This window comes from Lissotriton helveticus, chromosome 4_1 (genome assembly GCF_964261635.1).
Source record: "Lissotriton helveticus chromosome 4_1, aLisHel1.1, whole genome shotgun sequence".
NCBI classification, from domain to species: domain Eukaryota; kingdom Metazoa; phylum Chordata; class Amphibia; order Caudata; family Salamandridae; genus Lissotriton; species Lissotriton helveticus.
This window is the reverse complement of record NC_136063.1, coordinates 659810726-659954904: the sequence shown is the minus strand read 5'-3', so window position 1 is coordinate 659954904 and position 144179 is coordinate 659810726. Positions and strand designations below refer to the sequence as shown.

At 43.1% G+C, this 144179-nt stretch overlaps 1 protein-coding gene and 1 long non-coding RNA gene across 2 annotated transcripts; one reads left to right on the top strand and one right to left on the bottom strand.

Annotated features, from left to right (window-relative positions):
• Positions 1 to 30714: 30714 nt before the first annotated feature.
• On the bottom strand, positions 30715 to 33993 carry LOC144826827 (uncharacterized). The gene is made up of 2 exons (XM_078685312.1): positions 32763 to 33993; positions 30715 to 30851 (listed from the first exon to the last, which is right to left on the bottom strand). The coding sequence occupies exons 1-2, from the start codon at positions 33976 to 33978 to the stop codon at positions 30715 to 30717; spliced, it is 1353 nt and encodes a 450-aa protein (XP_078541438.1). The 5' UTR covers positions 33979 to 33993.
• A 2195-nt stretch (positions 33994 to 36188) lies between these two features.
• On the top strand, positions 36189 to 126929 carry LOC144827283 (uncharacterized). The gene is made up of 2 exons (XR_013610115.1): positions 36189 to 36449; positions 121756 to 126929. It is a non-coding gene; the product is annotated as an uncharacterized LOC144827283 (long non-coding RNA).
• Positions 126930 to 144179: the final 17250 nt, after the last annotated feature.

Genomic DNA, 144179 nt, shown 5'->3' with positions numbered 1-144179 from the left:
AAGCACGCTCACAACAACTTTTCTGCACTCTTTGCTTGAATACATTAAACTGGTGCTGCTGTTGTGTGGACATTCATAGCTGCCAAGTGTCCGCATGGCAGATGTCTCACTTTAAATTAGTCCTGACTTTTAACAGATATCACATTATAATTTGGAATTTTACATTTTGCTGTTGACATTGTAACTATGGGCTCAAAAACCCTAACAGTGAAGTGCGGTTGGATAAAAAGCCAGGATTAGCTGAATGTGTCACACATAAAAAAGAGTATAAACAATGACAGAAGGAGTGTATACTTTACAACCATAAACTATCAAATATTGCAGTCCGTGTTTTCTTTTTTTCCCGCTTCTTTATGAGCAGAATTTTTTTCAAAGTCCAAAGGAATTTTGAAGTCCAAAATTCAACAAAGTAATCATCAATTCGTATAGCCAAATGTTCAAATTCTTCAAATTCCGAAATCCAATCAAACAATTATAGATTCATACAACCTATTGATGGGACATCATCAGGGCTCATATATTGTAAACCCTCAGTCATTGCCTCATCTCCAATAGTTTTCAAATCTATGTCCAGGTTATTCTGCCTCCCAAGAAACAACACGTCGACAGCCGGTCCTGATAAATCTGCGGTCAGCTGATATGTGATATGAAGATAGAAGCACGTTGTTCGTAGAAGATTTCGCTCTTAAATTCGGTGAAGAAGGCAAATTGCACCACGGAAATAAGGAAGAACTAGTGACAACTTTCCCTATATATTTTGAAGGTTTACAATATATGAGCCCTGATGATGTCCCAAGGGGGCCAAAATGTGTAGGCTGTTTAAATCAATAGGCTGTATGAATCTATAATTAAAACAGATTAGCTTAAATATAATATGTTTGCTAAGGATGGGACAATCACCTTAAATGTTAAACATAAAACTACATGAGAAGCATTAAAGGAAACAGGGGCATTGAGTACTAAATTCCAAGGAACCTCGTTTATCTTTTGAAGATTCAAGAATTTTGTGTTGATTTGTGGGTGCTGTGGTGAATCATGAGAGGTGCATATCAGTGTCAATCTTGTACTGAAGCCTTATTTGTTGCATATGTCTAGGTACATGGATGTATTGCCATAATTAGTGCACTTGAAACACGGACTATCTAATCTACTCCTGTTGAGCAGAGACACATATATATTTTAGATGCATATAAGCAAATTTGCCCACCAGATTTGTCTGCTTAAAGCTTTAGCCCGTGAGATATGTCCAAGCAAGGATACACGAGGGCCCTCCTCGGACAAGAGGGCTGTGAGATGCACATTCTGCTGCTGCTTAAGACTGACTGAGGGAAAATGACTTCCATCATGGCTGTGTGCCTGGCAGGACATGAATATTTTGAAAGATCCCATAATTATTGACCTGGAGTATAGTGGATTGTGCCATAGCTGAAAGTTAAAAGACACTACTAGTTAGGTTACAATGACAAGAAATACTTTCCTGAATAAGTGTGTTTATGAAGATTCTTTGTAATGCCTCATTCAATGAACCTAGTCTGGGGCATTCAAGTACTGAGAAAAGATATTTACTTTCCAGCACAAAAGGCATTTTATACTTGAAAGATGCCCTTGTACTCCTTTGCATTGCCTTGTAATAAGACATTACTAAGGTGTTACGCAGATCGGCACAAACATTCATAGGTATTGACGCAAAGCCCAATCCACTTAGATAACCAAATTGTGCTTAGCATCAAACAATGATGCCCCTTGAAATTATTTTACGTTTAATCTTAATAGATGTGGTTCTGTGCTGTGTTTTCCCCCATGCGTAATGCAACATAGCACATTTGGTTGCTGTGCTGCATTGTTTGGAAAAATAGTAACATTTTCCCCTCAATATTTTATCAACTTTAGGAAATTCTGTACTATAACACAACTGATTGGTTTGCCTACTTATTTAGCAGGGCATTGTTTAGACTTAATCATCGTGTACACAAGAAGGCTGTGGAAAAACCTTTTTTCAGTGCCTAGAGGGTTGAGAGGATCCTAAGTCGAAGTAAAACCTCTCACATCAAATTGTTAGACCATGAAAATTACTCCAACTAACCACACAGTGGCCAATCAAAAACGCACTTAAACCGGTAGGGGCGAAGTATGAAGTATGAGGATAGGTGTATAACTTCACCAAAAGGTGAGCAAGGAAGCAATTCCTTTTTGTTTAGTTACCCTCACACACCCTAGTGGTGTCATGCTTCATCATCGGGTCACCCCGACGCCTATAAGTCAGGGTGGGCTCAACCACAGTGTTGGGAGCTCTTTGGAATAGTAGAAGACCAGGGGGAAATAAAGATAAAAAACCTCGGACAGATCCCCGGTTTCCCTTTATTCTTGGGTCTGTCAGGGTTATTAAAAATCTTTTAAAAAATGGTCAAATGGGAGTATTATGGTCCTATGACCCTGGTGCCAACATGTTTCAGTCCATGTGCGGCCTTAAAGGTCCTGGACTTTCTTCAGGGCAAGGGTCGTCCACCCTGGGGGACAGAGAAGGGATTCCCTATCCTGTCAGTAAGTAAAGGGCAGAATAGCTGCTCCTTATTTGTGTAACAGATAATTCATCTGTCATGCATGGTTCTGCATCCAAACTGCGGAGAGTAACCGTGTCTCAGGGGACCGCTCGGCCTGTTGGGGTAGCTCTGTGGTCAAACCTTCGTCAAGAGTCCTGCCCCACCTGATAACTTACTTGGCTGCGGTCCCCGTCACTGGGTGGTTAGTTAGACTTAATCATCACCAATTCCAATTTTTCAAAGTACTTTGATAACATACCTATAGGCTGGACTAACCGTCATTCAATAATGCTTAAAACGTTATTGATTGGGGCTGCTAGCTTAACGGTAAATAACCCTACAGATATTACTAAAAGAAATTTCTCCAGGGATACGTCACACAAGTTAGCTTTATTGCTTTCTGAGGGAGCTGTTTGTCTGAATGATGATATGGAAGACCTCATTAGAGGAAGCAGTGTTTGGATCATGAACACCCTGGATCAAATAGACCATTTAATGACTGACAAGTCCCACAGAAAAACGTTGTCATCCACATGGTACATAGATAAACTTAAGCAGCCAAACACCCCTGGAAAGTGTTTGAAAAGCATGACAAAAATAATATGCACCTGCTAGTAAGACAAGGTGCATACTAGTTAACAAGTACAAGTGAATTGTGGAAATTTGTATACCACACTGTTAGACCTGTCATCCTTGGTGTGGTCTTCCCCCAAAGATTTTCCCTTCACCTCTCCTGTTTTCTGAATTCTGTTTATGTTGGTATTAGGACTCTGTGTACATTACCACTGCTAACCTGTGTTAAAGTGCTTGTGCTCTCTCCTAAAACAGAGAACAATTAGCTTACACCTGATTGTCACATTGAATATACTTGAAAGTCCCTTGTATATGGTGCTACATGTACCCAGTCTATTGTAGTTCCTATATATTCCTATACAGAATCTGCGCGTGCGGATAACATGAACTGTGGGGTTGGTGGCAGACAGGTTCCAAACACCCCCACCGAGAATGTTAGCCTGTTTGAATTAGCTAGCTCACAGTGTCACTAGAATCTCCACTTATTGGAGAGAGAATAGTTTCTGGCAACCTTAGAACATGATAACCCTGATCTCCCAGGATCGTGGAAACAATGTACTACTTTTCGTTCAGTCACTCGTGCTCACTTACTTCGTCTCAGAGAGTTACACAGAAGAAACAATTGGGCGTGTTACAATAAGAATTTATTGCACAGTTGTTCTTCTGGTATAAAATAGATGTGTCGCAACAACCGTTAGACAGTAGCAGATATATATGACTAGCAGTACAGTGAATATGAAAGGACAGTACAGTTCTACCATCTTGCAATAATCATGAATACATACATAAATATAAAACGCATGATAAATGAAAGTGCATACTCCTACGATGCCTATCTAGAGGTACCTAAGTGTACCTAGTATGTATAGAAAAACAAAGACCTGGCTGTTTTGTCAAGAATAGCTTCCGACTGAGCCTCAGGGGGAATTCTACGTACTGTTCTTAGCGCCGAGACGCCTACGGGCATTTGTTCACGCTGTATAAATCGTAAAAATAAATAAATAAATAAATAGTATGTGAGTAGGTGTGAAGCCGAGAATCCCTCTACGTTTAGTCTAACCCCATTACCAGAAGTGAGAGAGTGTGGGACCCTGTCCTGGTCTCGAGTTGGACACCCCGCAAGGGATGTGTCAGACCACTGTCAGCTGGAGCGTCTGCATGCAGGAGCCTCAGCATCTCTGGTCAGTGTGTCGGCCTGGAATTCTCTGTTCCCTTTAGCTAACACTAGCAAGAGGTGCTGTATTTATAGAGAAAGTATCTAGCGTTCCTTTGTCCATTGTTTCTTGTATTAGCCATTGTTGGATTTGAGGATGACATATAGGCTGAACCTTGTATGTAGATATTATGCAGGTGGTTTAGCCCCTGCCTGGTTTCCAAGATCCCTTATGAATATTCCTTCATACTCTGTTAGTCTATTGATGAAGTTATGGAACACTATTGTTCCTTCTGCGCCCAGGACTAGAACTAGGTAAAGGTTCAATCCTAAAAGCCTCGTTACTGTGTAGTGTAGGGGAGGTAATGTAGGTGAAGGGGTATGATATTACCCAGGCCTATATTAGGGTACCTATATGGAACATAACACTCCTCTTCCGAATAGTCAACAATATTAAAATGCTAGCGAACTACTCTTTGTACAAGGTAGAAGCGCATACAATTGTCAGTGAGCAATGTAAAAACATTTTTAAAACATTAAAATCTTTTAATAATAATCTGAGAGGGGAAAAAATCTTCTGAAAATTTGTTTTGTAATTGTTACCCAAGCCAAAGTCCTAGATCAGTTTGTTTATATAAGTCGAACCACTACAAGCATCAGAAGGCCATGCTTTCCTTAGCGAAAGTGTCAATTTTAGTAAATCTTCCAAATTAATTTTAGTTTTGAAACAAAAAGGAAAAATCTGAATTCTTTCCCAGCACACGATGAGTTAATTATAGATTAAGTGTCCTGGTTGGGAGACGCACATCGTTGTTGCCTGCTGCTGCAGAGGACGGTCCCTGTAACACCTCGCAGAGTACGTCAATGGAGCACAGATGATACTCAGAACTGCCAATAGCTGGTGCAGAGGAAGCTGGTGCTGTAATTGTGCTAGTGGTAGTGCTAGTGGAAGAGCTGATGCTCAACCCAGTTGTAGCAAAAGGCACCTGCGGGTTCTCAAGGAATGCAGCTATCAGTATAGGAATACACTGGGGACATTGGCGAGCATGAGACCTCAAGGGTTCCAGCCTGGTATTCAAGTCCGTAGGCGTGTCCGATGCAAGTGTCAGACAGAGATCCAACACACATTTTTCTTCGCAAAGCAGGCATCGAAGAACAGGTAAGATGCAGTCCATCCAGACCGGTCTAAACAATAGGAACCAAGAGGTGCTCAGTTCCGTAGGTGAGGTGTGCCCAGATGTTGTACCATGCGCTCATGGTATTTCCGCTCCAGGAGCGCTTTTGCCATCTCCTTGGTGATTGGGCCGTCCATTGTGTAGCAGAAAAATGACAATCAAGATTCCTGCTATAGAGAGCAGGATCAGCGGAAGACCTCAAAAATGCTTCCCAATACAGAGTGTATAAAATTTGGAATAACTCAGAGGATTGTCTGAAAGGTGCTTAGAAGTCCTGACCCTATGGTCTTAAATAGATGTACAATACCACTGGTATCAGACATGTTAAAGCTACGACTCACCATTTCTGTGAAATGAAAGGGGCAGTTTGTACGTATAAGTGCCTGTATCTCATTTGAGGTCCCTGCTATTTGAAAATCAAAGGTCTCTCGGGCGGAGGTGAAGGGTACAGTTTGCTGTGAAGGCATGGCTTTCAGTCTGCTCAAAGTATCAAATTGTATAAAGGAAACATTCAACGAAGGCCATAACGGCGCCTCCCTGACTGTATGCATTGGGGAAACAATACTTGTATACAGCAAGTAACCCTGGAGTTCACAGTGACCAGATAGGCAAAGCCCAGAAGTATCCCTCAGCAACCTTGAAGGTTCAGCATCATGTAACTCCCATTCGAGAGCAGCTTGAATCCCGGAGTAATCACAGCCGCTGGAGTCCCTTTCATGTGGCAGGACAAATTTGCTACCGAACCATTACATGCTCCATGCACATGAGAGAACCGCTTAAAGTGTTCTTGCAGTTTGTGCCGCTTAGACACACTTCATGATCCCCACTCCGGCATCGAAATCTGTATGGTAATTCCCAGGATTCCTTAATGTATTTCTTACCCATTTTTTCATATTTGCCTGCCTGCCTTTGCTCAAGGCAATATTGAAACTGAAAAATAGTGACCGGTCGAGTTATGTGGCCATGGATTAGCCACTCTGTAGATGGTGATTCTGCTACCGTAAATGGTAGTCTATCGAATTTTTCAATACGCAGCATTGTATATTTTGCTCCCCTCTGTGCCATTTCTACCTGTTTATCAGTCAGATTGTTTTCAGAAAACAGAGATGTACTGTTGATAAAATGCCAAGGCACATAGCCTGCATGCAAAGATTGCAGTGTCCAGCTTAATAACATAATAGAACGGTGCTGAGATTGCCCGTGTTGTAATATGGCCAAATCTTGTTTCAGTATGTCTATCGCAGAAGATACAATGTTGCCTAATTCATATATCCTGGAGGTCAAAGTTGTTAACCCATTGACTACTACGGCTAATGCTTTCTCTAAGTTAATACGGTATATTTCCCGTATAATCTTTGTGGCCTCTTGTTGGGATATTTTCCAAATTTCATTGTAGGCAGCATAAATGCCAGCATATATGAAACGTTTCTGACGGGGTTTCCTGGGACCTAATAAAAAATCCCTAAGATCCATTTCTTGTGTGAGTAAGGATAAGTGCTGTTTCACTTCTGGGAGTGTTGAGCTTTCTAGCCAATCATGGCACAACTTCCCAACACTGTACAATGTCACTACCCCTTGGTGTTCGCATTGTACATAGCTTGGGTCTGGCCTACGGATATCGAACCCTTCAGTGATACCCAAGAATCTTCTCTGACATCTGTTCATGTCTAAGGGCCAAACCAACCATTCTTTCCAATTAGGGTCTGATCTATTGTACTGTAAAATGTAATCTACTGTTGCCCCTTCCTGTGAGGTTGAATTTTGCCACCCCTCCATCTGTGATGGTGTTGGAAACCGAGGTGTGTTAAGGTCCTTGTTCTTGGCTAGTCCAAGACAGGATGTCTGTTGCACAGTGTCATTTAGAAATATAATCTGCTGTGGAACGAGGCATTCTCTAAATAGCGCTTCTGTTCCCTGGACTTGCCAGTCCCTAGAACCCCAGACTGATTTTAAGTCTATTGTGTCCTTCCATAGGTCAAAACCCTGTTCAGACAATTGGGCAATAAAGGAAGCAGAGTAAATCTGTTTGGTGTTAGTCAACATTATTTTCAGTGCTGATGTCGGTGTAACCTTATAATGATATGAGGTCAGGTCAGTGGTGTTAAGCACTGAACAATATGGAAATTTCTGTGCAAATGTTTGCAAACAACTTTTTGGTAGTGTAGGGCAACGTTCCTACTGATGGTCCTCAAAAACATTTCTAGGTGTTATCGATTTGTGCAAGAAATTATGACCATAATGTTGGTAACAGTACAAAGTGTCATAGTCTCAAGTGTCTTCTAGCATTTCAGTGTTCGGAAAATCGGTAGTTTTCTCTAAATCAGACAACATGTTAGTAACAGTTGCAGTGTCCCAATCATCAGAAAGTGTACTGGAGGTAATGATATCATAATCAAAAAGGGGGAAAGGATCACTTGTCCTGCATAAACCAAGGTCTGCAGGTAGGTAAGTGGGTGTCTCCCAATAAAAGACCCTCATACACGCGTTTTTCTGGGTATCTCGTAGCGGTATATGATGTGTCCCCGCTTCTTTAAACACCTGAGTGCGTAATCCTTGGGTCTGTTTTTTGTGCGTGCACCCTCCGCCAGGAGGCTTTACCTTTGGTTAAGGCAGTAGTGATTGTGGAAATGTGGGTGAAAAAAGGTGGTGATGAATTAAAATTGTCCAGAGCTGCCAGAAAATTGATTTTAATAGGTCTGGAGTTGGACAAGTATAAAATTACTTTGTGCAGCTATTGAATCGGTTATGAATTCTAGCGCACTCCATTAGTGTTTTAAAAAGGTCGACATGTTTCAGCCTTAGTTGCCAATAGGTCAGTAGGCTTTCTTCAGGACCAAAAAAGGTGCAGTGAATAAAGGTCGCATTGTACCTCTACGTCTTGCAGGGTTTTGCTTCTTCAGGGAGGAGGGCACACAGAGGGAGGTTGTACTCAATCCTTCGCCTCGGTACGCGCAGCATGTGCTGTCTCTGCCACTCTTCACCCGGAATTCCGGTAATGATATCACTCAATTAAATTTTAAATACATGAGAAATTTTTAAAAGTTCAGTCTGTCCAAATATGTTGAAATCAACCTTGTCCCAAACTATACCGTACGGTATAGGAACTGCTGTGATTTTCACTGTTGACAAGTCTCTTTGTTCACGATGTGACAACTGATGTGGCTTCAGAATCAAATTAACCTTTTGGGCTGTAGAACTTTGTTGAAGGTATCGTCCATTAATAGGCATGCTAAAAGTTATAACTAAGCCTAGCCAGAAAAGAAAGAACAGTATCCCAGTAATTACCCAGAATTCTACCCAAGGCGATACCAGGTAAGTCTTTTTGAGAAAGTCCAGAAACTTCTTGACTTGTTGCTTGTGTGTTTGTTGGGCTGGCGTATTAAAGTTAATGAGGTAGCCAGAAGCAGTTGGATCAATTGCTGGAATTGCATCAGGATTTATTGACATCGTATTTTGCCCTCATCGAGGCATGTTGACGGAGATGTTTGTATTAGGTCGAATTGCAACCTGGTTGTTATTTTGAGCTTGATTTTGAAGTTGAACTTCATGTTCAAGAGGAACAAGTTCCATGGCATTGTTGCATAGTCCTTCATTCCTTACAGGAGACTCTTCAAATGTGATGAGTCTTTCTGTTTGAACTTCTTGGATTGTAGCTAGAGGAGGGCGTCTGCTACTTGGAATCCACGTGGCCTACTGCTTATTATTGGCCACATCGCGTGGGCAGTGCCTGCCACATTGTGCGTGCAAATGCACACAGTGCAGCCACAGTATTGTGGCGGGCGGTGCTGTGTGCACCGCCCACCACAATGTTGTGGATGGGGGATGTCACCGCCACCGTGGCATCCTAATTGCCCGTGCGGGACCGCCGCACCACTGGTGGCTGGTCCCAGCACCGCTAGGTTGGCGGGCAGACTAAAGTCCGCCCGCCATCCTAATAGGCTCCATGGTCTTTAGTTTGCTTTGTTAGACCTGGCCACGAATAGACTGTTTCAATAGTGAAATAGTCGCTGTTACACCTGTATGCACAGAGCCCAACCCCTCATGTGTTGCAACAATCAAACCTTGTCTAAGATCCATATTTGAGGGCTCCGCGTTCGCTGTCCAAACGGGTTTCTGCTCCCTGGTTCAGCGAAGCGCTGTTTGCCTCTCGCAGGCAATGCAAGGTGGCGGAAAGGGCCTGGCGGGCCCAGTACGATCTTGTTGCCAGACTTGAATATAGAGCTATGGTAAAGGCCTATCATCGAGATATCCTTCTTGAGAAAAAGAGTTACTTTGCCAGGAGGATTGAGGCGGCCTCGAATTCCTGTAAAGAGATCTTTATGATCGTTAGGGAATTCACTGCTTCAAGGTCGAATGTGACCCAGACCGCCCCCACTGAGACGTGGGCATCGGATCTTGCATGCTTTTTCACTACTAAGATTAAGCTGATTCAGGACTCTTTTCCATTGAGGCCGCTTGTTGTCTCCCCTTACTTTGAGGACGGACCAGTTCCATTGGTTCCCCAAGGGTCAGTCCTGACAGACTTTCCGCCTATTTCTACTCCGTCGTCTTTTACACTCTTGGCCAATCTCAAATCGGACTCGCCGCTCGATCCATGTCCGGCCAAATTTCTGGCGAAGATGGCGATAGTGGTGAATCCGCTGGTGAATCCCCTCCTGAATCTCTTTCTGAGCCAAGGAGTGGTCCCAACGGCCTGGAAACAGGCAATGGTCATCCCCCTTATTAAGAAGCCTGGTTTGGATCCCGAGGTCTTGGCCAATTATAGGCCCATCTCTCTCCTTCCTGCATTGGCTAAGATCTTGGAGAAGCACGTGCACACTGTGCTTTCTAATTTTTTGGAATCACATGACCTACGCCATTCCACTCTATCGGGCTTTCGCCCTAATCTTAGCACTGAGACGGCGCTGCTGGAGGTGTCTGACGCCATTAAGGAGACACTGGACTCGGGTGGCAGAGCCATGCTTATAATGCTGGATTTGTCGGCGGCCTTTGACACCGTCCCCCATGAGGGTCTGCTTGTCAGACTTCATGAAATCAGTCTGAGGGGGACGGTGCTTAGCTGGTTTACATCTTTTCTGGCTGGCCGCTGTCAAACGGTCTGGGCCTCCTCTAGTTCTGCCGAGATGCCGCCATTGGGAGTCGGAGTCCCGCAGGGCTCTGTGCTGAGCCCGACTCTTTTTAACATCTTTATGACCCCTCTGGCGGCCTTGGCTGAGTCTTTCGGGGCCCAGATCGTATCCTACGCCGACGACACCCAGTTGCTCTTTACCTGTCGGAAAGGAGAGGATTTTGATGGAGAGAGTATCCGGGAGTGCCTTGGGGCTGTTTTTCAATGGCTCCAACTGAACAGCCTCAAGTGCAACTCAGATAAATCGGAGGTACTCTTCTTCGGCTGTCAATCCGATCCGGACTGGCAGGTATGGTGGCCTGCTGACATGTCTCCTCCGGTGCGTTCGTCTCAGCTGGCTAAGAATTTGGGGGTCAAAATTGACAACGGCCTGACCTTAAGATCTCAGGTCCTTGCCCTCACTGGCACCTGCTTTGGTCTCCTCCGTATGCTTCGGAAGTTTCTTCCTTTGCTATCTGAGGACCACAGGAGGACTATGGTACAGGCCTTGATTGGTTCAAGACTGGACTATTCTAATGCCCTATATCTTGGCCTGCCGGAATATCTCCCGCAACGGATGCAGGTGGTCCAGAATGCGGCAGCGCGGGCCATTTTTGGCCTGCATAGGCGAGTCAGAGTTTCTGGCTTGCTGCAGTCCCTCCATTGGCTGTCTATCAGGAAGCGGATCGTTTTTAAAACCCTAACTCTGGCACACAAGGCCCTGTATGCTGCAGGGGCTAAGTATCTTCAAAGGAGGCTTGTCTTTTATCATCCGTCACGATCTCTGAGATCAGAGTCGATGTTTCTTGCTACTGTTCCTTGCGTGAGGAGGGCCCGTATTGGAGGTCGTTCCTTCATGTCTCGGGCTCCACAGCTTTGGAACTCTTTGCCTTTGACACTGCGCAGCACCTCAAACTTGCTGGCTTTTAGGAAGAGCCTGAAAACTTGGCTCTTTGCCTCCTAGATTCCTTTTTTTCGTTGATCCCGTTTTCTTTTAATTTATGTGTTGTGTTTGTCTTTTTTAGGCTGTCAATAAAGCGCCGGGACACTCTCTGAGTAGCCGAGCGCTATAAAAGACACAAATAACATAACATAACATTTGGTATTACTCTATCCCCCACTCCAGGAATCTGAGAATATGGAATGTTGTTTGCATCTAACTTGTAGGAGTACTTGAGTGGAAATGTCTTTGGTACTGCTGAGCTGCCCTTGTGTAAAGCAATGACAGCAATCATAATATCACCGTCTATTCACGTTTTTGAACGAGTGATTGCAGCTACGGAAGCTGTGCGTACAGCCCCCTTTGCAGCTTCATCAGCCAATGAATTCCCTCCAATGTGAACGTCATCACGTTGATGACTCAGTGTATGAATCACATGAGCCCTTAGTAGTTCATTTTTCAACCCAACTACCTGTTCCCATAGCATTTTATGCCTACTTGTGCCACCTTTTGCGTCTTTGATTCCATTCTGTTCTATTCCTTGTACGATTACACACAGTAAAAGGAATCACACACTATCAGTGTGGGGAATTCGTGATCCGTATTCACCAGTGGCAGTATCAATGCTTTTAACTCTGCCAACTGTGCCGTGCAGTCTCCTAGAGATTGCGTTTTGGTGCAACTTGGATGGATCTTTCCATCCCGCATACGACCTTTAACGATTGTGCATGCCACACTGTATTGTTCCTTACTCCCTATGGCAGGTTGAGCAGATCCGTCAGTGTAAATGATATATTCATACTGATCTAGAGGCAAGATGTAGTATCTTCATGTTATGTTATTAGTGTTCCCCTTTACCTTGTAACTAGGTGCTCAGCCAGTGTAAGTGTTCTGTGTGGAATGTTGACATTAGTGAAAGGTGTGGGTGCCTGGTGTGTGTGAGACAGTTGGAGGATGGGCTGAACAGCTAGAAGGCTGACCCTGGTGGGGCTGATTTACCTGTTATCCCTGTTATCTTGGATGTTATGGATTTGAATAAATAACTTGAAAGACACCACCTGGCTATGTCTGCTGTGTCACCTCAACACTTGAAACCAGCTTACTTCATTTGGCGACGAGTGGGAGACGTATCCATGTTTTACAAGGGATCTCAAAGAAGTGCAAGATTACAAGCAAAGGATGTCTTCAGGTTTGATGGAACCAAACAGCGCTAGTACATTTCACGGACGAAATGGTACTAAAGTGTCAACAGAGAAAGTGTGGACTTAAAAAGAGAAAGATTTACATGAAACTAATTAAATGAAGAAACAAGAGCAACACGCCTCGCAGCCCCACCAGTGTCCATTACTCAGGACAGCCTCAGCCTAGGCGTGTTGTACTCTGTGCACGTATGTATTTCTACTGAAAAAGTGTGCTTTAAAGACATGTTTTACCGTGATCTTCTACAAGTTTGAGTGTTACTGCCTTGAAAGCTGCATAGATTACAACTTGGAATTGTAATTGAGTCTGTCGTTTGCAAGGTTTCAGCCTTCAGTGTGGAGTTAAATCTTTTATCTGTAATAAAATGATTTCCCTGTTCAAGCATCACGTTTCATGACTTTGATTTTCTGACTGCACAGTCTATAGCACATGCAGCGGGATGGTTTTTGTTGCACGCTATACCATCAGCTAGTAGTCTAACAGCTCATGGTTTCATGAATAATGTTGATGACACTATATGGCATGTTTATTTATGCCATCTGCTGGGTTAGCTCTTGCCGTTGCCATTTTATGTTTTCTCCAGGCAGTGCTAATGAAGTTATGTATGCGATACCCGTGCCTTTTGCTACATTTTGGAGTGGGGTGCAGAGGGATTTGGCACTTGTGGATGAAAGTGATTTTCAAGGGTGACATTTAAGAGAATTGTTATGGACTTAATTTTGTTTTTTTTGCCCTACACTGCTATTTGTCTCATGCTATGAAACCTATAAAACCATTACGCAAATTGTATCACCTTAGTTATGGAATCGTGCGTGGCTCCTCCTGACAGATCGTCGGTGAAGTCTTGGAAGCTCTATGTTTTCTTTGCCTTTGTGCTGCTTCGGATGCTTTGCAGCATGCCTACCCAGGGAGCCATCCAGCGCAGCGTCCTCTACGTGCAGCCATCTTGTGTTTGACCATTTGTTCTTCATTCAGCTTTGGAATTCGTTGGTGATGCAGCATGTCAGGATTCTTGTGAAGCTGCGTGTGTCAGGAGTACTGGTTGCAGAGCTTGTTCTCTCTACCTCTAAGACTATTGGACGAACTTCAGGTTGACTTTGGAAATGTCAGGCATCATGAGGATCTGGTGTTCACTCTGGAAAAGTCAGGTATCGCAAGGGGTGTTCTTCATTATTTGAACATCACCTAACTTTCGTCTTTGCCTTTGCTGTTAGTGGAACTTTGTGTAATGAAACTTCTGCCTTTTGCAATCGTATTTCAATTGGCGCCGTCATAGTAGTGCAAAAACAACAGTTGATGGACAGAATGCAGAACAATGTCATACATTCACCCCAGTACATAGATCTGGGCCTAAATCTATCTTTTTTTGCACTCCACACCACCCCAGTTCAGATATGGCCATATGCAAATCAGCCCTGACCCTATGACTCATGGGAACAGTCCAGCCCGAACTGCCAAGCCATGTCTTCCCTGGACCGGAATCAAGCATCCTAGGACCGGTTTCTGTGGTGTGGAGAGCACCATTGTGCACCATTCCGTCCATCACCTTGTGTGTTTTACTGTTCACCCTATGTGGGAAGGGTATGCCCAGATGTGGGTTCCGTGCTCACTAAGCCACTGGAGTCAAGCTATCCTGGCTGAAGATGGCTGATAGCCAGAAACCGGTCCTGGGATGCTTGATTCCGGTCCAGGATGACATGGCTTGTCAGTTCGGGCTGGACTGTTCCCATGAGGCGCAGGGTCAAGACTGATTTGCATATGGCCATGTCTGAACTGGGGTGGCTTGGTGAGCAAAATAACGATGGATTAAACCCAGATCTGTGACTGGGGGTGAATGTTTTGCCATTGTGCAACATTCCGTCCATCATCTTGTGTGTTTTGTCATAGTAGTGGACTTTTATTTCTCTATGATGACATTTTCTTATCCTCAAAGTTAACCTGAGTATTTTGGGCTAGTGATCTCCTGACATTGTCTCCAAGTTGTTTTGTTTAATGCTTTTAGAAATCCTACTTTAGAAATGTTTGTTTAAATAATAAGCCTGTATTTAAAAGAAATGACAAATTTGTGTTGAATGTCAGGTTACAAGTGTATGCCACCATTTTTTCTCTCTAATTTGCCTGTCATTTGGAGTTTAAGGGCCAGATGTAGGAGCCATTTACCGACCGGTAACGGCCGACCGGTAAATGGGTTTTTGGGATGTAGGGGCACATTTTTACAGAATCGGTAAATTTACCGATTCGGTAAATTTACCGATTCTGTAAAATACCGAATCGGTATTTTTACCGATTCGGTAAATCTCAGATGTAGGTGGGACTCTTCTGAGTCCCAAAGGCCGTACAAATTCGGTATTTTACCACCCAATCCAATTTGGTGTTAAAATACCGAATTCAGGTGTGCATGCACATGTGTGTATGCACACCTATGCCATGTGACAGACATACATGCCCTTAGGGCATGTCTGTGTGCCACATGGCGCACATGTCAATTTTTGGGGTGCCAGAGGGTGTCAAAGTGACACCCCCTGCAGCCTTGCAGAATTCGGTATTTACCGATTCGGTAATTACCGAATCGGTATTTCACATTGATTCCTATGGGCTTCACAGCCCATAGGAATCAATAGGAAATACCGATTCGGTATTTACCGAATCCGTAAATACCGAATATTACCGATTCGGTAATTCCACATCGGGAATTACCTACATCTCCCCCCCTCTATTTTACCACTTCTTAAATACTGAATCGGTAAAATTCGGTATTTAAGAAGTGGTAAAATAGATTTACCTACATCTAGCCCTAAGTGATGTATCTTCATGTACTAGTCCCATTTTATGTATTGTGTTGTACGATTTATGTCTGCGAGTCATTTTTGTGCTGGACATGGTCTTCAGTTGTGTGTGTTAGTCAGGCTGTGACTCACGTTTATGCTTATAGGGGTGTTAGTCCCACCTACGTAATTATTAAAGGGTTTTAGTCTCATTTACTCAGTTTTTCGGGGGAGTTAGTCCCACCCACGTTATTGGTAATGGGTGTTAGTCCCATCTACTCTGTGTATGGGGGGTGTTAGTCCCACCTATGTAATGTGTAATGGGTTCCAGTCCCATTTACAATCTGCTTCATGGGTTTAAGTCCCATTTTGGCAGGATGTTTTGGTTGTGTTCCTTATATAGGAATACCTTCATGGGTGCAGTCCACCCATAGTTTAAATGTATGTACATGGGTGCAGTCCATCCAAAGTATGTAAGTACGTACATGGGTGAGGTCCACCCATAGTCTATGCTTTACAAAGTTGAGTAAGTACGTACATGGGTGTGGTCCACCCATACTGCCTGTTTCTAATTTAAATGTATCTACATGGGTGTGGTCCACCTATAGTGTATGAGGTTTGGGGGGGTTTCCACTCCCATTTGGTTTGTCACTGTGTAGAGTTCACGTAGTATTTTTTCTATTGTGTCTCTCTGCACATGGTGTCATGTGGTGTTTTCTCACTTGTTGTTAGTGAGCTAAACGTTCTCTTTGTGTTTTATTGAAGGAGGAGGATGGTGATAGTTTGTATTTATCTTTTCACCCTTCTCTCTTCCTTTGTGTAGTCTGTTTCCCTCTCGTGGTTTGGTTTTTACCTTTTATCCCTGGGTCTTAGACTATTGATTACATGTGTACATTTTGTGTATAGTTTTCATTTTTAGTATGGTTTAACCTGTTTTTGTTTTTAAAGGGAGAAGATAATGTAGTATCTTCATGTTGTGTTATTAGTGTTCCCCTTTACTTTGTAACTAGCTGCTCAGCCAGTGTGAGTGTTCTGTATGGAATGTTGACATGAGTGGAATGCTTGGGTGCCTGGTGTGTGTGAGACAGTTGAGAGGATGGGCTGAGCGGCTACCAGGCTGCTCCTGGTGGGGCTTCTTTACCTGTTATCCCTGTTACCTTGGATGTTATGGATTTGAATAAATAGCTTGAAGGACACAACGTGGTTACATCTGCTGTGTCACCTCAACACTTGGAGCCAGCTTACTTCACAAGATTTCATTTGGTAGAGGATATTTTTGTTCGTATTGCAGGAATGCTTGTGTTTTTAGACTCAGATCAAATCTGTATTCAACATACATTGCAGTAAGAGAATTAGCCTATTGTATCCATTTTGGATGTAACGCTTTTGCATTTGGAATGCTAGCCTTTGTAACAGCTTCTAAAGCTGGTACCGGGGTTACGACAATTATGCGTTTCCCCTGAGCCAGTGCACTTCCTCTTGCTACAGCGGTCTGAATGGCTGTCAGGATTTTCTCTGTTGAAGTGAAACGCATTTCTGTGTTTGTGTACAGATGTGATTTGTAAGCGATTGGTAATGTTTCTCCGTCATTGAAGCTTAAGTAGGTGTACCCGCATTGACCTGCAATTACACGGATCACTAAGTTGCGTACGTTCACACATGTCTGTAAGTGTTTTGAAGCTATGATGTCTTCTTGTAGTGAACATAGGATGTTTGTGTGTTCCTGTGTCCATTGTCTAACTGAAAAGTCAGGTTTTATTAAGTCGTAAAAAGGTTTTACTCTTTCCACGTAATCCAAAGTGTATGTTCTGCCAAAATGTAGGAATCCCAGTATTGATTGTATCACCGCTAATGAAGGATTACCATTAGTCTTGGTATGAATGGCAGCAAAGACTGTACCCCAAGTGGTACAATCCTCTAATTGTGGTGTTATCCCCTTGGGCAAGCAGATTGTTAGCATTCTGTGTTTTACAATTGGGGTAGAATCTTGGAATACTGCCTCTAACTGCGTTATTTTCTGAGCTACCCAGAACGGCATTTGTTCGCGTTTCGCCCATTACTGCGTGTAATGTTTGTGGAGTAATTTTAGTTGCTGTATTCTGAGATTGAGTTCCATTTTTTGCAACTGTTGCTGGTTGGACTGTGAAGGTCCTCATGACAAATTGTGTCAAGTTTTTGTAGATTTTAATTAAATCTTTGTGTTGGATGAGTAAGTCTCCTTGTGGCATTGTTTAAATGTCAGGATGAGGTGTGTAGGCTGCTAATATTGGCCATGTTGCTCCTGGTCTTCCTAACGGACCAAGCCTTACTCTTCCTCTTATGTGGGGTAGGGCGCCTTTAAATCAGCATTGGTGTTCCTGGTATGTGAGTGGAATCTCTATGTCCTCAAACAGACCCTATTCCAATGGTGCATCTCCATCTGTATAGTAGTGAAATGTCTGTGTTCGTGCATCTGCTGCTGGGAATGTAACCCACAAATAAAATACCTCGGTTTTGTTTGATTTGTGTGCCTCAATCACGAAAGCTGCTATGCCACCCCTAGCTTGTAAACCACTTTCTAATAGTTTCAGGGTGATTGTATGTCTGAATTTAGGTGCAATTTGTATTGCGCCCACATCTTCTTCTCCTGTAGAGAGGTGTCGATCCACTACTCTGTTATTTTCACCCTTCGTCATTTTGTAACAGAGACAAAGTTTGTTCAAGTGAACTAAGATAAAGTTTTATTGCACTATTTTAGGAACACTGTGTCTTTTAAGCTTGATTAACCAGCAGCCAATAAATAGGATGTTTCGCCTACCCAGCTGTGGCGGAATTTGTGCCCACCCACTCCAGACATTTCTGGCTTTTTTGTGAGTAGGGGTCTCTGAGAATAGCATGACTGAACTACTCAGATTCTACTGTTAAATAAGTACCCAACCAACGTTGGTGGTGCCATGTCGTGCAGTTCCTATATATTCCTATACAGAATCTACGCGTTCAGATAACATAAACTGTGGCTTTGGTGGCAGACTGGTTCAGAGCACCTCAACCAAGAATGCCCTGTTTGCATTAGCTAGCTCACAGTGCCACTAGAATCTCCTCTTATCGGCGAGAGAATAGTTTCTGGCAACCTTAGAACATGACAACCCTGATCCCCCAGGATCGTGGAAACAAAGTATCACTTTTCGTTCATTCACTCGTGCTCACTTACTTAATCTCAGAGAGTTACACAGAAGAAACAGTCGGGCGTGTTACAATAAGAACTTATTGCAATTTTATTTCTAGTGTAAAATAGATGTGCTGCAAAAACCGTTAGACAGTAGCAGATATATATGATTAGCAGTACAGTGAATATGAAAGGATAGTACAGTTCTACCATCTTGCAATAATCATGAATACATACATGAATTAAAAATGAATGATAAATGAAAGCACGTACTCCTACTGTGCCTATCTAGATGTACCTAAGTGTACCTAGCATGTGAGTAGGTGTGAAGCCAAGAATACCTCTGGTTTAGTCTAACCCCATTACCTGAAGTGAGAGAGTGTGAGACCCCGTCCTGGTCTCGAGTTGGACACCCCGCGAGGAAGTCTTGGTTCCCTCTAGCTAACACTAGAAAGAAGTGCTATATTTATACAGAAAGTATACAGGGTTACTTTGTCCCTTGTTTCTTGTATTAGCCATTGTTGGATTTGAGGATAACGTATGGGATGAACCTTAAACGTAGATATTATGCAGGTGGTTTAGCCCCTGCCTGGTTTCCAAGAACCCTTATGAATATTCATTCATACTGTGTGATTCTATTGATGAAGTTATAGAACACTATTGTTCAGTAAAAACCCTCCTTCTGCTCCCAAGACTAGAACTAGGTACATTTTCAATCCTAAAAGGCTTGTTACGGTGTAGTGTAAGGGAGGTAATGTAGGTGAAGGGGTATGATATTTCCCGGGTCTATATTAGGGTACCTATATGAAAAATAACACCAGAAGCTTTAAATTAAAAGATAGTAGTTAATCTACAGCACTCATTGTGCCAATCACATACGTAGCACTTTAAAAAATGTCTCAAGTTTGCCACTGCAGCCTCTGTGTGCAGTTTTATAACTGCTAATTTGGCCTGACACAATAAACCTTTCACCAAGCCTAAACCTTCCTTTTTGATACATATAAGCAGCAGCGGCTCCTCCGCTAAGGTGGAGGAGTGTCACCCCACTGCTATCCGAGCAGCTCAAAAGGAGAAAAAAAAAGGTAATAAAGCAACGTTCTTATCATTTTATTTTTCCTACTGCAGTGGCTCAGTTTTATACACGGTGGGCCAGGGCAGGGGGGAGGATTGATGGCACTCTCTAAGTGCGCATGAAGGTTTGGCCCGCCATCCTGGGCTGGCAAAACAGTCATGTGCACTTTGATGTTCTCCACCGGCTATATTGCACAGCCTGGGTGGAGAACATGCAGAGACTCCCAGTCCCTGTTGAGCACCGAACCACAGCTTTCAGACCAATCACAATGCTGCTGTCATATTGAAAGCAGCATTGTTATTGGCTTAGGGGATTCTGGGAGCTCGGGTGCTTCCTGCTGCCGGGACTCAAGAGAGGAAGAAGATAAAGAGGACGGAGGAGAGGCAGCAGCTGGCCATACCCGAGTAACTGCTTTCTTGGGGGTGGGGGGGGGTTTCACCCCTTCCCTTCTCGCCCACCACCTCTGTCCGGTAGCAGCTGCTACTGCATATAAGTCACCCCTAAGGTAGCTTAATTTTTTTTTAAATGCTGAGAGGGCAGGGTGCACTGTATGTAAACAATAGAATATGTGTTTCAAGTTTTAGATGTCCTGGTGGTGAAAGACTCCTGAATTATTTGTCCATTACTGTAAGTCCTATAGCTCCTATTGGATACCATTTGGTTGCCTTATTACATTTAATAAGTGCTAATCTTTGACTGGGAACAAATAGGAATGCCACATTTGGACTCATTTAAATTGCAATCTAAAATTCTCTTAATGGTAATGTCGATTTCAAATCATAATTTTAAAAATGCTACTTTTAGAAAGTTTACATTTTCTTGTCCTAACAATTTAGTGCCTGCTACCAGTGTCTTGTGTCTTATGACTGTGAATAGCTTAGCTACTGAACTTTGTATATTCCTCACAGGCAGTGAGACAAAAGGGGCTAAGTGTTAGTAAGATGGGCAATTCTGCCAGTATGGTTTAGACTGAGCTGTTTCCTTCCCCAATTAAATCTCAAAGGTCTGCCTCTGCACACACATAAAGGAACCTGATACTAGTCTTTTGTCACCCCACACTACTTGAAGGCTTGACAGGGTAATGAAATATTGTTTCAGAACTAGATGTGGGGGTAGTATAGGATATCCCCCCACATCAATGGCTAGCACAAGGTATAAATATTGAACCACCTGAGCCACTCTTCACTACACTCCTGGACCTGCAGACATTACAAGAGGAAGAGCAGCCTTGTTCCCCATAGAAATGACCTGCTGCTCGAGGCCTGCCTTGTCCCAAAGAGGACTGTCCTGCTGCCTGAGGTCTGTCCTGAACCCACTGAAGAAATACTGGACTGGCTCTCTTTTTACCAGGTGACATGACTGACTCTAGGGTTCAGTTGACTGAACTCCTGTTCTGAGGTATAGGGACACAACAAGCTCCAGAGGCCTCCCTGCAAATTCTGCCACTGACCTGCTGCAACTGAACGTGCATGGACCTGCAACTGGACCTGCCTAAGCCCTGCTGGCTGCTGTTAGACTGAGTCCTTGATCCTCAAGAGGTGCTTTCCCAGGTCATGGATACTTGGCTGGCATCAGAGTTCCCTCCTCTTCAAGAAAAGGAGAAATCCTCAAGTTTTGGGCAATTGGTGACTGTGAACGGGTCCGTTCGTGCTGAGACTCTGTACCCTGTGAGGACAACCAGTGTGAAGCTCCGGTGAACCCGACTCTTCGCGTTACAGTGAACACCAGTGATGACCAGCAATGTGAGATCTGCACTTCGCACTGCAAAAACAGCAGCCCACAGAGACTGCCAAAGCGAAGCTCCAGCAATGACCATCCACGATACCCAAACAGACCTTTGCGTTATAGCAACAACCCTCGATGATTATAGGCCTGCTCTTCATGCTACAGTGACCACCATCCGTGACCCTCTCCCTACTCCTTACATCCTCCTCCATTGCAAACGGTACTCTTCATGCCAGACTTTTTCAGTGGGACTAACCTTGTCCCTGTATCCGAACTGCGATCGCATCATGGTCAGCATGAACTCGTGACTTTCCTCCGGTCAAGCACAACCACAAGTGTTACTTTGTCCTTTTAGGCACTATATCTACCTACAAATTTTAAATTGAATATCTCCACTTCTGCTATTGGATTTTTCTTGTTTTTGTATCAATGTATTTATTACAATTTACTCTATTTTCCTCAATTGGTTTGGGATTTTTCTTTTGTTATGTTTTTACTTTATTACTGTTTGTGTGCTGCATACATACTTTATAATTAGCCCTAATTTAAGCCTGATTGCTTTGTGACAAGCTACCATAGGTTAAGCATTGGTTAATGTTGTGACTTGTGATTCACCTTGGCAAAGAATGTGGTTGTTGCTTGTGTGGGGCTTTCACCCCTCTCAACCAATAACTCACTTTTTTACATACATGTTTAAAGTCAGCTGATAATAACACAAATGAAGGGTTTAAAATTGTGAAAGAATTCTTCTCTACTGTAGATTGCTCCACGACAGTTTCCCTTTCCTCCATAACTTTGTAAAGCATAACCTTCATATTTTTCTTCTATAATCAAATTGATCCATGACACATTTGATTAGCCTTGATCTCCATGTCTCCATGAAAATCCTTTCAAATAGAAGAATGAGGTAACACCCTGGTAACACTATTACAGGATTTTTCACTAGTCTGTGCAGAGGTCATGTCTGTCCGGTAAGATTCAGATTCTTCTGAGGACTGGTTTAATAATGATAACTTCAATGTCAATGTTTATAATGATACGTTTGCATTTACGAGTGAAATCGTATCACTATTAACAAACTCACCCGTCATGAACTCTCCATCAACCGTGACTCAGAAACACGTGGTCAGTCAGGCTCTGCTATGTAAGGTGGGGTAACACGTTGCCGGCAGATAAAAGCGCAAACAAGAAACTCAGGTCCATCACTCTGATACGTGCAAACACCACAATGGTCCAGGGAGATTGGCCCCAATAAGGCACATGTGGCCAGAGGGTTGTGTGTCTTCCCAAAACATCATAAAGTCAGATGCCACATGAAGTTAGGAACACATAGCCAATCAGGGCACAGCGCACACAGTACACGCAGTGATCACGTGCCCCTGATGCCGGACATCTGGACACATTACCCACATCCCCCATTGTGTCCATGCAAGGCCGAAGACCACCTGGATTTGCTATCCAGGGCCTTATTTATGACTTCATAGACAAGGCCCACATTATTTCACCAAACAAGGATTGACTGAAGTATTTAGATGATACCTAAAACTATATAAAGACTTGCTCATATTGATTGTACTTAGAAACAGTCCTCAGACTCGTTTCTGTAACTGTGCTCCTGGACAAAGTGTTTGATTAAACCAACTGTTCCTGTTTTGCCAAATGCCTCTTGTCTTTGGTTTTTTCCAAGGTAAATTCATATTCAGGCTACATTGGCATGATGGTAAGAATGAGAGCACCTCCAGGCACCATTGAGTTTCTATATGAAACTAACACAGGACCCCTGAAATGCCAGGTGAGGGGAAGGAGGAGTCCCCTAAATATTCAAACACAGAATGCTAACTGCTAACACTTCAATGTTAATACATAATAATGTAGGTAGCATGGGTTACATGTTCCCACTTTTAATGCTGCACATGGGATTCTGTATTGTTTTGGCCTGTATTGCACCCTTCTATTCATGTATAAGGTTGGATGGCAGAATATTAGGTCGTAAGTAATTATATTTACCATATCATGAGTAAACGTGCTAATGAGTCAAACTGTTGTGCTTATTAAAAAACACATAATCAACAGACTTATATGATATTTTAACCTTGCTGTGCCACATAGCAGAATAAAGTGCTGGTGTAACTAAAAACATATGTTGTGAATATTTCAGTTTCATTTCCTATTTAGTCCAATTCTGTGAAGACAGATTATACTTCTAATAATATAACATATTTTGTCCGAACTGGTCATAACAATAAATAAACACAAAATGCACAAACGTTGTGGTTGTCCAATTCTTTCCAAGCAGAACACTTCAACACTGCCAAATCATATTACGATTCCATACAAAGAAGACCAAGCAAGGAGGTTCGGCCCAGCCAGGGGCTTGCCTGCTTACAGCTTGACCTATTGTCATGGTAACATTGAACTTCCAGGTATTGATGTGCCAGGGTCAAGCATCTGGCTTGTTTCCAGGATTGTGCTTTTTGCTTGTTCTGTCCTATGACTGGGACTGCATCATTTTCAAAGATAGTCCGTCTACGGGTGGGGAACCTTTAAGCCAAGAACAGACAAAGCAGCTAGAGCTACTTTTTGTATAAATGTTAAAAATACTTGTGCACTTTAGCTGCCTAAAAGTCCCATTCTGTGTGCTCTTCATTGTGAATGCCCTTTTTCCTTTTTAGGTTTAAAAATCATGTAATAAAAAAGTCATGAATAAATTATACAAATATATACACATGAAGGGTAATTTAGTCAGTTCTCTTCATCCATTAGTTTGTTTAACGGTCATTTACATTTTGCTTCCACCCACGACAGCATGACGCATGTGACAGGGAGCCTTCCCACTTCAGCCATTCAGCTTGTTGGTTTTGCCAGTGCTTGTTGCAATTGTCCCTATTCTTGTGTACAAGGCTCTGACAACACAATCAACTTTTATTTCATTGTTTCCTTTTATTATTATTATTTATAACCTTACTTTATTGGTTTTGATTACAGTTGAGCCAAATACGGCAAACATACTTGTGCATCCTGCTCTCACCCATCTTCCCACCACCACCCTCAGCAGCCAGTCTCATTAGCGAGTGACAGTTCAGGGTACAGTTCTCTATATGGAGGTTAGTCTGTAATATTCCCCCCAATGGCCCCACATTTTGCTGAATTTCCAAGGGCAGCCCCGGGCTATGAAAATTGGTTCCTTCTGTTTGGCACACCAATCCATGCTGGCTCGCTATAGTTTGATACTGGGCGCTTTGGGCTGCTTCCAGGAGCATACAATGCCACATTTGGCCACCAAGGCTGCATCCCCTTCAACGTCCTCTCACCTTGAGGTCATTAAAACCACTCCATTAAGCCTAAGAAGATAACTTCGGAGTCAGTTCAAGCGGTTTATTGAGGATGGCCGAGAGGGTTGAATCCTGTACAAGGCAAATACTCCCAGATCATGTGCAAGAAGTCTGCCGGGGGATGTTGGCAGAGAGCAAATTTGGGGTTGAGACAATACCTGTATATCCCAGCCGTTGGGGTGTCAGGTTAGTAGTGTGTAGGTAATGTATTTGGGTCATTCTAAGCCTTGCGGAAATTTCTAGGAGCCATGAAGGCCTCCAGCCACTCATCCTGCTTCCTGCAGGGTGACCGCCCTGTGCTCCACAGAAGCGGCCGCTCCTCACGCTGCTCCCTGCCCTGCCCCGATACTGGTATCGTAGCGCTATACTGGCAAACTGCTCTTCACCTTTGTAAACAACTGCGCTTTTGCTCACACTGCTCCTGCAATTATTATAGGTGCCTGAATGTAATTGTTTCGTAGCGCTTTACTATTGAGCTGCGCTTTCATTGTTTACTCGATTGCTGCCTTACCTGCGTGAATAATTTGTGCCTGATTGCCTAATTTGTGCCTTTGCATAGCGATTTGGGGTCACTGTATAGTCGTATTTGACTGTTGGCTCGCTGCCATTTTGTTGTTGTTGATTGTGCCTCCCAGCCCGGCCCTCCACCCCGCTCCAGCCTCCCAGCTGCCCCTCCCTCGCCCCACCCCCCTCCACTATCCACATATGACAGATGCACTTGCGCGCAGCGTTCACGCGCAGCCATCGCGCCCCATGCGCGCCGAAGGTGCGCCAAAGGTAAGCCCGTCTACGCCCGTCCGCGCCTGGACCGAGCCCAGCGCCAGACCCCCTGGTCCCCGCAAACTCCTCTCCACCCGCATAACGTACGACGCCGCAACCCTCTCAGCCCTTAACCCCGGCCGCACACCAAAATGCTACCAAGCTACCCCAGGACACACCCATGGATCCTTCACCTGCCACTCCTGCAAATTCGACTGCATCAGGACCCACTCCAAATCCAATAACCCCAAACAGTGCTCCGAGAAAAACCACCTAAAGTGCTTCCTGCTCAACACCCGCTCGGTCCACAGACACTCCATTGAACTCTGGAACCTACTCGACACCACATCGCCGGATATCGCCTTCCTTACAGAAACCTGGATGAACGCCTCTTCAGCGCCCGACATCACCATAGCTATCCCGGACGGCTACAAAATCATTCAAAAGGACCGTATCAACCAAACTGGAGGAGGCATAGCCATCGTCCATAAGAACACCATCCGCATCACGACCAATTCCGACGACAACCTCACATCCGCCGAACACCTTCACTTCCAGATCCACACTGACCCCAAGACCACACTCAGAGGCACCCTCATCTACAGACCTCCGGGACCCCGCACACAATTCTGCGACGACATCACTGACTTCATCAGCCCACATGCCCTCCCCTCCGAGAACTACATTCTACTGGGAGACCTCAACTTCCACCTGGAAAAGAATAACGACAACAACACCACCACCCTTCTGGACAACCTGGCCAACCTCGGACTCAAACAACTTGTCGACACCCCCACCCACCTTGCCAGGCACACGCTCGACCCAATCTTCACCTCCAGCATCTCCTTCGATCACACCACAGCTCTCCATTGGACGGACCACGGCTGCGTTCACTTCAACTACAAAAAGACCACGTCCCACAACCCCCCACAACCTAGTCCCCGAAGAAATTGGAACAAAATCACCACCACCCAGCTCTCCTCATCACTTCACCTAAACCCTCCTGCCAAATCCTCGGACCCAAACCAAGCAGCTACCAACCTCACACAATGGATCACCCTCAGCGCCGACGAACTAGCACCCTTGAAAAACCATCAAATCAAGCAAGGTAGCAAAAAAGCCCCCTGGTTCAACGATGACCTCAAGAAATCCAAGAAGTTCTGCCGCACCCTCGAAAAAGCCTGGAGAAAAAACCCAACAACTGACAACCTGGCCACCTTCAAGAACGCCACCCGCAAACACCACCAACTGATCCGATCCACCCAAAAAACAGTATTCAAAGATCGACTTGACAACAACGCCCAAAACAGCAAGGAACTATTCTACATCGTAAAGGAATTTACCAACCCCACCGCCGGCACCAACGACATCACTCCCTCCCAAGACCTCTGCGACTCCTTATCCTCATTCTTCCACAACAAAATCGCCGACATACATAACAGCTTTGAAAACCAGTCCGAAGACCAGTCCACTCCACCCACCTCCGAACCAAAACAGCACTCTAACAACCTTTGCGCCTGGAACCCAATCACTACTGAAGACACCATCCGCCTAATGAACTCCATCCACTCAGGATCGCCAACCGACCCATGCCCCCACCACATTTTCAACAAAGCAGACTTCATCATCGCACCCCATCTCCGCGATGTCATCAACTGTTATTTCGACTCCTTCCCGGAAAGCTGGAAACATGCCGAACTCAACGCCCTTCTGAAGAAACCCACAGCAGACCCCTCTGAACTTAAGAACTACCACCCCATCTCGCTCCTCCCTTTCCCTGCCAAAGTCATTGAGAAAGCCGTCAACAGTCAGCTCGCCGCCTTCCTCGAATCCAACAAATCCCTCGACCCCTCACAGTCCGGCTTCCGAGCCAAACACAGCACCGAAACCGCCCTCATTGCAGCTACAGACGACATCCGAACGCTACTGGACAACGGAGAAACAGCTGCCCTCATACTACTTGACCTCTCCGCCGCCTTCGACACAGTCTGTCATAACACTCTCATACAACGCCTCAGCAACGTCGGAATACAAGGAAAAGCATTGGACTGGATCATCTCGTTCCTCGCCGGAAGAACCCAGAGAGTCCGCCTCCCCCCTTTCAAATCAGAGGCCACCGAAGTCATCTGCGGCGTACCACAAGGATCATCACTCAGTCCTACCCTCTTCAACGTATACATGAGTCCACTCGCATCCATCGCACGCCAACACAACCTCAACATCATCTCCTACGCAGACGACACCCAGCTGATCCTCTCCCTCACCAAAGACCCAAACACCGCCAAAACCAACTTACACGAAGGAATGAAAGATGTAGCCGAGTGGATGAAGAACAGCCGTCTAAAACTGAACTCGGACAAAACGGAAGTCCTCATCTTAGGTTCATCCCCCTCCGCCTGGGACGACTCATGGTGGCCACTGGCCCTGGGAAACGCACCCACACCTACGGATCACGCACGTAACCTGGGCTTCATCCTAGACTCCTCCCTCTCGATGACCAGACAAGTCAACGCCGTCTCATCATCATGCTTCAACATCCTACGCATGCTCAAAAAAATCTTTCGTTGGATCCCCACCGAAACAAGAAAGACAGTCACCCACGCACTGGTCACAAGCCGACTGGATTACGGAAACACCCTCTACGCCGGAACTACAGCCAAACTACAGAAAAAACTCCAACGCATCCAAAACGCCTCAGCCAGACTCATACTGGACTTCCCCCGTCAAGCTCACATTTCCGATCACCTGAAAGACCTCCACTGGCTCCCAGTCAACAAGAGAATAACGTTCCGTCTCCTCACCCACTGACACAAGGCCCTCTACGACCTAGGACCCGAATGCCTCAACACGCGACTGTCCTTCTACACCCTCACCCGCCAACTACGATCGTCCAATCAAGCCCTCGCCGCAATTCCGCGCATCCATAGATCCACCATGGGGGGGAAGATCCTTCTCCTACTTAGCGGCCAAAACCTGGAATTCTCTCCCCACCCACCTCCGCCTTACACAGAACCACCTCTCCTTCAGAAAGCAACTAAAAACTTGGATATTCGATAAATAAAACACCCACCCTCCCTCAAGCGCCTTGAGACCCTCTGGGTGAGTAGTGCGCTATACAAATTTCTGAACTTGAACTTGAACATCCTCCTCCAACTTACTCATCCACTTTGCCCATGTTTGTTTGAGCTAGACCATTGTCTCTGGTACATTACAAATAAGGGTATGGAAAATCTGGGAGATCACCCCCCCCCCTCCCCTCCCCCAGCACCACCCCTCCCCAAACCTACCCCTGACAACAGTTGTGCCTTAATATGGTTAAATTCTGGGATCTCCTGCAAACTGGAAGTGTACTGACCCAGGGCATGATATAGTTGCAGGTATATGTAAAACTGGGTGTGGAACAGGGCGAATTAGGTTCGCTTATATTCTATTTTAAGAAGATTTAACCTCAAGGTTTCTCACGTGTAACTGAAGCAATATTAATACATCTTGATGAATAATATAACACATATCCATATCACGATCATGTGCCCAGCCAAAACTCAAAGGTGCAGTCTTAAAACTGTGGGACAGCCCCACGTAGGGGCGCACAGGTGTCTCCAGAGATGCTCAAAGCTGTGGCAAGGAGAAAACAAGCTTTTCTTAAACACTGCAAAGGTTTCTCTTGAATCCATAATCGTTTAGCCAATGAACTTTGCTAAATTGGCTTATAAATTGTAAAAGCAAATATAAATCATGTCAATGCTTAACACAGTAAATATTTTAAGGTGTTTAATTGTGAAACCAGAAATGAATAATTTACACTGTAGGATATAAATAAATAAGATGAAACTACTTCTATGTCAGCCCAAGGCACTATTCACACAATAATGTAGATTTTCCTAGTATTTATGACGGAAAGTCTTAATTTTATTAAAGACACGGAGGCGAGTATTATGCCTTCTTTTCTTGCTTTATTTTGAATAGCAGCAAGATAAGCAATAAACTACAAATACCCAGAAGGCACAGCAGGGAACTACTGGCCAATGGGGTTAGAGTAAACAAACCATGGACCAATCATAACCAGGATAGTATATATGGCCAGCTCTGACCACACGAAGTCCTCTTTTCTTGTGCGAGAAGTCAAAGAGAATGCATAAACAATGGAAATATAGACACTAAAATGCAAAAAGTCTTAATCCAAGCCAGAAGATCCTGTAGGAAACCCAGGACTGCAGGATAGCACTGGAGGAAACTCGTAGATGAAGAAAGTCCATCCACTGGAACAGACGTCGATTTAGTTGGAGGCTGGTGGTAAAGCCGGAGTTCCTAAGGGTGGGAAAAAACAAACAAAATTAGTAGAGTAGAGGTGGGATAATACTCGCCTCCGTGTCTTTAATAAAATTAAGACTTTCCGTCATAAATACTAGGAAAATCTACATTTTATGTCAAGAACGGAGGCTCCTATTATGCTTGTTCAAAGCATATTAACAACTACAGAAAAAGCAGAAACAACAGGTTTGCAATAAAACGTTTTGAAAATCACATCATTAGACCAATCTGCTGATTTCAGGATATCCTCCAAACGAGAGCCTGCCCAAAAGGCTTTAGAGGCCATAGCACCCCTGGTGGAGTGCGCACCAAAAGCAGTAACATCAATGCCCGCAAGGGACGTGATCCACCTCACCCAACGGGCTAAAGTGGCAGAGGACACAGGATGATGGCGTTTGCGAAAAGAAATGAGCAATTGCGAATGAGAGGAAGACCTGAGACCAGCAGTTTTTTGCTCATAACTCTTTAAACATTGACCAACACAAAGTTGGGGTTGTGAAGGAAAATAAGGATAAAACACAGATTGTAAATTAGTTTTGGTACGCCTGTGAACCTGAAACAAAACACCAGAAGGTGAAAACTGTCTGGAAGACAAATCCAAAGCTCTGACATCAGAGACACGTTTGATTGAAATTAAACATAACAACATGGTAAGTTTGGCTGAAAGCATTTTGAGAGAGAGAGCATCATTGTCAGGCCATGAGATAAACAATTTGAACACCAAATTAACATCCCACAAAAAGGAATACTTAGCCAACGGAGGTTTTGAGAATCGAACTCCACGAAGCAGGCGACACACCAAAGGATGGGAACCCACAGGTTTATTGTCAATAGGACAATGATTCAAAGAGATAGCAGATCTGTAGAGGTTAACAGTGCGATAGGACTTACCCGCACTGGCTTCGGAAGCCAAAAAATTAACCACGAGGCTTAAAGGAGCTGAAAAGGGATCGACAGACCGTTCCATACACCAGCTTGCCCATAAAGACCAAGCGGACTTGTAGGCTCTGGAGGTGCCAGGGGCCCAAGCTCTGCTGATAAAGATTGAAGCCTCCTGTGAAATAAAGACGTCAGACGAGGAAGACCGGAAATCCTCCAAGCGGACAGAACCAGAGATCTGTCTAGAACCATGGCGTGGGGAAGACCCTGTGGGTCCAGCAGGAGATCTTCGCTGAAGGGAAGAAGCACCGGAAAGTCCACCGCCAGCTCCAAGAGAGAGGGGAACCAGATTTGAGCTTGCCAGAAAGGAGCCAGGAGAACCAAGGATGTCGACTGACGACGAACCTGGGCCAAAACCCTGTTGATCATCAGGAATGGAGGAAACGCATAATTGAGACGCAGGGACCAATCCTGAAGGAATGCATCTGTTGCGAGAGCAAGAGGGTCCGGTCTCCAGCTGAAGAAAGCGGGAAGTTGGGAATTGAGACGGGAAGCAAAGAGATCGATAGAAAAGGGACCCCATTTCTGGGAGAGAGAAAGAAAGACAGAGGGAAGCAGCTTCCAATCGCTTGAATCTCGAAGATATCGAGAGTGCCAATCCGCGATGGCATTGAGACTGCCCGGAAGATATTCTGCTCGAAGAGAAAGTTTGTGTTGAAGACAGAATTCCCAAAGACTCTTTGCAAGTTCCGCTAGAGGTTTTGACTTTGTGCCACCTAGATGGTTTATGTAGCGGACCGCAGAAACATTGTCCATCCGAAAAAGAATGGAACAACTTGCCTTGTGTTTTGCCAGACTGCGGATTGCAAAGGAGCCTGCCAGCATCTCTAAACAGTTTATGTGCAATGACGACTCCTCTGGAGATAATGTACCTCCAGTCGAGATTGAACCACATCGGGCGCCCCAACCCGATAGGCTGGCATCTGATTCTAATACAAGATCTGGGGCCGTTGCAAAAATCGTCCTCCCGTTCCACGCATCTAAATGGTCTATCCACCATTGTAGTTCGAGACGGGATTCTAGGTCCAGCTGGATAAGATCCGAATACGCCAAGCCTTGGCGAAGATGACGTATCTTTAAGCGCTGCAGAGCTCGATAGTGCAGAGGCCCGGGAAAGATCGCTTGGATGGAGGCTGACAAAAGGCCTACGACCCTTGCAAGAGAACGAAGAGACACCTCGGAAAGGCGAAGAATTTGACATAATTCTGACCGAATTGCTGAAACCTTGGATTTTGGAAGATAAAGAGATGCGGTGGAAGAGTCCACGCGGAAGCCTAGAAATTCTACACTCTGAGAAGGGACTAACATGGATTTCTCGGAATTGATGAGGAAACCCAGATCTAGGAGGAGAGACTGAACGACATCGAGGTGGGAAAGAAGAGTCTGCATGTCTGAGTGCATGATCAAGATATCGTCCAGATAAATGATGAGACGAATACCTAGGGAGCGCAGATAGGACACTACTGGTTTCATCACCTTGGTGAAGCACCAAGGAGCGGAAGAAAGTCCGAAAGGAAGCGAACAAAACCGGTAAGTGACACCGGACCACTGAAATTGTAGATATTTGGTGTGGGACTCGTGTATAGGAATTGAAAGATATGCATCTTGCAGATCGAGTCTGACCATCCAATCGGATTGGCGCAAAGTATCCCTGAGATGGAGAATGGTCTCCATCTTGAAGTGGCGATAAACCACGAACTGGTTGAACCACTTGAGATTGATGACTGGACGAACTTTTTTGTTCTTTTTTCGAACCAAAAAAGAGGGAGCTTAGAAAACCTGAGGGATCGAAGGGAGCGACATGAATGGCTTGTTTTTGGAGAAGACTTTGGATCTCCTGAGAGACGAGCTGAGCTACGTCTGCGGAAAAAAACAACGGAGGAGGAAAAATAGTCTGGGAAGGCTGAGCGTAAAACTCTATGAGATAGCCTTGAACAGAATTGAGGACCCAGGGATCCGCTGTGAGCGCGCGCCACCTGTGAAGAAAAAGAGCAAGACGTCCTCCGATAGGAGGGGGAGGGCTCACCTTGGTTGTTGACGTTGTTGTTGTGGGCACGGAAACCTTTCTGTCCTCGGCCCCGGAAGCCACGTCCTCTTTGGGGATAAAACTGCGGCTTGAATTCTTGATAGCCGGAATTGGCTGCGCCTCTGGAACCTTGGTTCGGATAACCGCGGCCGGAAGAGCGGTTCCTACCTCTGCCGGCCCTGCCAAAAACCCGAGGGGCAAACACTTTTTTGATAGAAAATTGCGCCTTGTCCAAAGAAGCAAAAGTGGACACGTAACGGCTGAGATCCTTGACAAGGGAGTCGCCAAACAAGAGACCGTCAGCCTTGACACCTGGATCCTGGGTAGCTAAGTTGGCCAACTTCGGATCCAATTTGATCAACAGGCCCTTACGGCGCTCATGAATGATCACCGCATTGGCATTACCCAACAGGCAAAAGGATCGTTGAAGCCACAAAGAGATTTCTTCTGGATCAAGGTCCGAACCTTCCAAGCGGGTCGTCTCCGCCATATCCAAAACCCGGGCCAAAGGGCCCACGACATAAAAAAGCTTGTCCTGGCAAGTGGACCAGGCCTTATCCACACCCCTGCGAGGATCCTTGCCAAACTTCGAGAAAAAGGTAAGAAGCGGCTGATCTATAGAAGGAGTAACGGTGACATGACAAGGAAGGGAAGGTTTGGGACACTCAGACTTGAGCTTAGCACGAACAGACTTGTCCAGAGGCAGACGGAGTTTGGAGGAGATGTACTCTCCCACATGGGGAGTGGGGAACCACTCAGTAGAATTGGGATGTCTGATAGAAGAGGGGTCAAACATAGGATGGCCCTCCGAATCCAATACAGGTTCAGACGCAAAAGCATCCAATCTCGCTTTCTTGGGGGAAGGAGAATCAATCAAGGGAAATAAACCTGTCAAGTCATCAGTGTCACCCATATCATCGTCATCATCCGTGTCAGGAATGGTATCAATAACCAGCTTCTTAGGAACCTCCACATTTTTTGTCTTAGTTTTACTCTTAGACATAGCAACCTTTATCCCCTCCTTGCTAGGAGGCCTGGGAGGAACCACGTCCTCAGTCGAATGCGAGGAGGACTCGCGACCCAAAAGTGACACATTTTTGGTAAGTGAAGTGGAAGGAACCAGTTTACGCTTTCTGCTATCCCCCGCAGAATGGGCCAAAGCTTTGGTCATGAGGCTTAAAAGGGAATTTTCCATGTGCTTGGAAACACGAGTCATAGAAGCCTCGACAGCAGTCTCCACTGAATTATTTATAAAGTGACTGAGGTCAGATTTGAAAGCCTCGCTTTCCTCATTATCTAGCTCTGGAGAGCTGGGATGTTCCATGGCAGCAAAAAACGGAACGGAAGGGGTTAAATTCGTCAGGAAACAAAGGGGGCGGAAACGGGCCGGAATGGCAGGGAGACACTCCCCTGGGGGCGGACACCGCGTTGCTCAGGAAGCGGAAGGCAAACGAACCGCTGGGAGCCACAGAGTACAGAGAGAAAACAGCCGGTGAGGAACAGGGAGCGGGAAGCGTGCGCAGTGGGAAGAAACCAAATGCTGTCACACGCGAAGGGGGGGGGAGCGGCCGAAAACGGGACCGGAGCAAGTTGGAGCAGAGTCCGACAGTGAAAACGAGCGCGAACGCTCGCAAGGCACAATAACAACTATGGCAGCAAGCGGGCAACAAATAAACAACAATAGTGCAATAAACGCGCAACCAACATGAAATATAATAGAGGTATGAAAAACGCGACTTATCTTTCTGCGTAGCAGCAAGAAAAGAGGACTTCGTGTGGTCAGAGCTGGCCATATATACTATCCTGGTTATGATTGGTCCATGGTTTGTTTACTGTAACCCCATTGGCCAGTAGTTCCCTGCTGTGCCTTCTGGGTATTTGCAGTTTATTGCTTATCTTGCTGCTATTCAAAATAAAGCAAGAAAATAAGGCATAATAGGAGCCTCCGTTCTTGACATAAAATTGTTTTCTGATGGATCTTGTTTGTTACCAAACACACTCAACCTGACTGATTTCCCACTTCTGCTGCTTTTTACAAGGGTGTATATATATATTTCATGCCCAACTATTGTACTGCTGTTCCCCATATGTACATGTGATTGTCTGATAAATGCCCTGGAATTGTGCTGATGATAGCTGCAGATACATATAGCTTTAACTTGCCTCACTAGAGTATTAATTATGCCACTTATTTTTCCTTTTAATGTAAAGGGCTCTGTCACTCTTAGGGGCTTAACAGCGCTTTATGAAAGACTCTACATTAAACTTAAAAATTCTTTGTTTCATGAACTTCATATACGTTTACACGGACACATTTTTGCTCAGGACGCACAACAGAGGACATTTTTATCATTTTGAAGAAGTCCAGCCTTCAGTTATACATTGTTTTACATTGTGTTAAAGGCATACAGTGGCGCTACTGGTCATGTTGAGAAATAGATTTTTTTAAAATTTAAAATATTTTCAAATATCTTTGGTGAGCCCCATAAGCAAAAAATATATTTTCTACAATCCTGGGCACCATTCTTAAATAGATAAACACCATTGAGATAAGGCATCAGTTATCAAACATTTTTTTTGTAAAACAGATACTCATAACAAGCATCCTTAGTACTTTGAAAATACTAAAAAATATATTTTATACCTGCATCCTGAAAATATTTCGTTTCCCTTTAAGTAACAATTCTAACTTTTTTTAAATACCTGAAAATATTTTATAACTTTTTAATGGCCAGTGCTATTTTTTTTAACTAATTAAATAATTTTGTATTAAGAAATATGTACAATTGTTAGCACTGTTCGATCAATGACCCCAACTATAGAAAACCCCAAACATACTTTCGTAAATGTTCGGACCATTTGGCATTGCTCGGTAGTTTATTACCATAGAAGTGGTTACCTCACCATTTTAACCTTCCGTTCACTCACTCAACCACGTAGTCAGTGACGAATTGGCTAACTGACTCACTCGTTTTAGTCACTCTTTCTATTGTTTGATCAAAAAAAAGAAATGACCAGGTGACATCATTTTAACAGATTATTGGCTATGTTTGTTGTGAGTTTACCGCGATCTGGAAGATTCCATACCGTAGAGCTCTGTGTGATTCCTTATCGACTTTCCTTTTGGTACAAGCTCTCAGATCGCCAAATCCCTTTTGTATCAACCCTTTCTATGTCTCTATAGAATAAATTGACTCTGTGTAAAAGTCCCACCTCACTTCCAGAAAAGTAAGCAAACCTGGCCGCGCTGTTGGTGTTTGGCCGAAGTATGTATTTTTGCTCCCCCATGCCCCCCAATAGCCGTCACCCTGTATTTTTCCTCCAGTGGCCATTTAGCGCCCTTGTTGTGTCTACTGTCAGTGATGTCGCGAGCGCATTTTCTTTATTTTGGCTGAAAGCGAGGCTGCTGACCTTTGGAAGAAGCCCCTCGCCCAGCGTGTCTTTCTTTTATCTTGCCGTCCCCAGCTGCTGACGGAGGGAAGGGGGGCTCCAGATTCCAGCGGGAGGGTGGGCAGCGCGACTCCAGTATCGGTCAAGTACAAGTGCTGTTATTTTTCCTGTCATGTTTGTTGGGGCACCGCTATGGTTTATTTTCCTTACAAAAAGGCAGGAAGGGGAATCTGAAAAAAATACTGCTTGCATGTCATCGGCAATTACTTGGCAGCGGTGCCTGCTGACAGTTTAAAGGTAAGGAGTGGTTGAGACCGGCTCGAGCTGAAGCCAGCACGAGCAACAGAAATGCGCGGGAAGGGGGTTGGGAGGCAATAAAGCCCAAAAGCCACAAAAAATGAACAGGTTGCACCAAATAAACGGACATTGTTTGTCTAGATTTAAACTGCGTTTTAATTTGCATAGCTCGGAACATGTATGGGCGCTGACTATGTAATTGAAATTGTTTTTTAAATTGAGCTTTTGCTGAAATAAACTAAATTTAATTAAAACTCCAGGAGTCATCAGTAACCAGGTTATGTTTTTTAGTTAACAATGAGCATGAAATTAAGGTCGAACCCTCACAATGAGGGTCACCTGATAGATGGCTTGCAGAGTGCGCATGTTCTGGATTTAAATGCTTCTCATACAGAGACAACAGTTTTTTCAGAAATTGATACAATTCAGAAACTGCTGGGGTCTACTGACATCTCTGATCGTTTCCAGTGCAGAACTGGGTTGAGAAAAAGTTGTGGAGACCCACAGACCAGTGTGAGTGTAATCCCCTGGCTACTCCTGAACCAGAGTGTCCACTCTCTACCGCTGGGAGTAGGTGTGCTTACCTCTCTGAGTAGTTCATTTTTAGGTCTCGCCTAGTGCTGTAGCGCATGTGCTGATTGCCTTGGCGAGATCTATTGTTTTGGCTTTTTCGGCAGAAGGGGACCAGGAGATGTGCATGCGTAGGGCTCCCGGCTTTTCAGCACAGCGCGTGCATGGCGCGCTTTCACTTTACCTCCCTCCCCCCGGCGGCTCCAGATCATCTCGCTCGGAGATCTAGAGTCTGGGAGCTGGCAGACAGCGTCTGGTGCGGAGGTAGGCTGGGAGCCTCTGGGTGGAAGGCTGGGGTAGTCATTATGCAGCACTTGTTTATTTAATTTACAAGTATGTGACACGCATACATACATTATCAGCACAGCGCCCTTTCACGAGCGCCGCGCTGTTAATGGTTTGATTGTTGTCTCTTTCCATGCTCCTCCACCCCCCTCCGCTCTCTGGTCTCACTCCCCCCTCCCTTCTCCCCCACCCTTCTTGTTAGGGCAGTGTAACGGGATGCAGCCCTTACGGTCATTTGATCTTTTCCTAGCAGCATGGGGCCTACGCTGTAAATTTAACGTACTCAGTGCCCGCTTTCACTTTTACATACAAAGCACAACACATGCCTTAACTTTTAATTACTTATAGCTTCACCCACTTTCACTTTTAAATACTCTAAGCGGTCCCGCTTTTAATTACTAAGTGCAGCGTCAGCTGCCTTACGTGGTTATGTGAAGGTAATCCTACGCGGACGACACCCAGCTCCTCTTCTCATGTAAGAGAGGAGGAGATTTTGACGGGGAGAGTATCCGGGATTGCCTTGGGGCTGTTTTTCAGTGGTTCCAACTGAACAGCCTCAAGTGCAATTCCGAGAAATCGGAGGTACTCTTCTTTGGGTGTGATACTGATATCGAGCCCAATTGGCAGGCCTGGTGGCCCATTGACATGTTTCCTCCGTCCTGTTCCTCCAAAATGGCCAAAAATTTGGGGGTCAAGATGGACAATGGGCTTTCTTTAAAATCTCAGATTTTAGGGGTGTCGGGCACCTGTTTTGGCCTCCTCAGGATGCTGCGGAGGTTTCTTCCCCTGTTGTCGGAGGAGCACAGGAGGCTGACGGTACAGGCTCTTATTGGATCCAGGTTAGATTATTCTAACATCCTCTACTTGGGCCTACCAGAATACTTGCTGCAGCGGCTCCAAGTGGTGCAGAACGCGGCCGCAAGAGCCATTTTTGGCTTAAATAGGCGGGCAAGTGCAACGGGGCTGTTGAAGACCTTGCACTGGCTTCCAGTCCGGAAACGGATTGCCTTTAAGGCTCTGACCCTGACCTATAAGGCCCTCCATGTGGTGGGGGCAAAATATCTTCAAAAGAGAGTGACTTTTTATCATCCAACTCGCTCCTTGAGGTCTGAGTCTCTATTCTTGGCGGTCGTCCCGCGAGTGAAGAGAGTCCGCGTGGGTGGCCGCTCTTTTGGTTTGCTTGCACCGCAGCTGTGGAACTCCCTGCCGCTCTCTCTGCGGGGAGCAACCAGCTTACTGGCCTTCAGAAAGGATCTTAAGACGTGGCTGTTCACTCAGTAGACCTTGCCTTTCTGGTCTTCATTGTTTTGTCCCCCTCTTTTAACGTGTTATGTTATTATGATGTAGCTCTCCTTTACCAAAAGCGCCGGGATACTCTTTTTGAGTCGCCGCGCGCTATACAAAAAATTAAATAACATAACATTAATAACATAATGTCTGATGATGAGGAGACGTACCTCTGTTATCGCTGTGTGCTGTTACTTCCTCTGTCTGCACCAGGAGAAGCTCTGCAGCACCAAAGTCAGCAGAACAACTCATACCATTCACAGCACTCTTCCAGATCATCCAAAACCATTCAGCATGGCACGCAGGATGTTCAGTTCCTGAGCACTCTGAAAAATACAGCAGCATTTTTTCCATTTTCTTGGCAAGGTTACTCTATCTTTTTTCAACAAGCTTTATTAAAAACAACTAGATGAAAAGTTGCTGGACCCATTAGGTGAGCTGCCTGAGAGGAACCCATTGTGTCTTCTTAGCCCCTTGCCTGCTTATGACGGAACCATGCCGTCATGAGTCACGGGTGGTGTGTGCTTTTGACGGCGTGGTTCCGTCATGCGGCTGCCGCTCTGACCACGTGACATTAATCCCTGCCTGTGCGGGAGAATTAATGAGCGGGCAGGGCCGTGACGGAACCACGCCGTCATGAGCACATGCCGCCCGTGACTCATGACGGCGTGGTTCCGTCATGAGCACCTCAGCACCGTGCTTACCCCCTAGCCCTCCCACCGCGGCGAAATTCGCGCCACGGCGAAGGGGTTAATATCTGTACAATGTTCTGCTACGTCAGTTCAGTTTTGCTGAAAACAAGAGAAAAGGAACTTTACATCACTTAAAATGCACTAAGCAGGGCTAAAACTATCTTCCCTAAATGCATTTCTCAACTTTGATTTCTAGCTCTTAAAACGTTTTTGGTTACTAGTCTAAAATGTTCTTTTAAAAACACTATGTGATCTCACGAGTAAAGCAACCAGCAGATATTTTGTCTTATTTGTGGCACTCAATACATCTGTAGTGCAGCTGCATTTTGACTGTTTTTCGTCTTTAGAGTTTCTCATTATATTAAGTTAGGTGTTTATTTTGCCCTTTTCTGCTACAAAGAAACATTATTTTTTTTTTTAAATAATGGACAGGTTTACATTGACCTTGACTGGGAGTTTAGTGCATCCTTCACCTTCCTCTAAAGAGCATGTTCTTAACAATAATGCACAGACCAGTAATTGTTTTCACAAGAACATATACATTTTAAAAACGATATAAACTTCATGCTTTATTTTGAAATATAACCTTCACGGTGCAGTTCTCCCTCGTTTCCCAGTTCCAGCTGCAGTAGCTTATACAATCCAGGGTTTTGCTCTGCATCTGTTTCTTCGACTCCTGCTTTTATAATTGGGTACAGTACAGAGGACTACATGTCCCATAATTCAAAGCATATGCCTGGCCTACATGCGCTGCTCATGCATTGATGTGGAAAACATTAATGCTGTATGCAGCTGTTCCTGTGTTACAATTTAAAGCTATTCCTTTGCAGACATTTACATTTTTGTTACCGATGTCTAGCATTATTTCTTCAATGCTTACCTCATATGCCGAAGCACCTAAAACAGTCTGTCCCCTCTCTCATTCCAAGTCTATTCCCTTTCACCAAACACACTGACAAATGAAGGGATAGCATACGTGTATGACTTGACAGCAGGCACAAGTCTAACCTTTATGCCTGTCAAGGCATAGTTACCAAGTTTTTAGATTACTTATGTCTGACATTTCCATGGATTCAGTGTGCTTATATGTAACATTCCATATGCCTTGTGTGTTGATTTCATTCGAAAAGAGGACACCCGTAGTTCACAAATTAATTACTGCAGTTTAATAATATAAAAACTGCCTGTAAATAGTGCAACACTCCTGGGGTACATATGCAGGGGCAGTGTATTGCCATAACATAATAACCAATATACAGGGGGTGCCAGGCCAATTCCATAGTTTCTGGAGTTTGTATGTTATACCAGTTATATATTTTGGCTACACCACCAGAGTCAAGTGGGGACATCTGTGTCACTTTTTCAAGGTGCTGACATCAGAGACTAGTTGCACAGGGGAACTCTGCCACACACAATAAAAAAAAAACATATCTGCGCAAAGTATGTAGTGTGGAAATTTGGCATGTATGAGAACCCTGGCCAGGCTGCATTCTTGCATTTTGTACTGCTACCAGAAACAAATGAATCATAGTCTACAGTTTACTTTACTTGTTCGGCGAATAACTCTCTACCTTGGCTAGAGGATCTTTTTCTACCCTTGAGGTAACTCAATACACGATATCTAGTAGTTGCTTATGAGAAGCAAGACTGTCAGTAACTGCACCCCTTTTACTGCCAGCCTTGCTTCTAATAAGCAATGACTACAAGTACAAAGTGCGTGTTTACGTACCGCTTGCAGGTTTCCAAAACATAAATAAAAGGCATTGTCATTTACAATGCCAATAGCTCAAACTGTCGCAAATGCTAGACCTATTGCATTGCAAATGCTTGTTTATGAATGCAAACCCTTTCCTTTGAATTGTATATGCTCAAAAGAATATTTTGGTATGAAACCAAAGTTACAATCCCCTGTATGTACCTAAAGAATGTGGTAAGACCAAGAGGTTTTTGCAACAAAGTTGAAGAAAGAACGAGATAGGTCACCGTTTTTATTTCAATTGTGTATAAAACGCAAGAAACACATAATGCGGCAAATTCACGAACAATAGTGTTGAAATGCAAGCCGGCAAAGAGTGAGAAAGGGTAATGATAAATAGTCATATGTTTTTTCACCCACATTCCCCTGCTCTCCCGTGGGAGTTGAGGCAGTCTGGTCTAGCATGCCTGATTTTAGAGCTGCACAGTTCTCTCAGCAGTCATGCCCACCCACCTTCCTTTCCGACTGAAGCGAGAATGCTTCCCATCCTTAAAGAACCTTTCTCATTGGTCTTTAATTCCATTGGCCCGCATTAAGGAGCTACTTGAAACACTAAACAAATCTAGACTGCTCTTGACATTTTTAGCAGGTCTTCCAAAACTGCCGCCATTGTGACGCTTTATCCTCCACAAAAGAGATCTAATGTACCTGTGCGGCCGCACCACTGACTACCACATCACACATATTGTACAAAGTGCTATAAAACACTTCCAAATAAACAGTATGACAACTTCTATCCTGACACCTAAGGGGTCATATCAGTGTGGGCCAGAGGCGTAACCAGAGTCAGATTTCGGGGGGGGGGGGGGGGGGGGTAAGAATTTTTTTGGGGGTGGGGCTGAACTTCAAGCAAAAGGCAGAGTGGAGCTGCAGGGGCTCTAAGCAGGGGGCACATCAAAGCCTCATTAACAAGCAAAAGGTATTTAAAAGACCTGTGAAATACTCGGGTGCAGCTGTGCGTGTGCCCGAGAAGGTGTCTCATCCTGGGTTGCCACACACGACGGGGGGGGCTGAAGCCTGAGTCCAATGGGCATTGCGCACCCGGTGTGGGCATATGGAACTGAGGCAGCAAGGCCCTTGCTGGTTCACGCATCTCTGTGGCTGCCCGGCTCTTGCTAGCCCTGTGCAGTACTGGTCTGCTCATAAATGCGTCACCTTGGATTAAGGCAACGCCCCTTGGTGTCTTCTGTTTCAGTTTGAGATCTGATGCACTCTAATGCAGAGTGAAGTAATCCGGAAACCTGTTTAAATCAAATGGCACACCTATCAACTTGCTTGTACGCCAACCCTACTTGTGAGCGTTTTACAAGACATGCACTGCAGAATTAGCAAAGGCACAAGCCAGACAGGGGCCTAGCTACCAGCGGTGCAGCGGGTGCAGTGGCACCATGGCACAGAAGTGGAAAGGGGTCAGCCGCCCTGCACTGTCTGCAGTCATTTTAGAGGCTGTCCGCTCACATGTGTTTTTAACACAAAGTTTGCCTTGGGCCCGCTTTGTGTTCATTCCGCATGGAGTTTGAATAGGCTACAGGGAGCATAGGATAAGGGGTAAATGGAGAACAACGAGGAAAAGGGTGAACGGAAAGGGTGAGAGGTGGAAAGGAGAGGACAAGAAAGTTGACATAATGGGAGAAGGCCAAAATGATGAGGGAGCAGGAGGAAGAAGATAAGGATGAGCAAACTAGTTAGGAAGAGAAAGGAGGAAGGAAATAAGAACAACTGAGAGTCAGTAAAGGGGAAGAGAGAGAGAGAAAGGAAAAAGAAGAGTGAATGGAGAGGAGGAGATGAGTGGACAGAGGGACTGTGTGGAAGGAGAGAAGGACCGACAGACTGAGGAACGTGGAAACACGTAAGAAGGGTCACAGCTATCATACTGTATCAGGTGCAGTGGAAGCAGAGTCCACGGTGGGAAGGCCTCACTGCACCCCAATGATCTAGGAACGCATATTGCCATGTTTTTCTTAGCTAACCTTCCACCTCACAGAATTTATGACCATATTGATTAGAAAAGAGGTTCTCTGACATAGAAAGAAGGCAGCATCCTTTGTTTGAAAGAAATGCCAATGTTTCCCAATTTATTGTTACCAGACCAGGCCGAATGGCTGTAGGCCAGCAGGCAGGAGCAGAGACCCTTGAGGCCAGGGTGGGCCCAGGCGGCCTCACACAACAACTGATGGGACAGAGGCATTAACTGGTTTAGAGGCACAGTCTCTGGCTGGGGATAGAGAAGAATATATCCCGAATGGGTCTACATGTTTGCAATACGATTGTAAGGGTGGGCTCAATACATTTTGGCCTCTAAAGAAAACAGCGTTTTAAGTTTCTTGGAGGTGGATTTTGACTCCTGTACTTGCTCTCTCGGTATGCCGGAAGAAGTGAGATGAAAACGTGATGAATTCAAGGAAGAAGTAGAATATAGGGGAAGCTAGTCATCAAAGGCCCTGATGCTCCAATCTTTTCAACTGCAGTGTTCCATCGTGTTCAATCTCCCTGATGCTCTGACAGTCTGACAGACAGCAAGTAACCTAAAGCGTCTCTCCACTGAAACACGGGAGGGATCCACCAAGAAGCGTGGGGCCTGCGTCTCCTCCAAAGCAGAGAGATTTGGCAGCTTTGCGTTTTGTTGACACACTGACCAGACTCGGAGTCTGCAGCTGCCTCTGTAAGCCCAACTAATTAGCCACATTGTCAGAGAAGGGATTTGCACATTTAGCAAAAGCCCACGTTTCCTACTGCTGCCTGCCCTTAGTGTTCTGCAGAGCCTAGGCCTAAATGACTATGTGTATGATGGGAAATCTCAGATCATTTTGAACACTTTTCATGAAAACGAAGATTTAGATGAGGAAGCCGTCAACAAGCACCGTTCTCTGTCCAACCCTTCCTTCTTAGGCACATCAAGGAGGAAAGTAGCCTTTACTCGGCTAAATGTCTGTGAGGGAGTTTGTGTTTTAGATATCATGTGACATAGATCTGCTCTGGCCTTATCTTCTATTTTTAAGACTAACCTTTCAGTCTGCAAGCTTTTTTTTGGGGGGGGATGCTGTGCTTGCTTGTGCCAGCTCCTTGGACCACGTCTGCCACCGGGTTGGTGAGACATCTCCCTTACTTAACGCATGTGCCCACCCAGGCATGGTCAGCCTGGTGATCTTCTGTCTGAGATTGAGCCTAGTGATAACAGTCTTCAGAACTAAGCAGTGTTATGAGGCATGATATCTGTACGCTCAGAGTCCTTTGGGCAATGTGGGAATTTTTAATTTATTGTATTTATTTCAATCATTTGAATACATAGATCGCTTTTGTCCAAAGTAATTTTACCAAACATTTTCACTACAAGGAATGACAAACAGTAGAAAAGCAACATGAAACTGAAACAACGCTAACAAATATACAGAAGACACCGAAAAGTATTCATATACCGAGATATAGAGCCATTCATCGTATCTGAAGTGATTTTGTAAATCATACTAAATAAAGGTCCAGTGGACTCAGTAGGCCTTGCTGCAGCAAACATAAACCATTAGCAAATGTACAGCCAAAATGTTTTAAAGTCACCACAGCTTTACCAAATAGGGTGAAGCATGTCTCAAAACAAAAACTAAAACAAAATATCACCAACCCTCATAATTGATACTGTAAAATGTATTTCTCTTTTTTATGGGAGTAGTGGGTTTACAATAAAAAATAATGGGAAACAGCAAATAGAACGACCGCCGTACATGAATGCGTCTAAACCACGCAGTACATTTACAACGCAAGTTGTTACAATGACATGCGTTAGGTCAAGTGGCATCCCTACTCTTACGGAGACTGGAGTTGGAATTGTAAATTATACTATTCCAAAGACCAGCACCCCCCTAAGGCAAGTTGTATATGGAATGTGTGGTTCAGATGCATTTGTTGTATCGCCCATGTTGTTAAGGAAAGCATGGATAATGAATGTTTGGTCGTGTCATACAACCAAAAATAGTAAATTATGGTGATAATAAATGTTGACATTACTATTTTGTTGGATCTGACATGCAGGCGTCACTTTTTTTTGCTCATCAAACACTTTGAACAGTACTTAGAGAACATCATTTTTGGGTAAAGCTTTCCCCTTTCGCACAGTCTCTCCTGCAACCACCGCTTTAGGTTGGTACATAATCTACATGCGGTGCTTCGTTTTGTTACTTAATTTAGTGATTAATGTTGTGCTATTTAGAAAGCTAGAGATTACATTTATAAACACAACACTGTACCAAACTACCTACTGCTATAAGCTGGTCACCAAAATTATACTATTGTTTTATAAACAGAATCAGTTCACTTGTCACAGCTTGTTCCACTGTTAACCTTTCCACTTTCCACAGTCTTACCTGCAATAAGTTGCTTATAGAGATGAGGGGAGAGGGTAGCACTTGGGTCGTACACAGTGCTTTCGGGCAGGGGGCCTTAGCTTTACATAGAAATTACTCCAGCTATTATCTTTTTCTGCCACTGAAACAAAATCAGGAGGACACAGTCAAGCGTGGGGGCCTCCTTTCATCATTTACATCGGTTACTAGAGACAGGAAAGTACAGCAGCACTGAGGAAGGAGGCTTAGCAGCAACATGAACTCCACAACTGTTCTGGTCCCCTTTCTACCTCTAAGTCATTTCTTTGAGGCAGCTACTAGAAACACATCATTAGTATACTTAACCCCATGGATGCTCAGCATATTCCCCTGCTGTGCTGAGAAATCGGAAATCCCACACAACATGACGAGCTGGGCTCGTCATGAGCGTGCGAGGAGGCTACTTCATGACGAGCCCTGCTCGTCATGAGCGTGGAAGGGGTTAAAGGACTTCGGTGGCTGGGACACACATTCAAATAAATAGACTTACAGCTGGTTTACACTTTCTTTACATGAACACAACCAGTAACGTGTTGTGTTTGCGTACATCACAACCTCTACGTGTAAACCCTGAATTCCAAATATAAAAAAAGTTTCAGAAATCCCAGCCAAAAAAGAAATACCTTTTCATTTGTAAGAACACATATGTCTCTCTAAGTGGACTTTTGTAGCCGTTATTTTCCATTTCGCAACTTAAACTGTGTGAAGATTATTTGACGGTTAAGGGAACAGATTAATTGGTTTCCTGGTCAGCCCCTGATTCTGACCACTGTGCTTCACCACATAACAGGACATTGGCAGTTAGACTAAGGGCCTTATTTAGAGTTTGGCGGACTATGTACTCTATAAAAGTGTGGCAGCTGTCTTGTCCACAGTACTCATACTATAAGTGCTTTATAGTCTATGACAGCAGGTATAATACGATGGGCGGGATATCTTTCACGGGATATTTTTAAGCACCAGGGTACACTCATGGGTGATTAGCCATGCTCTACAAATTCACATAACATTTCACATTTTGATGGAGTATCCTGCATGCCGATTAAGCCCCTATGAGCTTTTGTTATATGACGTGGAGATAATGGCACTGCAAGCGTTGCAGACAATAAGATGCTGTGATTTGGCTGATTCTAATTATCAGACCATCTTGACATGGCCTGAACATTGCCAACCACTGCTGAAGAGCATACAAGGATCGCAATCGCAAGAGCTTCAGAAGTTTAGTTAAGTGTAAGGAAGGCAAAAAGCTGGTGCTTTACAATAATGATGAATAAATACATTTGCCATTTGGTTTGGTGATGCTTGTTTTGCACTGGTCACATCCAATCCGTGACTTGTGGATTTTACATCGCACATAGTGTTACCCCTTTGCTACAAGCAAAATCAGGAAATTAAGCTCCACCCACATGAAGGTGACTTGTTCCTTTTCAATAACCCTTCTTTTTTTCTTACAATAGAAGATGCATAAACACACACTAATTTACTCGTGTTTTTACATACCATTTATCGGCAACGTCTTGAAATTTAGTAGGAATGTTAACAGGAGTTATTATCCAGATACGTGGTGTTTATTTTATTCACCATACACAACTAACAGGATAACTTAGCTGCAAAAAGATACAAACCTGTAGCCTTCGAGTTATCACAGCAGTAACATTGACCACCAAAGTATGTGCCTGCCAAGGGTGTTTAGTGGTAAGCTGAGTAAGGGGCTTAAGGTACATGCTCAGAGATCTATGTGTATCCCACAATGTTTGCTATAATACTGGCACGAAAACGCAGGCTATAACACACTTGCCAAAGAGATGTGTGGAATCTGTTTGTTTCATGTCAGAGTAATCATAGAATAGCTTAGATGGCTAATGTTCTTGCTTCTAAGCACTGTTTATAACCTGTATTTCACACAATCAAATCCTAGTAATGCAGCAAGTACAATTCAGCATTTTTAAACATATTACAATTGAAGATTCCTTTTTGGTAAGCGGAAGTCAGGTAGCCTGTCTACGTAGGTGAGCATGTTGTAGGTTTAGCCACATCTTCTCTTCTCTGCTTAGCCCACTGTAACATCAATCCAGCCTTACTTTCACTCACCAACATTCTATGACATCATGAGCTTGGATGAGCAGAGCGGGGAAACGCGGTAGGAAGACATTACAAACACAGCAGATTATAACAATATAATAAATGGCATTCTGCAATTCCTGTATAAACACTTTTCTCTAATTTCTTAGTATTCCATGGGATTTGACAATCTCTGTGAAAACGCCCATCTTTAATTTTTTTATAATCAATGACTTGTGACCCACCCAGTCGTCGATTATATAGAAAAGACGTCAGAACTCAGCTATAATAAGCCATTATGTTCGAGTTCTGAAGTCATAGTGCCTGCTGCCAGACCCAGCAGCTGAGGTGAAATGCAGATCAGGGCACGGAGCATAATGAAAGTAGCTGTTTAAAGCAACAAAGAAATAGTTGCTTTACATTTTTTGGCTCTATTTTTCTAGCTTACAGTGACAAGCAAAAAGAACATGTTAATTTCTTGCCTTCCTCAGATAATTGTAGAAAATTAAGAATCTTTCTGCATGTTTCTGCACATTCTGAGCTATGGTGGCTTTATTTAAAGTAATCAGACTTGTTTTGAATTGTTTCTTATACATTTTTTGTAACAAGTATCTAACAGGTTTTTTAATGTGTTTAATTTTGCACTAGAAGTTCTATTGGAATTCTTCATGTTTGCAAACATGCTCTGGCGTTCAGATGATAGAGCTAAACATTAAGGTTTTAAGTGGTTTGAAGGAAAACTGATAGTGTAACCATGCATCATATGGGATAAAGTACTCCATTCTGTGCATTATAAGGATATTGCAAGTCACCTTGGAGTTCCATAGTCTTCTAAAAGGAACTTAGACTTTGGCCTCGTTCCTCTATTTGGTAATAGAACTCCTCTGTGACTTGCAATGTTCTTATAATGTACAGCAGGAGGTACTTTTTCTCTTATAGAATCAGCGACTTGAGACGCACCCAGTCGCAGATTATAGAGAAAAGACGTCAAACATAATGTAATAGGTTATTATAGTCGAGTTCTAATGTCATGATGCCTTCTGCCAGAGCCAGCAGCTGAGGTGAAAGGCAGGTCAAGTTATGGAGCAGCTGTTTAAAGCTACAAAAATAAAACACTCCTTTTCTCTCTTCTGCTCTATTTTCTAGCTTACAGAGACAAGCAGGAAGAACATGTTCATTTTTTGCATTCCTTAGACAATGATAGAAAAGCTAGAATCTTTCTGCATGTTTCTACACATTTCGAGTTACCGCAGCTTTAAAAAAAAAACTGTTTGTAATAGCTTTTTGATATCTGACAGGATTTTGATGGGTTTGATTTTGCACTAGAAGTTTTAATTGTATTCTTCTTGTTCGCAAACATGCGCTCTCTTTCATTTAAAAGAGCTACCCACTAAGGTTTTAAGTGATATCTGTGACCATGTATTATACGGGATAAAGTACCCTCTGCCGTACACAATAAGGATACTGCAAGTCACCCCGGAGTTTCATAATCCTAAAAAAGACTCAGACTTTATCCTCGTTCCTCTATATGGTTATGGAACTCCTTTGTGACTTGCAATACACTTCTAATGTATGGCTGGGGGTACTTTATTCTTTTGTGTCCTTGCACAATCTACACACCACAAGTTCCTAGAGTAGATTATGTGCTTTCTGCATACATCTGTTTGGAAACAGCAAGGCACTCTTTTGAATCCTTGCAGACCTGACTCAAAGTTTCATGTTTGTGAGGTTGATAAAATAAGTAGTGTTCGGTTGTTCAGTAGTTTGCACCCAATATTAAGCACCTAAGTAATTAGAATTTATTTAACTACTTATTATAAGTTATTGCATTGAATAAGGCGCTACACAATTTTGTGCCCTCTGATGGTTGCAAGAGTAAGTTGGCTTTGCCAAGAATCAGACTTGTGACCAGCATATCAAAAGAGTGTTCAGCACACCGAACCATCCTGCTGGCTACAGTGTGTGCTATATAAATGCCATTGTTTTACTATAGTTATGCGCAAAGACTTGCCACAGATGCCTCGTGCATTACTCTGAATGTGATGAATATTCATGAAATGTTTCTTATGAAGACAGAATGGTGGATATCTTACATAAATCAGTTGCTTATGTCTCTCCGTCTTCTTCATGTATCAGTGCATAGGTTTTAAAAAAATCGTTAGCATTTTGTATGGAGCGTGTAAAACTCTCATAATGTTTTTTGACAACTTGTGGGCAGTGTCCTAAGGTCTGCAGAGCTTAAAGGCAAGGTAGAGGTGAATAGCAATCCTGACTCGCCTCTCGACAAAAGGCATCACTGATTGCCTGTCAAGTGATGCACTAAAGAGTGAACTGTTACTGTTCTTTCATTAACCACTGATGTTTCGCAACCAAAAGGCTTTCCGACAGTGCTAGCTTTAGCTTGAAATCCAGACAAAAGTGCTGAGACCGGGCAACCGGAATCAGCACCGAAAAGTGAACATTCCAGACGAAATTCAGATGGGTGGCAACCTAATTGCACACATCTTGAAAACTATTTTATCTGAGCTGGACATTGCTAACAGGGATATCCTTTGTGATAAGGAACATGGGGCCTTTGTAGGCATGCTTTTCATTCCCCCGAGTGTGGAAATAGTAACAGAGTTTAAAACAAACATTGCAGGAATCTGAGGTTAAACCACGTCACTGCGGAATGTGGTTCCAACAGAGTAGCTGCCAGCACAGGCCTGCGCTTTGCTCTATTAGTGACAGTGCACGGCATGGCCTTGGATTAGGATAGCTGAGTGTGTCATAGCAGATGCTGGACTTACACCAGACATTTTTTTAAATATACATTTGGGAAGAGGAAGTTAATCTGTCAACAAAAATGTGCTACTTGAGTCGGACACGCATCAAGGCACTTACAAAATATTTGTGATGGGGAGATGCATTGAGCAATAATGACGGTAAGGATCCTCATATTATATTTTAATATATATATATAGAATGGGAGAACGGGGCAGGGGGAGATGAGAGAGACTCTAAGGAACGTCATATTGAGCTGACTCCCCTGCGACTCTTCTCCCCTCACACATTTGATCCATGAGATCAGCTAAGGGGGAGTGTAGGGGCATATGTACCATGAAGATGCAGATGGATAGCTGAAATAATGACCATTTTCAAGTGATGTTCAAGCTTTGCTCTTATTGACTATGACTTCTCATTGAATCCCTTGGTTGTGTAGCGCACTTAACATTTTGATTAATGAAGACACATTAGTACTCTAACTGCTTCTTTCAGTTTGGGCGATCTCCATTTACTGTGAGTAGTTCAGTTAATGATTGATATGATTCATGGAAAGATGTTGACCCCCGGAAGAGCTGCCCAGGAAGGATGCATACCTTTCAAGACAGGGCAATGCACTGAACATAAACAATGGGTGTTTTGCCTTTATATTTCTAAGCAATAGCCCAGCTGGACTCGAGCCGGGGATGGAGTGCTTTCCACGTTGCTGTCTGCTAAACCACTCTGATGTATGTGGTAGAGTTGGGAGGACTGATTGCCCTGTGTGTAATGTCTTGCGAATAAACAATGATGGAACCCCTTTGGCTCCTGACAAACTCGGTCGAGCTATGACGTAATGAATAGAGTGTATTGCAGTGAATCTGCTTTAGAATGTTTGCTTCGCAGTTACACGCAGAAGAATAAAGAGGTGTATTACTAAGCTCTATGTGTGGCGGAGTCATTGGCGGGTACCATGGCTGGGAAGACACTACAAATAGCAACAAGATAAGGGATAAGTAACCTGAAAATTGACACAGCTTTCTCGGAGAGAATGCCATGGTCCAACCAAACTGCTTGTGTATTCCATGTGTGCCATCGTCAAAGTACAAAATAGATGTTATATGCATTTTGAGTCAAAGCACAGTTCCAGACGATGTGAAGCAGAAAAAAATTAATGCATTTGCAGAGAATCTATATTTTGTTGGTCAAGAACCAGTTGGTCAGGCCATACATAAAGGTGCTGCGCTACTACGCAACATAGAGATATACATAATACGGAGTGATAACACTGCAATGCCAAGCACTGCCAAGCAGAGATCAACCTGGTGTCTAAAAGTACAAATTGACAATCAAGCACAAGATAATTCTGCAATTATAAGTGATGTAAGGTAGAGATCAACCAGGTATAAGCAAGTACATAGAGACGTCAGAGGCAAAGCAAACTAGATGCAAGAAACACTTGTCTGCTTACCAGAAGTAATTAATGAGAGTCTTCATACTGCAGCACTGGGCACAGTAGCCCAAGGAGAAGTTCCTGGGGTTTTGCTTATGGAGCCGTCCATACCTGAAGAGTCAAGCCACCAAAGTCGCTGACTGGGGCACAAAATAGCTCCACAGGTCTTTGAAGAGTGAAATGTAGTGAGGAGCCTGACATAGTGGCAGGTTGTTGTTCCAGTGGAGATCACAAAGAAAAACATGTTTCCAGTTATCACCAAGGATGATCTAGAGGCCAGTATGTCACTGGGTCTCAGAGGCAAGGAACTACAAACAGTGGCCGAAGGACCACCGCCTCATTAAGTTCCACACTGGTCTACAACACTGCTGTTTTCTTGAAATCACCATCATCATTCGATACTGCCAAAAAGCTAAATATTGGCTGTCGATGGGCTACATGGATAGAGGCATTTGAAGATTTCATTGATGCACTTTAAGAGACTGATAGTAAATAGATGATCAAATTCCTCAAAATGTTTGCTGGTGATGGCGCAGAGGAAGTCATGAAAAAAATGCCACAGACTGATGAAGAAATCACATACCAACATATTTAAGAAACCTTGAATCTCAATTTCAATCCAATGCCAAATGTTGACTATGAAAGGTATACCTTTAGTCAAGAATGGCAGAAAGTTGGTGAAGCCTTTGACAAATTTGTAGAGAGACTTTACACACTCATCAAACACTGTAAGTTCAATTAATTTAATGAGTCCAAACGTCTTAAGGTCATTGATGGATGCGTGTCTGATTCATTCAGATGGTGAATACTGAGAGAAAATTAGAGTCTGGAACAAGTGTTAATGGTGACCATAGCTGAAGAGTGTGCCTATTGACAAGCTGCTGACATAGAGGCTGAATTGAATCAGTCATGAGTGTGGAAAGCAAGTCAAAGCAAAAGACTGAAGGACACAAGGTAATGTCCACATGTAAAAAGAAGTCGTGTTTTAGATGTGGATTCTTGTTTCCACAAGAAGACAAATGTCCCGCCACTGGAGAGACATGTAAGGGCTCTGGAAAGGAGAACCATTTTGTGACGGTGTGCAGAACAAAGGGCAGTTTCAGAAGCAATGTTTGATGCGCACCCACAAGGCCCAGCGAATGTGCCAGGTATGACAAAGTGACACTGAACAAGATCAATTGTCATCTAAATCATCACCAAACAGTTCATCCATATCAGTATCAAATGAAAGTGAAGAAGATAGTGGTGCCATGTCGATGTTTACTTCAGAAAAGAGAGCGCATATCGGACTGGCCTATGTGAAGAAACATTAGAGTCAAAGAATAATCTACATGACAGAGCACCAAAGTCATTCAAACATTTTCTGAAAAATACACTGAAACTAAATGGTTGTTTGATACCTTTCATCATCAATAGTGGTGCATCAATAAACATTATGCCTGAAGAGAAATATAACGAATTGCATCCCTTACTACCACTTATGCCATTGAAAACCAAAGTGTACACATTGGCTGCATTGACACCCATAAAAAGTCAAGGTCATTTGTAGCCACGATGAAATACAAGAAAATTAAGGTGCAAGCACCAATATTCCCTCTAGTGTTTTTCATCTATGTGCGGCACCAAAATGTACATGTGCACATTTTTCTATGTTGTGTGCAGAATCAACACTAGTGGTGAACTAATCTTAAGCTCTCAAAAAGAGCAAGCGCTCACTTCTGTGAGTGTATTGTGGGAAGGAATCTAATCTAGGAGAGCTATACCAATTAGGGGTTAAGTATATCTTCTCGAATGTATAGCTGTAGAAGAGTTCTAGTTGTAACCAAACCTTGATGTTCATAATTAATGCAAATGTATGCATGTGTCATTACTATAATGCAATACAAACTGAACCGCTTTGCTCTTAATTGTTGGTGTTACTTAACACATTTCAACTATAGTCATTTCTGCAGCCTTAGTAAAATGAAAAATTCAAACCTATCTTTTACAAGAAAGCAAGGACCTGCACGTTACATACATTATTCTCCATCAAGTACAATAACACCCTGAGCTATCAATTCTACCCTGTGATTAACAGATTAATCATTTGACATGTCGTTTCATTATTATGCTTTGAGACTTGATAAATTTATAGATTTCTTCAGCAGGAGTCTTTACATTCTACGCCATCTTAAAATATGGTCCTTTGTAACAAATAAAGTAAGTTTTCACAGCTGTGCTATTTATGATAACATAGTGTGTTAAATGTTTACCACCCAATGTTTACAGTGAGCGCAGTTTGCAAGTTTGAATCAAGTACTGCAATGCCAGCATTCCCTCCATGCAAGTCAAGTTCAGTATATTGAGTATTGCGAAAATGAGTAATACTGCAATTAGTTATTTACACAGTGAAAGAATGTCATCAGTGAGAACTGAAGAGCAATATATATATATATATATATATATATATATATACACACATATATATATATATACATATATGCATATCTCTCTCTCTCTCTCTCTCTCTCTCTCTCTCTCTCTATATATATATATATATATATATATATATATATATATATATAAATTCGAAGTTGCCTGGCAGCCGCCAAGCTCCGCTCTCCTCGAGCCACTTAGCAAAGGCGGTTCGTGTGTAGGTAGCGAGCCTTCATATAAATTCGACTTCTGACTTCCCCATTTAGGTCAGAAAACACACAAACAACTTCTTGCTGAAGAAACGCCTTTTAATGCAGGTTCAAAGCAACAAAAACTCTACGCGTTTCAGGAGCTCACCTCCCTTGCTCACGAGTAAAAAAGTGTTGTGATCACGATAGGTTTTTAAACTAACATGTGACATTGTAGTGAATAATCATAGAAAGCAGACTAGCGCTGCAACATAACAACTGAAATAGCTACTAATGCTGATAATTAACCGAGTACAATTAGTTCAACAGCCTCTTGTTATTCATGTTGTAAAAATGCATTCTGACAAATTTCAGCGCGTGCATATGCATACTTGTAATTACATAATCACCCATAAGAAAATGCTTAATAAATCATTATTAACGATTTACTGTGTTATTGCTCGCTATTAGCTAGTTCACTTGGCATTTCCTTTACTGTGTACCACTGAGTTATTCTGCCCTAGTGGGCATAACCTCATAACTCTATTTACTTGTTCAGTCTGAAAACATTTCATTTCAATAATCAACGTATGCTAGCATTTGCATTTATATCCTTCTGCAATTGTTGAGGGTATCAAATATACTGTCTCTGCTGATCAGACGTTGCTTGAATTATTTATACTAGCTTCTAGCCAGTTCACCTCTCTCCCACATCAGCATAACCCTACTGATGTAGATCAGGTACTAACAGTACTATTGCCCCAGTGGGCTTCATAACCCTCATTATCCAAAAGGCTGTCTTTGTCAAAATCTTTCTCTTTCTCCATCCTCTTATAACTCGGCTGACATACATCCATATTTTCCTCCTCTTCCATTCTTCATTAGTATCTATGAAAATACATAGACAAAAAATATATTAACTACACATATTAATCCATAACCCTGTGATTTAAAAACATTTTCTTGTTATTAAGGAATGCAAGACTATAAGATGTCATCCTTCTTGTCCTAAAGACCGGTGTGGTTCATAAGTTGTGGTTACATTTTCGATGCTATTTAAACAATTTCTTTCAGTTATACATTAGGTCTACCAAACCGATTTCTATTTTCTACCCATTGTGTTTCTCTTATATACTGCAAAAATCCTCCAAAGTTTTTAACCTAAATTGTAAAACAACAATCCTGGACTGTACTACTTAAATTCACATAGTTTAGGCCTCTTAGCCTAAATGAGTTTCTAATTCCTTATCGCAGTTATGTCCAATCGGTACTGTTGTTTGATATTTAATGATCAACCTGGACTCCAATCTTCGAAGTTTTTGGATTTTATTACCCCCTCTTTCATCGTGTTTTACCATGTCCAGGACACAAAATCTCAATAGATTGGTGTTCTGGTTATGTTCTGTCTGAAAATGCCTCGCCATTGGATAAGCCTTATCACAGTTCTTTATGGCCCTTAAGTGTTCCAAAATTCAGATTTTGGCTTTATGTATCGTGCTGCCTATATAGGCTTTATCACAGGGACAGAATAAAGCATATACGGCAAACTCTGTATTATACGATGTGTATTCTTGTATCACGAAGGGTTCAGTGTGCGGTGAGAGTCTTACTTCTTTGCAGTTCTTACTATGCTTGCACGCTTTACAGTTTCTACAAGGGAAAAATCCTTGTATTCCCCTTGGTTTGTCTTTGCCCGTTATTATAGCGTTACATAGCTCATCATTCAGTGATTTGGTTTTCTTGAAAGTTATCTGAGGATATGGTTCCACATACCCTGCGATCTCAGGATCTGTTTGCAAGACAGGCCAGAATTTTTTTTAGGCTACGTTTAATCATAAACGCTTGACTGCTGTACGTGGTGATGAAGCGTGTTTTCATGTTCTCGTTGTCCTCCACCTTTTTGTCTTTTTCTGTTAAAAGTGATTCTCTACTTCTTTCTGCCACTATCCTTTTTGCTCTGTCAATTGTTTTCTCCGTGTATCCTCTCGCTCTAAATCTTTCAACCATATTAGTTTCTTCCTCATTGAAACTTGCAGATGTGCTGCAATTTCTTTTTGCTCTTAGGAGTACTCCTATCGGTATGCTTTGTATTAATGAGCTCTGATGGCAACTGCGTGCATGTAGCAGGCTATTGCCTGCTGTCGTCTTCCTGTAGAGAATACTTTCTTATCTGTTGTTCTCCACTTTCAACCTTAAATCAAGGAAGTCCAGACTCTTCTCGGCCCACTGGCTAGTGAATTTTAGATTAAATTCATTGGAGTTTAGCTCTTCCACAAAGTTCTTAGCTTCCATTTCTGAGCCTGACCAAACCACAAAGATGTCATCGATGTATCTAACCCATTTGATGACTCTCTCCTTGTACATCGATGATTTATACACCACCTCCTCTTCCCAGTACCCCATGAAGAGACCGGCAAAGCTCGGCGCAAAGCAAGTCCCCATGGAAGTACCGAGGACTTGCCTATAGATCTTAGAGTCGAAGAGGAAGAAGTTTTGGGTTAGACACAGTTCCATTATCTTTAGAAGCATTTGTGTATGGTTGAGGTAGGAGACCGATCTCCTGGATAGAAAATATTTACAGGCTGCCAATCCCAGTGTGTGGGGGATACAAGTATATAGTCCGACTACATCCAGTGATAGTAATGTGTAGCTCTCTTCCCATTTCAATGTCTCTATGAACTTCAAAAAAGCTCCTGAATCTTTTATATAAGATTGCAAATTCTGTACCCAGCATTGTAGGAAAAAGTCTACATAATGTGAGGCATTTTTGAGACAGCTTCCAATTGACGAGACTATTGGTCTCCCTGGTGGGTGGTTTCGGTCCTTATGAATCTTCGGTAGAAGATACAAGGCTGGGATTCTAGGGGACTTGCATTCTAGAAATCTGAATTCTTCTGTTTCTATGAGTCCCTTCCCTTTCCACTCCTGGAGCAACGTATGGAATAACCTTAGCGATGCCTCATATTCCATACGGTTGCTTCTACAATATTTTGTTTGGTCTGCCAATTGCCTTAGTCCTTCTTGTACGTAGTCAGTTCTTGACTGCACCACTACGTTGCCTCCCTTATCTGATTTTTTTATCACTATAATGGAGTAGTTCTTTAAGTTTAGCAATGCCTTGCGCTGTTGATTGTTTGTTACTCCAACACTTTAATTTTTTATTCGAAATGTGTTGCAGCTCCTTACTCATACCCCTTTCAAATACGTCTATGACATCGTTCTTCAACTGGGGGAGAAAAGTTGATTTTGGCCTAAAGCCACTGTTCGTGCTCATGTCTAAGGGTATATTTTCAGTTCGAAATCTTTCATAAGGGCAACTTGTGTCCTCTACTTCTTCTGCTAGAACTTTTAATGAGTGTACTAGTTCTGCCTCTGCCATACTCATACTGTCAGGTTTCTCTCAAGGTGTTATAGATTTATCTGTTACCTTACAGGCAAACCACTTTCTTATACTCAACTTCCTAGTGAAGAAAAATAGGTCTATACGGCTTTGTGTAAAGTTAAAAGTTCTAGAGGGACAGAAACTTAACCCCAAAGATAAAAGTTCTACCTCATATGTGGTGAGTTTTCTCTGCGAAAGGTTGATAACCGTCTGTCTCTCCATTATTTCGCCTTTAGTTGGCCCCTTGTTCGTCGTCCCACGGGGCTTCCAAGATCTCCCATAGCTGAGGTATTCCTGCTTCTGCCTCCTCTGTTTCCTCTTCCTCGACTTTGAAAGGATTGCCTGTTGTTGGCTTCTCTTCCCTTCATGACCATATTGAACTCCATTAAAATGTTCGAATGTCAGCGATGTTTATCGCTAATGACATGCAAAGTGGGCGTACCCAACCAGTTAGTGACTGAAAGCAGTCGCTAACACAGCTATCGCCTATTAGCAAGGCAGGCGTAGCGATGGAAATATTTGTGCTAAGCGCGAATATCTCCAAATACTAACACCTGCCCAGACCAGTTCTTAGCCATGTTATCCAATGGGAGGTGGATAACATGGCTAAGAGCATTTCGTCGCTAATGCATGAATATCGCTGTATTCTCAGCAATATTCACGCATTTCGCAGCTATCGCTGGATACTTTAGCACAATGGAGAAAAACGTTGCTAATAGCATGTTTTCTCCGCTAACATATCCAGCCATAGGCAGCGATAAAAAAAATGCGCTAAGCGCGTTTAGCGATAAATATCGCTATTCCTTGGTAATATGCCCCAGATTTCCTAAGATTTGCCTTTGAGCAAAGCTTCACAAAACATGGCAGGATGCATCCCTTGCTCGATGTCACTAAACTAAGAAGAAAATAACACATATATATTAAGGTAAAAGAAATCCTCATCCATAAAGCCCAGAAAGCTATTAAATAGTAAAACATAGTTCACATTTTCTATCAAGTCAAGTCAAGAATAACTTTATTCAGTGCTAGGACCATAAAAGTTTGGCAAACAGACCCTACATGTTAACATTTACATATCCTTATTAATAAAATCACATGTAAAAAAGAACCATCATCAACCATAGAATGTCATTGTAATTAAAATTATACAGTAAAAAGGTATTTTACCTTCCTATTTGTTTACTATAGTTCATAACACTTTCTAATATCAAATCAAATCAAAATATCTTTATTCGGATTCCATATGTGAAAACCATAAAAGTACATAAAAACACAATAAAATATTTAAAAAAGTCATTTTTCATTCATTATAAAGGAATTGTTAAAACTGTTCTACGTCGTTATAAATTTGTGCGGTGCCTGATGCATAGTTTAAGATACTGTGCCACAGATTTTGTCATCAAAAAGTTTTCCAGAAATTGCAATGCTAAGTAGGCAGGGCGACATCTACGAATGTTCAGAACTTTTAGTAGCGGCAGTATCCACCTCCTGCGTAATTGCGTGTAAAATTTACAAAAGAATATAACATGAATAGTAGACTGTGGGGACGTGGAGTCACACGGACACGCTGCAATATTGTGAGTCCATACATTCTGGGTGGGAAATAAAACCAGAAAATGATATATATTAAGCCTGAAACGGGTAAGGAGTAACTTTTCATATTGCGACAAATCATACTGTAAATAAGGTTGGATGGTTGGAACCAACTGTATCATTACGCATTGTTGTACTGAGGGTTTGCCTATTTCACACAACAATCGGAGTTCGGACAAGTGTGACAGACAAAGAGTTTTTAAGTCTTTTTTTGAGATGTCTGTTACGGATGGAGGATCTTCGAAGAAACTCGGACGGCCACTTTCTAATAGCCATTGCAACTTTTACAAAATGTAACACTGCCGTACAAATAGCAGACCTGGTCAGTGATTGTAGATATCTGAACCCATCCACATATGTACATGGCCGAATAGCCTTTAATAGTGGTGCCCAAAATCTTCCCCTTGGTTCCTTGTAAAGTGAGCAAAATAGGATAAAGTGCATTGTACTCTGGGTTGCCGTGTTGTCACAAGGACAGGGAATGAGATTGTCGGTCCACCCAGATTGTCTTGGAAATGCCACTAGAAAGTGCAAAGTGCCTAAATGAAATCTTGTTGAAAAGAATGGTGCCTGTATATTAGTCTGTATATTAGTAGTGAAGGTTTGATAAAATTGCTGTTTAGCCATGAACAAGCAACTAGGACCTATATCCTCAGAATGCGTATGACGTACGGTTACCCAGGTGTGATGTGATGTGTTGTGATGTGTCTCTTTTATAATAGCCTTAGTGTTTGTGGGGATACTCGTCGGAGTGTCAAAATACTATCCTAAACCAATCTCAGATAGCCTTTCCCTCACAAAATGAAGACAGAGGATCATCAATGACTTGTCATAATTAATGCAGTCTTCAATCACCTCCCTAGAAAACAGTCATTCTTCAGACACCCATATTTTGACCCATAAGAGCAGGGGAGCAATGTCAATGTGATCTTCTACGTATTCCATCCCCAGTTCTCGATGACAAAAAAGTGAAGCAGTGCTATTTGGAGTCATGAATAATTATTTTCCACAATTTGTAACTGGCAGCTTTTATGGTAGCCCCACACTCCTACCCCATGAGACGCAACCAACAGACATTTTGCTTTATATAAGGTAACTAACTCAGACACCTGCTTGTGGCCTAGCTTGCAGGCCAACCAGAACAGCTCCTCCACAACCCTGCTTGTCTCCTGAGCTCTTGCCGTGGTGAGTGGTTCCCACTTCATCTCATTATTAAACATATTCCGTAAATATGTACAAGTTTTCACCTTTTCAATATTCTTGCCCCTTACACTAAAGTTTCTGCTTTTTTTCTGTTTAGGGCCACATACCATTACATAAGATTTTATAAAATTGACCATTATATCAAGGATCCGACATGAAGTCTGTAAAGGCATCCAATGATTTGTGTAGGCTGTTGCTGTTGGGGCCATAAGTATGGTATTATGCGCTTACGTAAGTAGCGGAACTAGTTTTCCTCTAATGAGGGGGAAATCAATTTTCTTTCCCAATAAAAAGCCTCCAAACCATTGGTATAAATCAAAAAAAGCAAAGGAGCTAAAATGCACCCCTGCCTTCAGTGGAGACAATGGGCTTAGTCCATTCCCCCTGTGGGCCATGTTTTATGGCCACGGTGGTGTTTGCGTGGAGACTTCATAGAAGCAGGATCAGAGCTTCCTCCATGCCCATTTCTCCCATTAGCACCCACAATTTCTCCCTGTTAACGGTATAAAAGGCACTGGACAAGTCCATGAAGGCAAGGTGGATAGAACCCCTCCTTGCCTTTATGTACTTGCCCATGATCAGGGAAAAATTTAGGCACTTCTCTGTGGTGCCCAACCACCTGCGGAAGCCATATAGGGTTTTTGAAATGACCCCCTTAATAGTTGCCCAGGCCTCAAGGCGAGCGAGAACTACCCTACCCAACACCTTAACAGTAGCGTCAAAAAGGGAAATCGGCCTGTAGCAGGGGGGGTCATTTCTATTCCCTTTTTTAAACACAGGTACAACAATGGCCTCCTTCCATGATGCTGGGATTGGACTATTCACAACTGATTTAAAAACATTAATCAGCAGGGGTGCCCAGGGATTAATATTTATTTTAAACAAATCTAGTGGGATCCCATTTGGTCCTGGGGCCTTCATACAGATTCCTTTCACTAAGGCTTCCTCAACCTCGGCCACTGTAAATGAGGCACTGAGGTGAGAGGCCAGTGTTAAATCTACGGGGTGATCCTCATTACTCACAGTTAGCTCCAAACAACTTGGATTAAATATAGTCGCAAAGTGGGATTCCAAGGTGTCTCCCAGAATCAATGAAGCCTTCTTTTTCATCCCCCTCCGTAAATTGTGGTTGGTTAATAATAGCCCAGAAACTTTTACTATCTTTGCACTTGTTCTCTCCAGGTCCTCCCAGGCTAAACGCCTCAACTCCTCTTTCCTTTTATTGATGGTGCTTTTATATAGTCGTCTAGCACATTTGATTTGTGTTCTATTGTGAGTGGTGGCCTGGAGGGCAATTTTTAAATTCGTATTGGCTCTGGAGCATTCAGCATTAAACCATTGTGCCTCTTGAGGCTCTTCTAACCTAGCTGGGCGTGTTAATCTATTAGCTACATTTGTGCAGATTCTTTCGAAGTTTTGAACAATCGTAGCTGCGGGGGAATCCTGTTGGAGGCACTCCATTATCAGATCATAATTTTTTTTAACTGTTTCAGCCTCAAATTGAGAAGGATTTATCTTACCCCAATTTATTCTTACCCCTTTATTGGGGTATAGTGAATCCACCAACCATCACCCATCCCTGCCTGAGCTATTACGTTGAGGAAGACAGTGAGTGGGTTGTGGTCGCTCGAAGAATTGGGTTCTATATTGAAATCACAGACAATGAAAACTCCCTAGAAATAAACATAAAATCAATAAAACGTTCCCTACCCTTCCCAACAAAAGTGGGACACTGGACTAAGGAACTGCTAATCAAGCTATCTAGGTTATTCTAAAAAATGATGGAATTTAATGCCTCACCCTGCGGAGTATGGATAAAATGCACCAACAGCTGTTTCTCTGTACCCAAGAGGCCACAAACTAGTTCAGTGCTATGCTCGCAAGAAGTACAGTTGAAGTCTCCCACCCACAAAACACAAAGAGGCTGCCACTTCCCTGAAAAGTTATTACTTTCCATTTGCAAGGCTTCTATGACATGACAGTTCTTTAAGTTAGAAATATTGTAGTGCCAGTTTACCAGTAATACCCTGACGCGCACCAGGTTCGAAATCACAATCAGTTGGAACCATGGCGATGAAGTTACACAGTGGGCTTTTATAGAACCATATTTAACTGTGATTAAGGTTACCAACCCTCCCAGCTGGTGAAGGGGTGGCAGGAACATTAAAAGCATAATAGTCATCCAACGCAATGCTCTCTTTAAACCATGTTTCCTGCAGACAGATAATGTCAAATCCTCTGATATATTCCAACGAGACCTCATGTGATAATTTAGGGCGAATGCCTGCAATATTCCAGGAGATTAGTTTAAATGAGGGGGGAGGATGACACTGATTTGCGTCCGCTGGTGTGACAATGATAGCAGACCTGCTAACAGGACATATGTGGATTGACACCTCACCCTCTCAATTCACCTTAGTGATTGGATTTATGAGGTGGGAACAGGTTATAACATTATTTGTGTTCTCCTTTACAGTAGGATCAGTAAGGTTTAACCAGGGGATTCTGAAGGTTTTATATTCCCAAATACATCTTTGTTTGATACTCTCCCTGGATCAGCATATAGGAAACCCCTGCTTCTATCATCAGCTCGACGACCAGGTTGTATGGTCAGTCAGTCGATCTCAGTCATATCTGATAGGGCCTCAAAGCGGTTCGGATGGAAAAAGGAGGGCCGAGTGGGGGCATATATATTTTTTCTTAGCTGGATGGGCCGCTGACTGATATTAGAGACCTGGTTGGGGGAGGGGGGTAAAAAGAGCCCGTGGGCGAGCCTTTATCTGTTTGCCAGGTAAGTCCCTAAGATGATTTAGAGCAAAATGCATACACCTCGCATCACTAAAATTCAGCACCATGCACACCCCTTGAATGCTTTTAATCGTGTGACCCACCCAACTCACCCACCTGGCTATGATAATATAATCAATCCAGTTTAAACAAGGGAGGGGTTTTCTTGGAGCCCCAGTGTGCTGATTTATTTATGAGGCTCTGGCAACCTTCTTGTTGGCCCGGGGAGTAATAGCGGAACCCCCGTCAAGATCAAAGTGTTAGGTGTACTTTCTGGGGGCAGGTTTAGTGTGTCATTGACCCCACGCCCACTTAGTGAACCATCTGGTCGGTTGGATGACATTATGTCTCCAGATAGGGATCTACCCCCGCCCACTGGATTAAATGTTGTTTGATGCAAAACGCCATGTCCCGGGTGTTGACTATATACGGGGTTCCCCCTGGCGCACTGGGTCCTTTGGAGGAACATCCTTTACAAGGCAACTTTTTCAACGCAGTACCTTTACCACTCAGGTATTACAACGCAAGTCGTTACAACGACTTGCGCTGGGGGGTGCTGTAGGATAGGGAATAGTTTAATTTACTATCCAAAACCTTCCCTACTATCCACGGGGACTGGAGTTGGAATAGTAAATTAAACTATTCCACTATCCAGCGCCCCCCAACGCAAGTCGTTGTAATGACTTGCGTTGTAAAACCTGCGTGGTAAAGGCATGCGTTGTGAAAGCATGCGTTGTAACAACATACATCCGACCTTTGGTATCATGGCCGGGGTTCTGATATTTATAGTATCATATATATGAGGTTGAGAGGGGGCTATAGTACTTGAGTTAGATGTTGCTCTTACAGGGCCCACCCCGTTCAGGGAGGCACCAGAAAAAACAACACTCTGCCCTTTGGCTATGTAGTTTGATGGAATTTCCCTCTCTGACGGTTCTGAAGACTTTTCCACTAGTACTGGAAGAAGGTGGGCTAGTTGCTCCTCTATGCTGATCAGTCTAGTCAAAATGGGTGCCAGGGCCTCCTGAACTAATTTACAAATGTTTCCAATTAGGATGTCAGGCCCGTCCTGTACAATGCTGCTTGCCCCTCCCATGCCAGATTTACAAATATTTCCTGATATGTGGGTTTGTGTAGTTCTCTTTGTCTTTGGCGACTGACCATTCAGCTTATGAGTGACCCCTTTCCTCTCAGTTCGTTTCCTGTTTTCACCTGCTGGAGTTGGTGGTCCAGCCTTCGCCGTAGTTGATTGTGTAAGGTACTCACCTTCATCCTTTATGCCACGAGGCTCACCCTGGCTCAAAACTATCACAGTGGGGCAGATTGGGGGTTGAGGGCTGTGATCAATAACAATTTCGGGAATATCCAACTGGGGTTCATTGTTGTAGGGAAGTAAAAGTTAATCGGGAATTGGTGTTAAAAGTCTCCGCCCTGCGCATTCTATTTCTTTACTAGTGGCTCCTACCACTTTTTAAAGAAAACCATCAAGAGTGGTATCAGTGATTTTTGGGGCAGGTGTAGGCTTCCGTTTCCCCATACTGCAAAATCCCTTGCGTTTCCTCAAGATAAATGAGATAGGGTTACCTTGTGCCGTTAGCTAGCTTCAGGGCAGGATTTCACCACCATGGACCCAACTGCAAGGGGCAGGAGTAGCAGAGCCAAGAGAATGGGCCCAGCCCAGCCTATTCCTGGCTCTGACAGGCGCAGATGAGCCCGTCCTTGGCCCAGGCTTTGCCCAGGCATGGCCAAGGCATGCCTGCGTGTGTTCCACACCGCGGGAGACCTGGACTAGCTTTATGCGCCTTTAGGTTTGGCAAAATCACATTGGCGCCTCCTGGCGCGAAGACTGCTGGGGTATGGAGACCCCGATGTAAAGTGCGGCGTGCAATGGCTGTGGTGAGCTCTTGCGCTGCGGGAGCCCTGGGCTGGCTTTATGCGCCTCCGGGAGTGGCAGAATCACGTTGGCGCCTCCTGCCGCAAAGACTTCTGGGGAATGGAATCCCCGAGGTAAAGTGCAGCATGCAGTGGCTGTGATGGGCTCCTGTGCTGCGGGAGCCCTGGGCTGACTTTATGTGCCTCAGGGCGCAGCAGAAATCTGTTGGCGCCTCCTGGCGCGAAGACTACTGGGGGATGGAGTTAACGAGATAAAGTGCAGGGTGCAGTAGCTGTGATGGGCTCCTCTGCTGCGGGATCCCTGGGCTGGCTTTATGCGCTTCCGGGCGCAACAGAATCGCGTTGGCGCCTCCTGACGCAAAAACTACTGGGATTGAGTCCCCGAGGTAAAGTGCAGTGTGCAGTGGCCGTGATGGGCACTGCAACTACCCGCTAGATGGTACTGCAGTTACTTACCACTTCACTCAGGCTGCAGAAATCTCCCAGATGGGGTGGACGCTGATTAGGTCAAGTGCAGGTGAGGGGATTGCATAACGCTGGAGTGGCAAGACGGGCTTGTTTCCTGCTCCTAGCTGTCTTTCCTTTTTTTTCCCCCTACTGTTGAGGCCCCCTTATTTTGTAGTCTTTACTGGGCTCTGGTATGGTGCAGTGGGCTACTGCTAGGCGGCGCTGCTGCTACTCCTTCACCGATGTGGCAGTCTCTCTCAAACTATGAGCTGCGCAGGGGCTGGAGCTCACAATGCACTGTGGCTCTTTTCACTAAGTTAACATTTTCTATCACTTGTCAAAGCTTTGGACTGCATTGTTAATTCTCTTGGTTAAAAAGTGCCCTATTATAAGCTCATCATTGACCTGTGCAAAAATAAAGAGCGTTAGTTGCAAACTATTTTCTGCTGTTTTACAATTCTTAAGAGAGGAATATAATTTTTTTTCGGATTTAGTCTCATGAAAAAACGCACACAAACATCTTGGGTTATTTCAGGAACTTGAAAGAAGAGGAAACAACAAAGGCTGAGTTTTTCCAGTTTCTGCCCAGGTCAAAGACTTTACCTCGTGTTTTATAAACATTTGTGCCTTTCTTCTTTTATGGGGAGAATTTCACTATTTAAGATAGTTATAAATGCATGTATAATCGTGCATTCTCGCCAGAGCAGCTAGTGGCTCTGTGTCAATCGCATGCGTCCCGGTGAAACAATGTTACTTGTGTTTGCTCTTCGCTCTGTTGTTCAAGGGCAGGACCTCTTGACACCTGACAGGTCTGTGTGATAAGAATTTGATAGGAGGTGCTCCGAAAACAATACCTTTCTCCCTCAAGTCCATGGGATGCTCTCACTATGCGTCGGGGCGCTTTTCTTCCAATTTACTCTCCATTGTATTGAAACTTCATATTTAAGCAAGAGGAGAGAGTGTTATTATGTGCCTCTCTTTCCTGTCCTAAGACTTTCATGATACTCCCAGATCAACTGAAGTGTGAAGAGCCAAACGTTCTTTCACAAATGTCTCATTAAAGGATGTACCTTCCAGGAATGGGCACACACACTACTCAACTTTAAAAAAAAATTGACGAAGTGTTTTTTGGGAACCCACCTCAGCTGCTGCCTTCTTCCACCACATACCGCATCTTTCTTACGCAATCCTACAATTCCTGTGACTTTTGGTCATGTTTACAGGATCATTTTAATCTCTTTCACTGTTTTACTATCATTTTCTTTCTTTTTTCTCCCTATTCTGCCTTGTTTTCTGTTGGTCTGGCTCCAAGTGTGATGATAAAAAATAAGTCTTGATCCCAGAAAATGAGTGCCACCACCTGCAACTACCTCGCAAATTAAGCACTGGCAGTGCTTAATTTGTGAAAGAAAGAGTGCCTGTGCCGAAACTTTGCTCAGAAGCCAGCAGTCACTGCAACTAAATGCCAATGCACCAAGTGCCAAGGCCTGTTGTCTTTAATGTCTACACTCCCTGCCCCTGTTTCTTGCACTTGCAGGTTCCTGCTTTCTGCTTGTGACTGTTTTGCTATCTTCTTCATGCTCTGTATTCCGATCTGTGTGTTTAACCCTCTCTTGCACTTGGTAAATATCTGATATGTGCCAGTCCCCAAAAATAAATGCTGGGGCTCCCGACCAGCAACCACTAGCTCAAATTAAACACTGGGCCCAGGGAAATATACCAGGCATTACACAGGACATGGAAATCCTCAGACTTGTCATCAACATGATGAGTGCAGGTCGTTATAAGGGTTCCCCATGCCTGGGCTGTAACTGCTTAGCAGTCTGTGGACAAGGGTCAAGTCGAGGATTGACGCAGGTAGACGCTGTCTACCCACAATTTTCAGAGAGCAGACAGTTTCTCCCCGGTGCAAAGGTGGCCACTTTCTGAAAAGGGCCTTTCCTACCTCTCACAGCATTCACAGAAATATGCTGAACTCGTCCTGGTGTAATTTTCTGATACCGGTAAACTTTCGGCAGCGACTACACATTGTCTGTTTTTGTTCCGAGCAGCAATGAGCAGGCAGGGAAAGGGCTTATCAGATTTCAGCTTTACCCTTAACAAAAGCCAGAGTTAAGGGGCCATTAGGCCTCTTTTTGTTGGAGTATCCTGGCTGGGAGCTATCAGGAGCCTCACACCTACATGCAATAGAGGGGAAACAAAGGCTCACGTCTTATCACTTCACAGGTACTTAGAAGATAAATGTTTTTGACTTTGTTTCGTCCTTGTATATAAGAGATATGCATACACTGTAAGAATGTCATATGTGTTGGTTGCCCCAGTATATACACAAATAACAATGTACCTACCACTTTTTTGTTTTATAGTGCTTTAGCACTACTAATCCCAATGCAGAGTGTTGTAAGGGCGGGATTTTCCTTCTAGAGTCCGCTTACCATTCTCCGGAAATCCCGTCACAGGTCGACTGGACCTTTTTACCTGTCATAGAATGAATTAGGCAATCTATCTACCAATAGTCAATCACTTTCAACGATTCCCACTGTTTCCCCCAAAGAACCACTGACTAAGGATTAAGTTTGAAGATTTATTACGAAGCCAAAAACAACTGAAGGTATAAACACCTCAGCAAAAGGTTCAGAAGATAAACAGGCACTAATACAAACATAATCCTACGGAAGAGTCTCAGACGGCTCAGGAATAATACTAGAATCAATTCAAGAATCATCAGGCTAACAAGAATTGCTATAACCTGAGTTTTAGTATGCATTGAAAAAAGGTATAAATTCAGGTTAATCTGTCCCTACACTATACTAAGTGACACCTCTACTCAACAATAGCCCAACCTAATAAAGGTGTCAGCCGTGGTGACTTCCAAGGAAGTTCACTCACTTTCTCACAACTTAGTCTAGAGTCTCTTCAGTCATAGCTAAGCTCTCTGTCAACCAACCGCTCCCTCTCATCCCTCAGCTCATCTGCTCTGCCTCTTCCCTCGGGGTGCTGTCCCTAATACAAAACCCCACAATGCGGACGACACGTCTTCAGGTACGCCCCTCTCAAAGGTGTTGGTTTCCAAAATTTTCCATTATGGCATCTTTCCATCCTTGTCCGTTAAAACGTCCTTGGGTCCCAGGCTCTCCTTCGCTTCAAGTTGCTTCCTTAAATTCCTCGTCTACTCCTCCACGTCTGAGCCTAGTATCCTAACACTCATACACAATAGGCCCTTCTACTCCACTATCTACTTGGTCCTGCACCTGCAAAGGAATACATGTGAATCGGCTCACAAATTCCTAATGTTGCAATTGACTTTAGCTAAAGGCAGCTTTCTCCAAAAACATTTCTACAGTTTAATGCTAAGCAAGGCATTTTTCTATCAGGCCTACACAATTTCCATGAACTGGGCCTCTGCACGTTTATAGGCCCAACATCCTAACATGTACAATATCTTTCGTTCTTTAGGCCTCCATCTTAAAAGCAAAATACATTTTCTATCACAAGCAATTTTATCACGTTTAAAAGGTACAACTATGAATTTAATAAAGCAGATCTAGAGTCACAATGGTGATCTATTAAAACACATCTCTCATTAGTGAAAGACTTCACATCAAACGACATCTCTATGTTAAAACGGCATTCTTGATTTTCAAACTCTTAACATTAGCTCTCCATGTAATTCTAATACCAAGTACATTAGTTCTCAGCCCTACATTGCATTTAAACACGGTTAGTAACTCCTCTATATATGCGGGTGTCGACTACTTGTACATATGATACACCCCTACAAATTTTACTTCTGTTTGGCGCTCTCTCAGTTCCCCCCTTTGATGACCTGTGTCATCACCATCATCACACCACCCCTGAGGGTAAGAACTGAGTTAAACAGAGCCTGTCGCCATTTTCCCTCGCTTGAGCATCTCCATCGCTCTCAAGCTCCGATATTGACTGTCCTGCAGTCTCTCCATTCTTTGCTCTTGCACTCTCATCGATCTTTCCAATCTAGTTGGCCTACACCATTTGTACACTCTTACCAAACCCCACAACCCAATCACACATGCCACAACTATGATGAGGGGTTTCAGTACAAACCCAAGGAAACTCCTTCCCAGGTTTGCAAACCAGTTTCCAACCTTTCCAACTCCCTTGCCAACCTTCTCCCACACGTTCTCTTGCGTTAAATCCTCAATTTCATAATGGATTGCAGTAATGTTACTTATATATTTCTCCAGATCCTTGGAATTGTCTGGAATATACGTGCAACATTCCTGTACCTTCAAAAGTGTACAGACTCCTCCCTCTTTTGCTAGAAGGACGTCTAAGGCAAGACGGTTCTGTAAAACCATTGTCCTTATCGACAACATCTCACCCTCAACCAACACTAATGACTTAGCTGTACTCATTGACAGTTCATCCACCACAGTTGCCAACCGCCGTATCTTCACGTCATTCAAAATCACTCCCAACATGGGTATCACTGCTCCAAACACATCTCCAACTATTGCACCAGCACTTTCACCTCGCTTTACCCTTGTCTGATGTCCTCCCTCCAAGAGAGCAAAATCCTCAGTATGGTAAATCTTGGGAAAAATAATCGCTAGGTAACACGTTCCATACCACTTTCCGGCAATCTCACATACGCATTCTTTCCGCAGACAAAATAAACAGTAGGAATCACCTGCACCACGCTCTGCAAGAAATCCTTAGTGCAATACTCCATTGTGAAAGTGTGTTCACATATAGTATGACCCACATACACATTTTCATAATACGTCTGTGGTCTGTGAATGCACAACTTCCCTTTCTGCACTTCATCTAGCGCTATTGGACCATAACTCCCTCTTGACTTGTGCTGCTTCTCCTCATCTGTCCATTCTACCTTACCTTGCCCTGAATCTCGCAACTGTTTTTGCTTTTTGTACCTGTCTTCTACTTGTTCTATGAACTTTTTCTCTGTCTCTGATAGCAAACATGTCAAGTTGTGTCGGTGAGCATATGAGGTGTCTAACTCTTGTGTTGGAATGAAGAAATATCGTAGTCTATCCTCTGACTTATAATAATCGAACTTATTCAGGTGTTTATAAGCAGGGACTTCTGGAAGCACAGCATCATAATTCGAAAAGAAATACTCAAAATGGTTTCGCCCATAAAATATGCTAAGCAGCAAACTACATGAAATTCCATATGTCAATGGAAGGTGATGGTATCTAATACCCTCATCTACTGAAGCCGGCAATTGCATACACACATAGCAGTCTTTCGCATCCATCGCATCAATGTATTCATACAACAACTTTGCATACGCATTCTGCTTATAATTGCCTTTAGACAGATCTGCATGTAACCTACGACTCTCTTCTAATAGCAAAGCCTTCTCTGCTCCTACTTTGACCTCTTTCTTGCTAGGAGTGGTAGGTGTCGGTGTTCCCTCAACCTCCACTGCCAGCTCTTGTGGTACTACATAGGAAACTATAACTACTAAGAAAATAAAGAATATCACCCCTCCTAAAAGGGTGCCTACAATACACTTAGCCCTACGAGTCGGGTTTCCAGCCTCCATGGTCTCAGAACAATGTAGTTCGTTCTCAGCAACAATCCAAAGTCTCTTTCTTAGTTAATTGAATCTCTCGAACCACACCTCTGAAAGCATAAATTCCCGTTTTAGTTCTTCACTTGCATCAACAACAGACAACCCTAACCCTTCTCCGTCCTCTGTGGAAAGCCCCTACATTTCTTCTTCTTCCACTCGGCTTTAGGTTAGTTCAACAGCTATTTACAAAAGTCTTTAGTAATCAATGATAACATTTGCTCCAACTGCACTTAGCACGTATTCCAGAAGTTCCATGCGAAGCACAATTGATTCATGAGATGGTATTTCTGGACCAAATGTAGGAAAAATCAGTCTATTCAGGATTAAATCACGTATCTTGCTTAGGTAAGGGGGATTAGGAACGGTGAGTGTCAGTACGCCTTCGATCTCAAGTCCTGGTACCAACAACACCACATCCAACTTAACATTTGGGCTCGTACTGGTCACTGTCACAGCCCTCACCCTCCCTGATCTCAGTACACCGGGCATCTGTCACAGGATAGGTCCACTCAGGAGTGGCTTATCTTTGACAAGGTACTCTCACCCTCCTTGACCTTCTCGGACCTCCTTGCTCTGTTTCTTGTTCTCCCTCTTCCGGGTCTGATTCTTCAGATACAGGGGCAAGATCTCTTTCGGAAGCCAGTCGTACGTTCAATCGCTTCCGCCTCTCAGGCCAACGAGCTTCTGCGCTTCTCACTCTTCTGCTTCTCGTTTGCACACCCTGCTCATCACTACTTTCAGCTTGCTCTGCGCTCAGATCGCCTTCACAGCCACTTCCCCATTCAGAAGCAGACTCAGTGTCACTGTTGTCGTGATTTCCTTCAGCTTGATCAGATGAGTTGCCGACCTCTTCAGACACCCCCACAGCTTTACTTGTCCCCTCCTGTGGATCTTCTTCCACGTCCGGATTTTCATCTATGAGAGGAGCTGTTTCTTCCAGGGGTGCTGGAACTCGTCGAGTGTGAGAAGCGTGGACCCAGTTTGGCAATCCTCCACACTTCACAGCAGTGGTCGTTACCAAGATAACTTGAAACGGTCCTCTCCAGCGCACATCAAGGCAGCTTTTCCTGACGTGTTTCCGCACCAAAACCCAGTCACCCGGACACAGGTCGTGACAAAGGTCTCTAGCAGCCGGAATTTCAGCAGTCTGCACCTGAAGGGACACAGAATGGATGACATCAGAAAGTCCTTTGCAATAATCAAGAATCAGATCATCTGTGATATTTAGCAAGGCGGTTGAAGGAATAGATGGCAGTCTCATAGCCCTCCACATCAATACTTCGTGAGGTGAGAGACCTGTCCTCCTGTCTGGCGTACTACGCATGCTCATTAGCACCAACGGTAATGCATCTGGCCATTTCAGGGACGTAGATGAGCACACTTTCGCCATTCGGGCCTTGAGCGTTCCATTTATTTGCTCCACTATGCCAGAAGCCTCTCGTCGATAGCTACAATGCAGTCTCTGGTCAATGTTCAGTGCAGAGCAGAGCATTTTCACAATTTCGCTATTAAAATGCGTCCCTCTGTCCGATTCCAAAGAGGTCGGAACCCCGAAACGTGGCACAAGCTCCTTCAACAATAACTTTGCTACTGTGAGTGTATCGCACCTACGAGTTGGGTATGCCTCAACCCACCTAGAAAACACACACACGATCACCAAGACATACCTGAGGCGATTACACCTCGGCATCTCAATGAAATCCAGTTGCATCCTATTAAAAGGTCCGCCGGACCTCCCAATGTGACTCAATGCAACTGGTGTTCTTTTCCCAACGTTCATTTGTTGACATGTAACACACCTCTGACATACTGCTTCCTCAGCTGTTCAGAATTTTGGATTGTACCAAGTTTGTCTGAACACACGCATCATCGCATCTCTTCCCAGGTGTACAGGGCCATGTATCTGTCGTGCCATCGGACTCACCAGTTCATTCGGCAACACCGCTCTCCCATCAGCCGAAACCCACAAATCCAACTCTCCTTTGACACAACCAGCTATCCCCACACCTTTTTCTCATAGTCTGACGCCTGCTCCTGCGTGCTCTTCAACTCTTCCCAGGTATCAGCCACCTCAAGCATCATGGTTAACTCAGTCCTTCCCTGCGACCCTTCAACAGTTTGTTCAGTAAACGAGTATCCCTGCTCGGCACAGTAACGTGCAACTTCATCAGCATAACGATTTCCCAGGGACACAAAGTCGGTACCCTTGCTATGTGCAGTACATTTCACAACGGCTATCTCTGCTGGACCCTGGAAAGCCTCCAGCAGTAATCTGATAAATTCTCCATTCCTGATAGGGGAACCCGATGATATCATGTAACCCCTTTGAGACCACAACTGACCAAAGTCATGAACCACAAAGAACCCATATTGGCTGTCAGTATATATGGTGATCTGAATCTTGTTGGCTGCCAAACAGGCACGCGTCAACGCAATTATCTCAGCCACCTGAGCGGAGTGTACTCCTTCCAGGCAGGCCACTTCGATTATTCCAGAAATAGTACAAACAGCAAAAGCTGCTCTCAACTGACCAGTATTGTCCCTTACACATGAGCCATCGACAAAGAAAATTTCATCAGGGTCTATCAGTGGCTCATCAACAGTATCCGGTCTGGGTTTGGTGCACAGTTCAGTCACATCAAGGCAATCATGGTTTTCACAATCATCGTCTAAGGCATTTGGCAATGGCATAAAAGTAGCAGGATTCAAGACCGAGCACCTCCTAAGGGTCACATTCTCCACAGCAAGTATAACCTGCTCGTAGCGTGTGAGCCTATTATTTGTCAAGTGCTGCGTCTTGGTCCTGGTCATCAACAATTCCACTGAGTGGGGAACATATACAGTCAGTGAATGACCCATCACAATGCTTTCACACCTTTCAATGCTGACACCTGTTGCGGCAACGGATTTAAGACATCCGGGCAACGCTGCGGCTACTGGGTCTAAAGTAGCCGAGAAGTATGCAACTGGTCTACGGACTCCAAAGCACACCCCTCCCGCTCACAACAGAACAGTGAAAATGATTTGGTGTAATCGGGCATTCCCAGAGCCGGAGCGCGACACAAGTCCTCTCGCAGCCCAAGGAAAGCCATCATACAGTCTTTGTCCCATGGTACCGGATCACTCACATCCTTGTGCGTCAGTTTCTGCAATGGTTTCGCCTTCAGGGAAAAATTGGCAATCCACTGGCGACAGTAGCCAACCATATCCAGGAACATCCTAACCTCTCTCTGGGTCGAAGGCACCATCATTTTCATGATCGCCTCAATCCTGTCAGGTGACACTTTCCTCTTTCCCTTCTCTATCCTGTGACCTAGATACTGCACTTCAGACAAACAGTACTGTAACTTGCTGGGGGATACCTTGTGTCCATTTTCTGCCAAATGGTTCAACAAAGCAATGGTGTCAATCGTACAAGCATCTTCTGTCTCTGACGCAACAAGGAGATCGTCTATGTACTGTACGAGAACGGAGTTCTGCGGCAGTACCAGCCCCTCAAGATTTCTCTTCAGCAATTGATTAAAGATCGATGGGCTCTCCGTATACCCTTGAGGGATACGACACCACGTTAGGACGCGATTCTCCAGCTTGAACGCAAAAAGAAATTGGCTCTCCTCATGCAAGGGAATCGAGAAGAAAGCCTGACACAGATCGATCAATCACAGTAAACCATTCAGCTTGGAACGGTATCTGGAACAGTATCACTGATGGATTCGGTACCACTGGACAGCACGGAACAACTATGTTGTTCATCTTTCGTAAATCCTGCACAATCCTGAACTTCCCGCTAGGCTTCTGCAAACCCATGATCGGGGAGTTGCATGGACTGCCCATGACTTCCTTCAGAATTCCCTGTCTAATCATGGATTCGATCACAGGTTTTATTCCTGCAATAGTTTCCGGAGTCAACTTGTGTTGGGGTGTTCTTGGGAACTCAGCATTCGGTCTTACTTGAATCTTAACTGGCTCTACCCCTTTAATCAAACCGATCTCCTCTCCTGTAAAGTCCCACACTTCCTGTCGGACTGTATCCCTCAAATCCCAAGGGAGTTCCTCCCATTTGTCCAATTGGACCCAGGTTCGGAGTCCCACAACCAATTCTCTGATGTGGGTTTTTAATCCGATCACCCTCTTCTCTTCTAGATCTTGGTCTGAGTACTGCAACCTATGGCCACCCTGTAATGCTTTCGTCCTTGACAAATCCACAGCATACTTATTCGCTAATTCAGACAATTTCTCATGAGCTGTCCTAGCCCTTCGAGTAACATCTTTCGCCACAAACAACAGTTCATCTGGTTCATAGAGTTCTATTCTCTCTAGTGGCAATGTGCCTTCCACTATTTCCTCCACCTCTGATTTGAGTCTCATCACATCGATCCTTCTTGCCTTTATCGCCGCCCTCAATGTACCTTGGCTAGAAGTTCCATTAGAGTTCCTCCCGCCACAGTCCTGACTCACTCGTCTGTCTTCTTCAGGTGTGTTATGGGGAACCCTTCGGTTTTCCCAACTTTCGCGGTCCCACTCTTGTCTATTATCGCTTGGTGCGTGGTGGGACGCCCCCCTACTTTCCACACTCCCGCGATCCCATTCCTGCCTGCTTCCGCTGGACGCGCAGTGAGACACCCCCCTATTTTCCTGGTTTCCATGGTCAAACTCATCCCTCGACCTATTGCTCTGGGTATCCGCAATCGTTTCCCAAGTTCTCAAATCAGGCCTTAATTCCCTAAGTGACCTTGGCCGTGGTCCTCTCAAGTCCATCGGTCCTCTCAAACCCCCCTGCTCTCCAGATGAGTCTGCCGGTGCTGCCAAAGGGGTGCTCCTTTCTACAGGCCTTGGCAATTGGCTCCATCCGTCCACCATATTACTCCTTCCTTCCCTGACACTTCTCTCTCTCTCTGTTTGTGGCGGACCCTCGCTTTGTGTCTGTTCGGCACTGTACACTGATACTATGGGACCTATGGTAACGGGTACCGTAAGAGCGTCTGGCAATCTCTGAGAATCGACACCCTCTTCGTTCTGTACATTTTGTACCGTAAATCTTCCCACTACTCTCGTCCTTCGAGTAAGTTGAGGTGCCCTTTCTCCCTCCACCGAGCCGAACCTGTCCCCTAAGGGGCTCAAGCCGCTCTCTGTTGGGACGCCACCGTCCACGACAGAGGCTTCCCTGCCCATTGCTGGTGCTGGCTTTTCCTCCATCTCGGGATTATATGGAGGTGGTCTCTCCGACAACAGTCTCTCTATCAGGCTGTCGTCTGTCTCACTATCCTCATCCTCAGTACTCCTTCTCTGCGCCTCCCCTGTATTGACCAACAACGGGTACAACCTGTCCCCTTCGATGGTCTGCACTCTCCACCTCTTGGCTAGTGCATCCCATCTCGCGTCTTGAACCGCCCTAACTGATCTTTTCACTCTTTCTTGTCTCCTATCTCTGTTCTTTTCATAGGCTGCCCTGATCCACGCATTTAGTGCTTCAAACTGTGTTGGTCTGGGCAAAGGCCGCAAAGAAGCCATAGTCGCTTTTAACTGATACAGCACCTCCAATCTAAATGTTCCGTACCTAGGAAAAGTCAATTCCTCACTTCCGTCAGTCATTTAACACCAATTCTCAAGCCACAATATGGTATGCAAACCAACATTCGTAGCCATATAATGGGCTGGGGTATCCTCGGGTGGAGCCTCTTCCCCACCCCGAGGTTCTAACTTCTTTTCACCTTTGAAATAATTTCGCAACACTTTTAAGCATTTCATGATGAAAACCACAACGTTTCTTTGTTTGCAGCGCTCTTTTACTTCCCGATGACAATCCACCAATCCCAGCGCGGCTCCACACTAACCGCCCTATCCCAGCGCGGCTCCTTCTGACGTCACTCGCCTCCGTTTCGCAGCAGTCCCCCTCCTCTCTCTGCTCGTCTCCCGGCCACGCATGCGTCCCAATCATACTCTGGAAATGATCACTTCCGACCAAGCAACCACTTCCTTGACTGTGCATCCACAGTCTAACTGTAATTGTCATCGAACTGGCAAATGTCTGTCCACAAAACGACCAGACAATCGCCTCAACTGATAGGTTACAATACACGGCAACTTCCGACCAGTGTCCGTTACCCACACACTCACACATTCGTTCCCCCTATCTCGGTCCTGCGGGCGATCAATGGTACCTCATGACCCCCTTAACAATGGTCGACAATTACTATGGGTGTTCGATACACCCGAACCACTTAAACTCCCCTTGAGTCTAAGATTTTCACTGGTTGCGCGCGCTCACAACCTGGTCTCCTTTCACACTACAGGCACTCAACTCCGCAAGACAATACAACACAACAATACCAACGTAACACCGCAATCTAACAACGCATGACCCTTTTCATACTCACTCTCTTACGACCTGCTGCTTTCCGCCGCACCGTCACTCTCCGTCAGTTTCCATGGAACGCCATCCTCCGTCCGCGACTCTCTGGACTCTCTTCATTGGTTCTCTATGGGCCTCGGGGAAACCTCAACCTACTCTAGATTACCCTGACTCCAGAAGATAAACCATCCTACTCTGCTACCAACTGTAAGGTCGGGATTTTCCTTCTAGAGTCCGCTTGCCATTCTCCGGAAATCCCGTCACAGGTCGACTGGACCTTTTTACCTGTCATAGAATGAATTAGGTAATCTATCTACCAATAGTCAATCACTTTCAACGATTCCCACTGTTTCCCCCAAAGAACCACCGACTAAGGATTAAGTTTGAAGATTTATTACAAAGCCAAAAACAACTGAAGGTATAAACACCTCAGCAAAAGGTTCAGAAGATAAACAGGCACTAATACAAACATAATCCTACGGAAGAGTCTCAGACGGCTCAGGAATAATACTAGAATCAATTCAAGAATCATCAGGCTAACAAGAATTGCTATTACCTGAGTTTTAGTATGCATTGAAAAATGGTGTAAATTCAGGTTAATCTGTCCCTATACTATACTAAGTGACATCCCTACTCAACAATAGCCCAACCTAATAAAGGTGTCAGCCGTGGTGACTTCCAAGGAAGTTCACTCACTTTCTCACAACTTAGTCTAGAGTCTCTTCAGTCATAGCTATGCTCTCTGTCAACCAACCGCTCCCTCTCGTCCCTCAGCTCATCTGCTCTGTCTCTTCCCTCAGGGGGCTGTCCCTAATACAAAACCCCACAATGCGGACGACACGCCTTCAGGTACGCCCCTCTCAAAGGTGTTGGTTTCCAAAATTTTCCATTATGGCATCTTTCCATCCTTGTCCGTTGAAACGTCCTTGGGTCCCAGGCTCTCCTTCGCTTCAAGTTGCTTCCTTAAATTCCTCGTCTACTCCTCCACGTCTGAGCCTAGTATCCTAACACTCATACACAATGGGCCCTTCTACTCCACTATCTACTTGGTCCTGCACCTGCAAAGAAATACATGTGAATCGGCTCACAAATTCTTAATGTTGCAATTGACTTTAGCTAAAGGCAGCTTTCTCCAAAAACATTTCTACAGTTTAATGCTAAGCAAGGCATTTTTCTATCAGGCCTACACAATTTCCATGAACTGGGCCTCTGCACTTTTATAGGCCCAACATCCTAACATGTACAATATCTTTCGTTCTTTAGGCCTCCATCTTAAAAGCAAAATAAATTTTCTATCACAAGCAATTTTATCACGTTTAAAAGGTAGTTCAAGTTCACGTTCGGTCATTTGTATAGCGCACTACTCACCCAGAGGGTCTCAAGGCGCTAGGGGAGGGGATCGTTATTTGTCGAATAGCCAGGTTTTAAGTTCTTTTCTGAAGGAGATGTGGTTCTGAGTAAGGCGGAGGTGGGTGGGGAGAGAGTTCCAGGTCTTGGCGGCCAGGAAGGAGAAGGATCTGCCACCCATGGTGGATTTTCGGATGCGCGGGACTGCGGCGAGGGCTTGATTGGACGATCTTAGTTGGCGGGTGGGTTTGTAGAAGGACAATCGAGTGTTGAGGCATTGGGGTCCTAGATTGTAGAGGGCTTTGTGTGCGTGGGTGAGAAGGCGGAAAGTAATTCTTTTGTTGACGGGAAGCCAGTGGAGGTCTTTTAGATGTCCGGTGATGTGATCTTGGCGAGGGATGTCTAATATGAGTCTCGCTGACGCATTTTGGATGCGCTGGAGTTTTTTCTGTAGTTTTGCTGCGATTCCGGCGTCTAGTGTGTTGCCATAATCCAGACGACTCGTGACCAGTGCGTGGGTGACAGTCTTTCTTGTTTCAAGGGGGATCCAGCGGAAGATCTTTTTGAGAATGCGAAGTACGTTGAAGCAGGAGGACGAGACTGCGTTGACTTGTCTGGACATCGAGAGAGAGGAGTCTAGGATGAAGCCAAGGTTACGTGCGTGGTCTGTGGGTGTGGGTGCTGTGCCCAGAGCGGAAGGCCACCAAGAGTCGTCCCAGGCAGAAGGGGAAGATCCTAGGATGAGCACCTCCGTTTTGTCTGAGTTGAGTTTTAGGCGGCTATGTTTCATCCATTCGGCTACTTCTTTCATGCCTTCGTGAAGATTAGTTTTAGCGGTGTTGGGGTCTTTGGTGAGGGAAAGGATTAATTGGGTGTCGTCGGTGTAAGAGATGATGTTGAGGTTGTGTTGACGCGCGATGGAGGCGAGAGGACTCATGTAGACGTTGAAGAGGGTGGGACTGAGTGAGGATCCTTGAGGTACGCCGCAGATGACTTCGGTGGCCTCTGAGTAGAATGGGGGAAATCGGACTCTTTGAGTTCTCCCAGCGAGGAATGAGATGATCCAGTTCAAGGCTTTTCCTTGTATGCCGATGTTGCTGAGGCGATGTATAAGGGTGCTGTGGCAGACCGTGTCGAAAGCGGCGGATAGGTCGAGTAGGATGAGGGCCACTGTTTCTCCGTTGTCCAGGAGTGTTCGGATGTGTCGGTCGCTGCAATGAGGGCGGTTTCGGTGCTGTGTTTAGCTCGAAAGCCTGATTGGGATGGATCAAGGGAGTTGTTGGATTTAAGGAAGGGGGCGAGCTGGCTGTTGACGGCTTTCTCGATGACTTTGGCTGGGAATGGGAGGAGGGATATGGGTCAGTAGTTTTTAAGTTCAGAGGGGTCTGCTGTGGGTTTCTTCAGAAGGGCGCTGAGTTCGGCGTGTTTCCAGCTTTCTGGAAAGGTGGCAGAGTTGAACGAGCAGTTGATGACATCACGGAGATGGGGTGCGATGATGGAGTCAGCTTTGTTGAAGATGTGGTGGGGGCAGGGGTCTGTAGGCGAGCCAGAGTGGATTGAGTTCATGAGGCGAATGGTGTCTTCAGTGATGATTGGGTTCCAGGCGCTGAGGTCGTTAGTTGGCGGAGTAGGAGCTGAGGGGGGTGGGGAGGGTTGATCGCTGGGGGTGTTCTCGAAGCTGTTGTGGATGTCGGCAATTTTGTTGTAGAAGAAGGAGGATAATGCGTCGCAGAGGTCTTGGGAGGGAGTGATGTCGTTAGATGCTGCGGTGGGGTTGGTGAATTCTTTGACGATGTTGAAGAGTTCCTTGCTGTTATGGGTGTTGTTGTCGAGACGATCCTTGAGTGCTGATTTCTTGGCGGAACGAATCAGTTGGTGGTGTTTGCGGGTGGCTGTCTTGAGGGAGGCCATGTTGTCGGAGGTTGGGTTTTTTCTCCATATCTTCTCCAGGGTGCGGCATAGCATCTTGGATTTTTTAAGTTCGTCATTGAACCAGGGAGCCTTTTTGCTGGCTGATTTCATCTGGTGCTTTTTCAGGGGTGCTAATTCGTCAGCACTGTGGGTAATCCATTGCCTGAGGTTGGTGGCTGCTTGGTTTGGGTCCATTGAGAGGGTGGGAGGGTTTTGGTTGAGTGATGTGAGGAGTTGGTCGGAGGTGATTTTGTTCCAGTTTCTCCGAGGAATAGGTTGTGGACGGTTGTGGGTCAGGGTGGTTTTGTAGTTGAAGTGAACACAGCTGTGATCCGTCCAGTGGAGAGCTGTAGTGCGATCGAAGGAGATGTGCTTGCTGGAGGTGAAGATAGGGTCGAGCGTGTGTCCGGCTGTGTGGGTGGGGGTGTCAACAAGTTGTTTGAGTCCGAGATTGGCCAGGTTGTCCAGAAGGGTGGTGGTGTTGCTGTCGTGTTTGTTTTCAAGGTGGTAGTTGAGGTCTCCTAGAAGGATGTAGTTCTCGGAGGCGAGGGCGTGTGGGCTGACGAAGTCTGCAATGTCATCGCTGAATTGAGTGCAGGTACTTGGGGGCCTGTAGATGAAGGTGCCTCTAAGTGTGGTCCTGGGGTCGGTGTGGATCTGAAAGTGGAGATGTTCGGCGGTTGCAATATTGTCGTTGGAGCTGGTTGTGATTTTGATGGTGTTCCTGTGGATGATGGCGATGCCTCCTCTTGTTTGATTGGTGCGGTCTTTTCGGATAATCTTGTAAGTGTCTGGTATGGCTATGGCGATGTCGGGTGCTGATGATGTGTTCATCCATGTTTCAGTAAGGAAGGCGATGTCAGATGACGCAGTGTCGAGTAGGTCCCAAAGTTCTGTTGCGTGTCTGTGGACCGAGCGGGTGTTGAGCAGTATGCACTTTAGGCGGTTAGAGTCGAAGCTGTGTTTGGGGGCCGTGGATTTGGTGAGGGTCCTGGAGCAGTTGAACTTACAGGAGAGGCAGGCGAATGGGCCGTGGGTATGTCCTGGAGTAGCTTCGCAGCATAGTGGTGGACGTCCGGGGTTGAGGGCGAGGAGAGTAGCGGCATCATATGTGATTCTAGAGGGTTGGGAGCGGTGGGGACCAGGGGGGCAGGCGCTGGGCGCGGTCCAGGCGTGGACGGGCGTAGACGGGCTTACCTTTGGCGCACCTTCGGTGCGACCGCTGCGCGTGAGCGCTGCGCGCAAAGTCATCTGTCATAAATGGATAGTGGGGGGGGAGGGGCGAGGGAGGGTTAGCTGGGAAGGCGGGAGCGGGGTGGATACCAGGGCAGGGCGACACAACAACAACAAAATGGCCGGCGGCCTTACACGGAGCAAGCAGATGCCCTTCTAGTAGCAAAATAAATGGTTAAGCAGTAACACAGAGCGCAATACGGTAATAGAAATACAATGCAAGGCAGCAATATTAATCGTCAGTTACTCTCTCAGCAAGCAGCGAAGATGCGCTACGATACCAATCAGAGGCGAGGCAGGTGAGGGAGCAGCGTGGAGGAGCGACCTCGTCTGCAGAGAGCAGGGACGGTCACAGCGCGATATGGTCAGAGCTGCGCAGGTAGTCTTCGTGGGAGGGAGGGTCAGCTGGGAAGGCGGGAGCGGGGTGGATACCAGGGCAGGGCGACACAACAACAACAACAACAAAATGGCCGGCAACCTTACACGGAGCAAGCAGATACCCTTCTAGTAGCAAAATAAACGGTTAAGCAGTAACACAGAGCGCAATACGGTAATAGAAATACAATGCAAGGCAGCAATATTAATCATCAGTTACTCTCTCAGCAAGCAGCGGAGATGCGCTACGATACCAATCAGAGGCGAGGCAGGTCAGGGAGCAGCGTGGGGCAGCGACCTCGTCTGCAGAGAGCAGGGACGGTCACAGCGCGATATGGTCAGAGCTGCGCAGGTAGTCTTCGTGGGAGGGAGGGTCAGCTGGGAAGGCGGGAGCGGGGTGGATACCAGGGCAGGGCGACACAACAACAACAACAAAAAAATGGCCGGCGGCCTTACACGGAGCAAGCAGATGCCCTTCTAGTAGCAAAATAAATGGTTAAGCAGTAACACAGAGCGCAATACGGTAATAGAAATACAATGCAAGGCAGCAATATTAATCGTCAGTTACTCTCTCAGCAAGCAGCGGAGATGCGCTACGATACCAATCAGAGGCGAGGCAGGTCAGGGAGCAGCGTGGGGGAGCGACCTCGTCTGCAGAGAGCAGGGACGGTCACAGCGCGATATGGTCAGAGCTGCGCAGGTAGTCTTTGTGGGAGGGAGGGTCAGCTGGGAAGGCGGGAGCGGGGTGGATACCAGGGCAGGGCGACACAACAACAACAACAACAAAATGGCCGGCGGCATTACACGGAGCAAGCAGATGCCCTTCTAGTAGCAAAATAAATGGTTAAGCAGTAACACAGAGCGCAATACGGTAATAGAAATACAATGCAAGGCAGCAATATTAATCGTCAGTTACTCTCTCAGCAAGCAGCGGAGATGCGCTACGATACCAATCAGAGGCGAGGCAGGTCAGGGAGCAGCGTGGGGGAGCGACCTCGTCTGCAGAGAGCAGGGACGGTCACAGCGCGATATGGTCAGAGCTGCGCAGGTAGTCTTCGTGGGAGGGAGGGTCAGCTGGGAAGGCGGGAGCGGGGTGGATACCAGGGCAGGGCGACACAACAACAACAACAACAAAATGGCCGGCGGCCTTACACGGAGCAAGCAGATGCCCTTCTAGTAGCAAAATAAATGGTTAAGCAGTAACACAGAGCGCAATACGGTAATAGAAATACAATGCAAGGCAGCAATATTAATCGTCAGTTACTCTCTCAGCAAGCAGCGGAGATGCGCTACTATACCAATCAGAGGCGAGGCAGGTCCGGGAGCAGCGTGGGGGAGCGACCTCGTCTGCAGAGAGCAGGGACGGTCACAGAGCGATATGGTCAGAGCTGCGCAGGTAGTCTTCGTGGGAGGGAGGGTCAGCTGGGAAGGCGGGAGCTGGGTGGATACCAGGACAGGGCGACACAACAACAACAACAACAAAATGGCCGGCGGCCTTACACGGAGCAAGCAGATGCCCTTCTAGTAGCAAAATAAATGGTTAAGCAGTAACACAGAGCGCAATACGGTAATAGAAATACAATGCAAGGCAGCAATATTAATCATCAGTTACTCTCTCAGCAAGCAGCGGAGATGCGCTACTATACCAATCAGAGGCGAGGCAGGTCAGGGAGCAGCGTGGGGGAGCGACCTCGTCTGCAGAGAGCAGGGACGGTCACAGCGCGATATGGTCAGAGCTGCGCAGGTAGTCTTCGTGGGAGGGAGGGTTATCTGGGAAGGCGGGAGCGGGGTGGATACCAGGGCAGGGCGACACAACAACAACAACAACAAAATGGCCGGCGGCCTTACACGGAGCAAGCAGATGCCCTTCTAGTAGCAAAATAAATGGTTAAGCAGTAACACAGAGCGCAATACGGTAATAGAAATACATTAAAAAAGGTACAACTATGAATTTAATAAAGCAGATCTAGAGTCACAATGGTGATCTATTAAAACACATCTCTCATTAGAGAAAGACTTAACATCAAACGACATCTCTATGTTAAAACGGCATTCTTGATTTTCAAACTCTTAACATTAGCTCTCCATGTAATTCTAATACCAAGTACATTAGTTCTCAGTCCTACATTGCATTTAAAATCCTCTATATATGCGGGTGTCGACTACTTGTACATATGATACAGCCCTACAAATTTTACTTCTGTTTGGCGCTCTCTCAGTGTCAAAGCACTTCACATCACACATACTGATTATACATTGACAATAAATCATATGCGTGGATTTTGGAACCAGCAGTGTCTGGTTGGCTGAAGGGATGGCACGAGCCAGGCACAATATACTGCTCCATCAAGGGCAGGTGATTACACTCACTGTACAACCTGTGCTGACCCATGGGTAGCTTGTCACTGAGCAGTCAGGCTTATATCAGAGGCGATGGATAAAGAAAATTAACAGCAGCCACACATGAAAAATGCACTGAGCATCACAAAAAAGACTTCACACAGGATTTATGCAAAAACATTTATATTCAACACACATATTCAATCCTTATTTCATTAACATCATATACTTTTGAACATAAAACACATTCAGAAATATTACTACCAGTATTAGACCCGCTTGTATTATTATGATATCAATAGTACGAACACTGTGGGCAATTCCTAATCTAACCACTGCAATTAAGATATTTTAAAATGCAGACATTGCAACCAATAAAGCAGAACAGGTTTTTCCTTGTTCCTAATTTCTTTGTGGTAGGGTTTTAAATTACATAAATGTATAAGTTAAGGCCTAGATTTTGCATTTGGGTTGCGTCAATATTTTGGCACAGACTCCAATGAAAATCTAAATTTTTAAATATTGTAATGCACTCAGATATACTCATGATAGACCAGCTAAACATATGTGAGGTCTTAAGATCTTATGTCACTTTCTGTGAGTTCATGGGTTTTAATGCCACATGTGCTGTCACGTGCCAGGATGCTATAAACTACAAGTGGCTCTGTTGGGTAGAACCAAAATTTTCTTTTGTGACCAGAATACTTTTTAAGAAGGATTCAAAATGATAACTAAATTACCGTGAAATGCACACAACAAGAATTCACTGTCAATTAGCATTCCCTATTGCTTTTTAATCAAACATGACTTTTTTATATATAACTTTTTCACATTTTTAAATCAGCTGACAAACAAAATTCACATATAATAACGTAATAACAATAATACAATAAATAGTGACTGGTGTGACAAATAGTGAAATAAACCGAAATTATTTCAAATTCATACAGAACAGGACTACAACATAAACATAAATGATCTCTGTCCTATTTTGAATTTCAACAGTAACTCACAATGTCTATAAATTCATGGTTACAGAGACTCAGGATCAGGACATGAGAGAATACTACGTCGATATTTCGACCCTGGTATCAGTGTGATTTTAGAATCATCCAGTAGGGTCTTCCTCAGGACAAGATATAACTTAGTGTCAGCCTATACACCAAAGGGAGGGAAAGGGTAACAAATGTTAGAAAAGTGTGTGCATGTTATATAATAATGTAGGACATGATAAGTTGCCCGGAGAGTAACTCCCCCAGTATTCCAAAAGTGAAAACTAGTCGAGGTTGATGTCCTTCCTGAATGAAATGGAGGGATGTGGCATCCCCCCTGTTTTGTAACCATTATTCTACTTGCTGTATAGCCATGTATTGCAATATTTATCTAATTGTACTCTTACCTGTATTCTGTAAAGATGCAATATTTGTACAGGGGTACATTTTAACTCTGGTTCCCGGGCATCTATCCACCTTGTATGCCTTTTCTACCATGGATTCCAAAATGTCCCCTATCCTTGAATGGACTTACACACACCATATTATGTGGGTGGAGAATGTGGGCCAGTTTATTGTGCTTGTTTTCACTGAATATAACAGGTGACCCGGACTGTTCGATATTACATCTATCCATTAGTGCCCTCCTTTTAAAAAATAATATTTGAACACATTCGCTAGTCATCATTAATCTAGATGAGGTTGGATATTATCATCTTCAGTTTCATGGATCGGACACAGCCTTATATGTCCTCAGCACCGCACTTATGGTTAATGCTGGCCGACGTTTGGTGCTTGTTTACATCGATTCATTATGGTTTTAAATTCAGGTATATTTTCTGGCCATCTCACACTTGACGAATTCAGATATTATCACTGCTGTATATCTGTCACCATGATTTGCATAGTTTGGACACATTTCAAGATGTTCGCCCGTTGGGATAGGATAAATATATGCAACTCACGTCATAGATGGACCAATTGGGTTTATGCCAACGTTCATCACGTGACATGTGTCTTAACCATGTGACACATGTTATTTAGTGATGTATTATCACCGGTGGGGCACTCTGAGAGTTCCTCGCGTACTTCCACTATGGGTCCTAGTCATATGGAGTCCGCAAAGTTACCTCGGTGAGTGCCTCAGTACACGCATATTGACCGGACATGCCTTTTTTGCCAGGGGCGCTCCATTAACACTTGTCCTTTGCTCTCTCAGAAAACTTCTTCAACACGCATTTGAATAATTTTTTATCTGCGGGTGTAGCACCGAGCGTTGGTATGGGGGAATTGTGATTCTCAGTTTAACGAGATACACCACTAGTTAGGGTAAGCACTTTTAATCTCCGCACAATCCTCACTGAGCACTGGTAAATGGGTACATCTTGATGATGACATAACTCGTTTTTCAACAGATTGCCCATACTTTGGGACACAGATCTGCACAAACCTGGGAACACCCCATCGTAAACAAACAGGTCCTGTATGTAGGCCCAATGCAGGCATGTACTTGATTGATGCCTCATGACTAAAACCGTATGGTAAGTGCTTAGATCACTTAAGACAACTGGTTGCAAAAAGCAGAATAAGTGATTGTTACACATCATTTACCCAGAGATAATTGCCCAAACTTTGACGATTGTCTAGATTTGGAGTTAACCTTCCGCCACAACGCTCCTACTGTAATTCTACTACACTTTTCTAAAATTCGTTTTCCTTTCCCTCCCTTTGGTGTATAGGCTGACATTAGGTTTTATCTTGTCTTGAGGGAGACCCTACTTGATGATTCTAAAATCACACTGATCTCAGGGTTGAAACGTCGACGTAGTATTCGCACATGTCCTCAGTCTCTGGAACCAAAAATGTACAGACATTGTGGATTACTGTTGAAATTCAAAATAGGACACAGATCTTTTATGTTTATGTTGTTGTCCTGTTCTGTATGAATTTGATATAATTTCGATTTTTTTCACCATTTGTCACACTAGTCACTATTTATTGTGTTATTGTTATTACGTTATTATCTGTTGATTTTTCTTTGTCAGCTGATTAAAAAAATGGAATAATGTGATATATAAAAAAAAGTCATGGTTGATCAAAAGGCAAAAAGTCATCCTTATTGACTGTGGATTCTTGTTGAGTTCATTTCACAGTAATTTAGTTATCATTTGAATCCTTCTTTAAAAGTTTTGTGGTCACAAAATACATTTTTGGTTCTAACCAAAGGAGCCACTTAGTTTATAGCATTATTACCCAGGTTCCGAGGGACACCGGATCAACCCATTGACTTCAATATTATGTCACGTGCCAGGATGGCACTTCCTGTGATGTCACTTCGAGTAATGTTACACAATGATGTCACCTCCTGTGATGTCATACACTGCGATGTCACGTATGGCGATCTAACACCCATTCTGCCTAATTTGGTGAGTCCCCCCATTTCTTTTTTAATACTTGAACTCTGCCTATATAGAACTGCAAACAAAAAGCGCATGGTACTACTTGTGGCATAACACACCCCTCCACACCAGACACTGTTGTTTGACACTGCGCTGCAATTAGCAAATGAAGTTATGTAGCGCTGCATTCTAAAGGCTTCAGGAGTAGGCACCAGGCGCCAATCCTACCCATTTAACAACACGACTCCTTCTTGGTAATGGATTGGATATTTTCACAAAATGCCCTGACAGTAGCCACTATGCTGAGCTCTTGGGGATAGGTGCTACAGGGCATCTCAAATATTAAAGCTGTGTATCAGCAACCTGTTAATACATGTGGGCCCCAAAGGGAGTGCCTGGAAACTGAAACGTGTACTCATATAAAGCGCTCTCATACCTGCCGGTCGAGTTTGCGCTCCATAAAACTGCCACAAAAAACATGGGAGAGGAGTGTAACCCCGAGCAAATGTAAAAGTAAATGAAGAAAAAAAACAAGAGCAGTAAAGGGGGGACGGGGATTTAAGCATGAATCTCCGAGGGAAAGTGTCAAAGTTCACCTGGACTGGAGGAGGGAAGAAGGACAAACCAGAGAGGAGGGACGGACCTGGGAGGGGAGAAATACTGAGCGAGGCATGCCTAGGAGTATAGGAGGAAAGAGGGAAGAATAGGAATGGAGAGACCAGCGTCTGTACGTAGCTTAACAGCGGGAGGCACGTATCCTGTGATTGAGGGCAAATCTCTTAAAAAATCTCCTGTGATTGAAAAATGAAAGTTTGTCTGTAAAGAAACAGGTGCTCATGTACAGTGCTCCAATACCTGTTAGTCGAGTATGCGCTATATAAAACTTCAACAAAAAAACAAATGGGACCACCAGGGGCATAACACACCCCTCCACATCAGACATTGTTGTGTGACACTGCGCTGCAATAAGCAAATGCAGTTATGTATTGCTGCATCCTAAAGGCATCAGGAGTAGGCAAAGTGACAAAAAGCATCTTGCATTAAGCATAACTTCTGCGCAGGCAGAGATAATATTAGCCATAAAAAATTCACAAACTTCAAAAATCAAGACCTTTGCAAAATTGCATCTAAACAAAAAAAATGCACACCACTAATGTCATTCCTGTTGCAAAAACAGGTACAAAAACATCCATGGCACAAACAAGCTTTAACCTAGAAGCTTTTTGAATTTTGAGTTCCATTTTCATATGAGGTGCAAAATGAGAAATGACAAAATGGAATTTGTGACAATTCTGCACCTCTCATTTCAGTTTTTTTTTCTGGCACTTGCAGGTTTAACGAGTTCAAACCTGGTGGTACGTGAAAGTACAAACCAGAAGCCAGCACCAATTACGGTCAGTTCAAAACGACGCATGTTGTTGTTTGCTACTGTCTGAGCACTTTTGCCAGGGTGTTAATGAGGCTCCTGGTGTCCTGTATTTAGTTAACTTTCCAAAACAGCCACTTTAAATACCAAGCATAATGAGAAGTGGGGGATGCAAGACAGGACGCGGTCCTGGTGGTGGGTCTGTCCCAGCGAAAAGCGATGCTCCGCTGCCATTTCCAGAGGATTTGGAGTTCAGTTTATCTTGACGCCCTAGAAACATGTAAACAAAGATTAAGAAAGATTTTCGGATTTCAGGTGGCATACTGGAAACAAGCTGAACAATATGCAAAGTACTTGCAAATGTTACTTTTTTTACATTTGCTTCTGAGGGTGCCTAGTTCTGACTTGTTTGTAATTAGATGGACACATGCATTAAACATGCCGTTTAAAGCTGGATAACTGAAAATCCAATGTTGTTTAGGAAGGCTGGCTGTGGGAGGCGACAATTTAACTCTTTAGGCCTTTACCTGAAGGGGGAGGTAATTAAATGCACTTAACTACCAGAGGGGCATGTTGTACACAAGACAAGACGATTTAGAGATGAAAGGGTTGTTTATTGACCCAATGATGTCAGGTTATTTCAGAGTTCTCTCTATAGCTCTGCGATATCAGATCCATTCAGGTTGGTATCCAGCGCTGCCTACTTTCAGTGTAAGACTGAACATTGAGGCATATTAGCAAGAACTTGCAATATATATATCGCAAAACGCGCTCAACTCGTTTATTTTTATCGCTGCCTATCGCTGGATATTTTAGCGTAGAATCATGCTATTAGCAACTTTTATCTCCACTGTGATAAAATATCCAGCGATAGCGGCGAAATGCCTGAATATCGATATTCACGCAATAACGCCATGATGGACTTAGCCTGATAATCCACCTCCAATTGGGGAATACAGGTAAGTCAGGTTTCAAGCAGGTGTTAATTTCTAGCGATAATCGCGCTTAGCGTGACTTTTTTTATCGCTTCGCCTGTGTTGCTTATAGGCGATAGCTGTGTTAGCGACTGCTTTCAGTCGCTACAAGTTTGGGTACGTCCACTTTGCATGTCATTAGCGATAAATATCGCGGACATGCAAAAAGTACAATGATTAAAACATTTTTGATAAAAGAAATGAAATAAAACAATACATTTTTGTAACTGTTGGAGTATTTGTTTATTGATTAAACAATTCTGTCTCGGTTGCTCACACTATGGCCCCCATTAGGATGACGGGCGGACTTTGTCCGCCCGTCATCCTACCGGTGAATGGGACAACCCGCCATAAGGGCGGGGGTCCTGTTGTACATATTAGGATGCGCCCGCCACAGTGGCGGGCGCTTCCCGCATTTTTAGCATTGAAATGCACAACATGACAGGCACCACGAGGTGCCAGTCATGTTGTGCACTGAAATGCAGGGGGGTACCACAGGTAACCCCCATGTGCACCCCCACCCCTCAGAGTCCCTGGGGGCCCTCAACGGGCCACCGCAGGGGGACTCCGCATGCCTTTCCGTGGCGAAAGGCATTTACAAATACCTATCCTAATATGGCTAGCAGTGTCTAATAGACACCGCCACCATATAAACCCTTTTCCGCCCCGGCTGCAAGTCGACCGGGGCGGAAAAGTGGTGAACGTTCTTTCCGTCCGCCGCGGTACCCCCCGCCATGCTAATATGGCGGGGGGTCATTCAGGGTAGGATGGCGGGCGGATCGCCCCTGCCAAGCCGGCGGGGGCTACCGCCAGCCTGGCGGGGGCGCTCCACCCGCCATCCTAATGGGCCCCCTATGTATTTAGAATAACTCGTGTGTATAATAATTTGAGGTCTAGAGGGAGTTCCTTTTTTCGTGTTAGGCTGCAAATTGTCCAGAATGCAGCAGCAAGATTTATTCTTGGAATGCTAATGTTGATGTTTGTATCTGTAAATTATGAAAAGCTACACTGACGTCCAGTGATGAAAAGGATTTGGTTTAAGTTCTTATGCTTCCTCCAAAAACTCTGATTGCCTCGCCCCCCCCGCAGTTGCAAATTACAGAGATATATTTCTAGGAGATGCCTCAGCTCAACAGATAAATGTCTAGCGATTTTACTGCAAGTACAACTTGCTAGACAAGGAGGAAGAACTTTGTCTTGTATGGCTGTTTCTCTTTGAAACAATCTTCTGCTGGAACTGAGACTGAATACTAATCTTCTATTCTTTCGGAAACAACGGAAGGCGTGGCTGTTCTCAAAATTTACCATCTCTTTCTGAAGTTATTGTAGAATGTCACTAGATGTCAGTTGCGTATGGTGAAATGAAGTCCCTAGTCTACCTCATCTCTCAGAACTTCATTGGATGTGGGCTAAATGGTTGTCCAGAGACATTTTGGGGGGACCCCTTGTACCACAGGGTCTACAGATGCCTGCATTAGGCACCTCCTAGGAAGTTCAGCATGGGATATCCTATGGGCTGCTGTTGCGCTTTCGAAATCTCAAAAGCAATCATTGGTACTGCAGTCAATCAGTTAAAAAATAATTGAATTTACAACCCTTTCCCAGCCGCGGCCGCTGTAGGTAAGAGCGGTGGGGAAGTTTGGCCTGGTGAGGGGGGATTTCGAGTGACGACCATGAGTAAAAATAAAATAAATAATTCATTTTCCCTAGTGGTGGTCTCTCGAAATCCCCCCTCACCTGGCCCACCGCTCTTCCCTACAGCGGCCACGGCTGCTCTCGCCTAGTGTACAAGGCCTTGCATAGCATAAATATGAATTCACTTTTGAAATTATTTACATCATAATTCCCGACCAGATGCTTAAGGTTGTCCCCCCTGAACAAAATCTTACAATTCTTCTGATAAAATGCAAACAATATGGGGGAAGACATGGCACCACCAGTGCTTCTCTTTTTAAAGCTCTCATCCTCATCTACCTCTCCCTGAGTCAGACATCCAATCGTTTCACCACCGACTGATGACCCACCTCTTCTTCATTGTTTTTAGACTTGAATCATATGACATCTGGGTCAGTCGTTTCTACTTCCTTTCCTTCTATATGGTAGCCATGAATGCCATACAAAAGAAAGAAAATACATAAATAATAATATAAGTAAGTTCAAGCTCCACGTCTGTATCCTGAGTAATTCACTATTTACCTATGGGCCCTATTTATGAGAAAGTAAGAAAGCGCAGTGCCGCAACCCATTTGGCTGCGCTGTGCTACGTTACTTTCAGAGCATAGGGATGCATCACATTTACAACAACATGATGGATCCCTGTGCTCTCCACTGTGCTGGTGCACAATTGGCTGCCATTCACCAACGTAGTAACCCTTGTACCATGGTGTAAGGGTGCCTGCATTGCGGGGATGATTGTTTTTGGTGATGCACCGTTACATCGCAACTTTTACAACGGGAGTCTTTTACAACGGAACTTTTACAACGCAGGATCCATTACATCGGATGCCATTACAACGCATGGCATTACATAGCAGATGCTATTACAACGCATGGCATTACATCGTAAGTATAGGTAAGTATTTAATTTTTTTTAATTTTATTAATATTAATTATAATTAAATATATTTATTTATGTTTTTTAATATTATTAATGTATTATTTATTATATTAATTAAAGTAATTTTTAAAATGAGTACAGGTGTACAGGGGTGTTTTTAGGTTTCAGGGTAGGGTTTGGGTTTCAGGGTAGGGTTTGGGTTTTGGGGTACAGGGGTGTTTTTAGGTTTCAGGGTAGGGTTTGGGTTTTGGGGTACAGGGGTGTTTTTAGGTTTCAGGGTAGGGTTTGGGTTTTGGGGTACAGGGGTGTTTTTTGGTTTCAGGGTAGGGTTTGGGTTTTGGGGTACAGGGGTGTTTTTAGGTTTCAGGGCAGGGTTTGGGTTTTGGGGTACAGGGGTGTTTTTAGGTTTCAGGGCAGGGTTTGGGTGTTGGGGTACAGGGGTGTTTTTTGGTTTCAGGGTAGGGTTTGGGATTTGGGGTACAGGGGTGTTTTTTGGTTTCAGGGCAGGGTTTGGGTTTTGGGGTACAGGGGTGTTTTTAGGTTAAATTAAATTAATTATATTATATTAATTACATTTCTTAATTAAAATAATTAAATTAAATACATTATTTTAATTAATTTAATTTAATTACAATTAAAAAAATATTTAAATTAAATTAATTTCATTATATTAATTAAATAAAATTAATTACAATTTTTATTAAAATTAATTTAAATAAATAGATTTAAATTTATTAAATAAAATTAATTACTATTTTAAAATGTATTTTAATTCAATAAATTAAATTAAATTAATTAAATTAACTTAATTACATTTTTTATACTTACCTATACTTACGATGTAATGCCATGCGTTGTAATAGCATCTGCTATGTAATGCCATGCGTTGTAATGGCATCCGATGTAATGGATCCTGCGTTGTAAAAATTCCGATGTAACGGAATGCGTTGTAAAAAACCGCGATGTAGTGACACCAATCCTTTTTGGTGATGCACCGTTACTTTGTGCCGGAAGGCTTTCTGCACAAAAACAATCATGAGAAGTGCTTTCCTTTTTCTATGCGTGCTGCGGAATGCAAAAAGAGAAAAATACGAAGAGAAATAAAAGCATTTCTCCTCGTTGTGCCTCCTTATGCTTCCCCTGGGGAGGTGTAGGATTCTGTCGCCTTTTCAGGTCTACAAAACCTTGTAAATCTAGCAATGTGGCAGAATCCATGAGTGTTTCGTGGGAACACCCACACTGACACCCATGGCACACTCCTTTCACACAAAGTTCTGCGTGTAAAGGGGACGTATTTACAAGAACACGAAAAGCCATGCAGGATGGCTTTACGTGTCCTTGTAAATATGGAGCACCAAATTGCGCTGCTAGTGCATCACAAAAAGCGATGCCCTGGCAGCACAAGTGGGTTGTAAATATGCCCCTCTGAGTCTTATTCTTTCATTATTTGACACTATCCCTCTGTCGTCCCCTCTCTTTCACAATGCTTTCTTTCCTTTCTTCCTACTTCCTTTCCTTGTGATGAACCTGTTACAGCCTGCAAAGGCACAATCTCCTGTCTGTTTATATAAGTCATTTTAGGCGTATCTTCTTGGGCAGGAACCAGACCCCGTTACATTGAGTTTGCCATCCCAGAACCAACACATAATGTATGAAAATCGACGATATAGAAGCATTTCTCAATTTGGACTTTTTAAACATTTTCAAATCCCGTTTCATTGGTTTAGGAAGTGGAATATAAAACGCACATGGCTATTTTTTCCATGCAGGTTATACTTACATCTCCAAAATCCTTTTAGTTTTCTGAGTATTGCTGTCTCTTTCTTGCCATACTTATATTTCACCATAACGTCCTCTCTGTCTATTTCTTTCTATCACTATTTCCCAGTGAACCTCAAAATCTGCATAATATCTCCTAGCCTTTGTTTCTGTCCCTCTATTTCCTTACTTATGTCCCTTCACAAGTACACCTTGTTGCCTCTTGGGGTACTGGAAGGCTGACGTCTAACACTCAATGAATTACTTTATCATATTTGTTACTTTTGATTAACTAAGTATGGCTTCTGGGTTTCCTTTACTTTATCTGCTACAACTGGGAGCACTTAGCCCCCGATTGCAAGTTTCGCGGTGCAGTGCCTGGTCCGCTTCGCCACCACACCGCCATACCCATGGTGAGGCTGCCCACCAGATTAGGAGTTTCCTCCTGTCTGCCATGCTCTTTTTTGGCTTTCCCACGGTGATGCCTCTAAAAAAGGGCACTGCAATGGGAACACCAAAAACAGTTCCTGCACGACATGGACTGCAAAGTCCATGCCGTGCAGGAACTGGTGTGCCTGCACACAGGGGGGTACATGTTGTGCCCCCTTGTGGACATCAACAGGGCACAGAAGCAAAGGGGGCCCTGTAGGGCCAAGGTTTTCATGAAGGAGGAACCACCATAAAAACCCTGGCGGAGAGAAAACTCCTAATATGCTTGGCGGTGCCGCGGCGGTCAAGACAAGCATATGGATGCCCTACACCAACTCAACACCAGTAGGGAACGGCGGTTCCCTGGCTGCTGCGTTTGGACTGTGGCGGTCCCAATTCCCAACTCATATTAGGGCAGTGTGGAGACCGCCACCACCGCGTCTCCTGGAGCCTGGCAGTCCTCGGACCACCAGTCTTGGGATCGGACCCTTGGAAGCAGGCTTAACAGTAGTATTTAGCACTACGCGAAAAACACTGTACCATTCTGATCAGCCTGAAAGCACCTAGACAGGAACCAATTTCAATATACAATGCTGCATCAGGCTCATCTGCTCAGTCACTCTTTCCGATTGTCTATTGCCTTTATTGTCTTTATTTCCTCTCATCTCTTTGCCGCTCAGTAGTTCTGTCTGCCATCTTGCTGTCTCATATCTTTGTAGGAGATACAAGCACGGCAGCCAAAGATGGCCCATATTACACATTATCTATTTATCTATCTATCTATCTATCTATCTATCTATCTATCTATCTATCTATCTATCTATCTATCTATCTATCTATCTGCAATTTTAAAAACTACAAAGATAACAGATACAATTACATAAAAACCACAAAGTGACAATGAATTGAACTAAAATAATGAGATTAAAAAAGAATACAAAACCAAAATCATTTAATATTACTTAGGAATTCATAAAGTTACTATAAATGCAGGTTAACATATTACATAAATTATTTAACTTGCACTGGGTTATTTTCCTATTCCCAATCCCTTTATTCAAATAGTAGAGTAAGTGTTGGGCTTCAGAGGGGGTTAGATTTTCTATTCCTACTCCAGTCTAAGAAACAGTGGGAAAAGTGTTGGACTTAGATTAGAGGAACTTTTCCAGTTGTCACAGCACTAGGAAAAGTGTTGGATTCCATAGGGCCTCCATTTACTGTTACCACTCCAGTGTAATCACTCTAGGAAAGGTGATGGATTCCGACTCTGGAGGGGTTAGGTTTACTATTCCCACTCCAGTGTAAGCAATATTTAGAAAAGTTTTGGTTTCCAGAAGAGGTTAGATTTGCTATTTTCCTTTCTGTCTAAGCAACTGTAGGGAAAGTGCTGGACTCCGGAAGGGCTAGATTTACTAGTCACACTCCACTCTGTGCAACACTAGGGCAAGTGTTGGTCTACAGAGAAATTAGATTTACTACTACTACTTCAGGCGGTGCCTCAGTAGGGGATATGTTGGACAATGGCGGATTAGATTTAATTCTTCCACTCCAATCTAAGTGACAATACAGAAAATGTTGGACTTTAGATGGACTACATACAACAGTCCACCTCCTAATCTTTTTGTACAAGACATCTAAATATCTATATTCAGAGGAAAAATAAAATCATATTATAAATAAAAAAAATATTACATAGTGGTAAAATAATTAAGAAATACATAATAAAATGTGAAATATGTAAATAATTTAAATAAAGTTTACTTCCCTACCACAAAACAGAATAAACACCAAAATATCACTTACATTAACAATACAACAATCCTGAAATCAAAATATTACACAAACAAACTTAAATACAATAAAATGAAAATATATTTTACAAAAATTATTAAAACACATAACACTAAATTGATAAGTTTATGTCCAACATTGAAAAAGCTACAAAAATAATTCAAATTAATCAAGTAAATATTATTATCAATTAATTTAAAATTATATTTTAATTTCAATAACCTTCCACATTTTTCCCCTACAACACCAACAATCCTCTAATAAAATATAAATTACTAACACACATATAAACATTGAAAATACTGTAAAATAATAATAATAATATTTAATACAATTGAAAAATAAAACAATTCCATATTTAATCACCTATTAAATAATTATTCAGCAATTAAAAATTAATTAGCAATAACATATATATATCTATAATTTAAATAACTTCCCACCCTACAAAACCAACAATCTGCTACTATAATATGAATGGATAACAAAAATATAAACATTTAAATATGCTGTAAAATTTAAAAGAAAATAAATTCAACAATGATAAAAAACTATTTACACAATTAATAACCAATTACATAATTAACAATAATAAAGATTTAATTTACGTTAATATAAAATATTTTTAATTTAATTTAACTTCCCACACTATTCCCCTACAAAAAAACAACAAACCATTACTACAATAACAATTAATCATTCAGGAATTAATAATGTAAATATACATTAAAAATAACTAAACTTAAATTCATAAAATAACTATTTCACAATTAAAATCTTTATTAATCAAACATATTTCATTAACTATAAAAATTAATAAACAATAACATTAAGTTAATTATAATTTTATTTACTTTCTACCCTTTTCAGCTACAAACCCAACAAGCCACTACTAAATTATAAATGAACTTAATTAAAATGTTTAGTTAATCATTTTGGATTACAAAGTATGCTTTCAAAAACTCAAGAACAATGCTACTAACAATACTAGCACTTAAACTTAATATTTTAATCTATAAGTACTACATTAAACAAAAACAATATTTTTAACATCTATATTTAAGTAAATATTAGAAAAAAACAATATTATTCAAAATTATATTATAGATAAAAAACTCCCCAATATTCTTGACTACAATATTCTGCAACACAATATTTTTGTACTTGCAATATTCTTGACACAATATTTATCACATTAAAAACTATATATATTTGGTTCAAACACGCCTGATAATACCCACAGTGATCTGTTAATGATAACACCTATGTTCAATCACCCAAGCTCCTGTTTTGATTCTCCACTCTTGCTAATACCTAAATCGTGACCTTAAAATGAATTGACATAACATTTCCTGTTTCCCACAGTTCAGCTGATAAAGCTCTAAAGAGTTTAATATGATCAGTCACAACATTGTTTGACCAGTTGTAACGCTAAATAATCGACATGTTAAAAAGTGAAATGTTTAGCAACAAAAGATATAACAAATAAACATGTTGCATTAGAAAAAATAATACTTCAAAAGAATACTGTGTACCAATGCACCCGATCCATAGTCTGTACTGGTATAATACCTTCAACATTTTTATGAAATACTAAAAAGCATTGTATACTGAAATTAATCTCAGCCAGCAGCAATTACTTATGTCACAATCCAATTCATACTTTTTTTAGCTCTCTGTGCCACTTCAGACAGAGGCCGACCTTATGCAAAATCAATTTAGTTATTCATCATTTTTACAATTAGTTGCAAAAACAAGCTTTTTGCACTCGCAAATTTACCACCAAGTGGATGCAGATGGTAGTCAGATGCAAACTTTAAAAAGGGTCCCAGAATGCTTATTTCTTTTTAGAATTGCTGCGTTGTATGCTTTTATAGTTGTACGACTGTGTCTGTTGTATGAACTAGAGGGCGAAAACTTTCTTCAACTACCCAAACAATTATTTAATTATTATGTTAATGTGGAGCGATGAGCTTCTGAATACAACCTCCATATCACTCCCTCCAAATTTGAACAAACTAGGCACATATCAGAATCTCAGTTCAACAGTACCCACCAATTTAGAGTAATATGGCATATGGAATATTGACATTATCAATTTCATGGCCAATGTTGTCTGTATATGTCAGTAGATTTTTAGATCTTGGGTACTATTCTATGTCAGTCAGATGTGTTTGAGAAACAAGTGATGATTTCCCTGCTTCTTTGAAACTACTGACCTTCCGAAAGGTTTGGCAAAAATATGAAAACTTCTTCGAACTTCTGAAGAAGTGTGTACAGTTCGGTGCATTTACTGCTAGGCCCCCATTTACAACAGGCTTGCGCCACTGGAGCATCACTTTTTATGAAGATCCGGTGGTGCAGTCCTCTCAATTATATCTATGTAGTGACGCAAAGCCATCCTGCGTGGCTTTGCAGGCTTTAGAGATAAGGAGTGAGACATAGATTTGGTGTAAGCCTTGCCTTGCTCAATGTCAAGGAGGCGTTCCATGGGTATTGCTGTGGGTGTTCCCACTCAACACTCATGGAATTTGACACTGCCCCAGATTTACATCATCACGTACACCTGGGGCAGCGGCAAAAACATACATGCAGACCTACTCAGAGGAGGCGTAATGAGGTAAAAAATTTAAATTTCTCCTATTTTTTCTTTCATTCTACAACACACATTGGGGGATATTCTCAAGAACGTGTGATAATTACCACAAAAGTAGAGTAACACAACTCTTCTTATCGCAGTCTATCGCGGGAAAATAATGCTGTGTTAAAGTTGTATTTACAACACGGTGGTACCATGCGATAGCCACGATAACGCGTCAAATGTCCGCAATAAAGTCAAAGCGACGCAGCAAAAATGTGAAACACGAACGCAAAAAAGCTGCGATGAGGCCAATCGCGATACAAAAATCTGCGAAAACCAGCAACAGGCTTGCAATTCACACACGTCAGGCGGAAAACACATTATAAAAGTAGAAAAAAACCAAAGAAAAGCCAAAAAAACTCGAAGCACAATGGAGGTAGCCGGAGCAAGTACATAGGACAACCAGAACCCCACAAGCCCCCCGGAGGACCACCCTGTGACCTCGGAGTCAGGGAAGGGCAAGACCGAGAAGAGTAGGTAGAAGTAGTTCAGTCCGCAGGAAAACAGGATCCTGATAACGGAGGTGGTAGAACACCATCAACTACTGTTCGTCACCTCCACTGTGTCATTGGCAACAAAAAATGGGATGGCAGTCCATTGTTGAGAAGGGGAATGCAGTTGGAGTGCTGAAGAGGACAATGGAAGAGGTCAAGAGGCGCTGGAATAATGTGAAGCGCAAAACCAAACAGAAACTCGCCAACAACTGGAAGGCAGCAATGCAGCCTGGAGGTGGGAATCCAGCGCCACAGGAGGAAATGGTGTCCACAGTCATCAGTGGGGAGACAGTGAGACAGTGGCAGGAGTTGGGGGACCCGACACTGCTCAACATGACCGGACACAACAACACCAGGGTGAGTAATGACCAGGGACTGGGGGTACGGGGGAGATGGGCACAATGGCACACATGCACAATTAAGTAGAGCACATCTGCGGACAAACCATGCCCCAGACCCCCAACTACAACCAAGAGACCAATGTACCCAAGTATGCAAAATCTCAGCACTGTATAATCACAGAAGTCAGAGGCACAATGCATGAAAGGGAGAAGGGGCAGCAAATTCAGATATGCAGGGTCGGCTCACCCAAAATGCAGCACATACACACATAAAACGCAGAGCACATCAACATTGACAACGATGTGGTACAAACCGCAACACATCCACAACAGAACAGAGGGCACAACTGGTGCCGCTTGTCTGTCAAAACTGGCCAATTACATTTGGCATTGCAGGTAAATGTGAGTTGAGAATGTACAAGTACACACACACATCCGTGATGTTGTCAAAATGTCCACCGGCCTGTATCAGATAGGCAGCTCCTACCAAACAGTCACAATGTACATTGTCATGCAGTCTGTATGTAAACTTTCAACATACATGTGAACACAATGTTAAAATGCCTCTCCCTTTCACATTGCAAAGGGAAATCCAACACCGCCTGCAGAGCAGCCCAAACCTCTCCTCTCTGATGATGAAGAAGACCACCACACCTTCAACTCCGATGCCCTCCAACAGCTTGTGGAGAGCTTCCGCACCCGAACTCCAGCAGCAGGGCAGCCCAGCTGCTACGAGGAGACTCCCTGCACAGACCATGCAGCAGGCAGCACCCACTACCACGGCTGCCTCCTAGGGCCCCCACGAAGAACACATGGCCTTCCAATGCCGTGTGTTGGGGTGCCAGGGGAAGCTGCCTGAACACGTGCAGGTGGGGTTCGACCGCTTGCAGCCATACTCGATTCCATACGTGGGTGTCTAAGTCTCATCAGGGACCACTCATAGTCCTTAACGGACACCCATAGTCCGCTCCATGCTCTCCTACGATCCATGGCTGACATTGCTGGAGTCCTGACTCCGAGACAAGTACAACTGTCTAGTCAGAGTGGCTCCAGCGATGTCACCCGGGAGTTGGGATACATGTGGAGGATCATGGAGAACATGTAGCGGACGCAGGCAGAAAGAGCGGCTGCCATAGCTGCACACCAGCCAGAGGTAGCTGGGTTCCTCAATGCCCTGAAGACCCTCCTCATGGCATTGCTGCCACAAGGCCTGGCGCTGATGCATGCTGCTACTACCACTCCATCCACAACTCCGCCCCCTGAAGTGTCAGTGCCACGCAGTGCGGCAGACATTCCACCTCCGACTCCTGAGGTGTCACTGCCACACAGTGCTGGAGACTGAACACCACCATCCACATGTGAGGCACATGATACAGCAGAGGACGAAGATGTGGAAGAATCTGCCTTCATGGTCAGAAGGACGCAGTAGCATTCATCTCTGCCATATGGCCAGTTTCTGCTTGGTTCTGCCTTCTGCATTATCACCTTCAACTGTCCCCCGATACACTCTGCGACACCCACCTTGGACCTCGACATATACTGCCATATTCTGTTTGGTCACCAATGACACAGCAATAAGACTGTGGATGGAGCACTTCCCCTTCCGATGTAAATTGGGGTTTGCATGGCCTTGTACTGCTCCAGCGACAACACTCCACTGAATGTGCATTAAACATTCTTATTCACACAGATGTGTCATGTCTCTGATCTTTCAAGTGTGGAAGTATGTCAGTGAATGTAGGGTCAGTGATTTCCCCTTACATCCATGTGGCTCATGTTGTGGGTCTTGGGTCACAGGGTGGCACATTGCTGATTGTGGTCCGGGTCGCGCCTGCACAACAACAGGGACAAAAGCATTAATTACTTCCTTGTCCAGCCCATGACGGAACCACGCCCAGACCCCGGGGTCATTGTTCACATCCTTACGCTGGACTGGCATACGCCAGGCCAGCCCACTCCGCTTACGCTCACAGGGGGGGGGCGACAACGCTACATGTCCCAGGTCTTCACTGTGGTGATCTGCCTATCACAGGTCTAGTTGTCAGCATGCCACAGCCACTCCCTCATGGCTGGTTTACACCCACAACACACCCATCCAGTACACGCGCCACAAGGCATGTGACCCTGCCAATAAAAAGGGCTGGGCACTCGTGCTGGATGCCATTTCCACTCTCTATCTGGGTGTATCCGTGTGGGTAATTATTTATGCATGAGGGCCTAGGGCCCTGCCACTTCAAATTCCCCAGTGCCGGAGGTGACATGATGGTGTCTGCACCATGGGACTCAATCATAGAGGGACCGTATTTTGCGGGGCACAGACATGGTGGCACCGGATACACTGCGGCCGACACATGCACACCACCACGGGACGGTGACTTTCGGTGCACTGAGGTAGGGGCACCTTAAGTGCTGAGTGGGTGTGCACCCTGCGATGATGACCCATCCTGGTGGTCCGGACTGGTGAGGATTTATGTGAGCCTTGCTGGACCGCAGTGTAGGCCTAAGACAGCGGGCAGTGCTGGCCTAGCGTCACGTGGCGTTGCGTCGCGATTCACAGAGTTAGTTGCACCTAAATGGCTTAGCGGGTGTGCAGCCTGCAATAATGCCATGTGCACTGATATGATCTCTGCCATAGAGTAATCAAGACCCAGAATCACATGTTTGACCTGGTGGCCCGCGGAGCGGGGTTGCATGATGGGCAGGGTGCCATGTTTGCAGGCCCCGGGCTTGGGGCTTGCCCTAGCACATGGTGGGCCCTCTTGGAGACGCGCCGGTAGCGGGAGGTGAGCAGTGAGGCCTGGATGCGCAGGGGCGGGTAGCCACCGCTGGGAGGCGGGAGGGGCTGGGGTGCAGCAGCCTGGGTGCGCAAGGGGGGGCAAGAGATGATGGCATCTGCAATTGTATGGACTTTGCCATTCATACATCTGGACTCTGTTTCAGATAAAGGGGCATGGTGGACTGTAGTGTTTACCGGCATGTGGTTGGAGAAACACTGGTGACAGCAGGTGAGCAGTGATGCCAGGGCCCGCAGTGCCGGCACTCTCTCTCCCTCTCCCTCTCCCTCTCCCTCTCTTCTTTTCATTGTCTCTCTCTCTACCTCTCTTTCTCTCTCTCTCCCTCTTTCTCTTTCTCTTCTCTCTCCCTCTTTCTTTCTCTCTATCTCTCTCCCTCTCTTTCCCTCTTTCTTTCTCTCTCTCTCTCTCCCTCTTTCGCTCTCTCTCTATCTCTCTCTCTTTCTCTCTCTCTCTGCCTCTCTTTCGCTCTCTCTCCCTCTCTTTCTCACTCTTTCTATCTCTTTCACTCACTCTCTCTGTTATTTGATGAGCGCCGGACACACATTCTTATCTAGTATTTTGTCGTGGAGGCTGTGACCTACAGATTGTCCTGAGAAGACCCGCCATGACTCTTCATAATAGTTGTTTTGAGTTTTCTTGAATAAAATGTTTTGTTTGGGGATTCAAATATGAATGAGTGATTCTCCTTTGTCTGAACACACATGCATGTTGATTGTTGTCATTGTGCGATGTCGGGTAAATTGTTTTGTGCATGATTTTGTGGCCTTGAGGTAACATATCTTTGTCCAGGAGGGGTGGCGGTGGGTGTTGTTGCCCTCTGTTTTTTGTGTTGACTTTGGATGCTTCAATGACAATATTATAGTAGATCAATTTCCCTTGCCAAGAAATGATCAGATGTTTATGTTTACCAGGCGTGACGAATGGTTTTCCATCATTGATCTATCTTTGACATACAACAAAATTCCATAACATTCTTCAAGCAGTCTTTTAACAGCATTTTGCTCACATTTTGGTTGTTTTCAGTTCTGTTGTACGCCTTTTGGACTGGCATCTTCTGTGGTTTTTCAAAGGGTAATGACTGAGCAAGTTGGTGATATGCCAGGATGATATATTGATCATAGTACGCAACAAAAAAGAATTCAATGGCAGATTGGGAATTTTTTTGGAAGTCCTGAAAATAAGGGTTTAAGTGCAGAAATTACCAATTGCAGATTTGCAGAGAGCAAAGTTCCACATTTAGATGATGAGATCAGTGACAATGGTATTAGACCTAAAGAAACACTAATTGAAGCTATTGTTAAAGCTCCTTCCACAATCAAAGGATGGTTTTATATAATTTCTGTAGTTGGCTGAATTGTATTCAAAGTTTGTGGAGAACTTCTCTGTTTAGATATATAATATGAGGGCATTATTATAAGAGAAATCTAAGTTTGAATGGTCTGATGAATGCCAAACTATTTTATTGAAACTAAGAATCCAATCAGTAAAGCACACAATTTACAAGGTTGTGATCCTTTTACCATTACTTTTGTAACTACTGTTGCAAGTTGCAAAGGGTAGGTGGTGTACACATTAATATGCCTAGAAAAGAGGTGGTCATTGCTTTTGTCTCTTGTTCACTTTCACCAACAGAAGAAAAGTGCTTTGTTATAGAGAGAGACAGAGAGAGAGAGCGAGAGAGAGAGAGAGAGACGTTACAGTGTGTCTAAGCACTTGAACATTTTGGAAACCTTTTGGGTGGAAGAAGGTTTATTTTAAGGTGTAATCACAAGCCTTTAACATGACTGTTAGCCACAGAAGGAGTATTCAGAGCGTCTGAAAGAATTCCCAAACTTTCTGTGTGGTTGCAGGAATTTATATGAGGTCCAGAATGTTCCTGGGACAAAGAATGTTGCTGCTGAATTTTTAAGTTTGCTGGCTTTTCTCCTATGGAGACTGATATGGACCCATGGATTGATTATTGCATAGCAGGAGTGTTTTAAATTGGCAATGCTGGAAACACACTTGATTAGAAAGAGTGGATGGAAGTTTATGGAAAGGATAATGTATTGAGGGATTTTGGTAGTAAGAAACATGATAAAGTAGATCTAAAAGAGAATTTGAGAGCATTTGGGGAAGTAAGAGACAAATTGATTCAGAATTTGCCCACCTGTAATCAGAAAGATAATTATTGCTCTTTATCATGAAGGAAATTCTGCTATTATTCTCCCTAAGCGCAATGTAAAGAACGAATATCAGTGGCCCAAAATTGACCTTGAGACAGAAAGATTTGTTAGGTTTTTTTTTTCATTTCAAAAAGCTTTATTCGACAGGAAGTCATAAAAGCAAGCACAATACATCAAATACAAAATACAATAAATAGTACATAACAATTAACCCTGGGCGCAGTGTGCGGAGTGGGGCTCCGCGGAGCTACGCGAAGTGGGCGCAAAACTACGCCCACCCGCGCACTCCGCGTAGCCCCACTACGCGCCGCCCGCCTCCCTCCCGCCCTCCCTAAATACTTAAATAAAAGGATAGAAAGCTTTTAAAAACACTTACCTTGTCCGCCGCGTCCCCGGGGCTCCCTCTCGCCGTCCCTGGATTCGCGCCGCCACCGATTCAGATACTAATGCGCATGCGCGGGCTCCTGCACATGCGCATTTCTCATGAGAAATGCGCGGCCGCCCGCGCATGCGCATTAGTATCCGAAATGGCGGCGCAAATCCAGGGACGGCGAGGGGGAGCCCCGGGGACGCGGCGGACAAGGTAAGTGTTTTTAAAAGCTTTCTATCCTTTTATTTAAGTATTTAGGGAGGGCGGGAGGGAGGCAGGTGGCGGCCGGCTACGCACCGTCTGCGGAGCGCGCGTAGTGCCGCCTGGCTACGCCCGCTACGCAAAATGCGTAGGAGACGGCACTACGCGCACTCCGTGCACGGAGCGTAGCTGGCCGCCCACCCTTAATAACAATACACCAAATACAAAAATATTAAATTTCTTTGGTTACTGTTGTTTAATAAGCAAGTTAAAATTCAATTATAATCTAATAAAAAATTGGTTCGGGGAATAAAAACAGCTTTAATAACGTCATAGCGTCAAGTGGCAGAAAAGTGTGTGTGCGTATAATCCAGGCCCATCTTAAAAATTTGGCTACAGCAACAGCTATGCAGGGTGAGCAGTCTGACTCTAATATCCTTAGAGCTTCTATGTGCCTCCGTGTGCCCAAATTTGAGCATATGGGTTTGAGCCATTTGCGTCGAGGGGGAACATAGAGGGGACATACAAAAAATAAATGGGCTATAGTCTCAACCGAGTTTGAGCAGTTATGACATTTGTTACCTCGCGTTTCCACCCATTTATAGGTAAAAGCTTTGACTGGGAGGGTTCCTACCCTGAATTGAAAGTACAGTTTGCAGTTACATGAGCTGTTTAGTTTGTCTACAAGTTACCTTGAAAATATATAGCTCTGGATATTATGGGACCTATATCTTGGCATGATCGTAGTAGCAAATGTAACATTATGTTGATTGTTAGGTTTTCAAGATAGTTTGAATTGTGCATAGTAGATAAAGTGGACACAAAAAATGTAATCATATTCTTAGACAAAGTATTTTTAAGAGAAGCATTTCCTGCATATATTATTTTAGATTCTGGTGTACAATTCAAATCTGAAGAGATTAACTTTTCGAATCATGATGGTAATACAAAGAAATTTACAGCACTTTACCATCCTATTGGTATTGGTATTGTGGGAATGGCTAATATAGTAATTAAAAGAGTAATACAGGTGGCTAATAATAGCAACAGAATTTGGAACAAGGAATTAAAGAGACTGTTGTGGCCATATTGAGTAAATCCTCTTGATTCTTTAGGGGAGAGTCCTTCTACTTTCATGAGTGGGTGCATTCCATATTTCAAAGTAAGCCCTTGATGGATAAAGAGAGGTAAGTTGGTGAGATGGAGTGCTGACGTGGTGAAAGATCACATCTCTCTTTTCAGAATAATTATCATGTGAAAAATGGTGTACAGACGGTTCCATGATGAAATATCGATTACTAAAACATCGACCTACAAAAATATCGCCACAAATACATCGTCTACAAAAATATCGTCACCATATACTTAAACAAGAAATTACACAAATATCGATATTTTTTTATCGACTACTCTAATATCGTTAACAATTATATCGACTACATAAATATCGACTACTACATTATCGACTATCTTTAAAATAACATTACCTTCTACACTAATATCGACTACACAAATATCGACTACCTTTCTACTTATATTAATATACAAAAAATATCGTCATTTTCTTTATAACCTTATATACACATTACCTTTCTATTTTTCACTTTTTCATAATAATTAAAAATCAAAATAAGCTTTTCTAACATATATGTATATACACTATGTATGTTTTATTTATATATAATAATAAAAAGATACATTAGTATTATAAAGGATGTATGACGTTACAACGCATACTTTTACAACGCATACCTTTGCAACGAAATTTTTACAACACGAATACTAATACAACGCATGAATTTACAACGCATGTTTTTACAACGCAGGTACCTTTACATCGCATACCATTACAACGTAAGTATTGGTAAGTATATATTAATTTTGTTAATATAAATTAATTGAAAAAAATAAATTGTAAATTAATTTAATATAAATTCATTTCATTTAATTTTTTTTAAATTTATATATAATCTTATTATTTTCTATCCTGTACCCCTGTACCCCAAAAACTCAAAACTGACCCTGCACCCTAAAAATACCCCTTTACCCAAAAACTGAAAACTGACCCTGAACCCTAAAAATAGCCCTTTACCCAAAAACTGAAAACTGACCCTGAACCCTAAAAATACCCCTTTACCCAAAAACTGAAAACTGACCCTGAACCCTAAAAATACCCCTTTACCCAAAAACTAAAAACTGACCCTGAACACTAAAAATACCCCTTTACCCAAAAACATAAAACTGACCCTGAAGCCTAAAAATAGCCCTTTACCCAAAAACTGAAAACTGACCCTGAACCCTAAAAATACCCCTTTACCCAAAAACAGAAAACTGACCCTGAAGCCTAAAAATAGCCCTTTACCCAAAAACTGAAAACTGACCCTGAACCCTAAAAATACCCCTTTACCCAAAAACTGAAAACTGACCCTGAACCCTAAAAATACCCCTTTACCCAAAAACTGAAAACTGACCCTGAACACTAAAAATACCCCTTTACCCAAAAACTGAAAACTGACCCTGAACACCAAAAATACCCCTTTACCCAAAAAATTAAAACTGACCCTGAACCCTAAAAATACCCCTTTACCCAAAAACTGAAAACTGACCCTGAACACTAAAAATACCCCTTTACCCAAAAACTGAAAACTGACCCTGAACCCTAAATATACCCCTTCACCCAAAAACGCTAAACTGACCCTGAACCCTAAATATACCCCTTAAAAAAAAAAAACATATTACATTTTAAATATAATTATATACTTACAAATACTTACGTTGTAATGGTATGCATTGTAAAGGTACCTACGTTGTAAAAACATGCGTTGTAAATACATACGTTGTAATGGTTTTAGCGTTGTAAAAGTTAAGTTGTAAAGGTGGTAAACCAATATAAACATTACCAAACACTATCATACACTCTTATCGGATTACTTTAAATAACATTTCACTAATTTTAACATTGTAATAAATATTTACCATTAAAATAAAACACATATAATACATTTTGTAATTAAAATCGAAAACAATTATTGATGCTACAAACTCTTTACAAATTAACGGCTTTCAAATTCAAACTAATGTTCTCAGCCAATGATTTTAAAATATATGTAATTGAACCAATCAAATATAACAATTAATTAACTCACTACTATAAAGACAATTACAGACTTAACTTAATTTACCATTTTTTGGCCAAACTTGGATGAAAACGGTTACTTTGCTGAAAACAAGAGAATACACACCTACTACAACGACTACAACACAGCATACTAAAAATCAAGTAAGTGAAGTCCCATTTCATTAATCATACAAACCTGTCGATAACTAGCTAAACTCCCTAAACTAAAAAGATGGTCTTTTTATTTGTTTAAATATAACTACAACATCCTATCAACAACTACCACAAGATAATAATTAAAAGAAATTATGAACTGCCTTATCCATGTGTACTTAGAAAGCTTTTAAATAAATTCAAAAAGTCACAAAGTAAACTTGCTAAAGACTTGATATGTTATTACCTACTAATAGATTCTAATACAATAAATAACACAATTTAACTTTCTTTTACAGATTATAGAAAATTCATCTACCAATCTACAACTAAACTAACAACATCTTCTACTACATTAAGTAAGTATACCCACTGTGTCTATTAATAATCAGAAAGTAAAAACAAACAACTATAAAACTAAATCATTTTTTTGTATTATTCTTTACCACAACTACAGAACATTAAAGAGTGAAAATCTACATATAAGAACAGAAAACATATAATTAGCAGGAAAACAACATTGGAAGTAAGTTTTTGCACTTTTTCCTTTTAACGTACACATGTCAAGAAATGTTTATCACTTTTACTAAAAAAAATATATATGTCTTCACAGATCTACCTTAGACATGGCAACAGGAGCTACTTTTATTACTTCTCAAAAAGGGAAAATAATGCTGAGCTACATGGGTTACACCTACACCCAAGAAAGAATCAAAGGGAATAAAACGTATTGGAAATGTAGTAAATATTACTCAACTGCATGCTATGGTAGAGCACAGACTGTTGATAACAATGTTGTAAATGTACATGAGCATAACCACCCACCCAATGTAACAGAAGTCGAAGTAAGAGAAGCACTAGAGACATTGAGAGAAGCTAGTACAGGCTCACAAGAAACAAGCACCACTATTTTGAAAAATGTTTTAAGCAAGGTGCCAGAACATGTCACAGGACAGTTACCTTCAATACCCAACTTGAAAAGATTAATTGCAAAAACAAAACGAGCTTCTGATCCAACTCCACCAGCACCTAAAACTTTTCAAGACATTATAATTTATCCTGAATATACTATTACACAAAATGAAGATACATTCTTAATGTATGATAACCACAGTCATGATAAAAGAATTTTACTTTTTGCAACAAATAGCAATTTGCAAAAACTAAAATCGTGTGAAACCTGGATGATGGACGGAACTTTTAAAGTATGTCCCAAACCTTTCTATCAACTTTACACCATCCATGGTGAGTACCAAGAAACAAATATCCCTTTAATTTATACACTGCTGCCAAATAAAACAAATGCTACCTACATAGAAATTTTAACAACTATCAAAGAATTTACTGATAATTACTATCCACAAAGAATAATAATAGACTTTGAAATAGCCATGATTCAAGCTATACTTAAAATATATCCTCACACATCAATACAAGGGTGTTATTATCACTACAACCAAAGTATATGGAGACACTTACAAAAATCTACTTTAAGCATTGAATATTCAACAAACAGTAACTTTGCTTATCAGATTAAAAAGTTAATAGCATTGGCATTTGTACCAACAACAGAAGTTGCTAACTATTACAATTTACTACTTGACAGCCCTTTCTACCGCACCAATGAGACAAAATTAACTCCCTTCTTAGACTATTTTGAAGATACCTGGGTGGGAAGATTACATCGTTCGGGCCACCGCAGACAACCTAAATTCCAAATTCCATGGTGGAATGTGTATGCTAGTACTATGGCACAGAAAGCCAAAACCAACAACGCGGTCGAAGGATGGCATAATGCCTTCCAAGCCACAATAGGAAGAACACAACCAACACTTCATAAACTAATCCAAAGCATCAAAAAAGAGCAAAGCTACCAAGAACTAAGAATAGAGCAATCTCTATCTAAAATCGGCCCTAAACTAAGTAAACAAACATTAAATATGTACGAATACCTACAGCAAAAAGTCAGAATGTACCCAAGTATTGAAGGTATTGAATACTTAGAATTAATAGCAAAATCTATCCTTTAACAAGCAACAAATAAAAACATTTCAAAAAATAAATAAAACAAACCTTTTTATTTAATGTAGTTACATTATGTCATGTAAAAATAAATGTAATCTATTATTACAAGACATAATAAAACGACATTAAACAAAATTGCACAATATAGCTCAATCCACCCCAATCTAAAATATAATAATAACTTAAGTGTTGTGCAGCTGTAGAATGTGTTCCAAAAAGATGGTTTCAAGACGAATAGAACATAAATAAATCCACATGGTTTAAAAAAATCCCCACAAAATGGAAAAAAACAACTGTTTTATAAGGGTCCCACGTAGCAATCCTCTCGAGAACGGAACCATAAAAAACGAGAAAAATAATAACGATAAAAACGCTCCAAAACCCCGAAAAATCAAGAAATGTAGTTAAACATTTAGCTGTATTTAACCAAAATTACGCGATAAAATCCCTCAGCTCACCAAAACGAACACCTGTAAATAAATACAAACAAAACTCACCCACAATAAAAACGAAAGCCACTAAGCCTAAACATAACATATAAAACATAGGAAAACACCTAAATTAATTCATTTACACAATACATAAACCTCAATTTCATAATAAATATCTTACAAAGTACGTTATCAATAAAGACCTTAAATAACACGTATTTTTCACATAAACTGTAAAGTACAACACATACCAACACTTACACAATACAACTAACTCTATAATGTCTTAAAATGTAGTTAAAAATAATGTAAAATAAACTTACATTCACCAACACGAAGCAGCTCCCAACCGCGAGGTTCCGTTTTCTGAATTGACCCAAACAACGATGTAGATAGACAAAAAAGTGAAGTTCAAAAATTAAAATGGCAGCACAATAAAAACTAAAATAGGACTAAATCCCCATAATTTAAACAAAAATAGAGATGAATAGCATTATTTTTTCCATGTATTGTAATAAATGTATTATTGTTTGTAAAGAACCTTTTGATTAATGTAAAATATACAATAATATTTTTAATATAATTATATATTAAATAATTATAGTATATTAAAAATATGTTTTTGATTGTTAATTTTTTTTATATGTATAACACTGAACACAATTTTATGTACATACTGTAGAAAAATACAATTACATGTAAATTAATTAACATATTACATTTTAATTTAAAAATGTTAAATTTAATATACTAATTAATGTAATATAACAATGTATATATGATAAAAATTGCAATGTAGAATGTAAACAAATATTTGAAAAAAGTGTATTAAAAAATATGAAAATGTTTGCATCAACAACTGAAAAGTATGAATAAAAAAAGTGTCCAAAACTATATTACCATTGTACTTAATAAATGTTGACACTTGTGATATATATGTAAAAATGTAAAAAATAATCATATATGTTTATTATTAAAAAAAATATAGCAAAATTATATATCATAATAATTGTAAAATATAAAAAAAAAATTAATTAATTTTTTTATAAAATATAAAATATAAAACATAACACATAGAAAATACTTAACAGTAAGCAAAAATAAATCACAATTTTAACTCCAATCCTACATAAGTCAGGTAAAGTGCTGGACAGGAAACAATAATATTTGTGATATTATAACACATAAACATCACTATATATATTAATAACCACTCTTATCTATTATACTACAAAATAGACTATTAAATTACAATCACACAATATTTTATTTAGAACATAACAATACCAAATTTTTTAACCAAAATTTAAAATTTCAAAAATCTAAATTTTTTAACAATTTAAAAAAAGTTTTAAAATGTTTAAAAATGTAACCCAAACTTTGTATATTTGTATTTTGACTCATTCTTAGCATATATTATAACAAATACACAAACATAAAATATTACACACTTGACTTATAATAATATAATTTAAAAAATAAATGTAAAATTTTTAATTTCAAATTTGAAATTAAAAATTTCAAATTTCAAATTTCAATTTTGAAATTTAAATATTGAAATTTCTAATTTCGTATTATTTATAGAATTTTTTTATTAAACACTATATAAAAAAATAACACTTAATTACCAAATTATTATATAATACATTCAATTTCAAATAAATTAAATACATTTTCGTATTTCAATTTATAATTTATTTTAATTTAATTTAAATTTTATTAAACATATTTTAATATACTACCCACCCTTATCCCCTATATCACCAACAACCCGCTATTAAATCTTTTTAAAAAACTATTCAATCAATAATTCAGTAATTTAAATTAAATTTAAAATTTCGCCTTTGAAAAAAATTTTATTTTACATTTTTCTAATTTTCTACCATTATGTACATATTATTTACACTACTTTTTTAAATTACTACCCACCCTTATCCCCTATAATACCAATAACCCGCTCCTAAAATATTTACTAATATTAAAAAAAAATTACATTTTTATCCCTATAATAATAAAAATAAACATTGAATTAATAATATTTAAACATAAAACACATTTTTCTACACTTATATTACACATTCAATTATTTTGTCGATATTATATTCAACGATATTTCTCTAAACGATATTCTATTCAACGATATTTTATTTTGACGATATTTTAGTCATTCTACAAAAACGATATTTACAACAACAATATTTACTACAACGATATTTTTTACAGTCGATATTCTTACCTCGATATTTATGCTAGTCGATATTATCCCGTCGATATTCCTGCTTTATACCGTACAGACAATAGATCTTAAGATTAGACAATGGGTTTGGGTTAAGACCTCAAAAAAGATTGCTAAAGTTAAAAACAAATTTAGTGATCCAATGAAAATTGTTAAAGTTATAAAAAAATACAGTGAAATTGGAAGATGGCAACATATGGCATGTGAGTCATATTGCTGTTGCAAGACATTGTAATGTTGTTATGAAACAAGCTCTTGGATGTAAATTAGTACCAGTGAAGGAAGTAGCCCATTTAGGGTCACTCGATCACTCACGACCACCTCTCAGCCTTCCATACCAAATGAATAGTCGGTCAGACAGTAGAGGATACAAACCAATATACATTTATTCAGGTACACTCGAGCGGAGCCCTATCTGCCCAGTCGCCTAGGAGTGCTGCAGAGGGACTGACATCTGCAAACATAGAGATACATTAAGTACATTTCAGAACCAATAGAGGCACGCCCATAATGGAATTTTCCAGGCAGATACAGCTAAAACAAAGAGTTACAGGAGGATAAGTTTTGATTCTGAGACCGGGCAGACATTATCTACAAATCAAGGTAGTTCTGGCTGTGCCAGCCACCGGACTAGTTGGAGCAGGCCTCTATGTAGTGGGAAAGGTAGCTCTAGCAAGAACAGTGTATTCATTAGGTAAGCAAGACCCAACCTTGAAGAGACAAAAAGCATCAGAAACCAATTTTTCAGAAAGGCAAGGATTAGTTTCGTTCATGACTTAAAATGGCGGCCAAACACAAAATGGCTGTACAGCGTGTATTATATTATACTGTATTTTATTGTATTGTAGACAAAAGCAAAAACGTGTTGATAGAAACCAAATGTAAAAAAAATCCCATATGTGTAGTACATTTTACCAAATGTTTTTATCTCCTTCAACCATTGCAGCAATAAATACATATAGGGGCCGATTCCGATTCGGGAAAAACCACTCTGAATAGCCGTATGGAGCGTTTTTCCCGTACAAATCGTACCCTGCAACCTCCCCCGTACGTACGATGAAGTACGGTTTGTACCAGGAGCAGGACTCCATACGGATCGTACAAAGACCGTACGACTCTAATCTACGTACGATTCTCCCTCGGAACCTGCTGTACGTGACATTTGTACGGTTCGAAGCAGGTTTTTCCAACCCAGCAAGTACGATTTGTGTCGGGTACAACGCTTTTTTTACGGGAGCCCAAAACGTTCGGAGAAGCAGAGTATGCCTCGAAACAGGTATGGAATGCCCCCCCGGGTATGGTGCGTACACCCCATGTCAGCAGGGGTACGGTTCGTACCCCTGCGATCATGGGGTGTACGCACCGTACGGTGTGTATGTGATTGTGTGGTTGTCCGTACGAATCGCCCTTATCTGACGTGGACTGTACGAATTGCGTCCTCATACCCCGGTCCAGATCGTACTCGTCGGGTCGTACGGCAGGTTTACGAATCGTACGGAGAGGGCTCCGGATACGATTCGGACGGACACTTTTTTTCCCGGATCGTAATCGGCCCCATATTGTAGGTTACTGCTTCCCCTATGTTGAAGAGATACCCATAACACAATTGTTATTCACAAAAGACAGTTCTAATTTCACTAGATCCCAAATAGAGGCAAAGGAGGTTCAAATGTACTCCAGGCCAAACCCTAGTGTAAGTCAAGCACTAAGCGTTGCCAAACATTGGTTCCGCAACAGGCTTTCATTTACCATTATTTACCACAGTTTTTTCCTTGAATTTCAATTTTTCTCACATCATTGTGTGTAAGGCTGACATTGTTGAAATGGTTTACTTTATTTAAAAGTCAATAACCCCCTACTACATTGTGTTTAAATCTACATTATTTTTCAAATATTTCTTCAAATGTTTTACATTTATTCTATGAAAACTCATTACTACATATATGTCTCAGTCAACTCTGGGTGGTGGACTCCGCTCCGTTTGCAGAGGTTGCGGACTTTTTACCATTCCGTGCTCGGCTTGGAACTTGAAGTTTGGCAAAAACTCCGGTACCGCCACGTAGCGGAGTTTGCCACTGCCACTCCTACTGATCAGCACTATTTAATATGGACTCGCTATGACACTTCTGCCCTCATCAGCTTTGATGGCGCTATCAATCGGAGAGAGCCACTTATGCTTGTTTGGGTCATAATAACTGAGCTTGTTCCACCTTTTGCACGTACTCTCTTGGGCAATACTTCCTCGGGCAGCTACTCCGCACCCACTGCCACTCTAGCCACCCTCCTCTACCTGTTGCCGCCACAGCAGAATGTCTCACCTGTGTGCTTGGTGGCGCTTTAGGGTGTTGTGTTGTACCGAAGGCTCCCCTGCACTCCTTGGAAGTGGGGAAGGTTTCTAACCGTGGCACGCTACCCAAAGTAAAGGTGGGCCAGGCCTTCAGACACAACCCACTCAAAGGAATGGGTCAGTTAAAGTAAGAACTATTTAATCACCGGTCCATAACTCTAATGAAAGACATTAAAATATAGATTTCTTGGTGTTCGTGGTGGGGCATTTATAACACAGGGTATTTCTGGTGCACTAATTTTGAAACAAGATGCTAATTTAATTTAAAAAAGTGAAATTTGTATCCCGCCTCTGCAGTTGGTACGTAATTGAAACTAATGTATGTGTGTATTGGAGATTTAGGACCAGCAGGAGCTGCAGGGTAAACTAGTATGCCTTTCTCTTCAATGCGTTATGTCATACACAGCATCTGTTTTAAATAGTGAGAATGTAGGTTTGATACTGCACACAACGTGGACGTCATGATGAGGCAACAGCGCAGTGAGCAGCCAAGTACTAAGTGGCCCTGTGCCCTGTCCTGCTATTGTTGTTGCGCTCCAGGGCTCAGCTGTTGCAATGTTGGAGTTTTTTTCCCTTGTGTTGGGTGACATGCTTGCCTGTAGAGTTGGGTTTAGAATATATCAGCTTTCTCAAGTACGCAGTGAAATAAAAGTGCACACACTCGCACATACACGCCGATATCACCTGTGGCATTAGCTTTCTAAGCGCTTGCTTCCCCGTGATTGTGCTACGGGGAGGGAGGACACCACTTCCGGTCTCGCTGAGCGGTTAGCGCTCTAGCGGCCAGGGCTGACTGGGCTATTTAGGCTGAGCATTTCTTTTCCGGGCTGCGGTAGGGGGACAGTGGCAATGTTTCCCGGACCCGCTGGCTCGCCTGGGATTATCAGCCTGCATAATCAGCCTTGTGCGTGTTGCGACAAATGCGAATTTTAAACGTAGGAAATTGTGGAAATTGTTTTAAATTTTGACATCTGTGACATTAGAAATTTAAAAGTGCACACACTCGCACATACACGCCGATATCACCTGTGGCATTAGCTTTCTAAGCGCTTGCTTCCCCGTGATTGTGCTACGGGGAGGGAGGACACCACTTCCGGTCTCGCTGAGCGGTTAGCGCTCTAGCGGCCAGGGCTGACGGGGCTATTTAGGCTGAGCATTTCTTTTCCGCGCTGCGGTAGGGGGACAGTGGCAGTGTTTCCCGGACCCGCTGGCTCGCCTGGGATTATCAGCCTGCATAATCAGCCTTGTGCGTGTTGCGACAAATGCGAATTTTAAACGTAGGAAATTGTGGAAATTGTTTTAAATTTTGACATCTGTGACATTAGAAATTTAAAAGTGCACACACTCGCACATACACGCCGATATCACCTGTGGCATTAGCTTTCTAAGCGCTTGCTTCCCCGTGATTGTGCTACGGGGAGGGAGGACACCACTTCCGGTCTCGCTGAGCGGTTAGCGCTCTAGCGGCCAGGGCTGACGGGGCTATTTAGGCTGAGCATTTCTTTTCCGCGCTGCGGTAGGGGGACAGTGGCAGTGTTTCCCGGACCCGCTGGCTCGCCTGGGATTATCAGCCTGCATAATCAGCCTTGTGCGTGTTGCGACAAATGCGAATTTTAAACGTAGGAAATTGTGGAAATTGCTTTAAATTTTGACATCTGTGACATTAGAAATTTAAAAGTGCACACACTCGCACATACACGCCGATATCACCTGTGGCATTAGCTTTCTAAGCGCTTGCTTCCCCGTGATTGTGCTACGGGGAGGGAGGACACCACTTCCGGTCTCGCTGAGCGGTTAGCGCTCTAGCGGCCAGGGCTGACGGGGCTATTTAGCCCTCGCCCCCTCCTGAGCGCGCAGCGATCGCGCGCAGGAGAGCCGAAGACAACGCCGAAGACTAGCCAAAGAGTGGCCCGTCTGCGCCCGTCCGCGACAGGACGGGGCCAGGGGTCAGCCACTCTGCCCCTGCGCATCATGAACGGGCCCATGACTGTTCCTAGCATCAGGTATTTACCTCATACCCTTCTTGCCCTACAACCCCAGGGCAAATATAGATGCACTAATAGAACACCAATATGTCCTGATGGTCCCTTCTCCTGCATCATATGCGGATTCCAAGCCACTCACTCCAACATCACTGTTGGATACCTCAGTAACAATATAGATACCCAGGGAGGCTGGAAAAGCTTTCTGTTAAATGTAAGATCCCTCCCAAAGCATTATATGCAACTTTGGGATTCTATACATAGCATTCAGCCTGAGATCTGTTTCTTAACTGAAACTTGGCTTAAACCCCATACTATCCCCACTATCACCTTAGGGATACCTATGGGGTATAAAATCCTTCGTCAAGACCGCCCTGAGAAAGTAGGAGGCGGGATCGCCATAATATATAAAGATATGCTGAATATTACGGTTTTAGAACAAGTAATGCTACCCACCATGGAAGTAGTGATCTTTCATTTAAAAATCAGCCCTAAGGTACACTGGAAAGGGGCATTAGTCTATCGCCCGCCCGGACCCAATGCTGGGTTTTCCCTCGCTCTAACCGAACTTTTAGCTCCCTACATGAAAGCAAATGAAAATTTTATGTTACTTGGAGATTTTAATTTTCACATTGATATTGCTGATTATCCTGATACGAAAGCATTTTTGACAGATCTTGCTCTATTAGGCCTACATCTTCGAAATAGTGGACCTACTCATTCAGGTGGTCACACCCTGGATTTGATTTTCACTACCCATCCTAATGTTTACTGTCATCCCCCTAAACACATTTATTGGTCCGATCATAAAATGTTAGATTTTTCCCTGCTTTGCCTACCTAAACCAACAAATTACTCTGCTACGCAGTCCATTAAGCATAGACCATGGCATAAAGTCACTCCTGCCAGGTTTACACAAATCTGGAAAGAGCCAGCACTCTTAAATTCAGATAACATCAACACTGCTCTCTCCAAGTTTAACTCCACACTGATGACAGCCATTGACACTCTGGCTCCTCAGAAAATTGTCAAAAAACCTACCATAGCCAAAAGGGAAACATGGTACACTGAGGCCCTCAAAGTAGAAAAGCAGGGGTGTAGGAAGTTGGAGAAACTTTGGAGACGGAAACGTAATGGGGAAGATAAAGACCGATATCTGGTGGCTATGACCGCCTATTATAAAAACATCAAAAAAGCGAGGAAAATAAGCCTTACCTCTCAAATTGCAGAGGCGGGCAATTCTACTAGGAAGCTATTTAAAATCATACAGGCCTTCACCAACCCTGTGATATGTGAGAGTCCAGATATTTTCACTCAAGATCTCTGTAATGAAATATCTCAGTTTTTCGAGGATAAAATAGAAGGGATATACAAGAAAATCATCTCAGTCTCAGGTCCCTTGGATGTTGAGGTCTTTGAAATCTCCCCTATGGTGACTCCTGGGAAAACCCTTCATGCAATCCCTGAAATAACTATCAAAGATCTGACTGCACTTATCAACAAAATGAATGAGATATTAGGCCCCTCAATTAAAAAATTGTTGAACCTCTCCTTTGCCGAGGGACAACTCCCACAATCCTGGAAAGAAGCGGTAGTGAACCCTATACGCAAAAACTCCACCTTGCCCTGGTCAGAGCTCTCCAACCTCCGCCCTATCTCTCTCCTCCCTTTCATTAGCAAACTGGCAGAGAAACACGTTAATACCATCATTTCCAGCTTTATCGAGGCGACAGGGGGCCTGGACCAATCTCAATCTGGGTTCAGGCCCAACCACAACCACTGAATCGGCCCTTCTCTCTGTGACTGATAAGATCAAAATGTCACAGGATAGAGGAGGCTCTATGATTCTAGTGCTGTTGGACCTGTCCGCGGCCTTTGATACCGTGTCCCATAACATCCTTCTCAGCCGTTTGCAGGGAGTAGGAATTGGAGGCTTAGCACTATCATGGTTGGAGAGCTTTCTTTCCGGGAGGTCACAATCTATCAGCTTGGGCCCCTATCGTTCCACCTCGAGGGCGCTCACGAAGGGGGTGCCACAAGGCTCATGCCTTAGCCCTACATTGTTTAATGTATATGTGGCCCCCCTTGCTGAGATTGTGAGGAAGTATGGGTTCACTCCAGTTTCCTATGCTGATGACACCCAGCTCCTCTACCCTTTCAGCTCCCTTGGCCCTAAAGTCAAGGAGAACTTTGCTGAGGGTATGAGGGCAGTGTCACATTGGATGGCTGTAAATTGCCTCCAATGTAACGTGGGAAAAACAGAGGTTATGCTCTTTGGCAAGGCGAGTCTCCTCTGGTCCCCAGACTGGTGGCCATTAGATCTGGGCCCAGTACCCTCCTCAAAACCTCATGTTAAAAATCTAGGGGTGAAGTTGGACCAAAAATTGACCTTAAAGGAACACACCAACTACATCGCAGGGCTGTGTTTCCAAACCATCGGCCTTCTCAGACGTGTCTTCCCGTATCTTCCTGCCACCTATAGGAAGACACTTGTACAGGCCCTGGTTACTAGCCGCCTGGACTACTGCAACGGCCTGCTGACTCTAGCGAATGCAGATGCAGTGGGTCGTTTGCAGGTAGTCCAGAACACAGCGGCGAGATTGGTCATGAGTGTACCGGCCAGGACTCCCTCTAAGCCCTTGTTGGAAGAGCTGCATTGGCTCCCGATGCGGCAGCGTATCAATTTTAAGATATGCTGTACGGTCCACAAGTGCTTATATGGGGTTAGCCCTAAATACCTATCACAATCTCTGGAGTTGTACCAACCTGGCCGGTCACTCCGTTCAAGCAATCAAGCCCTCTTAAAACCACCTGTAACAAAAAAATCCAGACAAGGAGACCGTGCATTCTCCTCGGTTGGTCCTGCCTTATGGAATAAACTCCCTACTGATGTTAGAATGACTACCAACCACCTGTCTTTTAGAAAGGCACTAAAAACCCTCCTTTTCCAAGAAGCTTTTCGGTCCCTTTAATATCTTGTCTCACATAACCTGATGATCCTATGGTTGGCAAAGCGCGGAGATACCCTTACGGGATTGAATCCAGCGCGATATAAGAAACTAAATAAATAAATACATACATGGATGAATTTAAATTACGGGCGAGCGGAGCGGAACTCCGCAGAATTTCACAGGGTTTTTCTATTAAAGCGGATTTCCGCGGAGTACAACTCCATCCACCCTTACACTCCATTTCTGAAAAAATATCCTGTCTTTGAAGGCCTGCTTTAAAATATTGTGAATCATGGCAGACTAATTTGAAGATTAGTTGAAATAAGTTTACCAATGTAACAAATATTTGGTTTACCTTACACAATATAATGTCAAAGGGTAGTCAAAGTATTCACAATGTCAATCTTTATCTTATTTATCGATGTAACATCACTGAAATGTATGTGTACATATATATGAAGTAATTGACATATGCATTCTACTCATCATTTCTTTTTTTCTTTTTTGCGCTCATTGTTTTTCAGTGGACAGAGCTGGCCAACAACCATCAGAGCAGCACCCTCGATGAAGGACAAGATCCTGGACTGCCAAGCGGGCATCAGAGTTGGAATGAGAAGGTGAAAGTTTCTACAAGCAGTGAACGTGCACCTGCTCAAAGGCAAACTCACTCGATCACCAAAAGACTCCAGGTGGAAGCTGTCATGCCCAGTATGGGGATAGGGGTTCTGGACACCACTATTCAGGACAAGGTGGACAATGGGGCTCCTCCTGGTTTAGAATAATGATGTCAAAGGTCAGGCCCCAGTAATATCTGCGCCTGCAACCGCGACCTTCTTAACTACAGGTGCTAGCCCCATGATCAACATTCTGCTCCTCCAACTCAAGTGCCCCCTGAAACAGCAGGAGCAGTTCCAGGGAGAGATTAGGCTCTGACACCCTGGAGCATTCATGTGCTACCCACACCATTCTACCTGACTTTGTCGCAATAACTACTTTCATGGAGCCAATGAGGCCCATGTCTGATGTTCAGCTAGTGCTCTCCCTGAATGTCTGGGAGTTGATAGTGAGGCGAAAGTACTCAGGGAGAAAGTAACTAAACAAAATGTAAATCTCCTTACTTCTTTGATTTCAGCATTACATCTCTTCTGCCCCAACAACCACCCCCACCTCTAGTCAATTCTTCCAGGTCATTAGTGCAGTTGTTTCTCTCTCAACTCTTGTGTATCAGATTTACAATATCATTACTAAACATACTACAAAATGCTATTCAAAAACCTATGAGCAGAGGTCGGCACCTCTGTCCATCCTTCTATGTGTGGAGATCTCCACCAGGAATGAGGAGATCTCTGCACACATATGCTACATTTTAGTCGTAAATGTGGGAGGGACATGGCATGGTTGGAAAGGCGGGAATATTTACGACTAAAGGTGAAGGGCTCAGGCAGGAGTAAGGAGGTGTTATGGGAGGGTTTAACAGGGGCTTAGGAAGGGTATAGTAGGAGCACATTATGGGCAGATCCAGACCCGAATTTCAGAGTGAGCTTACAGGTTAGCCAATAGAGGGTAACACTTCAAGAAATAGGGCAGAGCTATCCTTACAGCCCATACATGAAAATAGAGTCATAAATTGTGCATTTTAAACATTGGTTAAACCTCATACAGTTACAGAAAACATGTTTTAGCGGATTTGACAATGTTTATAGGCTTCTAACAGATGCTTGAAAAGGGGAATTGGTGATTTAACATCTAAAATGCAGGCTCTACAGATTTCAATACAAAGCACTTTAGAACCAGTTTTCACAGTTATTTCAAGACAAGGACCCTTTTTGCCAAGTCTCCGAAAATTCCTTCTGTGAAATGACAACGAGTTCATAAAATATTTTTACTTCCATCTTCAGAAATACACTACTCTCTGACTGTTGACCAAAGGGATGTTTTCAGTCTGCTTTTTGGGACATTGCAACATAAGCTTGTTTGAGGCCACACACATGCACAGATCTTAGAATATTGCTCCTAGCAGGTTAACACTCCGGATTTCTCAATGTGTGACTGGCAAGTTTCAGGTTTGATTCTTAATGCATTTTCCATTCCTCCTGAGATTAAACGAGTGAGTGCTAATCAGCTGGCAAAATTTCTACCTGGTAATTAATCTGCCAGGAATCTGCGCTATTCCCAATAAAAATAAAATCCTTGTTCTTAGCACCCCACATGGAACAGTTCTCACATGAGATGTCAGAGCAGCACCTATGCAGTAAATCACTAGGTCTAAAGTACTGGCAAAAAGTAGCTGCCTTGAAATAACTTTGCAAAGACCGGTATTCTAGCATGAAAAAGACAAGAATTCCTCAAAGCTCCGAACAAAGAATGTGTGGCTGATGGGTAATTCTGTGCAAACAAGGAGTGTCTCTTAGTAGCATAATAACAACAGTGCTTTCATGATGGCCCAAGCACAAAGTGTGAAATCTACAAAAATATAAATGTTTTAAAAAAAAGAAAATCCTGTAGGGACAATGTGCATTATAACTCAAAACTTTGTTACATATTTCTCCAAACTTCCTTTGCGAAGAATGACCACATTCATTATAATGGTTGTTCACAAATGCCTATAATAATTATAGCAATTAGCCTGGCTGGTTAGAGAAAGAGACACTCTTGAATGGGGTTACATGTTTGCAATTGTAACAATGGAGCAAGTAGTGAACAAAGTAGCATTTTCATTGTGCAACACTTTTTTGCACTAGAATCTGTTATACGCTATATTAAAATTAAGCTTTTTTTAACAGACCCAGCCTAAGGTTGAAAGCGTAATAAGGTTTTACAAGCATTTTGCTGTTGAACTACACTACCTTTAAGAGGCAGGACAATGCCTACACAAGGGAAGTGTGGGTGTGCTGTATCTGCATGGACACCATGCTAGAGAAAAAAACACACAAGGCATACATTAAAGCAAATTCTACATCCATCTACAATGCACTCTGAGAACCTGATCATACTTGCCTTTGGCGGAAGAGGTATGTCTCTGGCTAGACATAAATTATGTTTTCATGTTTTGCATATGTAGGTTTTCCAATATATTTAATGTTTGACCTTAGGCCCTAAACACGGGGCCGATGGAAACTTTAGAAGAAATTGGGCAGAAATGGCAGCAGACAACTTTGCTATGCCTCAGGTGACAATGCTCCATCATCAAAGGGCAAGATCCACAATCAATCATTTCTGCCCAATTTCTTCTAAAGTTTCCATTGGCCCTGTGTTTAGGACCTACGGTCAAACATTAAATATATTGGAAAACTTACATTCGAAACAGAGGAAGCAATGAAAGAGAAGGACCCCACTAGCCCCAACTCCGAGCCTGTCTAAATCAGGTGATTGATAGAAGGAGGGTAGAGCCACAATGAGGGGCTCGTTTAGATACAGAGGCAAACACTTTAGCAGCATATGGATTGTTTCAAAATAAGCTTTGTAGTCAAAGCGGACTAACTTAAAATGGATCCTTTGGCCCTGTATGGATATTATCAGGATAGAGGCACAAAGACAGATTTGGATACTAGGGCCATAAATTGAGGTTATGTGGCGTTTGAGCTATAATTAGTGCACATGGTAATTACAGTTAACCTAGCGAGTCTGAGATACTTAACGGGTAACATAATTAACTTCTCCTGAGTTCCTCATCTCAGAATGAAGCCTAATAGATGGAATTAGTGGTTACCACACAGATTCCTACATGTTTTGCATTTATATCTTAGCATATTATCCTCAACCTTTTCCCCGGGAAAATCTGTCAGGAGAAAATTGCAGAATGTGGTAACTGATGAACAATTCATAATTCTTACCTTTGTGCAAACATTCATCTGTGCCTGGATTGAAATTTTAAACACAAATTTTAATAAAAGTTTTATTAAAATATGTGTGTTTATAAAAGACAGAAATATGTTATGTCAATAGTAATTTGCATAGCACTGTTTTAGCCATTATTAGAGACTTTCAGTGCTGTACAGTTCAAGTATGTTGTATTGCATTGTACTTGTAGTACATTACTTCATACTCCTAACGAAGTGCCAAATTGCCTTTTCAGACAAGTAGCACACTACTCTGTGACTATATGGGGTAGTTCACTCTAAGGCCCCGATAACTTTTTGTCCACATAAGGAATCCACGCCAAATTTGTGTCTTTTTTCCCAACATTCTGAGGATTTTAAAGTAATTTTGGGTTCCTGGAGAATTTTTCATCCTAAATAATACCAATGATATTTCCTTCCAAACTATCTTGGACTCTTTTAAGGCAGAAGCTCAGAGATGTATTATTAATTTTGTCTTGCAGTAAAAGAAATCTATGGAAGCCCAATCTACCCAGCTTCTTGACAAAATAAAAAACTTGAATACACTTTTTGTAATTCTAAAAATTATATTCTTTACAAGAATTATAAGATGCTAAATTTACTTTCAATCACTAAACACCAACTCTGCTTCCACTATTAAAAAACAATGCAAGATATTATGGTGGCCAAAATAAGAATGGGAAAATGCTTGCTAATTACCATAAAAGTAAAAAAAGACCGCCCACATTTTTTATCCCTGATTAATAATAATTGCGATATTATTCTTAAGGAGAAAGCCATTTTAAATGAGTTTGTTAAATTTTACACAACGTTGTCCACCCAAGAATCGCAACCTTTCATCTCAAATAGTTCCACATTTTTCCAATCTATTAAATCTCCCCAATCTCAGCATATCAAATCGATTTTACTTACTTGGAAGAATAATCTCATTAATTGAAATCACTAAAGCAGTCTCCACCATCATTTATTAATTGCTCCTGTAAATTTGAATCATTTTTCCAAGCATACTGATTCATCCTGTTGGACCTGTATTTACTCTAAAGCAGATTTGAAACACAAGCTATTGAAATCCCTCCCATTTTTTCTATTCAGGACACAGGTATGGCACCAAATTACAAGCTTTTTAAAGTAAATATACCCTTTCATTCTCTAATATTTTTCTAGGTAGTATTGCCCCATAATGGAGTACATTAGCCCAAGCCCATACATTGATTGACCTACTACTAGCTGTAGCTCCCCACTGAATAACATCCAATTAGAAACATGCTCATGATATCACCTTTCAATTGTGGTGATGTGCTGTATGTTTAAATCACAGACTTTACACTAATTATGTTTACCTAATTTCCTTAGCTATAAAGTGAAATGTATTGTGGATTACAGTTACTTATTTTCTATTAAAGTCTAGTTTACTTGCTAGTACACAAATCCTAATTACCTCTGAAGTATGAAAGCTGCCTTAAAATTACTGCGCTCTAAGTTTCCTCTGTTTCTTTCTTATAGAACTTGTTATTATATTGGATACTGTTTTATTGTTTATAATATGCCTACAGTTATTACATATCATATATGTTCTGTATTGCTTTCTATATTGCACTGATGGGATTCTCCCCCTCTCTTTCCTTTCCTCCCTACCCTCATTTTCTGCCTTTTAATGCTGTTTTATGTCACATTATTACTTTGTTCACAGCAGTTAGGATACATTATTCTTCATACTATTAAGAATCTGAGTAATGTTTCATTCTTATTTACTATATTTTCATATTTTTTTACAGTATTCGTTGTACCTCCTTAATGTTTTCTTTTCACCATTATGTACTGTGTGTAATCCTTTAATAAACTTAAACTTAAAAAATTAAGAGGTTAGTTGGTTTATCCAGTGGCTTTTAAAAAGGGTAAGTAGAGGTAAGTAGTGATGGTTTTGTTAGATGGGAAAGGTAGTTATTTGCAAGCTGGGTGCTTCTGGATTGGGTCGGGGAGAGGAATGGCCTAGAGGCAGCATGTGGTTTTAAGGGATTGGAAGTAAAGGGGGGGGTGTGGATAAGATTAGAGGAATATGAGACAAATGTTGAAGTGAAAATGTTTGAGAGATCAGTGGTTGTCAGTATGATATGGGTGAAACATGAGGGTTCAAGGAGAGATTGAATAGTCCAGGTAAGTTGATGGGGTTAGGTGTGTAGAAAGTACATCAACATATCAACATTCAAAAGTACACAGATTTGATCTGTTCAACGCCAGAGGCAAAGGAATCAATGGACTATAGATATGTCGAGAATTTTGAGTGTTATCAATTTAAACCATTTAAGGGGGTGCATATAGATTCCTTGCACAAACAGCAAGGGGCTTATTTATTGGATTGGTGGTGCAGGGCAGTGAAGCAAGTTCCCTTGCTGCGTTGCCCTGCGTTACAGAGAAAGGGAAAGAATACACCGTAATTATACAATACAGTGCATTCCTGTCCTTTCCTTTTGCACTGGTGCTGTTTGGGCAATCTAGCACCAACACAAGCATCCTTGCACCATAGTGCAAGTGCCTGTGTTGTCAGTGGGATTGTTTGTGTGCAGGAAGGGGCACCCTCCTGCACAAAATCAATCCATAGAGGCGTTTTCCTCTTTCTATATGTGCTGCAAAATGCAGCACACATAGAAAGAGGGAAACAAGAGGAGAAATAAAGAAATTTCTCCTCTTTACACCTCATCTCGGGAGCCATAAGATTATCACATATTCCCAGGATTACAATTCCTAAAACTGGGAATGCATCAAAACCCATGGGAGCTGAGTGGGAACACCCAGCGCAATACCCATGGAATGCCTCCCTTGCGCAGAGTAAGGCAACACAGCGATTTCCACTGTCTTGCCTTACTCCATATTTATGAGTCTATTCAAAGCCATACAAAGTGGCTTTGTGTGGCCTCATAAATATGATTTGTTGGTTTGTACCTCCATTGCTTCACAAAAAGGATGCTAAGCTTCGCAATGGGCTCAGAAATTTGCCCCTAAGTGTCTGATTATGAAATGGAGGTTTGATTAATTGAATCAAAGTAAAGGATTTCATTGAACACAGATTGAAATAAGGAATTGGGACAGTAGAAAATACAGACGATCCAATTTGAAAAAAGTCCAGCAAGAGGCAGGTAGCTTGACAAAATATGCCCCATGATGAGTATGTTAGGTTCATTGATACAGAATAGAAAATATATCATGATTGTAAGTCAGGAGATATTTCTAGTTGCATTAGAGAGTGCAATGGGATATATCCTCACACATTACCATGTCCAATTAATTCATAACAAACATTGTGTAATCAATGTCATATAGTATGCAATTTTATGATATTGAGTTAAAGTTTCAATTGTATTGTTGGCATTTTCTCTGCATTTGAGGTTGTGAGATTAGTGTGGCTTCGTATTGAATCTGTTGAACACCAATGAACTGCCATACCTTTTAGAATATTAATTCGAATGTATGTGCTAGGTCTTACAATTTGACATACACAAAATTGCCCCCTTTCTCAATGAGTTAATATGTAGAGACTGAATAAACAAAATCGTTAAATCTAGTCCAGTATATTTATTTATACCTTTTTTTTTAAAGAAACTATTTAAAAAGTTTTTAAATGGCAAAGAAAGAATACACAATACAAAAAATTACAAAAATTTGCTACACAATTAACAAGACACACTTCCAAATTATGCAAAAGGAAAACATCAAGTGTTACATCCAACAAACAATACACATTGCAGTGTCACAGTTTTGCAATATATTAAACCATTTCATAATCAGGAAAATTATTTTCATGAAGAGAGCCAATTCAGTTGTAAGAGAATTAAAGCATGTGGCAGTTTTGTTTTAAAGCACACTAAATGTTGTAGTTAGCTCTTGCTCGATTTGCCGACGCGTTTCAAGTTCGGGCCAGAAATGTCCAAACTATCATCAGGACTCTGTTATTTCTCTATTGGGATGTAAAAAAACAGCGTTTTAATACAACCTGTTTGCCTCTTCTCTAAAATAACACAGTTTGGATAAAAAATAATAAATGTACCTGTATGTTTCTACGAGGTTGACCTGTAGTGATTTCTATTCATGGACACAGTCCTTATTTCAGGTATCAACAGGGGACACTTTTACACAAAAATAATCTGGAGAATGAACAAAAACATTGTCCATATTTACAATGCATAATCATAAGCATTGCAAAACTTATCGCAAAAAATCAAGGAATTCATACCTTAATAAAAACGTTCTTGCAATATAAGGAGGGGCGGAGGAATATCTTTTCTTGCCTTCAATCCTATTTAAAACAACATGACCTGTTTGTCATAACCTGAAATGCTTTAATTGAAATTAGGATACTTATATACAAAAATGTATATATCGTACCTGTAGTGTGCACCAGTGTGGAAAAACGTTGTCTTTCCTTCAAAGATTTCACGTGTACCTGTATGGGCAATACCCTCATCAGTGCATAGTTCTTTAAAGGTTGCCACAATGTCAAGCATCTACTTCTACACCCAGAATACGATCATTCTCGTACCTGTAACTTTATCAAACAGGGTGCCGCCTCACGCCCCCAAACCACGGCCCCAGCCGGGGCTGCGGAACGTCGGGAACGCCTTTCTTTTTACTCTTCGCGTATCCCGGTTATTAATCCGTAGATCTCTAAAAAGAGAAGAACGCATTTTGAGTCAACGCGCGGTGGAGTTGCAAATATTTAGCTCACAAGCAGCCGCCTGTATTACATACCTTTACGAGCGGTCTGCTTCTGCTGCATACGGACATTGCTCCTCGATCGATTGCTGTTCGTTTGTGACAGCGGCGGCCATTTTGCCCGAGTTAAAGAAGAGACCGCTATTAAAGTTGATGCATTCTGGGATTTTGAGTGTGGTAAACTATAAACAAAGTATTTGAATGGCATAACAGTATTGATCTGTAGGTACCCACATTTAAACTTGGCGAGATGTAAACATGTTCCACTTCAGACACGCATTCTGGCAATTAGATACGGACCTCAATCCGAGAAATAATGTTGCCTAGTTGATGTCGATGAAAAATCGTCTTGATAGTGACAACCTAGCATTATGTCGCAAAGTCTCAAATTCTTGACAATTCTGACATGTTATTCAAGCCAGTCATTGTACAGTTAAATTTCAAAATGAGGTATGCTTCCTTCTCGAGTAGCATCTTGTCAATATCAGCAGGGCGCTTTACGTGACTCATTGTATATAGGACGGTCCACCTGAAATCATTCTCATTGTGGGACATCTCAATGAAATGTTCGACCACTGGGGCTGTAAGGATTTTATTTTTAATCCTTGACCTATGTTGTCCTATTCGGAGATTGGCCTGCTGGTTTGTTTTGCCTATGTAAATCTTAGAACATGGGCAGATAATAGCGTAAATAACGTTTTTCGTTTTACAATTTGAGAACCAGGATGTTTCCATTTAGTTCCTTGGTGTTGGAATTCGGTGCCTTCAATGGTGCTGCCACACGAGACACAATTGCCACAACGATGGTGCCCTTCTAATGGTTTCATGTCCCATAATGCACGCAAATCATGCTTTGGTTGGGGCTTTGGGAGATCTGCTCTCACGATTTGTTGTCCCAAACTCTGATTCTTTTTGTATGCAAAAATGGGGCGCGGGAAGGGACATTCTAGATCTTCTAACAAGTGCCAGTTTTTAAGCACCGCCTGTCTAAACTTATGTGTGTCAGGCCCAAAGGTTGTGACGCATACCAATCTCTCCAATTCTTTCTTCTCCTTGATTTGTAGTAATGTGTCCCGAGGAGTAAATCTCGCCCTTTTGTAAGAAAATATGATTTGTTGGTTTGTACCTCCATTGCTTCACAAAAAGGATGCTAAGCTTCGCAATGGGCTCAGAAATTTGCCCCTAAGTGTCTGATTATGAAATGGAGGTTTGATTAATTGAATCAAAGTAAAGGATTTCATTGAACACTGATTGAAATAAGGAATTGGGACAGTAGAAAATACAGACGATCCAATTTGAAAAAAGTCCAGCAAGAGGCAGGTAGCTTGACAAAATATGCCCCATGATGAGTATGTTAGGTTAATTGATACAGAATAGAAAATATATCATGATTGTAAGTCAGGAGATATTTCTAGTTGCATTAGAGAGTGCAATGGGATATATCCTCACACATTACCATGTCCAATTAATTCATAACATACATTGTGTAATCAATGTCATATAGTATGCAATTTTATGATATTGAATTAAAGTTTCAATTGTATTGTTGGCATTTTCTCTGCATTTGAGGTTGTGAGATTAGTGTGGCTTGGTATTGAATCTGTTGAACACCAATGAACTGCCATACCTTTTAGAATATTAATTCGAATGTATGTGCTAGGTCTTACAATTTGGAAACTCTAAGCGTTTGCTGTGAATATGGTGTGGGGAGCAAAGTGCATCTCTAACTCCTTACTTTTAGGCGCTAGAAAATATAAAGCAAATGTTTGCTTCCAATTAGATGTTAATGGAAGGAAATCTAGGGACATATAATTGCATGTGTAGTATTGGAAGCGTCTTTAACGCTATGGGGCCGATTCACCAAAGCATGTAAAGAGTACATGAAACAGTACTCCAGTAAATGATTTTTTTATTTGGCCCAAAAACATATAAAATGGAAATACAATTGGAAAATGTGCGTCATCTTCATATGCAGTTGGAATGAATAGAAAGGACTATTTCCACCTTCACAATCAGCGAGCTGGGCATTTCAGGCGAAATTCACAAATCGGTGCAAGAATATATATTATGTACTCCTGTAGTACTACTTTTCGTATTTATAAATGTTTTTGTGAATCGGTCACAAAAGTGTTTAGGAACATTAAAATCTTGGGCAATTTGGCAGCCGGCAGGAAGAACACCGCTAGGAACTCTGTGTAGCTCAGTAGTACCTTCAATATGCACCTCTAGCCCTCAGATATGAGGCCCTGATCTCCCACCCTCGAGTCTCTCCCGACACAGGCAGCAAGAACTGCCACGAGGAGACGCGGAGTTCTTACGGCTGTAAAGATTTATCTAAGTCCTTGGGAGAATGGTAGAGGGGGGGGGGGGGTCTGGTGTGCAGAGAAGGCTGTTGCAGCACACGGTGTGCAATGGCAAACCGCCAGATGGATTTATTTATTAATGCGTTTTTATATAGCGCGGACTTTACCCGAATGTGTCAGAGCGCTTCACAATAGGAACAGCAATGATACATGAGGAGAAAATTACAAGGGAACAAATTACAAAAGCAAACGTTAAGTTACGTGAGGCAAAAGTGACAATTGTGAGGAGTGAAACAGGGAAGTTTATTTATTTTTTAGCTATAGAAAGACTTTATTGCGTGACCAGTTAAAACCTTTGCAACATAAGGAAATGGCGTCAAGTCCAAATGTACATATTCCATAAAAGTTGCCTCTTTGTAAAATACACACTGAAAATTATGTGCATGCATGTGTAAAGTTATAAGAAGCCGGGGAGTTCACATCGGTACACTGATAAAAGAGTGAGACAAGTTTAGATAGAAAGGTTTGTGAACTTAACTAGACACCTACGATTCCTAGCCCAACCGTGACAGCTAGGGCATACCTAATAGTCTCATGGAAGAAGGGGGGATGACATTAGGGGGATGTAATCGAGGCAGGGGATTACAGGGCCTGGTAATAGCTGATTCGTTACTCAGGACTTAGCCTGCAAAGTCCTGGGCCTCTATCTTCCTGGAGAAGCGGTGAATGAGTTTGACCAAGGCACAATTTAGCATGATATTAGATGGGTCAAAACAGGCCAGCACTGCTTCCCTGCAGGATCTTATATCTTTAGCTATCCACCCCCTTCGTAGCAAAGCCCCCCTATCCTCTAGGAGGGTGTGGCACAGGCACAGTGCATGTACTATGTCCTCTTTTTGCTGGTTGCAAAGCTGACACATTGCCTGTTCCTTGCTTCTTTTCCAAGCTGGTAGGTGACATGGGATAGGGATTACCCCCGTCCTCATCTTTATGAACTGTGACTTTGTCCTTTCATTGTAGGGGTTGTTTAAGTAGCACTGATGTTTCAGGTATTTGTAAGGGCATAATGTCATCCAGCCGTGTTTTTCCGTGCAGAGCGCTGGCCTCATCTTCCATTAATGAAAGCTGTTTTGTGCTGCTATATGCCATCCTTTTAAATTCCTGATGGCTGGTAGGTAGGTCCCAAGTAGTTTCCAATCCAAGTGTGCTGAGAGCTCGGGTCAATAGTGGTTTCCCGCCGACCTATCTTTTGTGGCCAGTTCAGTCCATAAATGGTAGGCCAGGGTCCCTTCCTTTCAGGCTCCAAGTTTGTGGCAGCTTATTGCAAAGGCTGCCTTACGGGCCAGCGCCTGTCTACATATTCCAAATTCTAGCCTTATTTGAGCTGGCGATGTGTGGGGGGTCTAGAAAACTGTACTCTAAATCTTTATGAGCATATTATCAATTATTGCACTCTCCCGTCCTTTCAGTGCCTCGCTCCCATATGTTTAGGGCAGAGGTACCTTCGCCTGAGCTACTTGGACAATCGCGCAAGTGTGGGGCCTTTTAATTTTGTATATGCAGATCTAAGAGTGAACAATAGTGCAGTGCCTTTCTTTTTTATTTAAGTCATCTTGCTCATGTATCTACCATTGTTGTTAAATAGGACTCATAAGTACTTGTGGCAGTTGAATGCTTCTAATTTCTCCTGCTCAAGAGACCAAGTTGGGTCTTGTGTTCTAGCCACTCGAACCACAAGGATCTTGGTTTTCTTTTTATTGATCAGCAGACCATTCCTAGTGGAGAATACAGTAGTTGCATCCTGGAGACGTTGCAAACCAATCTTTGTTTTACTGATGAGGACCAGTTTGTCTGCATAAAGCAGGCTTGTGAGGCAAAAGCCACCCAATATGGGCGGGTTGGAATTTACTGAGTTGAGGACAGGAGACAAGTCAGATAGAAACAAATTGATTAGGGTAGGCACAAGAACATACCCTTGCTTGAGGCCTTGCATGATAGTTATAGGCTGTGACAAGCTCAATCCTTCCCCAATTTTTATTCTGACTCATGTGTCGTGGTGCAGCAACTGCAGGGCCCTAACCAAGGGATCCAGGATGTTGAGAAGTGTAAGTTTCTGCCAAAGCTTCCCCCTATCGACCCTGTCAAAGGCAGATTTATGGTCTATGAAACCGATATATACGGGATGATTGTTAGATTCTGCCTGGTTAATCAATAGGAACAGTGCAGTGAGGTTCACTGTTGTCCCTGTATGCCTTAAGAATCCAGTTTGATTTGGGGGTATGATTTTATTTGTCTCTGCCCATGTTTGTAATGAGTACAGCAGCACACCCGCAAAATTCTTTGCTTCATTATTGATCAGAGCTTTCATATGATAGTTCCCGGGAGACTTTTTATCACCCCTTTAAAGATTGGAGCGAGTATCGAACCACGCCATGAGGGGGATGCTTATTTCCCAATATGTATGAGTAAAGCAGTGAAAATTGGATAGCCCTGAATACTGGATCCTCCTTATAGAGAGCTGGTAGAACTCCACCTGGACCTGGTGCCCCATCTCTGCGTCCCCTAGCAATTTGTTTTTGGATTAGGGCCTCAGAGATGGGGCGCTCAAGAGTAGCCTGATCGTGGCTCTCTGTTGAAAATTCCGGAACACTACTGCCCACTGAACCTTCCTCCTGCCGGGAAGTCAATCAAGGAAAAGGCCATCGAACACAAGCTCCGCACTGACTGTTACTGCTATTTCTCATAACTGTCACCCCAGCTGGGAAAGGAACAGGATGGCTTCTCTGTGATTGAGCTGACTAAGCTTCCCTAAAAATTTGCAACTGGTGAGCCATATTCAACAAATTGGGCTGCTTATTTACAGTGTTCCTTTGATGCTGCTGAGCAAAGGACAGAGGGAATATTCGCATTTACTGGGACCTATGTGAATCACACTGCACATACTGATTGTCGGAGTTTGGGCCTAACGGATTCAGGTGCTCTCCACCGTTGTGTACCTACTATTTAAAGCAGCTACACTATGTTTGCACTTATTTACATTCCATTGTCACTACAGCGGACATTCTAGTGGCAGTTGTGTTCGTACATTTTGTAATTATTATTGCATCAGGAGTTCTCCAGGCACTGCCCTCCTGGCCACATTGACACCTGATATACAAGGGCTAAACAGGAAAACAATCAAATAATCAAAGCTAATAGAAGGGCTCAATGGCTGGTGTTAAACGCAGGAGTAGCAAATACAGAAATCTAGGGCAGGTCAAAATAACGATTCGGAAGCTCCTCAAATTGGGCAATGATAGAGTCAGAGGGCACCATGATATACCCAAGGGCAACCCAGGAGGGTTAGATGCAGCAACTCTGCATGAAATGCCATTGGCAAATCCTAGCAATTCCTCCACTGACTTTGTTAATAGCGATGAGAGTTGCAAGAGGCTAACTGGGGACAAAACTCTCCCTAATGGGGCTGATGCAAGTCTAAGAACAACACGAAATGCTAGCCTTGGTATCTTATGCTCACTTCGACTCCTTTATCTCTGAGTTTATTCTGACTGCCACCACAGATAGCATGGAAGAAAGTGCTAAAACGCCTCCTAATGCCCTAGCCATCCCGGCGAGCACTATAACCAGCCCCACCTGCCTGTTATCTCCTCTACAACATAGCTTTTTAAGTAGTTCAACTGAGACTCTACAAGACACACAGATGTACTGTATATAAGAACAACCTAACTGTAGGACGTGGCCTTTTTGACTAAAGTTCCCTAAACTTTTTGCTTTCCCCCAGACCATTTTCCTGACATAGAATAGCCAATTTAGGTGCTTTGGGTACTTTGCCACTGCTGATCAGTGTCAAAGTACAAGCGTTCCCTGTTTAAAATGTAATGGTGATTGGTTGGCCATGATTGGTATGTTTGCCTTACTAGTAAAGTCCCTAGAGATGTGCACTGTGTGTGCCAGGGCTAGTAATGCAAAGGCGCGCAGAGAATGGAACTCGGCCTTCAGTGTAGGGCCTGCGCGCAGAATGCTATGTTAGCATGTAGTCCTGACAAGTGCAACCACTTGTCAGGCCTGACTTTCCCTTTTACATACATTTTGGGTACCACTGTGGTAGATCCCAGGGTAACCCCGGGGCAGGGTGCAGTGTAGGTAAAAGGCAGAACATATACTGAGGTGCGTGCTATGTTCTGACAGTGAAAACACTCTCTGTTTTGTGTTTCACTGCTGAAAGGCCATCCAGCCCATAGGACAGAATGGGGGAGGCCGGGTGTTGTATTTGGTCGCCTAGTTTCCTATCAGTTTATAATGGAGAGGTGAAGTTTAGTATGTATGAACTCACAGCATCATAACACATCTTTCTGTGACGGTGGTTTTGTCACTTTGTGTTCATAAACCACTCTTTTAGAAAGTGGCTGAGTTTTGTGCTCTGAGCATTTCTGTGTGTCTCTGTAATGTGGATTGCCTGCCTGGAACTCAAAGGTAAGAGGAGCTGGGAGAGGTCTTGACCAAGGGAGGGGTTGAGATGGCACCAGGCTGCCCTGCATCTAGAGAGTAGGGGAGAGGAGAAGCCCGGGAGGTGAAAAGGCCTGGGCTGGTGCTATAAACCAATTGAACCATCTCCTGCTGAGTGATTAAAGATCCAGACCCCCTGTATCAAAGGGAGAGAGGTGCCACTGGGAGGGGGACACCCAGAACTTATTTAGGGAGGGGTCAGGGACCCCTGAGCACATACGAACTTCAAAGACATTAAGGGGTATAACTAGGACAGTTGAAACCCCTGAAAGGGGGAATGAAACAGATATGGATTGAGACTGTAAAGGCATGGATCCATTCTGCGGCCAAGAGGAACCTCTGCTAAAGAAGGAGCAACTGAAGAGACTGCAGGGGAAAAGACCAATCCTTGCTTCGTGATCTGTGGCTGGTCTGCAGTTTGCTGTTCTAACTAAGCTGTTCTAGGCTGTTGGGACTGTGCTTGGAGGCGCTGGGTCCCCCTGCTTGAAGAAGACTATGCTTTGTGCTGTGTCTTGTAACCCCCAAGGGCCCGAGGTGAGCCCTCTCCCTGTTTGGAAATACATGATCATAAAAGTTTCCAGAGAAGTCCCAAGCAACATGGTGTGCGCGTGCTTTTGCAACTTGAGACCCTCAGAAGTTGTGTTGTGTGTTCGTTGGCATGCAGGAGTAAGCTTAGTCTCGGACGCGCTTGGTGCGTGTCGAAGTGCAGGCCAAGGCGTTGGTGAGGAGTGCCTGGTCGTGGTGTGCACGGGGTAACAAGGTGAGACTCAGACGCGCAGGGTATGTGTCGTAGTGTAGCCCGGGTGATGGTGAGGAGTGCCTGGGCCTCGTGTGCACCAAAGGAAGAAGCTAGACTCAGACGTGCTGGGTGCGTGTCGGGGTGCAGCCAGGGCGCTGGTGAAGAGCGTCGGAGTATCGTGTGCACCAACAGAAGAAGTGAGTCTCAGATGCACTGGGTGCGTGTCTTGGTGCAGCTCGAGTGTTGGTGAAAAGTTGCCTGCGCCTCGTAGGCACCAACAGAAGAAGTGAGTCTCGGACACGCTTGGTGCGTATTGTGGTGCAGTCATGGCATTGGTGAGGAGCGCCTGGACATCATTTGCATCGGGAGAAGAGGTGAGACTCAGACGTGCAGAGTGCGTGTCATGGGGCAGCCAGGGCATTGGTGAAGAGCTTAAGAACAACAAATAACTGTGGGTCTAATAGTGAGCTCAAAACATGCTATGTGTTGCTGGCTATGTGTCTGCTACTACTATAAAGGTAGAAGAAGTCATTCTCGAACATGTATTCATGGAATTACCATGGCGGAATACCTCAGAGGAAACGGTGCACCAACAGGGCTGATTGTTGTCAATTCACCGAGACTTTTTCTAGATGATCCCGACTTCCTAAGAGACTGGTACCTCATTGCATGGAAATGCACCAGAGACTGGCTGGTCCTGATAATAAAGACTGCAAAGAAAGCTGCAGATAAAATAATGATAGAGATTCAACTGTTAGAAGGTCAAATAAAAACTACCATAACTGGCAAACTATTTACTAAACAACAGGATGAAAACAACAAGACTAACAAGGATTTCAAAGACAACATCCTTTTCTCTAAACTAGAGAAATGTAAGAAGGACTTAGAAAAGTTCTCTAAGGAGAAAGTCTATCCTTACACCAGCGCAAACTATGTTCCGACGCCATTCAATCGCAATGGAAGAACTGGAGGCTCGACGTATGGGACATCATCATCTGAGAATTCGACTGACTCTGACTCCTCTAATCAAAGTAATCAAACAACGAAACCTAGAGGAAGAGGGCAGTGGAAACAGAGAGGAGGACAGAATTACAATCAGGGCCAATTCAACCCTTGGTGGCCACCCAATCTATGGATGCAAGGGCCACCCCAGATACCGCAACAGATGGGACCTTTCGGACCCGGACCATACTATCCAGGTCCTAACATGCCTTTTTTAGGGTATGGCCGAGGGAGGTCGCGTGGACGACGTCGGACTGCACAAGGACAAGGACAAGTACAATGGAACGTCCCCCCACAGGCGATGGGACTCCGGAGCGGCAAGCAGATCCCGCAGGATCAAGCAGGCCAGAGCACGGGACCAGCCTCGTAGTGAATCTCAGTTCACGCAATCTAACACCTATGGAAGAGAAGGTACTGAACCGAGGCCTAGGGTTTGTGAGCACCAATGTAGGCGACCCCTTTTTGACACAGATTGAGATGTCGAAATTCTTCCGTAAAGTGAGACTACACTTCTTTTTCTCGAAGGCAGAACCAACTGATATTCACCTTGAGAATACAGGACTCAAGAAACCATCTACTTTCAGTCCCCTTACAGCTATGGTTCCTGCGAAGGTAGTTACTTTTGAAGAAGCCGTACAGCATGATATACAAGAACTATTCAGACAATCTCACAATCCTTTTGTGAATATCTCAAAACTTGAACAAGAAGCCCTCAAAGATCTGGCTAATGATCGCTCCATCACTATCAAATCAGCCGATAAGGGGGGTGCTACAGTCCTACTGGATACATCCACCTACAGAGAGGAGTGTTTACGCCAGCTGGGAGACACACGTTCTTACCAGCTTCTAACAACAGACCCCACGCCAAGATTGAAAACAACTATTGGGCACATTGTGGAAGAGGCACTGGCAGAAGGCTGGATAACGACTAAAGAAGCAGCCTACCTGACTACTCAACATCCGGTCACACCATACTTCTATGTCCTTCCAAAGATCCATAAGGCAAGGAGACCACCACCGGGCAGACCTATTATCTCGGGTATTGGGTCAATACTAGAACCCCTGTCTACATTTGTTGATGTCTTTTTGAGGCCAATGGTGAAATTGATGCCAACCTACCTTCAGGACACTAAGGACCTACTTAGATTGCTACCAGAGCTGGATTTCAACATCCTGACAGATCACCTGGTATCCTTTGACGTGGAGTCACTTTATACCTCCATCCCCCAGAACGAAACATTAGAGGCTATTGAATCTCTGCTGGGTGAACTAACTTGGGAATCAATAACACCTATTCCACTAGTTATGAATCTGGCCACGATAGCTATGAAGGAGAACTTTTTTGAATTCGAGGGCCAGTTCTACCTGCAGACGTCTGGGACAAGCATGGGCAGCGTTTTTGCTCCGTCCCTGGCAAACCTGTATATGCGCAAGTTTGAACAAGATTGTGTTCTAACCAATGAGAATCCGTTTCTAAGATCGATATGCTCATGGAAGAGGTATATCGATGATATCCTGGTGATTTGGCGTGGAGATGAACCCTCTCTCCACGCTTTCCATAGTTGGCTCAATGAGCAGAATACATACCTACGTTTCACATTGGAGAACAGCCAACACTCATTGGCATTCTTAGACCTGCTGATTACGGTTACACCACAGGGTCTGAAATCTGAGCTATACAGAAAGCCTATGGCTCGCAATTCCTTGCTGCAATACACCAGCTGTCATCCTAAATCGTTACGCGATAATCTCCCGTATGGACAGTTTTTGCGCGTGCAGCGGAACTGTACCATCAAAGAAGACTCGATCAAGCACTCTGATGACTTGGCATCAAAACTTGCTGAACGGAGCTACCCGAAGAAACTGATTAGGCGCTCAATGAAGAGAGCAGCGAACAATAATAGGGAAGCCTTATTGGAACCACCTGTTCCGAAGACTAAGAATGACAGGCTTACATTCGTAAACACGTTCAGTACTAGATCTAACGCCATTCAGCGTATAGTCCGAAAACATTGGAGGATTTTGAACACCGGTGAAGACTCCCTACCACAACCACTATTTGCTTTCAAAAGAGCAACTAGTCTGAGAGACAAGCTGGTACACACCAGACCTCCTCCTAAGGAATCCATCAAGTGGGGACGATATGGAACATGCCACCTGTGACAGGGCACCATCCGTGTGGCAACTGTGCTGCATGTCCACAGACCAGAAATACCACCTCTATCGATATAGGAACGAATCGTCCATGGGAACAAAAGAGGTTCACTAATTGCAACAGCAGCAATCTGATCTATCTCATCACCTGCCCGTGCGCACTGAGGTATGTCGGAATGACTACCCGGAAGATCAGAACAAGAATCTCAGAACATAAGAGCACAATAAGGTGCAAAAAGCAAGCAACAAGACTGACGAATCACTTTATCCAAGTGGGGCACAGACCAACGGAGTTCGAGTGGACTGTGTTAGAACAACCCAATATTCCAACTCATGTCACGGACATATCTAGGTATCTGTTCAAAATTGAGCAAAAATGGGTGTACAAGCTCAACTGTGATAAAGGCGGGCTTAACGAAGACATCCCATGGATGACACTGTAGGAGCATCATCCGATGATTGCATGTACACTGAGAGGCTTGTTTGACTGGCCACCTGCTATTATCCTGAGGTTAGTCCTATCTAATGAGATATGGACCATATCATCGCTTTAATTGAATGTATTTCCACCACTTATATTGAGGCTACACAGCCATGAAGATGTCTGCCTTGTAAATATGCTGAGGTTAGTCCTATCTAATGAGATATGGACCATATCATCGCTTTAATTGGATGTATTTCCACCACTTATATTGAGGCTACACAGCCATGAAGATGTCTGCCTTGTAAATATGCTCAGAATTTGGCGAAATTTGTTTAATCAACACACTCATGAGCCACCCATTGTTTGAGTCCACACCGATTCCCAGCACTCTTTAGAATGAGTCCGAGGGTTGTAGGACTGTGATTATAACATTGACACATTGATTTATATAGTCACCGCGCGGAAATTTACATCTCCATGAATAGCGGCAGTATAAACAAAGCGCGAGCATGGGACGCGTCTTACACTACATTTCCCAGAGGCTGGTGTAGTTCTCAACTGACACGCGCTAGAGGACGCCTGTCAAGCGCGTGCGGGACCACATTTCCCAGAAGCACTGGTAGTTCTAGGAGCCGCGCGTGTGACCTATCGCGCTGGCTCAGAAACAATAAGGAAGTGCACGTCTCCCCCCGCGGCACCTCCCCAAACAGCCCGGCTGGCTGTCTGAAGTACCGACGGAGAGGTAAGGGTGCGGGAGGGGCTATGCTTAACTCATTAACTCCTTACATGATACACAGGGCGTGATAGACGCTGCCTGTGCAAATGGATGGAAGGCGCTTTAAGACTCAGCGCGATTCCACTGTGGTAGACAAAGTATATCTGTCTGTGGCAATGACTGTATTTTTAAAACAATTAGCGCTTGAATGCGCTTGGTGCTAACGGCCATACTATTATCTTTTGGAGCATAAGCACTACGTTATGGTAGCAATAGACACCTCATGGCGATTTAACAGATCTTCTATACATTTTATGCCGAATGATTTAAAATATGCCATAATCGTGAATAATGATAAGACAATTGACCCCTATTGAGTTGCTGCTTGGCATCCTATAGGTGGTGACTCTGTACCTGCCAGACACTAGCTTTTAACACTGACTTTTGTATATATTTCTCTGCACTCTAGAGCGGTGCTTCATTTTCCTGAGCTGTTTGCCAGGTGAGGTGAGGCAATTTCCCTTAAAAATTAAGGTGAGACATTGATTACGCTGACAATGTTATACACACTAGGGTCATCTGACCCAGATGCAGTATCAGAATAATTTGAACAATAATGTTTGTATAGCCTTAACTAACGTAAGTGTTATTATTGTTTGTGTTTCATTACATGTGGATTTGCTGGCTGTGTCAAAAACGGACACTCACAGGAGAAAAATGGAAGTGTACAGGTGACACTTTTTTTCCGTTCACAAATGTCCTTTTTTCACATATCACGACGTTAGCAGTAGCAATTAAGTCTATGGGTCCTGAGGAAGCGGATGGTATAGTAATTGACCAGCACCCGCAGAAACATGTCGACCAGATAGCCCAGTCAGAAGGTATTTGTTTGAACCACCTGACTTTTTTGCACTATTGTTTTTAATTTTGGAGGTGCATGACTCCAGAATAAAGTAATAATTGTATGCACCATCCAATCTTACACTTATAATTTTTTATTACACTCATTTTTTATGCACTGCTCACAGTTACAAATAAACTTAATCCACCAGACATCCATCCATCACTCCGTATCTCCAATATATATCTATGGTGATAGAGTGGTGGCTAAACTACTGTGGAGTAGACCAAATGATGTACTGGGTGCCTAAAATCGCGTAACTGATGGACATTTTTCACAGTGGTTAACTGTCCAGTCTGTCTTCTACCTTTATAGTAGTAGCAGACACATAGCCAGCAACACATAGCATGTTTTGAGCTCACTATTAGACCCACAGTTATTTGTTGTTCTTAAATACTTGTGTGGGGGGTATAACTGTGCTCAGGTCTTAAAACACTTCCCTTGAACCCTAGAATAATTGTTTGTTGATTGTCATTGGTGAAGAGCACCTGGACATCGTGTGCACCTGGAGAAAAAGAGAGACTCAAACCGGCAGGGTGCGTGTTGAGGTGCAAGCGGAGCATTGGTGAAGAGCGCCGGATCGTCGTGAGCACCAGAGAAGAGGCGAGTGGTGTGTGTGTCGAAGTGCAACCTGAGGCGCTGGTGAGGAGTGCCTGAGTAGGAGGTGCACCAAATTGGAAGTAAAGTCTCCACAGTGCTGAGGGCGGATCTCAGTGCGGACTGAGACTGCCGGAAGGAGGGCTAAGTCATTGGTCCCTTGGAGTCACTTGCAGCAGCCCGGACCTTCTGCCACGGAAGAGCTGAGCCGCCGGCCTAAGTCCGCTGCACCCCGTGACGGAGTTCTGGATCAAGGCCCAAGTCACTAACGTCGGGGAGGAGAGTGGGGTCGGGCCCCCCCAGGTAACATGGATCAACACCTGGGGTGGGATGCGGGCCTGGAGGGACACTTTCTCTGCCTCCCGTTTCAGTCACCCGAGCGAACGGTTGCTTCGGCTCGGATCCTGGCCCGTGCTGACCCAAGGAGGGGAAGCAGTACTTTTGTGTCATCATTTGATCCATAACGGGGGCGCTGTTAATGGAGCATGTAAAACTGTTGTATTACACTTTGCATTATTGCTGCTAACGAACTATTGAACTGTCGTATGATGCTTGACCTCATTTGGGCCTGATGAATTACATGCTTGGTGCGCTACACACTGCTTTGTTTTTCTCTTGCATATTACCTGATTGTAATATGCCGTATTGCATTATTTCTGCAGTACATAGTATCTGAGTATAACGTGGCACAGGGTATTATTTCTTCATTGCACTGTACAGGTTAGTATCGTGACGCATTGCTTTGTTTCTTCCTGTTACATGGCATGCTGGTGGTGATATGCATTGAATTATTTCTTCAATTGCAAAGTACATGACTGTGGCCCTAGGTATGGCATTGTTTCTCTGTTGCACACAATAAGAGAATATCATTATGCATTGCAGTATTTGTTTCCTTTTGCAACATGTGTGATTCTAGTAATACGACTGACCTAACCTTTGGGAAATGGTTAGAAGTGAGCTTAACTGTTGGTTAGGAGCGGTGGTTGGGATTAGAACCTACCAACCCACCGGAAAGAATACTACCCATTCTTTTACGTTGATTTTGTATCATGTGGTCGTAT

What these genes read in the sequence shown, in the direction of transcription:
- LOC144826827 (XM_078685312.1), bottom strand. Translation starts at nt 33,978, where the DNA reads ATGACTCGTGTTTCCAAGCACATGGAAAATTCCCTTTTAAGCCTCATG. An exon ending in CAACAACGTCAACAACCAAG is followed by an intron (nt 30,852 to 32,762) that starts GTGAGCCCTCCC and finishes TTTATTTCACAG; the next exon opens with GAGGCTTCAATCTTTATCAG.